Source organism: Bubalus kerabau, chromosome 13, assembly GCF_029407905.1.
Source record: "Bubalus kerabau isolate K-KA32 ecotype Philippines breed swamp buffalo chromosome 13, PCC_UOA_SB_1v2, whole genome shotgun sequence".
Classification (NCBI taxonomy): domain Eukaryota; kingdom Metazoa; phylum Chordata; class Mammalia; order Artiodactyla; family Bovidae; genus Bubalus; species Bubalus kerabau.
Window position 1 is genome coordinate 78,848,155 of NC_073636.1, and position 111,551 is coordinate 78,959,705.

Below are 111,551 nucleotides of genomic sequence, written 5' to 3' on the forward strand. Positions count from 1 at the left end.
CTGCCTCTTGTGCAAATTGGGTACCGATTGGGAAGTGAGGTGCAGAGAGGTACCCCGCTGTGGTTCCCGAGCCCAAGGAAGCTAGAGCATCTTTCGCAGAGGGCTGCAGGGATCTTTCCGAAGGCCTCCCCATCATGCCCTCGCCGGGGGTGACGATGGCTCAGTGGGTGGGGCACACTCTGGGTGCCCAGTCCCCTGTCTTACAGGAGGAGGAGTTCGCTTCGGGCCACAGCCACCTGCCTGGGGTCACATGGCCCGGAGGTGGCAGAGCTCTGTGACTACAGAGCGGGAGCCTGAGGCCCCAAGAGGGGAAGGACCTTGCCCAAGGTCACCCAGGCCCTGTTAGGGTCTAGATTCCCCACTGAGGCTGAGCCAGAGCTGCTGGAGGTGCTGGAATCCCAGGCTAAGCTTTCCCACGGCCCTGGGATGGGGGTGGGGGGACTGCCTGGCATTTCCTGTTTGGGCAGGACCTGAGTGGGGAGACTTCCCGTGGCCCTCCCTGCTCTCAGGAAATAATCCGGACCAGGGGCCCCTGTCTTCCCCAGGATGCAGTGAGAGGCAAAGGCTGGGAGGGGGCTCCTGCGTTCCAGGCTTTCTCTCCCTCACTGTGTGTGTGTCCCGTTCCTGTCTGCCCCCCACCCCACCCATCACTCCACCCCCGAGTCTCTGCATCCTTGGGAGTCCCCATCCTTATTATCCAATGAACAGATTCAGCAAAAGTCCCAGGCCCTCAGGAGTCCCAAGGTCATGACCCGAGAGGATCACTTCCCCCTTCTGAGCCTCAGTTTCCTCCTCTGTTAAATGGAGTCATTGTGGGGATGGAATCAGAAATGCTACCTCAGCACTTTGGGAACTCCGCTGCCCGGAGGGAGGGCGTCATCAAGGTCCTGACACTGACCTGGCACCCGGTTTCCCAGACGGAGAGCTGAGGTCGAGGAGGTCAGGAGACCCACGTGAGGACACAGCCAGCCGAGGCCGCTCCATTGCCCTTTCCTGGGAGGCAGTACGCAGGGCCGAGAAGGCCACAGTGTCAGATGCTCTGAGTCCAAGCCTTGGGCCTGCCATTGCCTGCCTCTGTGGCTTCGGGCAGGCCACCCAGCCCCCCTGAGGCTCAGTTTTCCCTTCAGCAAAATGGGAGGAACGAACCTGGTGGTGGGACTTAATGGGCTAATGAAGCGTGGGAGACACCGATGGTGGAGCCTGGCACCCAGCAGGCCTTCGATCCACAGTGTCTCCTTCTGGAGAGGGGGCTGTGCCAGGGCATCTTAGCCCTGTCTGGGGGGCAGGGAGGGTTCCTAGATGGGAAGAGTCAAGAATGCAGCTGGGCTTGCCAGGGCAGTGAGGACTCTGTGAGAGAAGGACCCGGGTCCGCTGCGTCTGGGCCCTGCTTGCTGCTGCCGCTGCTCTCTGTTCTCGACCTGGCGGGGCCTCTGCTGCTTTGCTCCCTACGCTCACGGTGCTGCTCTCCGGCCACAGGGGCCCCCTTCTGCTCCTCCCTCCTCCAGCTCACTGCAGCCTCAGTTTTTTGCACCTTCAGGTCTCTCCCTGGATCACCTTTTCCTGGTGTTTTTCCACCAGCAGACGTTTTATTTTTAGGTTCTATCATTAGAATCTAAAACCAGACCTTGAATATTTTAGGCATTTAAAAAATATTAGGTCCACGAATAAATGACTAGATTTTGATTTTTGATCTCATACAAGAGTCTTTGTGTTTTAATAGACCCGTTCGACCCGTTCACATTTACTGTTTACAGGGCTGTTTGTGCCATCCTGAATTTGCTTTCTGTTGACTGAATGATTGCATGAATGAGTGAATGAATGAAGCAGAGAAAATTCTAGGTTGCTGGGGTGGGCTGAAATTGGGGCTTCTCCAATTTACCCTGGGTCATCCAGGGTAGAATGGACGTGGAACTGACCCCGGGTGCCTCACTCTTGTAATCATTTATTCCGCTGCCCAGGGCCCCCAGACCAGGGCTTATCTTCCGTCTCTCCCAGGCTTCCCTCCTTTCTTCCCTCCACCTCCCCCCAGGACGTCCCAGGGTTTCGGTTCTGGCTTCTGGAGCCAGATCTGTGTGCCCATCTCAGGTCCCCCATTCACAGGGGGCATGGCCTTGGCTTACCTGCCTGAGTCTTCCTTTCCCCACCTGTAAAATAGGGGTCCCGGTATCAGCTTCCCACGGCGACGGTTGTTGGAAGGATTAAATGAAAGAACTTGGGTCAAAGGGCTCAGCACAGTGCCTGGCTTACTGTAAGCACTCAGCACGCCTGAGGTTTTATTATTTTGTTGCTGTACCTCAGTTTCCTTCCATTGTGAATGAGGCGGCCTGTCATTTCCTTCTAAGCACTCAGGGTCCTGCCTCCACGTCCAGAGCTGGAGGGCTGTTGTGTCTGCCCTCTTGTCTCTGTCTCCCCCAGCCCGAAGGTCATCTTCCAGGACTTGAGGGGGTCCCCAGAGGCCTGACCCACCCCCAGGAGACAATGCAAGTTATAAAGAGCGGTTCATTCCTTCCCTGTGGCCACACCAGCATCATCCCATCACACAGATGAGGAAACCGAGACTCACTGGCTCATTTAATCACCAGAAGTGCCCTGAGCACCCCCTGTGCTCACAGCCTAGTGGAAAATACAGGGAGACTACAACTCACGGTGACCTAGAGCCTCGGTGACCTAAATGGGAAGGAGATCCAGGGAAGAGGGGATACACGTCCATGTGTGGCTGGCTCACTTCGCTGTACAGCAGAGATGAACACATTGTTAAGCAACTATACCGCAAAAAGAAAAGAAAACTTTAGATCAAGTGCCTCGCCCAGCCCTCTAAAAGGCTCCCAGAGAGCGATCCGACACCCCTGTCTGTTGTCAGGGGGACTGTTCCCTTTCCGCAAAAGGAGAAAGCCAGGCCAGAGAGGGCCATCTCATGCAGAGCCACCAGCCTCCCAGGGTGGGGCAGGCTTCCTGCCTTTGCCGGGCTGCTGCCCCTGCTGGGAAGGGAATAGTCTTCCTCGCGGTCGCGGGATTCCGGCTCCGTGTTCAGGGCGTCACTTCCTCAGGGACCCTTCCGGGCTGGGAGGGCAGGTCCGCACCCCAGGGCTTCCTCTTGTTTAACGTGCGTGCGTGCCTCTCACTCCCACGGCTCTCCCTGCTGAGCGAGTAGTAGCGGTGCTTCCCCGGGGGACTCTCCCAGCCCCTGGGGGTCCAGCCACCTGCAGCAGGTGTGTGGCCGCTCCCCCAGCTGCCGTGTTTGCAGGATGACCGCGTGGATGGCCGGCATCCTCTCTAGAACATCAGCTCCGCGAGGACGGGCATCTTTGGCTGTTCCCTTCACCAGTGGGTCCCGGTCGCCCGGCACATACTAGGTGCTCAACAACTATCTGTGGAGAGAAGGCAGGAAGGAAGGAGAGAAGGGAGGGAAGGAGGGAGGGAGGGGTTGCAGTCCGTGTGTCCAGCTTTTCATCTGTTCATTCAGCAAGTACTTATGGAGCGCCAGCTGTAGGCTGTGTCCACAGCACAGGCTCCTGCCCTCAGGGTGAAGACTCTCTGGTCGCTGAGCAACTGTGATGTCAACTGGTACAGGGGAGGAAAGATGGAGCCAGACGGGCTGCCGGGAGGAGGGGTCAGCCGACAAGGCAGGGGCAGGCCCGGGGCTCCCCGCCCCGCCCTGCTCTCCCCCTGCTGCCAGATGCTGGGCTGTCGTAACTGCGGGCAGCCCGGGTTGCCAAACGCCACCACAGCTGCGTCACTGAGAGCCTGGGGGGGCCCAGAGGCTGGGGGCGGGGGCAGCCCCCTTACCCAGGCTGGTTTCAGCCCCAGGTCAGCTAGAGCTGGGTCAAAGGTCAGCCCCCATCCAGGCTTAGTCCCTCTCCGCAGCGGGGCTGCGTGGCTGCGTGCTGCTGTGGTTTGTTTTCAGCGCCAGGAGTTCAGGAATGAGGCGTGAGCATCCGTATCCCCACCTCCAAGAGAGAAACGAAACACACCGAGGCCCAGGGAGACCTCAGGGCCTCCCCCACGCCCTCCCTCCAAAGGGGCCTTCATCCTGAGCTGGGTCTTCAGGACCCTGTGTGTGACGCCACAGTGTTACCTTGCTGACCTCCGTGTGTCCCTGGGCAGGTCACTGAACCTCTCTGTAAGGTGGGGGTGATAAGAGTCCCTGCCCTGGAGGCCTGGTGGGAATAAATGAGCTGTCTATCTGTCAGGCTCCCATGAGGGCCTGGCACACAGTAGGTGCCAAGTAAGCGCCGGCTGTGGCCCTTACTGTCCTGAGCCTCCAGAAGAGGGGACAGAGCGCCTTCGCTGGTGTGAGGGTCACTCGAGGTGGGGCCAGCGGCCACGTCAGCGGCTGACTGTGGCGTGGTGGTGCTCAGGTGTTCTGGTTCATTCCGTTCCCCTTCCTGCTGTTCATTCCGTTCCCCTTCCCGCCTTTCCCACCAGCTCTGAGAACCCGGAGTCACCCTGCCCCAGCCCGAGGCCTGGAGACTGAAGGATGGGTCTGTGGAGCAAATGAAGAGGGCTCAGTTTCCTCATCTGTGCAGTGGGTCTTGCAGACCCAAAGAATGAGCAAGTGTCTGAGGACAGTGGGCGCTTTGGGAACCCGTCTGTATCTCCTCCCCTCCCAGCTGTGCTCCTCTCCCCCTCCCCTGGGGGGCGGCCCGGACCCCGCCCACCTCAGAACAGGCGTTCTGCCCACAGACCCGGGCTCCCCACCGACTCATCTGTTCATTCATACCTGCACCCCGTCAGTAATTTTTTTTTAAACTTTTTGGCCGCACTCCACAGGATGCGGGATCTTAACTCCCTGACCAGAAGCTCCCCTGCATTGGAAACACTGAGTCTCAACTACTAGACCACCAGGGAAATCCCTCAACAACTTTTTTGAGTACCTACTAAGCTCCAGTCTGCAGGGATATGGAAATGAAGAAAACAGGCAAAAATCTCTGTAGATACTCTGTTAGTAGAGACAGCCATCAGAGATAGTGTGAGTCAAGCTAAGATTCTCAGGGGCCCAGGTTGTTGGGGGTGCGTTGTCAGGGGAGGCCCTGCCTGCCTGTCTGGGCACTTGGGGAAGGCTGTGCTTTCAGACCAGAGGATGTAGCCAGGTGAAGAGTGAGGGGGGTGGGGAATGTCCCAGGGGCCAGGACTGGCCCCTGCAGGAGGTGGGGAAGTGGGCATGGCAATTTGGGGACCCACCTCTGGCTTGGCTTGGATGGGGGGAGGGAGAGAGAGGGCAGGGGGGAGCTGAAAAAGGCCTGACCTGACTTAGGTTTTACCGTCGCTCCGGCCACAGCGTGGAGCCGGGACTGGGGGAGCACGGTGGCTGGAGGCGGGCAGACGAGAGGAGCGCCTGGAGTCCTGTCTGCCTGTCAGAGAACAGGAGGGAGGTCACGTAACCCCAGAAATAGGCCCAGGATGTGGCAGCTGAGGATTCCTCCCTTCTTCTGGGGAACTGGATCAGGCATCAGCATCACCTCCAGCATCACCACCAAGACAACACTTGGGCAGTGGCCCTTGGCCGTTGCTCGACTCACTCCTGTGTCTGGCCAGGCACTTCCAAGATGGGACCTCCCCGCAGTTCCACGTGGCGTGACGTCCCACGAGGGTGTTCACAGCACATTTAGCACCAGCCCAAGATGGAGATCAGAGAAGGCAATGGCACCCCACTCCAGTACTCTTGCCTGGAAAATCCCATGGACGGAGGAGCCTGGTAGGCTGCAGTCCATGGGGTCGCTGAGGGTCGGACATGACTTCACTTTCACTTTTCACTTTCATGCATTGGAGAAGGAAATGGCAACCCACTCCAGTGTTCTTGCCTGGAGAATCCCAGGGACGGGGGAGCCTGGTGGGCTGCCATCTATGGGGTCGCACAGAGTCGGACATGACTGAAGCGACTTAGCAGCAGCAGCACCAAGATGGAGATAGCCCAGTGGTACATCACTGGTCACCTGTCAAAACCACCAGATCCATCCAGAAAGCAGAGGGAGGGGCCAGATGGTGAAGGATTTGGGAGCACAGACCTGGGAGGGAGCCTGCCTGCCCAGGTCTGAGTCCCACCTCTGCCAGGCACAGCTGTGTGGCACTGGGCAGGCGCCTTGACATGCCATGCCTCAGTTTTCCCATCTACAAAATGGGGATTAGAGCCTCCTGATAGGATCACTTCATCTTTCTGACGCATTCATTAATCCATGTAAAGCATCTGGAACCGTGCCCAGCACACAGTAAATCCTCTGGAAACCTTTGCTGCCATTATTATTATTGTGAACATTATGGTTATTATTCCTCGGCAAAGTGAAAATCACTCAGTCGTGTCCAACTCTTTGCGACACCATGGACTGTAGCCCTCCAGGCTCCTCTGTCCATGGAATTCTCCAGGCAATAATACTGGAGTGGGTTGCCATGCCCTCCTCCCGGGGATCTTCTTGACCCAGGGATTGAACCCGGGTCTCCCGCATTGCATACAGATTCTTTGCCGTCTAGTAGTAGAAATATGGATTAATCCAAGGGAGAAGAGGCAGGCCCAAATGTAAAGTGGGCTGCCAGTTGTAGAAAAAGGCAAGAACAACTAGATTGTGTGCGTGGACGCTCGCAGCCTCTCAGGAGATCCGAGATACTGTGAACACTGGATTTGTGCAGGGAGTGCGGGCTTGCGGGCAGCGGAGAGCCACCCTGCCTTTTCACTCCGTGCTTTTGCACCCTCTGTGCTGAGTTCCGTGTGTGTGTTTCCTCTGTGCGCTTGCATGTATATTCAAAACCAAACATGCCAGAAAGCAATTCCGCGCGAGGCTCCTTCCAGGAAGGCCCCGGCGCCCCCCACCACCCCCGCCCACCCCCGTGTCCTGGCCTGTGTGTGGCCCAGTGTCGCCTGGTTTTCAGAGCTCTAGGCCTTGGAGCAGGTCCGAACTGGAGTGCCCTGCAAGAAACGGGGCTCCTCAGAGACCCCCAGAGCGGCCTTGGCTCCGGGTGGTGCGGGGTGTGGGGGCTGGAGGGGGTGGTCCCAACCCGCTGATGAGAACTCCAAACGCTCCCAGCCCCGGGGCTGCTAATCGCTTCCAGATTGGCCAGGTCAGGGCCAGGGCCCCCGCCGCCCGGCTCCATAAACAGCCCGTCGCTCCAGATGGTGGCTGGCTCCAGCCTGGCGAGCAGGTTCACGGGGGACTGGGGGGCCGCAGCAGGTGGAGGACCCCCGCCCGCCTCGTCTCGGGGCAGGGAGGCCCCGCCCGCCGGCCCCACTGCCGCCTTCCCGGCTGCCTAGAGGCAGCACACCGGGCCAGGAGTGGGAGTTCAACCCATTCCTCAGAGGAGAGAAACCGAGGCCCTGAAGGGGCCAGGGACGGTCCCAGCTTGGTGGTGGACAGAGACGTGAGGATCTGGGGCTGGGGCTCCTGGGTCTGCTCGGCTCTGTGAGTCCAACGCACAGTGGGGCTGCAGTAAAGACCCAAGTGAGGAAATGGAAAGAGGAGAGGGAAGGAGGGAGGCATTCTGGCCCCCTGGGTTCAAATTCTGACTCTGACTTTTAGTCCCCAAGGGAACCAATTATTTCTGCCTTCCGAGCCCCGGTTTTTTCATCTGTGAAATGGGGACGGCCAGCGCGCTGACCTTGGCAATTGCTTGAACAGGGACCTGGCTCTTGGGGACCGTGGGGCAGTATGGGCTGTGTACGTTGCAGGCACTCTGTTCTGTCTCTCTCTCTCCCTGAGCCTCCTTCAAGTCCTGCTTCTCCCCCCACCACACCCCCGCCAGAGAGCACGGTGGCCTCCTCCAGGAAGCCTCCCTCTTCTTCGACTCAGACCTCTCCCTGTCTGCAATGCGGGAGACCCGGGTTCAAGGTCAGGTACTGTGCCCTCCCTGTGGCCCTCCCCAGCTCCATGGCATGCCTGGTGCCTGTGCCATTTGCCCCTCCGGCAGGTGAGGAAATCGAGGGTCAGGAGGCACCTGTGCTGCCGCCGCAGCCCTTGCCCCTGCAGGTGGAGAAACGGGGGCACAGCGAGAGGCTCACTGCCAGGAAACGGCAGAACCGGGTGTTCTGGAGGCTTCACCGGGCCCGAAGTCAGGAAGCCTGGCTGCTTCCTGCCACCCGTTGGCACAGGAGCTGAGGACCCAGGCCTGCTGGCCCCAGGTGGGTCCTGGGTCATGCTCCCCAAAGAAAGGGGTGTGTGTGGAGCCCTGGCCTGACGTTCTGCCCCACCGCCGCCTGGAGCCCAGGCTGGCCCCTATGTCCCTTGGGTGGCTGGGCAGGAGCCTTGCCCGCTGCCCAGGGACACAGCTCCTAGGGGGCCAAGCCCCCCAGTTTTCCCCATCTTAATCCTGGTATCCATCAGAGAACACCCCGAGTATAGCTTTGTTGAAAGAGGAGGCATAAGATCCATCACATATAAGCCAGGCCAGGCACAATTCTCCACAGTTAACTTAGGGTAACTTCTTTTTTCATTTAATTTTTTGCCTGTGCCACACAGCATGTGGGATCTTAGTTTCCCACCCAGGGGGAACTGCAATGGAAGCGTAGAATCCTAACCCCTGGGCCGCCGGGAATCGCCCAGGGTAGCTTCTTTAACAATCAGGGGGAGGCACTCTTATAACTTCCATTTTACAGAGGAGGCTCAGAGAGGTGGAGTGCCTTGCCCAAGTGCACACAGCTAGAGCCGGGCTTTGCACCCAGGCCTTTTAGGGCCAACACACACGCTCTCTACCACCGTTCCCCCTCCCAGGGCAGCAGTGAGCCCGAAGTGAGCTCGGTGGGCACCAGGCACATAGTAGGTGCTTTCCCATGGCCCTGCCCCCCTCTCCATCATCACCTGATGCCTGGATTCACATTTTGGCCTGGCCTGGAGGTCAGCGGCCTGTTCTGCCTCGTGCTGGCGGAATGTTCGCGGTGGCCGCGGCCCGGGTCCGAGAAGAAAGGCGGCCTTGTGGGCTAAAGGTGAGCTGCTGGGTGGGCGCGGGGCTGTTTACCCAGAGCTGGGCGTGTGGCTCGGGGTGGCGCCGCTGTCAGCCGCGCCGGCTGCCCCGGGCCTGTGCTGGCCTCCAGATGTGAGCTGGCTCCAGCCGGCCGGGGCCCCCCCCACCCCGTGCACAGAGGGGCTTTATCAAAAGCGGCTGTGAGGAGGCCCGGGAGGCCGCCTGGCTCCAGCCTGCTGGCTCCACGCCCCGGGCCTGCAGAAGCCCGGCGAGTGGGCTGGGGCTGCGGTGCCCAGGGCTGCCTCTGCCCTCCCGCCAGCTCCTCTGCTCTGCTCAGGGCCTCCGGGGGCCCAGACGGAGGGTTACAGCCCCCTTGTTCCAGGAAACTGAAGCTCCTGGAGCAGTGTGGAGGGGTGACAATGAAGAAGACTTCTTTTAATTTTCTGCATCCCTGGGGCGAGAGGTAACCGACAGAAAACAAAGCACAAAACTCAGTTCAAGTTAAGCGGTGCTAAGGGAGTAGCGAAGTGAGGACACTCGTGGGAAGGATAAATTGCAGGTTCAGGATGGCGGTTCCTGTGAGCCAGGAAGAACATCCTCTCACTGGGTCCCACTTCTCTCCATATTTTCTTTCTTGGGTTGGGTGGTAGGGATGCTATTCTTTATATTTTCTTTGTTCGCCTGAACTATTTTGTATTCATAAAAAATAATAACTGAAGGGAAAAAAGAAAAGAAAAAGCCAAGTCTTCTTCCTGCTTCTGACCCTCAGCCTGCCCCTGTTAAGAGTGTCTTCTGGTACTTTCCAGGGATTGTCTGAGAATCCACAAACAAATCCACATCTCTCTTCTTTCCTATTTAGCTTTTGTTTTACAGATAGTATCAAGGGCTTCCCAGGTGGCTCAGTGGTAAAGAATCTGCCTGCTGCTGCAGGAGATGCAAGAGATCTCTGGGTCAGGGAGATCCCCTGGAGGACGACATGGCAACCCATTCCAGCATTCTTGCCTGGAAAATTCCATAGACGGAGGAGCCTGGTGGGCTACAGTCCATGGGTTTGCAGAGAGTCAAACACGACTGAGCACACACTCACGACATACATCGCAGCACTGAGCTGTTTTCACGTAACGATGACATTCCGGGGACCTCCCTGTGGCCGTGTTCTTTCTTACGGTTGTATGGTGTTCCTCCCAGGGAAGGCACTTTGGCTGTTTCTCCAGGCTCCCCGTGATGAACTCGTAGGTTGTTGCCTGTTATCACTACCACAGACCACACTGAGGTAGACCCCAACGCCATACACGTCTTCGGGGACTTAGGCAAGTATTTTCTAGGTGATGAGCTCTTAGTAGAGGAGTCCTATTTTCTCTTCTGAGAGTCACGCTCATCTGCCCTCCCTGAAGACTGTTTCCTTGAGTCTGCCCACCAGCAATGATGCTGACTAGGAACCTGAGACCCGGAGCCAGTCAGCTCTTCTGTGGGGGGGAGCAGGGAATGGCTTCACAAGGAGTCTCTGGTGAAAAACCAAGCCAAAACCTCCCTTTCTGGGTTTTGTTTCTCTTCGACTACAAAAGAGAAACACATTCTTTTCAGAAACCTTAGAAAATAAATAAAATTTAGGGGGAAAAAAATTAGAAAAATAAAGCCTGCCTCCACTCAACCCCCACCCCCTTCCCCACGCAGCCAGCCACCGGGGGGCTGGATACAGACAGGGTTTGGGCCCCGGGTTGAGCTGGCTTCCTCTCCATCCCCATGCCTGACTTGCTGTGTGACCTCAGGCAAGTCACTCAGCCTCCCTGGGCCTTGCGTCTTCATCTGTAACTGGGGCTCCCAAGGGTGCCAGTCTCGAGAATCAAATGAGATCACGAGGGTAAACACAAAATGCTTCGTAAGCAGAGGTTGTGGCAAGTTTCCAGGACTTTTGGGGATCTTAGTTCTCTGACCAGGGATCTAACCCTTGTTCCCTGCAGTGGAAGGGAGAGTCCTGACCGCTGGACCACCAGGGAAGTCCCCATTCCTTTGGGCCCACAGCCCGATGACACCCAGGACCCATGTGTCCAGACCCAGCTCCATGCCCACCCACACAGATCCCACAGCTCCGTGCTCCCTGCTCCTGCTTCCAACTAGACCCAGAACCGACGGCTGCTCCCCGACACCCACACCCACCAGCAGACCCCACCTCACGGGTGTGCTCACTCCCTGCCTTGCTCCCTGACCATCTCCGCTCACAGGCCAACAGCGGCGACCTGCCCAGCACCCACGCCCGCCCCGAGGTACACGCGGTCACGTCTGGGGACAGTTTGGTTTTCACAGCTGGCAGTGGTGGCGGTCAGGGGTGCGGCCAAACTGCCTTCCCACTCCCGGGATGGCCCCGTGGCACAGAACAGTCCGACCCCAACCTTTAATAGCTGAGGATGAAGACCTTGTGTGAGCTCCAAGTCATGTCTGTTCTCCGTGCTCACCTTCCACGGCTCGCTCCCAGCTCAAACGGAGAACAGCCAAAGTCCTCACCATGGCGGGCGAGAGGCCCCGAGGGGCCCCGTGGCCACCCCGCCCTCCTGCCTTCCAGCCCTCCGCTGCAGCCACAACCAGCTCCTCCCTCTTCCTCGGACCCTAAGGTGACCTCACACCACAGGCCTTCCCTCTGCTTTTCCCAGACATTTAACAATCCTTCCTCCCCTCCCGACTCTCTGTCAAATGTCACCTCCTCCAGGAGGCCGCCCATCCTGATCTGCCTATTCAATATCTGCCACCCCTTGAACCTTCCTGCCTTCTTTTTCCCTGGCACTGGGTCCTGATACCTTACTGATTTGTTTGTGTCTGTTGCTCTGCCTAAAACACAGGCTCCACAAGGGACAGACGGGGCTGGCTTCTTTACCACTGAGCCTGTAACACAGCCCCCACCAGCGCAGAGTGGCTGTTCAATACAGGCTACTGGATTGACCAGTGGGCTCAGCCTCACATCAAGAAGGCTCAGGACTGAAGAATTGATGCTTTTGAACTGTGGTGTTGAAGAAGACTCTTGAGAGCCCCTTGGACTGCAAGGAGATCCAACCAGTCAATCTTAAAGGAAATCAACCCTGAATATTTATGGAAGGATGGATGCTAAAGCTGAAACTCTAATAGTTTGGCCACCTGATGTGAAAAGCTGATTCATTGGAGAAGACCCTGATGCTGGGAAAGATTGAAGGCAGGAGAAGAAGGGGACAGCAGAGGACGAGATGGTGGGATGGCATCACTGACTCAATGGACATGAGTTTGAGTAAGCTCCAGGAGATGGTGAAGGACAGGGAAGCCTGGCGTGTTGCAGTTCATGGAGTCACAGAGTCAGATACGACTTAGCGACTGAACAACAACAACTCAACCTCCCAAGTTTGTGGTGTCCGGGCGGCGGCTGTGGACAGAAGACCTGGAAGCTGACAGTTTGCCCGTGGAGTGGAGACCCAGAAGGAAATCCTTGAAGCCATGGGCTGGAATCTCCTATATCCCAGCATCCCTGGTTGCTGGTCCCCTCACCAGGGACAGCAGCGAAGATGGAGGGGACCCCAAAGGCAACTCCCCAACCACTGCCAGCATCTATGGGGCACCAACTGTATGCTCCACTCTAGACTAGGCAATGTAGAGATTGTACCGCAGTGAATTTGCAGCCACAGGCTGTCACTTAACCGTCTCACTGTCCCCAGGGTAGGCAGGGTGACACTGGTCATCCATGTGTTCAAACATTATGAAGCACCTACTGTTACCACTGACTGTGCTGACGGCACCTACCTGCCAAGAAAGAAAACTCCCAGAGAGTGGACGCGGAGGAAGTCAGCGCGTTTTTCTATCAAGGCTTTCAATGATCATTGCTTGTTTACAGAAAGCATTCTTTTTGTAAATAAATAGACTTGGAGAATTCCCAAGTTCAAAAAATACAACCCCATCATCTTTGGATGCCGAGAGGAAGTGTAGGGGGCCTCAGGAGCCCCAATGGGGCGCCTCTGGGATCAAGGAGGCTCCCAGGAGAGGGTGAGTCCCAGGCCCCAGGTCTTGTGGGCGGGGACTCAGAACGGGGAGGAGGGTCACTGCCCAGGCCTACCCCAAGGCTCCTCCTCTGGTTGTGGGTGTCCCGAGTCCAAGTTCGCTGGTGGAGTTTATTAGAGCATCTCTTCTGTAATTAGCTGCTTCTGTCTCTCCCCAGCCCAGCCCTGCCCTGTCTGGTCCGCTACTCTGTCCCCAGGGCCCAGGGCACACAGTAGGCACTTGCAGTGGGGTGAATGGTGTCCCTCCCCCACTTTGCATCCACCGGAAGCTCAGAATGTGGCCTTATTTGGAAATGGGATGTTTGCAGATGGCATTAGTCAGGGATCGTAAGATGAGATCACACTGGACTGGAGGGAGCCCTAAAGTCAACAGCTGGTGTCCTTATGAGTAAAGGACACAGACACACAGAGGCCACATGAAGAGGGAGGCCAAGACTGCAGGGCACTGTCAATGGGCCAGACCACACCGGGAGCCCCCAGGGGCTGGAGTGGACGGGAGGATTCTTTCCTGGAGCCTTCAGAGGGGACAAGACCCTGCTGACACCTTGATTTCAGAATTCTCCAGAACTGTAGGAGGATGAATTTCTCTCCTTTTGTTTTTTAAATACATGTTTGTTTCTGGCTGCGCTGGGTCTTCCTGCTGCACGCGGGCTTTCCCGAGTTGCAGGGAGCTGGGGCTACTCTTTGCTGCAGAGTGCAGGTCAGCAGTTGTGGCATGCGGGCTGAGTGGGTCCATGGCACATGGAATCTTCCTAGATTGGGGATTGAACCTGTGTCCTCTGCATTGGCAGGTGGATTCTTATTCACAGCACCACCGGGGAAGTCCGAGAATAAATTCTTGTTTCAAGCCCCCAGGTTTGCAGCAGTCTGTTATGGCAGCCACAGAAAATAACACACAGATTCCTCAATGCATACAGGTTCCTCGCATGGATGATCACATGGACAGAGGAAGGAGCCAGGAGCCGCTCAGCTTCAGCAGGTGGTCCGGTCCAGTCATATATGGCCCCATGACTCTGTGACTGGGTTTGCAGTCTGGGGTGCCTGCCTGGATTCTGGGGGTAGGGGGTGCTGGCCAGTGTGGGGGTGGCTGTGAGGAGCTGTTGAAGTTGGTTGGCTGAGCTGACAAAGAAATCAGGTTCTGCAGGCATCACCCCCTCCCAGCCCCCGAAACTCATGTCCACTCCCCACTTGGACGCCTGGGGCTGAAGTTCTGGGGACCTCACCCCCCAACGACACGGATGCCTTTCAGACACGCTGCAGCCAGCATGCCTCCCCACATCCTGGACACTCCTTGGTGGGTCTACCCAAGAGACTCGCGGCACCTTCCGTTAGAGCCCAGAGCCCAGGACACAGGGAGGGAAGTTCTCCACCTGTCTGCCCTTAGTCCCTCTCACTGTGGCCTCTAGAGGTCTGGAGATAGCGGGATGCAAGGGAAAAGCCTAGAACCTGACTCTCTGTTGAGTGATGGGATGGGTGAGTGCTTGTCTCGCCCTGAGCCTCAGTTTCCCCATCTGTAACCGGGGGAACGCTGTCGGCCTCTTGGAAACTACCATGGGCAGTGGATGAGATGAAGCCCGCCTGGGCGGCCAGGGCACCTGCCCCTAGGTGTCTGCTAAGAGGAGGGGGCCTGTGGTCCAACTCTCCCAGGGCGTGGCTGTCCCTCTGATCCTTTCAGAGCCCAGCCCCAGGGGCCGTGGGCCTGTCCAGTGAGCCCACAAGGCCACCCCACCCCTCAGGAGCTCCATATCTCCAAAAGGACCAAGGCTTGGATTTCATGCCCATAAAATGCCTGAAATCAAAGCAGAGCCCACAACATGGAAGGTTTTGAAGTCGGCTCAGGATGGGGGGCATGAAATCCCCAGGGATTTGGGCCTTCTCTTGGGATCTACCATAAAGCAGGGTCTAGGGCCTGGGCAGAGGGTGGTGGCTGGGCAGAAGGGGCACCTGGCATTTTACCAGCGATCTGAATTCCAACGACGGCTTAGTCGTCCCAAGTTTTGGAGAAGACAACTGGGAAAACTCAACTGAAAAGATCCTTTGCTTGATGTTTGAGGCAGTGAGGGACCCCATGGTGGAAGGGTGGGGACTTAGGTTCCGAAGTGACAGTTCTGATCCCTGCTCTGACAATTACTGTGCGACACTGGACAAGTTGCTTAACCTCTCTGTGCCTCATTTGCTTCATCTGCCAAATAAGGGCTGAAAACTGATCCCTCCCTCAACCGGTTGGGTGAGGGAGACCCGAGGGGCTTTAGTGAGCGCGGCCCCGCCCCTGGGGCATGTTATTATTGTTTTTCCTGGTGACACAAACATTCACGTCTCTGGACTTAGGGATCTGCTGAGCCAGCCCCTTCACAGATGTGATCTCACTGAAGCTTCCCTTGGAGGTGTGCTCCCCCGGCCACAGCTGCTGCTCAGAGAGGTAAGGACACTTGCCTGGGGGCACACAGCTGGCACGATGTGATATAAACCCCAGTCCTGGCTGCAGAGCCCATACTCTTAACCATTTCTCTCTGGGAAATTGGACAAACTAAAGGAAAGAAAGACCCTGCCACCCCCAGCGTCCACACAGCCTAGAGCAGAGTTTCTCTGAGCTGGGTACCATGGACGTTGTGGACTGGCTCACTGTCTGGGGTGGGGGAAGACTGTCCTGAGCACGGTAGGATGGTAGGATGGCCTCTACCCATCAGATGCCAGTCGCACCCCCTCCCCCGCCAGTTCTGACAATCCTAATGTCTCCATATGTTGCCAAGGGTTCAGGGACAGGGTTGCCCTGGTCTGAGAACTGGCTGGAGTGAGCGTGTTAAAATACTGGCATGTTTCCTTCTGGATTTTTTTCCCCTACATTCACACACACACACACACACCATTCTTGCCTGCTCCTCAGATTCCAGGACCTGTACTTGTCTCGAGAGCCCCGCTCCGGGGTCAGGACCGTAGCAGCTGCAACTGATTCGTGGCCCAGCCACAGAGCAGAGATACTCAGACCCTCATTGGAGCCCCGGCAGCCAGCTGTGTGTCTCGGGTCACCGACACCCCTCTCTGAGCCCTGGGGTGCGGCCCACGCCCTCCTCCTGCACGAGGGCTGTGCTGGCCTTGGGGAACTTGGGATGTCCCCGGCGTCCGGTCAGGGCTGCCGCTTTTGTAACTCATCTGAACAGAGCTGTGGTGGGTGCAGAGACCCCCACACATGGCTCTTGCAGATTCATTCCGGCCTGGCAGGCTGGGGTCTGCCTTCCTGGGTCTGGCTCACACCAGGCTCCCTGCTCTGCTGGGACTGGGGTCTCATGTCTATAATTTTGCAGGAAGCACAGACCTTGGGTAAAAATGTTCCAGGACATCAGCCTGCTGGTCTTGGGCTGGGAGTGAGGAGGGAGGGGTAAGAGCACCCCTTGGGGCTGGGTTCGTGGGGGGTTTGGGGGTGGGGGACTCAGGGCTCTGAGTCATGGCCTGTGGTCAGGCTAGGGGCACTGAGGCTCCGGGGCCAGCAATCCCCCCGAGTTACCCAGGGGGCCTTCGGGAAGGATGGGGGGAGTGGGGACACCAGGAACTGCAGGGGCTCGTGGACCCTCTCAGACAATCACTTAGACCTCAACTTCTCCCATAAAATGGGATCGATAAGGTGTCCCTGCCTCGTAGGGCTGGGGGCGGTATTTCCATAAATGTGCCCAGCATGCAGAAAACTGGAGTCAAACCTTGACTGTTACTCTTTTCTTTTCAATTAAAAAAAAATATTACTTATCTGTTTATTTTTGGCCGTGCTGCATGGGCTTTTCTGCAGTTGTGGCGAGTGGCGGGGCTGTGCAGCTCAGCAGCTGGGGTCCAGGGCTCTATGGCACACGGGCCAGGTTGCCCTCCGCCTGTGGGATCTTCTCGGATCAGGGATTGAACCTGTGTCTCTTGCATCGGCAGGTGGATTCTTTACCACTGAGTCGTGTCTACTATTCTTAATCCTGAGGTCATCTCTTTTTCCTGCCCGGGGGGCACAGAGGGAAAACTCTGGACCCTGACCCTGCCGGGTTCAGATCCAAGCTCATGTGGCTCACCCCAAGCTAGTGACTTAATCTCCCAGAGCCTCAGTGTCCCCATCTGTCAAATGGGGGCCCCAACCGCATGGGAGGATGGGTGGGAAGGACGTGAGTTCGGGGGTGTGTGCTCAGGCACTGTGTGTTATTCAGTCCATGCCGAGTCACTGGACCTGGCCAGCAGGTTGAGTAGCTGATCATCTCTGTGGTGGGGGGGTAGTGGTTGGGGGCAGGCAGTTAAGGCGGTGTGACGGGTTCGAGGCCACGCTGGTCAGAGCTGAATCTCCCTGAGTGGCTCAGAGCTGCATGACCTGGGGCCTCGGGTTTATCCTGTTACCATCAGAAGACCCCAGGGCTGCACAGCGGAGGGCTGAGTGAAACGTGGGGTCCAGTCCCGGGTCTGCTCTGAGCCTCACACGAGGCTGTGCCCCCCGAGAGGCAAAGGATGTCCTCGCCCAGGTGGGCTCCACGTTCAGGACGGGGACCTCTTCCCGCTTTGAAAGCCACAGACGGGCTGCAGAGACTTCCCCATCTCTGTCTGTCCTTGCTGACCCCCCACCCGCCCCAGGGAGCTCAGACGCAGGCCCTAAACTCCACTTCAGGGCTCCCCCACTCGCCCCGGCTGCCCCGACGTGGCTCTCGGCTCAACTCTTGGATGCACCGCGGTGTAATGCTCACACCCACCCCTGGACGCCCCCCACCAACTGGCTGCTCCTGAGCCTTCCCTGGGGGCAGGAAAAGGCCATTTCCTGGGCTTGGGCCAGGCCTGGGGGCCCCCTCGGCTCCTCCCCTCCCAAACCCCACATCCACCCCTGGAGCGAGCCCCGCGGGCCCCGTTGTCTGAACATTCCACATCTCAGTGAATCTAAAAGGTCAGGGAAAATAGTGAGAGGCAGAAGGTGGGAAAAAGCGCCCATTCCCCAATCAGTGGCACGCTGTCCGCACCTGCCGACTGCTCCCTTGCTCTCCTGGGAGCGCCTGGGGGGACCCCCTCCTCTCCTAGCCACCTCCCCACCGGGGGGCCTGCTTCCGGCTCCTCTCTGGTCTCCTGTTCCACCCTTGCTCCCGTGGCCTGCAGGGACTCCGTGAACACCTGGGTCCCGCCTGCTCCTCCTCCGCACAGCTCCTGCCTGCCTTGGGGCAGAGGGGACTCTTGCCTCGGCCCTGCGCACTCCATGCATTGTCTCCTGGGGCTCAAACCCCCCTTCTCCCTCACCCACTCTCTTCCAGCCACACTGGCCTCCTGGTGGTTTCTCCAATCAATAAGGCATGCTCCAGCCTCAGGGCCTTTGCACCGGCTGTTTCCTCCACCAGAAAGACTCTTCTCCCAGGTGCCTGCAAGACTTCGTACCTTTTTCAGGCCTGAATTCAAATGCCGCCTTCTTGGATTTCAGGCTTTCCCTGACTGACTCCTATCACCAGCGCCCCCTCTTCTTCTTTCTTGTCCTTCATGGAATTTATCAGCAGCCAATATTCTACGTGATTGAATGTTCACGTGTTTATTGTCCCGCCTTTACCACATGCAAAAGGTCAGTTTCACAAGGGCAGGTGTTTCTGCCTAGTTTATCCCCTGCTGTGGCCCCCCAGCCTAGGGCAGAGCCTGGCACACCATGCTGTGCTGTGCTCAGTCGCTCAGCCGTGTCCGACTCTTTGCGACCCCATGGACCCCGCCAGACTCCTCTGTCCACAGGATTTTACAGACAAGACTACTGGAGTGGGTTGCCATTTCCTTCTCCAGGGGATTATCCCAGCTCAGGGATCAAACTCAAACGTCTCTTACGGCTCCTGCATTGGCAGGTGGGTTTTGTTTTTTTTTTACCCACTAGAGCCACCTGGGAAGCCCACCTGACACTCAGCAAGTGTGAAAAGTGAAAGTCACTCAGTCGTGTCCGGCTCTTTGCGACCCCATGGACTATATAGTCCATGGAATTCTCCAGGCCAGAATACTGGAGTGAGTAGCCTTTCCCATCTCCAGGGGATCTTCCCAACCCAGGGATCGAACCCAGGTCTCCCGCGTTGCAGATGGATCCTTTACCAGCTGAGCCACCAGGGAAGCCCGACACCCAGTGGGGGCTCACGTCACACTTGCTGAATGAGTGAACTTGCAAGAGTGAATGCTGCCGCGTCCCTGGGTTAAGTGGGAAGCTCCAGGGAGCCCTATGGTTGGCGATCGCCCTATGAACTGTCGCGCACCATGTTCCCTGGAATCCACGGCTGGGTAGGCGTGTTCTCAGCTGGGGTTTGTGGGAAAGGGGTAGCTGAGGGTCCTAAGTGTTTGCAGTCAGATTCCCAGAGTTGGGCGCGTTTCAGGGGCAGGGCGAGAGGGGAGACACGGGGGCTCCTGGGTCTGACTTCAGGCCTCTGACCACAGGGTCAAGTTTGTGGAGTGAGAGGGTCAGGAAGCGGCAGTGACAACAGGGCGGCCAGAAGTGGCCGTCTTCTGGCCTGAATTATCTGGGAAGAAAAATAATTGCGTCCCCAAGAACCCACAGCCTGGGTGCTGGGAACCAGCGTTGGGGCTGAGGGCTGGTCTGGGCAGGTGGGCCCCGCCAGAGGCTCAGAAGATCGAATCATCAGCTCAGGGCGACCCGAGGGAACTAGGGTGCAGACTGGGCTGGTGCAGAGGCCTCCAGACTGTGAGTGGCTGGGGTGTGGCGTCAGGGTACGGCCTCTCAGGAGGGGAGACCACTGCTCTAGGCTGGGGTGCCCCTCAGGGAGGCCCCTCCAGCCCCTGGAGCTGCCTGAGCCTCACCTCCTACCAGGACTGTTCATACCCACCCCCAGGTCCTGGTGGGAGTAATGGGCCAACACAGGGGACCGCTATGCTACAAGCCACAGATAAAACCCGACAGCCCTCCTTGGGATGGTCCCAGGGCCACAGCCGGGGCAGATGATGGTGATTGATAGTAATAGTAATAATAATAGCTCATATTGTGTTTCAGCCACTTTCTTGCACTGTCCCGTTTAACCCTCACGTCACGCCATGAGGTGACCACGCTCACTCTTCCCACCACAGCAGTCCTCAAGGGCCTGGGAGGGCTGCCTTCATCCCACTGCTCGCTCCGACCACCAGCACCCTCGCATACTCGGTTCCAGCTGCACTGACTTCCTTGCTGTTCCTCGGTCCCACCAAGCTCACGCCTGCCTCAGGACCTTTGCACCTGCTATTCCCACTACCAATTCTTTCTCCAATGAGCACTCAGCTCAGATGTCATTCCTTAGAGGTCGTCTTTGACCACCCATGTGAAGCAGTTCCCACCCTTTCTCCTTTCTACCACATCAGCTCACTGTACTGTTTTGTTTTTTTTTTCTAAAAAAATTATCTATTTTTGGCTGTGCTGGGTCTTGGCTGCTGTGTGCGGGCTCTCTAATTGCAGCAAGCAGAGGCTCCTCTCTAGTTGTGGGGCACAGGCTCCTTGTCGCAGAGCAGAGGCTCTAGGGCGCAGGCTCAACGGCCGTGGCGCACAGGCTTAATTGCTCCATGGCCAGCGGGCTCTTCCCACACCAGGGATCCAACCCGTGTCCCCTGCATTGGCAGGTGGATTCTCAACCACTGGCGCACCAGGGGATTCCCTCACTCCTGTTCTTATTGCCCTGATTCCGTTGTGAAATTATCTTGTTGATTCATCATTTCTGTACTCTCTGTCTCCCATACCTGGAATGACGGCAGACTTTTCAGTCCATTTCTGCATTCCCAGTGCCTGGCACAAAGGAGACCTTCGAAGACCTTCAGACAGACAGACAGACAACAGGCAGACAGATGTCTATTCTCTGTGTGCTGCTCATGACTGCATGGGCCAACTGGCCATCCTTCAAGAAAGATGGTATTTCATCTAGGCTGGACCCCAGCCCACGGCAAAGGTGGGGTGGGGGCTTCTGTAGCCCCCAGATCACTGCCTTCCTCTGGGGACAGGCCTGATGTTCCCAGAACCTCCTGCCAAAATTCGACCCAGGGAAGTCAGATACCAGCTCATTTCCCTCTCCACCCCCTACTCCTGGACAAGCCACGTGGACTCTGGACAGTTTCTAGGCCACAGAAAAGGCGGCTCAAGCCAGACTGGGAGAAGACATCTGGGACTTTACAGGGCCTTTTCAGCCAGAGATGGGCCTGGACAATTCCCAGCCAGGCTGAATATGAGGCCAGAATGTGTGGGGAGAGACCTGGGAGGCACTGAAACCAGGGCAGAAGCAGCTGGATTCGGGCAAATCCTGGATCTATTCTTCCACTCACTCATCAAGCGTCGCCTCACCAGTGCCCAGCATGGGGCGTGGTGCAGCACATCCATGTGCCCACTGATCCACTGGTGCAGAGTGCCCATTATGTGCCAGACACTGAGAGCTGCTACCATGACCACGTGACATGCCTCTTCCCGCCCCAGGGCCCTTGCTCCCTGGTTCTCTTCACTCAGAACTGTCCACCCTGCCGAGTTCTGGGCACGCAATTTCTTCCACACAGTTGAAGATGTTACCTCTGCAGAAAGGCCCTCCCTGCCCAGGGTGGCTTTCCCATCTTGTTCTCTTACTGGGATATTTCAGGTATGTGCTTAATACTTTGAAATGACATTGTAAATTCACCCTGTCTGTTTTGTCTCCTCTATTCCAAAGGCAGCGATTTTAGTTCGCTTTGTTGTGACTCCGGTATAGAGATCTGCACACAGAAAGAGTTCAATAAATGTTTGTTGAATAAATGAATGAACAAACCAATGAGTGAGAGCCCTGGGATAGGGTTTGGCCCCTAACCCAGAGGGAGAAGGTGACCTGTAACCTGAGGCCTGAGGGAGGGGGAGAGGGTGGGCTGGTGAAGACTGGAGGAGAATGGTTTTGTCTCAAAATGCCTTTCTCCAAGGGAGGGTTAAAAGGTAGCTCAGAGGTGGTAAGGTGATTAAAATGTTAAAAGCCTTTAATCCATTGACACCATGAAAGTTGAGATATTTTACTAAATCTTGATGTCTGGCTTCTGTCTCAAAAAACGTAAAGATATGGCCATCCTGAGCTCTCATTCCAGAGGCAAGAAGGTCAGTTTCCCAGCTTGTAACATCAGCCCCTTGAAGCCTTTGAGTTTGTGACCCCTGAAGCCAGAGGCCGCCTTGGCTTCGCTGCAGGACCCCACCGCGAACACCCGGGCTGGGTGACCTTGGGGACGCCTTCTGAGTCCTAGGTTCGTCCTCGGTAAAAGTGGGCTGGCAGCGCAGGTGCGCTGGTCCTCCAGGTGTGGGGTTGAGGGTGGATGCGCGCCAAACGCACACGCCCAGATGCCTGCGAGGCTGCTGAGAAGTGGTCCTTCCTGCCCCGCCCTCCGGGCGTCCGTCTGCAGCGCGTGAGCGCCCTCTGCTGGCCCGAGCAGGGGTGCAGCCTGGGGAGCCCTGGGGCCTGCAGACCTGGAGAGTTTGTCTCTGGTGCAACAGGGTGATTTCACAGTGGCTTGAAGGGTTTGCCGTGTGCTGAGGACCGTGAAAATCTCACGGGCACTTAAAACGTTACATAATGCTTAGCACAGTATTGTGAAGAGGATATGTGCTGAGATCCGGGGAGAGAGAGATGACGTGCGAGCCTCTCCTCCGCTCACCCACCCGTGTCTTCACCAGCTTTACCTGGAGCCGCCAAACTCCTTACTGGGCTGGTCCCTCTGTTCGCCCTCCCAGTTAGCCCACAGTCCCTCCGTCACTCTGTGAGTTCTCGGCAGAGCCGCCGGGACCCTGCCCTCGTCACTGCCCTGGGCCTGCGGAGGAAGGCTCCGCTCCACTCTGGAGGAGGATTCCTGAGCTCACGGAAACCTTCTCAGTGTGTTCCAGGGACAGCTTTCGGCACTGGAGGCAGAGATGTGGATGAGCCAGCTGAGCACCGACCTGCATGGTGCCTGTTCCAGAGAGGGAAGGAGGAATCAGTAACCGAATAAATCAGTTCGTTAGGTATGAATACTTGCCAGGAACAAAACAGCATTGGCTAATGAAGACAGCCAGCCCACAGTGGCTGCTCTAGAGGGGCTGGAACTCTCTCGGGGTGGAGGGGCATACCTGTGCTGCTTGTGGTGGGAGCCCACCCCATGGACACGAGGAAGCAAGTCCTAGGCCTGCGCACCAGACGGGCGTGAGGTGGCCACGTTTCGCTTGGGGGTGATAGGCGGAGAGCCCAGGGAGGTGGCACTTGGGATAGGAGGGGGAGGGCATGAGAACTGGCTTGGGGAAGTTTCCAGTCGTCATGTATGGATGTGAGTGTTGGACTGTGAAGAAGGCTGAGCGCCGAAGAATTGATGCTTTTGAACTGTGGTGTTGGAGAAGACTCTTGAGAGTCCCTTGGACTGCAAGGAGATCCAACCAGTCCATTCTGAAGGAGATCAGCCCTGGGATTTCTTTGGAAGGAATGATGCTGAAGCTGAAACTCCAGTACTTTGGCCACCTCATGCGAAGAGTTGACTCATTGGAAAAGACTCTGATGCTGGGAGGGATTGGGGGCAGGAGGAGAAGGGGACGACAGAGGATGAGATGGCTGGATGGCATCACTGACTCGATGGACGTGAGTCTGAGTGAACTCCGGAGGCCTGGCGTGCCGCGATTCATGGGGTCGCAAAGAGTCGGACACGACTGAGCAACTGAACTGAACTGAACCTAGTACGCTGGCGGGCTGGCGCAGGGTCTGCGCTTCTCGAAGCCCCCGGGGTGCAGTGGGTCAGAGCACAGAACGCAGGCCAGCGTAACCCAGCCCCGCTCCGCGTGGTGTCAGGAGGCCACTGGGCCGGCCACCTACCTGTCTTCCACCCTACTCGCCCACCGGACCCTGAAGTGGACAGGCCTCGAGGAGGGACCGAAAACGTGTCCTGCCAACCACCCGGAAGGGTTTCTGATCTGAGCTGTTTGCATCCCAAGGGCCCGCGGTGGCTGGTGAGGGCGGCCACCCATTGCTGCCCTCGCCGAGTCACACAAGAGCCATCTGCTTATGCTTCAGATGACCGTCTCAGACGGCGAGGATGCCTGTGTGTGAGGCACTCCTACAAACCAGGAGGGAAAAGGAACAAAGATGAGGTAATTGAGAGGGATAAAGGGCTTCTCAACTCGAGAAAAGATACTCAGCATATCACATGAGAAAGTGCACAGGAAGCCGTGAAATAGCACGATTCAGCTCAAAGATGGGCGGGCAAGGACATATGAGGGCAGATAAAGGGAAGGGAATGGAAGGAACCATCTTGCGCTGTTGGCGGGAGGGCGACTTTGGTACTTCTTCGTTTGGAGGCAGTTTGAAAATGACAAGATTAAAATTGCCCATGTCCTTGGCGGGAGAAGTCTGCTTTTAGGCATTCCCTCGGCGCGGCTGCGCCCCGGTGCGCTGAGGCTGCTGGGCTGGGGCGGAACGTCAGGGATGACCTCAGGGTCTCCCGTGAGGCCCTGGTCCCTGGGCCATGGTGTCCTGGGCGCTCAGCAGCTGTCCAGGGGCCTTGAAAGGTCCTGTTGGTGAAAGACGTGTCTGGGGGAAGAGCGGAGTGGAGGCCACACGCCCAGTTATGCTAACTGGAAAAAAAATAAACAGAGAGAGGGAGATGGGGAGCCGCTGGACCTCAGAAGGATGTGCAGCGCTTGGGGCCTCGCCTTGAGGGGCGGGGTCAGGAGAGGGAGGGAACCTCACCTTCCGTTCTGTCCCCTGCTACTGTTTGAAGCACTGACTAGGTTCCTGTAGTTTCTCTTTGGTGAAAATAAAGTGGGGTCTCCAGCTCAGATTTCTCATCACTAGTGTAAGGGGGCAGGTTACTTTTTTAGCAAGAGAGCTGATGTGGTCTCTGTCCTTCACTGCTGGGGTGGCTGCCACCTCTGTGCTTATCACAACTGATAAGATACTCTTTGCGTGTTGTGCCAAGTCGCTTCAGTCGGGTCCAACTCTGTGACCCCGTGGACTGTAGCCTGCCAGGCTCCTCTGGCCATGGGATTCTCCGGGCAAGAATACTGGTGTGGGTTGCATGCTCTCCCTGAGGGGATCTTCCCGACCCAGGGATCAGACCCAAGTCTCTCACATCTCCTGCATTGGCAGGCAGGTTCTTTACCACTAGCGCCACCTGGCAAGTTCAGAGTACATTCATTGGCCGGGCATCGAACCTGTGTCTCCCTCGTGGGAGGCAAGAATTCTACCACTGAGCCACCGATGCCTTGTAGACAAGACTCTCTACTTCTCGTCAAACCTAAAATGTTCACTTTTTAACATCTTAACATTTCTGGAACTGGGACATTCCTTACAATCAGTGGCATCTTTGTAATTGGCAGCATTTTTTTCTTGATGGTGCATAAAATAATGGTGCATCTCACAGAGGACAGGATCTCAGACTCAGTGAAACATGGGGCTGTTTCTTGGGGACCCTGCGGCCACCCCGTTACTCGGCACCTTCCACCTGGGCCACAGCGGTCCTGCCCACGTTCTGAGGACCCACCACATGACCCTGGGTAGAGCTTCCAGGACTGCAGGACTCCCAGGGCTCAAAGGCCACCAAGATGACAATCTGGGGAGGATAAGGTACAGCTGGTGATGGAGCTTTAAGTCCTGAGGCCTCAACTGTGGCCAGCGAGCTGCGAAGGTGCTCCTGTTCTATACAGGAATAAAAAATGCGTGTGACACCCTAATGTTGGGAGATCTCACATAAAAATCTGTATCAGAAAGATTACACCTAAAATTAATATAATACTGTAAGTTAACTATACTTCAATTAAAAAACCAAAATCTGGCATTCACTGAGCCCACATTCCCAGGCCGTCAGGCACATGCCAGAACCCCAAAGACATGGCCAGCGTGTTCCAGTGCCAGGGCCAAGAACTGCGAGGCTGGCGCTGAGTGCTAAGCCCTCCCCTCTTTCAAGGCCGCCTGCAGCCACGGTGCTGGCAGCAGGTAACTCGTGGAGCCCCCAGGAGGAGGCCTTTGGGGGTATGTCCAGCTGTCATGCCCATAGCCCAGAGCCACGTGCGGCCCATACAGCCCACCCTGGCATCTTCCTTCTCTCAAATGGAAAGAAGAGATGCTCTCACAAGCTGCCCTTCCCTAGAACGTTCTCTGCTCGAATCCTTGACATCAAGACCCGAGTCCTTCGCAGAGTCCTGTGGAGCAGGTGCAGGCCAGGGAAGGGAAGAGGACTGAGTGTCCACTTGCCACCGGGGTGAGGGGGTGGGAAGGGCAAGAGGCCCAGCGGGACTGGCTGGCCGCCAGCCAGAGGAGCGGGCCCTCGGCAGGGCCGGGGCTGACCGGACACCACCCATGTTGCTGCTTCACAGCCGGACGCAGCAGGGTGCCGGTACCCCACCCCCACCCCCACCCCTACCCAGGGCCCCAGAGCTATCTCAGCAGAGAAGCAGCTCAAGGGCGCTGCCCTCCCCACAAGGTCCTGGGCAGAGGTCACGGGGCAGCGGAGACCCCTCGCTGGTTTGCTGTTGGTCAGTCGAGGGGGCTGCTTCCCTCCCCAGCACTGTCAGGGCCTGCAGCTCCACACTGTGAACAGTGACCGCGGAGGGACCTTCTCTCATGGGCAAGGACCTGGCAGGGACTGGGGATCGGGGCCGCCCCACTGAAGAAGTGCTCTCTGCACCTCGAAAGAGCGCTTCCTCTCTACCCTCCGTGTAGGCCGTAAGCTTGAGACCACCGTGAACACACCGGCCAACATGAGGGGCAGATCGCACGACTGTGGGACGTAACCACAGACCAGACTGGAGGCTGTGACAGGAGACTCCAGATGGGTCCCGAGGCTCTAGGCCCAGTTCCCCGTAGCCACCAAGGAGGTACCAGGTGCGGAGTCTCCGCTTTCCTGTCTGGAGGTCCCTGCACTTGTACACTTGGCCCTGAATCTGCTTCGGGGTGTCCCGGCAGCGTTCTGAAGTAGTTTTAGAAGCTCCCCTCCTCTTTCTCCCTTGTGAGCTGACTGAGAGTGAGGAGCCCACAGACGTCCCTGGCCTGACCCCCTTTCAGGGGAGCTTGAGGCAGCAGCTCACTCCAGAGGATGGGCTCATGAGGACCTTTAGCAGAAAGTCTGGCAGCCCTTTCTGGAAGGTGGCCCGCTGTGAGCCACCCGATTCCCTCCAGGCAGTCACTGTGACGTCTGCTCTGGCCCCAAGGGACGACCTGGCTCCTGGCACAGACACCCGGGTGGTGCCTGCTGGTGGTCGGGATCACAGCAGGGAGCGCAAATTCTGAGTCAAGATAGCCACGGACACGTCCTCACCCCTCACACAGTGGCTGGCAGACACACCGTCCATCCGAGCAAAATTGTTTCAAATGCTAGAAACACATGGGAGAGTTGTGTTTTTCTTTTCCACCCAACAGACAAGGAAATCCAGCTACTAAGTACTAACAGTTGCTACTAGCAGAGACTTAATACCTCGAGCTTCACAAAGCAACATTTTAAATCTAAGGGAAAACCCTACTCCTCTTCTGCTTATTTTTTAAGACGGGTTGGCAAACTATGGTTCATGGGCCAGATCCGGTCCACTGCCCAGTTCTGTTTGGCCCCTCAAAAGAGGAACGATCTATACAAAGGAACATCTGCAATTGATCTGATAACAGGGAATACTAACTTTGAATCCCAATTACATGTTATCCCCTAAAAGAGAGCATTCCATTCTTCTCAGTGTACCTGTTACCATTATAAAGAACTGTACTCAATTATGTTTTGAATTTCATCCAAAAATTGTGCAAATTTTGCTTTCTCGTTAAATAAACACACACATAATTTCTTTGATTTTGCCTCTTGGCCAATAAAGCTTAGACAGTTGGGAATTCTCTGGCTGTCGAGTGGTTAGGACTCTGCCCTCACTGCTGAGGGCCTGGGTGCAACCCAAGGTCTCACAAGCCAGAAGGGAAAAAAAAAAAAAAAAAGCCTAAATGTTTACTAACTTGGACCCACTGTAGAAAAAGTTCCCCAACCCCTGCTTTTGGAAGTCAAGTTGAATACCAAAGCATCTAAGACATTAAATTCTAATCCTGAATAAAGTATATGCTGAGGAAGAAGAGCACAGCTTCTTAAATATTAACGCACACTTCTTTTTATTATATTAAAATCAGGCAATGGTCTGACAATAAAAAGGCTGCTTATGGAATACTGTTATGTTAAACTTTACTTACAGGATGTTAAACCCTTAGAACTAAGGTTTTCCCCAGAAAAAGATTAATGGAAACATCAATTGCTTTTCAGACTTGATAGTTGCTGCTTCAAAAGGTGATTTTACACAGACACTAACAACAACAAAAAAAACAAAAAAATAAAACCCTTGGAACACAATGAATTGATTTTATTTCGGTATGCATCCACATCTCAGCATTTAGTGGTCCTGAACAGAAAAGTGGAAAAACGCAGCGATTTGCCAGGAATTTCGGGGATCTGCCGTGCACACCGAGGTCTTTCGTAATCCCTGCTGAGGACCGGGAGAAGCAGCAGCACCAAAACCAAAGTATGCACCGAATTCAAGGTTCTTTTTGTTCCAGTTGTCAGCTTCCAAACTAGACCCGAATGGACTGAAAGGATGACCCAATGAGAGCCCTGTTTAAAACTTCAATTTTAAAAAGCCAAAGCCTTTACAGGAAAATAAAACAATTCATTCAGAGGGGTTGTGTGTGCTTACAAGTGTCTTCTGTGGCCTTTCTCCAAGTTTAACCACCAAGGAGGTCATGAGCTGGCAGGTCTGAGTAACCCTGGTGACTGTTCTTTTCACCTTATCAAAACCTGAGCTAAAGAAACACATCAGCTGATGATGACAGCAGAGGGTGGCAAGGCTGAGAACCCAATATTCATTTCCCAGGCTGGTGGAGAGTAAATTGTGGTTCCAAGGCTAAATGAGGGGAGGTCAGAGACTCTTTCCAACCTTACCTGATGGCTTCTGGCCAAAGCAAGGAAGCGTCATGGAAAGTGTTGGGTGGTGGGGGTGCACAGGGACTTGAGGAGGAGGAAGGAAAAAGCAGCACCCCTCGATTAAGGTGGGGGGAGGAGATATGGGTAAAGCCCTGAATTCCTAACCAAAGGCCAATTTCAGAGGGAAGCAGAGGGGTTACAATCTATGCCTCGGCCAAGGGTGGCAGTGGAGGGTGGGGGGAGCAGGATTGATGGCTTGGAAGGGGGGCATCACTTAAGACTTAGAGAGAGAGACCAGGGATGCGGACAGAGCAGCCCACACGCCAGCAGTGTCCCCCAGGCTGTGACCTGAAACCTTCACGTGTACTCTACTAAGCCACCCCGAGCTGGAGGGCTGTTGCAAGGAGGGGGAGGGGAGGGGGGAGAAGGCAGAGACCCCAGGCCATGGAATCAGCAGCAAGGTGATTGTGTGATGTGTCTTTTCACAGTTGAGTTAGATGTGTCCCACCGGTTAGGATGGGAATCAATTTAAATATAACTTTCTTGATCCCAGAAGTTCAACTATGTGGACAGTGGTTACGCTTGACAGGGTGATTTGTTACAGCACAACTTGTATATTTCAAATGGACAAAAAAATTAGTATCATTTACAGTATCTTAAGATAAACTGCCTTTGAATGGGAGCTTTCTTTCCAGTACTTTGAGGTCTACAAGACGAATCTAGAAAATTTACTACTGTGGAAAATGAAGACTGTTTAAATCGAATGGGGGCAGGGGAGGGCCTGTGGTTTTTCTTTTTGATTAATTGCTGTAACACTGTCCTTCAGGCGGCTGAGGGAGTTTCATATTTTCTTTAGACATCATTAGGCGCCGAAGCTCTTGCAGGACAACTTTGATGCTATACGAATTCTGCCATTTTGCTAGCACTGATATGGCTCTTGGGTCCACCTACAGAAAGGCAAAGATAAAACAAATTACTGTCAGGCTCTCAAACAAAAGGAATGCTGTGTGCTGGAGCTAAGCTACAGCAGAAAAGTGAGTAAGAAGCATTTTTCAGGTGGAACACGCTGATCACCCAGCAGGATCTGACATGCGGAATGCCCACAGGATTCCCTCCCTCCCGGTAGTCTGCTTTTCCCTTGTCGGGTCCCAAACCCTCACGGTCTGGAAGGAGGAAATTACGGATAAGTAAAAGCCGCTTCTACAGACGAGGCACCGACACCTGGTGAGACTCAACTGGCTGTGAAACGATGGCCTCGCCTGCTGGGCCAGCTGCGGCCACTGCTCAGGGCCTGTCCTCCCCACTCTGTGCCCAGGTGGCGGCCACTGCTCAGGGCCTGTCCTCCCCACTCTGTGCCCAGGTGGCGGGCGATGCTCAGGGCCTGTCCTCCCCACTCTGTGCCCAGGTGGCGGCCACTGCTCAGGGCCTGTCCTCCCCACTCTGTGCCCAGGTGGCGGCCACTGCTCAGGGCCTGTCCTCCCCACTCTGTGCCCAGGTGGCGGCCACTGCTCAGGGCCTGTCCTCCCCACTCTGTGCCCAGGTGGCGGCCACTGCTCAGGGCCTGTCCTCCCTACTCTGTGCCCAGGTGGCGGGCGATGCTCAGGGCCTGTCCTCCCCTACTCTGTGCCCAGGTGGCGGGCGATGCTCAGGGCCTGTCCTCCCCTACTCTGTGCCCAGGTGGCGGCCACCGCTCAGGGCAGTAGGAAGAGCAAGGCAATGGCGGCCTGGCCCGGGGCTCTGCAGACCAGGGCCTGCCCGAGCCATGCCCCCTCAAGTCAGTGCAGCGCTCCCTGGAGAAACGCCTCCACATGGGGACTTCTCCTGGGTTCAGGACATCAGGTGGGCCTCAGAGGTAACACTGACCACAGCAACAGGCTCAGCTCTTCTCAGCTTCCATTCCAGTCTTCTGAATACCTCAAAACAGAGGGCTTAGGAGCTCCTGTGATGCTAGCACGCAAGCACCCTCTAAGGCTCCTGCTCTTCCCCGGCCAGGACAGCGGCCTCAGAGGCTCGAGAGCCTGCGGCGCGCGGCAGGGAGCCGTCTGCCGCCCCCGCTCCGCTTTTACAGCCTTTACTGTCGTGTCCCTATCAGTGCCTGCTTACGGCAAACAAGACTGGTCTCCATTCATGGCAGTGAAAACAGTGGCAAAAATAAGAAAGCAAGGCCATTACAAGGAAAAAGTATTATATGCCTGTGGCGCACAAATAAGGCCCGTGGAGAGAAGCGTGGCGCTGGGGCGGCCTTTCCCTCTCTGCCTCCGTTTCCTCACCTCTACCTCTTGGGGCCGTGGCAGGGAGGCTGAAGGAGCGCTCGTTTCAAAGTGACCGGCACAGCCTGAGTGATAACAGCCCAGAGCAAACGCTGCACAAGTTGTGCTTAAACACAACGGGGAAACAGGCCCTCACTCCAAACAGCACGTGCGCGTCCTGCAGCACGTCGCCATCCAAGAATCAAGGAACAAACGGAATCAGGCCCCGAGTGCCCCTGACGTTCGAGCACAAAGAATTTTGGGGAACCCCAGGGGACAAGGAGGGGCAGCAGAAACAACTTACCACTCCATTAGAACTATTAACTCCATTCATATTAATTTTTGTTACAAATCTTACAAAGGGGGGTGCTTCTGGGTATTTAGGTCCACATTCTATTTTAAGGCTGTATATTCGGTTTTCATAAATTGTCTGGAAAAAAAAAAAGAAGGTATAGCCATGTCAGGCAATTACAAAGAATTAAAAAAATGCACAACTTCTGAAACCCCATTTATTCCCCATTTATTCCTGATGCAGAGCTGGTGTGTCTCCTGCCACCATCGAGTCTGCTTGCGGTTTGGTAAGTGGGTCGTGATCAGTCCCTGCACTAGCGCCCATGAATCTTGGCTTTGGGGGAATATAAAGAAGCCAGGAAATTTAAGCTAGGGTCACTGAAGTCTTAAGCTGGTATCATTAGGCGCGATCAGATGGACTTGCTTTTACGTTCATTTGTCTACACTCTGGGAAACGAAGTGTAAGAGGCATCCTTCATTCTGGTAAGTCACACCGATGTCTACTCATGAAGGGACCATCAGCCGTGGCACTAAACACCGCCACGTAGAGTAAAGAACAGGCAACTCTAGAGGACTTTGAACTCAAGCACAAGGTTGGGTGGGCACCGACACAAGGGTCGCCTCCCACTCCTCACCACCGGGGTCGCGCTCTGGGAAACGATCTCAGCCACGGGCACTCCGTCCCTGCTGCCTTTAGGGCCACCCAAGATGCCCGGCATCGAGGAGGTGGCGGGGGGCTGAGGACGCCAGACTTGCCCAGGAGAAACGGTCCTTCTCTAAGCGCCGAGCCTCCGCTGAGAAACACCGACGAGTCCCACTCACGGCAGGGAACGGCTCCCTGCGCCCCCTTCTCCAGGCGGTTCCTTCTGCCTAGAGCGCTGACCCCCGCCCGAACCACCGCAGCCTTTGAGACCCAGTTCAAGCACCGTGTAAAACAGAAGGCTGCTCACGATTTTCTCATGTGAAGCTGCGTCATCATCATCTGCGTGTCTGAAGACCACACCAAAGCGCGGCTGACACCTCCCGGTCAGACCGGCCCCCTTGGGGGAGACCGGCCTCTTCCGGGGCCAGCGCCCACTGCACCCCGTGCTGCACAAGAAACGGCTCCTGTGTGAACACTGACATCTAGCGGCCTTTGCGGGGAGCACATTAAGAAAGGTGATTTAAAGGCTTGAAAACATTCCGTCTAAAATAGTGGCCCGTCCCTAGCTTAAAAACTGGAACATATATTTTAAGATTCAGAAGGCATAATATTCCCATAGAAGATTTTCACATCCACTTCACAGCGACCTCAACCTGTAACAAAAGCTCAACTCAGGATTTCCCCCCACCTGCCTTCTTCTCTGGTAAGCAGGAGCACCATCCTGCAGTTACAGCAAGCTGGCAGCCAGCCGTGACTCCCTCTCCCTCACTCCTTATTCCCGGCATCAGGCATCTGTAACTGTTCAAATGCTACAGTTACATGACAGGTGCGCTCAGCATACAAGGTGGGCATATGCTGTCAGAATAAAGGCTGGGGCCTCTAAACGGGAGACGGGGTACAGCCTGAGAGGATCTCCATGACGGAGGCCACCAACAGGCAGTAATGTACAGGAGGAGGAGTGGGAGGAGACATGTCAAACTACTGCTCACAGTGAATCTGGGCATGAAGATGGGGATTTGAAAATTAGGGAAAAGCTTGGGAAAAAAGACACCACACTAGGTATTTTAACAAAGAATTTAATACAGGAAATCGGTTAAACAGGTATCATTGGACTGAAAAAAGTTTTAAAAGAGGAGCCTGAACAAACACAGAGGTAATGACTGCAGGGAGCAGATACTACCTTTGTGTTAGTTTAGGGTTATTGCCTTTTTTGCCCCTGAAGGCTGGGGGACAAAGGAAGAAAGCTGTAGCTGATTCGATCTAGAGGCTTGGAGGAAGAGGGTTCCAGGATTGAACCCTCTGAGGAGGGGCTGCTGTGAGGCTGATGCTGGGGGTGCCCCCAAAGGCTGGAGGAACCCCCAAAAGCTGGAGGAACCCCCAAAACCTGGAGGCCGGGCCCCACTGCTGATGCCAGGATGAAGGGCAATCACCAGAGTGGCGCAGACAGAGCAGAGGCAAGCAGGAAGGAACAAGGCTTCCTCTCTGCCCTTCAGGCTCTCCGCTGTGTCCTCCCCTGGTGCCTGACAGGAAGCCAGCTGACAGAGGAAGCATGGAGTTCACAGATGCCAGCGCCAGGATCCAGAGCAGAGCAGGGAAGGTGTGTTTAGCGCTCACTACCCAGCACCTGCCCAGCCCACTCCGGACCGGGCAAGACAGACTTCTTCTGCACAAAAACTCTGTTCCCGTCAGTCAGGGTATCTAAATGAGCCACAGATCCTCTGACGGCAGCATTAATTATTCATTTCTTGAATTCAATCACAGTACCACCTGAATATTGTACAGCTGAAGATTTAAGTTGCTGAGTTGACCGCACAATTGCAATAAAAAATAAAAAGGCAAAAGGAGGCCCTCTTTCCTTCCCCTTTGCTTTCTGTTCCCATCAGGGTCACTCTGGCCCAAGGCCTCCGTCTTGGCAGTAAGAGCTGTCTTTGGGCTAAGCCTCTGGCCTTTTGGGGCTTGTCCAACCAGCTCTGTGGGCCCCACAGGGACCAACAGAGGGTGCCTGTCCTCCAAGTGATAGGTTTCAGTGGTCCTAGCATCCCCTGACTCAGCCTTCCAGACCCAGGCTGTGGTTATTTTTTAGTGTTATCTGTGTTCCCCTGCTGCTGCTGCTAAGTCACTTCAGTCGTGTCCAACTCTGTGTGACCCCACAGACGGCAGCCCACCAGGCTCCCCCGTCCCTGGGATTCTCTAGGCAAGAACACTGGAGTGGGTTGCCATTTCCTTCTCCAATGCATGAAAGTGAAAAGTGAAAGTGAAATCGCTCAGTCGTGTCCGACCCCTAGCAACCCCATGGATTGCAGCCTACCAGGCCCCTCTGTCCATGGGACTTTCCAGGCTAGAGCACTGGAGTGGGGGCCATTGCCTTCTCTGTGTGTTCCCCTAGTAGGCTTTGTTTCAGCCCAACACTTATTTGATCAATTTCTATATTAAATTATCTGTTGAAATATTTAGTATGGTTTCTCTTTTCCTGACTGACACAAAGAATTAAATGGTACAAAGTGAACTGCTTAATCTGTATTGTTTGAAAAACTCTATGAGAATACATTCACGTATCAGACATGTAGCCGAAAGCTTTTCAGGAGGAGACAGGTCAATATATACTGATATGGAAAGATGTCCACAGTCTGTTAAGGTAAAAAAAAAAAAAAAGCTGCAAAACATTAATCTCATTTTTATTAAAATGGTTATGTATTTAGGTTTGTGTACCCACAGTAAATGCCAGTAGAAACACACCACACACCACGTGATCAGTTTTTATTCTGTGGAGAGTATAATGAAACGGGGAATGGATCACTGCCCTTTTACTTCACACACTCCTGTAATTCTGTTTGTTCCTAAGTATGCACAGACTACTTTTAGATAAGTATGTGTATGAACACACAGCTAGGCTCTAACCCACCTATAAAAACATCATCACGGAGAACTCCAGAGGTGTAAAGGTTCTGCTCAACCAGGGCGACCCCGTCCTTGTCCCACTCCCGAAGTGGCGGGAAGCAGGTTGCACCTGAGGATGTTTATGGCTGTCCCGACCCCGGGGATGCTGCTAACACCCGCCAGTGGCAGGACAGCTCCAAAACGAAGAGCCACCCCGCCCAACGCATCAGCAGTGCCAAGGCCGAAAGACTCCGCTCTGTAACCCGGCTACCATTACACCACACGGGCAGAGCAGAAATCCTCTACATGCAATGCCGTGGACACACATGTTTGCCGAATTTTGCAAGGGGCACTTGGACAGGAAGCTTTGCTTTTAGGTTTGGAAGATTTGCTTTACAAAAAGAAAAAATATATATACATATCTATTTTCAAATAGCTAACACACTCATATGATTAAAGCACACTCAAAGAGTACAAAAAGGTATTGGGAATAAGTCTCCCTTCCCGCCCTGGCCCTAGTGAGTGATTCCTTTTAAGAACACAACCACCGACATGGGCTTCTTCTCTGTTTTCCAAAGTGTTCTCAGCACATGGAAGCACAAGCATGTCCACCTCCTCCGCCTCCCTCTCCCAGCCCGACCCCAAGTGACAGCATGTTCTGGGTACTGCTTTGTACCTTTTTCCCACTTAAGTATCATGGAGATCACTCCATTTCAGCACACATAAATCTGTCTCATTCCTCTGAAAAGCTAAACAGTACATACTATGGTCTACTGAAAGACACTCCGGCGGTTTCCAGTATTTTGCCAGTACTGAAAATAAGGCATGAGATAATTTTGTACATACAGGATTTGGGGCAATACATTCAAGAAAAGAGGAGTAAATTCCTACGAGAACTGCTGGATCATTTGGTACATGCTTTTTAAATACTGGTGGAGGATTCTGTTGAGTAACACAACAAAAATGTAACAGGGAGAGGAGTTCCTCAGTGTTCTATTCAGATGCTTTAATCATGAGGCTGACACTCCAGCTGCACAGCATATACCTTGTACATTAACCACAAAATAGACTGGTCACAGGAAGCACCTAGAAGCAGGTAGTTCCTTTTATGTCTTTGCTTTTAACCTTAAGGAACAGAAACTGTAAGAGTAAAAAGACACGATAATAAGAATTGGTAAAGATGGAGAGAAACGCACATCCTCATGCACTGCTGGCAGGAATATAAAACAGTGCAGCTACTTTGGAAAACAGTTTGGCAGTTGCTTAAAATGTAAACAAAGTTATCATGTGATCTAACAATCCCACTCCTACGTATATACGTAAGAGAAGTGAAAACATCTGTCCCCATAAAAGCCTATACACAAATATTCATAGCAGTATTATTCATAAGAAAAAGTGAAAAAAATTCAAATGTCCATCAATTAATGGATAAACAAAACATGGTATATCCATTAAAAAAGAATATTATTCAGCCATAAAAAGGAAAAAGCTACTGGTAAGTGCTATAACATGGATGAACCTTGAGAACACCATGATAAGTAAAAGCCAGTCACAAAAGGCCACATATTGATCCCAATTACATGAAATGTCAGAATTGGCAAACTCAGAGAGACAGAAAATCAGTGATTGTCAAGGGCGAGGAACGCGAGGGCAGAGGGCAGAATGGGAGTGCCTGCCGAAGGGCATGGAGTTTCTCTCTTGGGTAATGAACATGCCCTCAAGTTAATGATAGTTGCACAGTGCTGAATATACGATTAAAAAACCCATTGAACTGAACACTTTAAAAGTATATTCTATGGTAAGTGAATTCTCCATTGTGAATTATGTCTCAATTAAAAACAAAAAAAAGATGCAAAGGATATATGGGAAGTACCCTGCATACTGTAGCTACTCACTAACAGCTTCCTCTGGAAAGAGGTCAATTGAAATTCAGGGTAATCTAAAGTGTTTTAGGTGGATCAGGCTGTTTTACAGAACTGAGCGTTCCCTTTGTTTGTTCATGTGTTTGAGTGGCTCAGCGGCAGCGCTGAGTGTGCTCACTCAACGCGCCCGGCCGTGGTGTACTTCAGGGTACTCACTGCTGTACTCTGGTTCATCCTCACTACGCTCAAGTCTGAAAACCGGTCTGTTGATTAACGAATCTACTGAACAACTACCTCATTCTGAGTCATTTCCAGGTGTTCTGGAGAGTAAAGAGGAGGGAAGAATAGTTTTCATCTTCAAAAAACCTAAACCATTCTTAAGAAGAGATGAAACGCAGTGAAGGAAACCATCACTATACTAAGGGCTTTCAGAGACAGCAAGAAATGATCTGCGTGAAGACAAAAGCCTTCTGCATCAGGTTTTCCCTAGTACTTAATGAGATTCAGAAAATCCTGATTTTCAGCGATTAAAAAAAAAAAAGATCAAGAAATGAGTAAATACAGACTGCACATTTTTTAACCACCTCCACCCCCCGCAAACAAAACTACAGGGTCACAAAAATGACTCAGAAAAGTACATGGCAAAGCCAGTCATTCGCCCTGAGCACCTATGACAATCCAAGATGAACAACAGCTGGTCCTGACACTGAGCGAGCCCCACACGCTTCCTTTCTCAGCCAGGGCCAGAGCCCCCGTGTCTTTCTACCTCCCAGAACTAGTGCAGAGCCGTGCACGAGGTGAGCAGAATGACTGACCGACCATCTTCAAGCACAAGCAGACACAGGAGAGGGCCTGCTGCTGCTGCTGCTAAGTCGCTTCAGTCGTGTCCGACTCTGTGCGACCCTGTAGACGGCAGCCCACCAGGCTCCTGCGTCCATGGGATTCTCCAGGCAAGAGTACTGGAGTGGGTTGCCAATGCCTTCTCCAGGAAAGGGCCTGATATGCTCAAAATCTCCTACAGCTTGTCTGAAATGAGTGTCACATTACTGGAGTCTATCTCTTCACTTCCACATCAAATTATTACTTAACACTAGATAATTTTATAATAGGAACAGCTGAAAACTCAAAATATAAATAGGAAGGAGACAATATAGGCTAGTAGTTAGGAATACAAGCTCTGGAGTGAGACCTGGTTTGGGAATTCTCAGCTAAGTGACTCTGTGCAGACTTCTCCAAGTTGGCTTCTGTAAAATGGAACGCAACTACACAAGAGCATCCTAACAACAGGCTCTTGTGAGAATTAAATGATGTTTCTGGGGAGCTGACTTCATGCCATAAAAAAAGGTTAGCTGGCATTACGAAGACGGGGAACTCTTGTTAATTACACAGCTTAAGAGAGGTCACATTCCTCATCCCCATTGTCTCTGTCTTCTTTGCAAAGGTCTCTGGGCTCAACAGTGCCTGGAACAGACCAGAGCAGACCACGCAGGCAATGACCCTTTGCTGAGTGGCCCAACGAACCAGGACACAGATACGTGATAGGACTGGGAAGCGAAGAATAAAAACCACAACCCAGGAGGCTCTCCACAGTCTAGACCGTGCCTTCAGGAATGCTGGCTGTATCTGGAGCCTTGTTATTTGATAAGCCCAAGAGTTTGTTCTAAACTACATCTAACGGTACAATTACCTCAAGCCTCACTGCCTACATCGTCACGTAAATTCACACTAAGAGTCTGAACAGATTTTTGCTTACCATTTAGAGGGATTAAACAGCATCAGAGGAGGTGCAAATATATAAACTGAAACTGGTCAAAAAAGAATAGCCACATTTCAGAAAATACACCATTGGTGAGCTTTTCCCGTGATAAGGCTAACAGTTTTTAAAAGGAGGCACAGTGAATGTAAGACATTGACATTTATAGCCGTAGCTCGACGCTTACTCTTGGAGGCCCAATTATCATCCCTGTCCATCTTGTAAGTGTCATGTCTTCGTCATCTTCTAGACCCCAGCTAACTGTGCCATCTCCTACTCCTTTCTGGCCTTCTTCGAGTTCTTCCAACAGTCGGAAATTGCGAGGGACTTTTACTCCTAAAATAAATGGAAAGAGATTCAAGATACTAGCAACTCCAGGGGAACTTGTAAGCCTAGAGCTAGTCGCTCATTATCTCTACCTGACAATAAAGATGCTTACATGCAAAGCACTGCTGTAAGTGGCCGCGCCTCAAGCTTGCCGCTCGCGAAGCTACCTGTATCGACGAGCACACCAGAAGGAGGGGCGCTGGCGACTAAACCACGGCTGGGTGACGGAACCTAGAGTACCCCGCCCCCGTCCCTGGAGCGCTGACAGACGTCACAAAGGCTTTACCAGTAGAAATGCTAATTTGCGCCCCTGAGTCTGACATGAAAACCATAAATAAAGTGTTGATAAAAGTGCCTTGGAAGAACAGAGGCTATTTCTTTTGTTTTATTCTTGTTCTACATCTCTGAGTCTAAGCGTGTGCTCCTTTGCTGGAATGACTCTTAAAACTACCTTAGAAGGAACAGCTGTCCTACTCTGAGCATGTAACAAGTGTCCCCTTCATCAACTCAAGAGTCAAGTGAAGGCAGCACGGATGAAAATTTTCAAATATTTAAGTCACAGTTTCTCGTGAAAAAGCTAAAGGAGGGTAGCTGGTTCTCTGCTTTACCTGTTTCTAAAATTCCCCAAGCCTGGCAAGCAGCTCGGGGAAGCAGGCACACAAACACCTCTCCAGGTTCATGCCGCTGTGCCTGAGTTCAGGCTGAGGCGCGCACTGCTTCTGGGTGTCTTCCAGAACAGAGTCCAGGTACCGGGGCCAGCTGGGGATGCTGCTCTCCCAACCAGGCCTGCCCACCTGTCCCCCACCTCCCCTGGCACTCAGACTATTTCCTCCGGGAAAAACTCGGGATCCAGGCAAGTTACCAGCTTTCTTTACTGAGCCCCCAAGGCCAGACTCTCAGAGCCAAGCAGCACTTCGCAGCTGACTGTGAGGAAGGACCCACTTGGAGGGACTCACAGCTGTGGGGGGCGCTTCCAGTATATTTTAGTATTTTCCAATAGTAGCAGAACCCGCTACTATTAATTCGACTGGAATAAATATCTGAGGACATCAGATACTTTTCCAGGCACCATGAAATAAGCTGTGAACAACACAAAAATGCCTGCCCTCATGGAGCTTACATTCTAGATGGAAATACATGCAAATTATTAATATGACAGATGGCGGTGTTCTGGAGCAGAGAGTACTGATGGGGGAAGTTGCAATTTTAAATAGGGAGCATGATTTATTGGTGGCTGAAGGGCGAGTCTTCCAGGCAGGGGCAAAGGTCCTGAAGCACAACCTTGCCCCGAGTGTCAAAGAACAGCAAAGATACCAATTTAGCTAAAACCAAGTCAGTGAGATGGAAGATTAATAGGAAATCAGGGGCTCCAACTGTGAAAGAAAACACTGGAGTTGCGAGCAGAGGAGTGACGGGGTCCCTCTGGCTGCTGTATGAAGAGCGCAGTGAGGGGAGCCAGGGCAGAGGCGGGAGGCCGTGGCAGTGATTCCAGCAGGTCGCAGGCGGCAGCAGCGAAGGCGGTGAGGAGTCCCGCTATTTCAGAGGCCTGAGTGGCGACACGTGCTGTCAGGCTGCCTACGAAGTGTGGCAAAGAAGCGCCTATGGCCCCCAAGCTTTTTGAGGATGGTACATGAGTGGAGAGTTCACTCTACAGTCATGTATTTATTTTTGAGAATAACCTATTTAGGGCAGGTAATATTATACTAATTTTTCATTTATGACAATGATAAAATTTTCCTTTTAAAAATAAATATAAGCAAGAGAGTCAGCTGACTGAAACTTAACAGAAAAATCCTGAAAGCATTCCTGAATGGTCCATTTGGAAAACACTAGCATTTTTCACCCAAAGACTAGCCAACTGGATTATTCAGCTACACTGAATAAGTCTCCTCCAGCAAACACAAAACTGAAGGAGGTTTTTGATATTATAAGCAAGAAGGCAGACAATACAATGCCTTTTGTTTAGAAAAAGTTAAACCGTTAACAATCCTAACTCCTTCGGCTCAGGGAGAAACTCACTGCATCACCCCTGCTATCACTACTGGTTAATTATAACCCTGCACTAATCAAGATGAATGTGCCCACAGCACGGAGCTGTACTGATAGGAAGACGGATAAATATCTGAGGTACCGGTTCCCAGGTGGGGTGACGGGCTGAATTGTGTCCCCTCAAATTCATACACTCAGCCCTAACTCCTGGCATCTCAGAATGTGCCCATGTCTGCAAACAGCCTTCAAGAAGGTGATTAAGCTGAAATGAGGCCATGAGGGTGGGCCCTAGTTCAGTCTGCCTGGTGTCCTTATTAGAAGAGGAAACCCAGGTGCCCAACAGGCATGCACACCTGTACGGAGTAAAGACCACAAGAGGACCCAGTCAGAAAGCAACCACCTGCAAGTCAAAGAAATCAAACCCGCTGACACCTTGATCTTGGACTTCCAGCCTCCAGAATTCTGAGTTTCCATTGTTTTAGCAACCCAGTCTGTGGCACTCTGTTCTGGCAGCCCTCGCAAACTAGCACAGACGCTAAGTGACATCTTAAGAAATTTGGAAAGGAGACACGATGGTGACAGTGGTTATCTCTGGGCAAGAATTATGGGGGACTCCAACCCCCTTTCTATTCTATGATAAAAAACAAACCAAAACCACGATCGTGGTATTTGATCAAGAAAACACCTAGAACCATGTCAACCAAAGCACACTTGCGATCTGCTTTGCCTCCACGCCTCCCCCAGGTGAGTCACATGGTCATGCTCCCTCAGGTTCTCCAAGCCTTTCGTTACCTGGCACCTGGTTGAAGTAAGGACGGAGGATTTCCTGAGAGGGGGAATCTCACCTAATGGTATTCCCTAAGAGACTAACTCTCTAAGTGGTCTGTGTTTTTTAGTGTTACCAAACCCTGTTCAAATGATCCAGCAAAGTCCAGTAGCTGCCATGGCTAAGCCCTTCATCACTGAATGAAGTTATGCATATACATGTGACCTCTATTTCAACTTACTCTCTTTGGCAAGATAAAAAAATGGGTGTTTTTTTTTTGGGGGGGGGTGGGGGGAGCTGCGCCAGTTTGCAGGACCTTAGAGACTGAAGCCAAGGAAGGTCCCAGAAAGCACTAAGTCTTAACCCCTGGAGCGCGAGGAAATTCCAAAAAAATTGTGCTATTTTTTTGGTGTCAGATCTTTAAAGTCAGGTTGGATTAATTACTTCAGGTGTAACTGTTCCTCCTGTAAACTTTAGCAAAGAATATCCTTATGGCTGTAAATGTTCCCTCTTCATCTAACAACCAGGTCTAATTAGGAAATCCTTTTTGTAAAAAAACTTTTTTGGCTACACCACTTGGCATGTGGGATCCTAGCTTCCAACCAGGGACTGAACCCGAGCCCCCTGTGGGGGAAGCAGAGTCTTAACTGCTGGACCGCCAGGGAGGTCCCCCTGATTAGGAAATCTTCATCCAAATATCACAAGCTCGTTGCTATTACTTTCAAAGCAGGTAGTGAATTCGACATTCAATTACTTAAAGCGTGCAAAGCCTACATACACAACTGAACAACAACAAAAAAATGAGGCAGTTAAATTTATTTTAGGTTAGCATTTGGAACAGTAACTGAGCACCACAGAGGACAAAGTCAGCTTTTGTTACTTCCATACTGACATTATAGGATGATTCAGTTTGAGTCAATTATGAAACAGGCATTAAAACAGCTTAATAAATGACTTTGGATTGGCCAGTATCTACTAGGCAGTCTAGAAATAGTCCAAGCAGGAGCTGGAGTATAGATATAAATATCAGAATAACTGTAATATATACTGATTAATTACAGTAAGCATTTATTCTATCTGAATAGCAGTTCTCAGCTTTTTTGGTCTTAAGACCCTTTTATACTCTTAGAAATTACTGAAGATTTCAAAGAGCCTTTTATGTGGGTTATAGCTATTGTTATTTATCAAATTACAAAATTAAAGCTGAGAAATTGTAAAAATATTTAAGTCACTTAATAACCAACCACAACAAACCACTATGTGTTTAGATAAATAACAGACAACTATGTTTTCCAAAGAGCAAAAATAAATTGCTTAGAAGAGTGGTATGGCTTTGCAAATTTCTTTAAAATGTCTGGCTCAAAACAACAGGAAGTGTTAAGAACTGACGTGAACTGGAGAATATATGTCCTGTCTAAAGGGGACAGTCACTCCTTTGCTCTGGCCAAGTGTCTGTGATTCAGATTCTGCTTATGGGCCACCATTCTGCAACATCTGAGGTCACCTAATTGTTCTCAAAAATCCCTTTGAGCCTTAACACCCGAGGTTTAGCTCAGAGGATATTTTAAACCCTCTAAGGGTAAGAGTAAGTAAAGACTGATAAAGGCTGCAATCTGGCATAAGGCAGTTATGCACTCAGTTAACCTTTATTTAGCTAAATTTTGAAGAATTTAAGTCCACAAAGTGGACAGCTTTTTAAGACGGCTGTTACTTTTTATTTTTTAGTTAATTTTCCCTAAGCCATAAACTTATTTTCAGTCAAAAACTGATTAAAAGCCTGGGGAAGAACAGCCAGCAGAAATCAGGAACTGAAAAAACAAAGTATGCAGTGATTCATTTAGCTTTTTCTGATATTTAAAGAGAAGTGGCTGATGAGTACCTGGTTAGCTGATATACTGAACTCTAAGAGGCAGGAGGAAAAGGGGATGACAGAAGATGAAGTGGTTGGATGGCATCACTGACTCAATGGACATGAGTCTGAGTAAACTCTGGGAGTTGGTGATGGACAGGAAGGCCTTGCATGCTGCAGTCCATGGGGTCGCAAAGAGTCGGACACAACTGAGTGACTGAACTGAACTGATCTAGTAAAGAACCGTCTAGGGTTCCATGTTCCATGTGTCTAAAACTGAGCTCTGAGCTCACTCCACGTTCACAAGCAAAATCCACACATTTTAGGACCGCAATTTTGAAAGTTGGTGAGGCTTTTTAACTGTTTCTCAACATTCCCCTACCCATAAACTTGTCAGTAATATATACATACACACACTTTTCAGTACAATAATTACCAAACACTCATCCTACACTATGCTAGACCTTACAAGGGCTATGAAAGAAATAAAAAACAGGAGCCTCCCAATCAGAGTATGAAGTCTCACTATGGAAACAAGACACACACACACGAAGTCCAATAAAACAAAACTATTAAAACATACAAGAGAAATATAATCATAAGACAATGTTTTCTTAACCTTTGAGAAGGTCATAGACCCCTCGGAATATGATGAACCCTAAAGAGGTGGGGCTGTGTTTCTAAGAGGGACTGGACTTTGTCCTGAAGGTAATCAGTGGGGAGCTGCAAAGGGCTCTGAGCAGGGCAAGAGATAAGGCCAATCTCCCAGGTAATGTTCAGGATGTGCTGAAGGATTAGAGGCCAGGTTAGGGATGTGTTACTCTGAACATCTCAGGATACAAAGGCAGAAGCATCTGCTTGGAGCAGATACCATGGTGACAGAACAGGCTACTGAGCAACTTACAGGCTGAGGCGGGTGGGACATTAAAAGAGTTAAGGTAGCACAGATGAATCTGCATGGCTGTGGTGGTGGTTCCCATTTTTATCAGGAGATATTAAAACAACTGGCCTTTACATGGTGGCCTTCAGATGAGTGTTTGTTGACAATTAAAAAAAAATGAGCAAAGAATAAAAAGTCCATTTTGTAAAAGATAAACACAAAGTCAACCCATGCTTCCCTACATGTCTCCCCGACCCAGGGATCGAGCCCGTGTCTCCTGCGTCTCCTGCACTGAAGGCAGGTTCTTTTCCTCTGAGCCATTGGGGAAGCCCCTTATATGTGTGTACTCACATAAATTATCTTTCGATGCCATGGAAAGTGAAAAAAATCAAAGAGCTAGTCGCTCAGTCTTGTCCGACTCTTTGCGAACCCATGGACTGTGGCCGGCCAAGCTCCTCTGTCCGTGGAATTCTCCAGGCAAGCATACTGGAGTAGGTTGCCATTTCCTACTCCAGGGGATCTTCCCGACCCAGGGATCAAACCTGGGTCTCCTGCAATGGGGGCAGATTCTTTACCATCTGAGCCATCATGGAAGCCATGGAAGCAGAATCACAAATGTAAGGATATCTGGTTGATTACTCTATTTTGAAAAGGCTGGTCAGAGTAATGGCGAAGTTACCTCCCACAAACAAGAATCAGAACGTAACTTTAGAGAAAACTCTACCATCTCTCAGCAGAGAGCACGGCCCTCCGCTCCAGTCCACACTCGGCCACTTTCTAGAGATGTAGCTGAGGACCGTGCAAGTCACCTTAAGCCTCAGCACAACCGGGCTCCTGATACTCCTGCTTCTGCAGGAGGTGAGGAAGAATCAATGAGCTAAAACCTATGAAGCACTTGGTGTTATACCACGCACAGAGACTGAATCACCTTCATCAGCACACCATCATAGTATAAAAAACCGTCATGTGATCCCATATCCCCTTCTAGCTACTGGCTCATTTCTTTGCTCTTTTTTAGCAAAAAAACCTCAAGAGAGCTGTCTTGACTCCTTGTCTGCAATTTTTCACCTGACCTGCACCTACTCCACTCAGGGTTCTCTAGCGAGTCACTCACCCGAACTGCTCCCAGCAGTCATGGACGCTCAGGCCCCACCTCCCGATCTGGAGTGCCCCCCCCCCCCCCCCCCGCCGCCACCCCCCCCCATGCTGCCCCCGGCTGGTCCTGTGACTCCTCCCTAAGCCTCGGGCTCTCTCCGCAGCCTCACGCACTAAGAAGCCTCTCGCCCTGACCTGACCTCCCACCACTGGCTGCCAGGCCTCAGCACACAGCTCACTGGCCGCAGTTTTTTCTGTCTACTTGACTCCCCAAGTGATCTTACCCAAACCAAGGGCGCTAATGACTCTCCAAGAAGAAGAGGTGGCAAGAATACACAGAAGAATTACAAAAAAGATCTTCACGACCCAGATAATCATGATGGTGTGATCACTCACCTAGAGCCAAACATCCTGGACTGTGAGGTGGAGTGGGCCTTAGGAAGCATCACTACGAACAAAGCTGGTGGAGGTGATGGAATTCCAGTTGAGCTATTTCAAATCCTGAAAGATGACACTGTGAAAGTGCTGCACTCAATATGCCAGCAAATATGGAAAACTCAGCAGTGGCCACAGGACTGGAAAAGGTCAGTTTTCATTCCAATCCCAAAGAAAGGCAATGCCAAAGAATGCTCAAACTACCGCACAATTGCACTCATCTCACACACTAGTAAAGTAATGCTTAAAATTCTCCAAGCCAGGCTTCAGCAATACATGAACCGTGAACTTCCAGATGTTCAAGCTGGTTTAGAAAAGGCAGAGGAACCAGAGATCAAATTGCCAACATCCGCTGGATCATGGAAAAAGCAAGAGAGTTCCAGAAAAACATCTATTTCTGCTTTATTGACTATGCCAAAGCCTTTGACTGTGTGGATCACAATAAACTGTGGAAAATCCTAAAAGAGATGGGCATACCAGACCACCTGACCTGCCTCTTGAGAAACCTGTATGCAGGTCAGTAAGCAACAGTTAGAACTGGACATGGAACACCAGACTGGTTCCAAATAGGAAAAGGAGTACATCAAAGCTGTATATTGTCACCCTGCTTCTTTAACTTATATGCAGAGTACATCATGAGAAATGCTGGGCTGGAGGAAGCACAAGCTGGAATCAAGATTGCGAGGAGAAATATCAATAACCTCAGATATGCAGATGACACCACCCTTATGGCAGAAAGTGAAGAACTAAAGAGCCTCTTGATGAAAGTGAAAGAGGAGAGTGAAAAAGTTGGCTTAAAGCTCAACATTCAGAAAACTAAGATCATGGCATCAGGTCCCATCACTTCATGGCAGATAGATGCGGAAACAGTGGCTGACTTTATTTTTCTGGGCTCCAAAATCACTGCAGATGGTGACTGCAGCCATGAAATTAAGATTCCTTCCTTGGAAGGAAAGTTATGACCAACCTAGACAGCATATCAAAAGGCAGAGACATTACTTTGCCAACAAAGGTCCGTCTACTCAAGGCTATGGTTTTTCCAGTGGTTATGTATGGATGTGAGAGTTGGACTGTGAAGAAAGCTGAGCGCTGAAGAATTGATGCTTTTGAACTGTGGTGTTGAAGAAGACTCTTGAGAGTCCCTTGGACTGCAAGGAGATCCAACCAGTCCATTCTAAAGGAGATCAGTCCTGGGTATTCATTGGAAGGACTGATGTTGAAGCTGAAACTCCAATACTTTTGGCCACCTGATGCAAAGAGCTGACTCATTGGAAAAGACCCTGATGCTGGGAAAGATTGAGGGGAGGAGAAGGGGACGACAGAGGATGAGACGGTTGGATGGCATCATTGACTGAATGGACATGGGTTTGGGTGCTCTCCAAGAGTTGGTGGTGGACAGGGAGGCCTGGCGTGCTGCAGTTGATGGGGTCACAAAAAGTTGGGGACACGACTGAGCGACTGAACTGAATTTATATTTCTAATTAACTGCCTGCTAGCCATCTCCATTTAGATGCCTAACAGGCCTCTCCAACTTAATTCCAAAAAACTCCCTTGCGCTCCTCAAAAAACAAAAACTACCCACCCCTCGATTTCAGTGTATGGCACAGATTTCCCAGACTAGAAACCCTGGAGTTATGGTGAGAAATCTTTCCCTTATACCCCATATTTAACCCATTTCCAAATATATCCCCAACACGACCATCTTCACCGTCCGGTCCACAAGCACTGCAGCGCACGCCGCCTCAGCCCCGCCTGCTTTCTGTCTACTGGCCATTCTCCACAGCGAGCCCTTTAAGGGTGACTTAGATGCCATGGCTCCCCTCACCACCCTCCCCTGGCTGCCCCTTCCACCTACCCCAAACTCCTGAGCTCACCCACAGAGCCCCGCCGACTTCCCCAACATCATTTCCTGCCTCCCTTCACTCGCTGCTCACCCTCCTCCTCCAGCCACACTAGCCTCCCTAAGCTTTCTGAACAGGCCATCTGATGTTGCTTTTGTACTTGATGCTCACTCACCCCAGAATTCTCTGTCCCAGAGCTGGGCATGGTGGTGGGCTCCCTTCTTCTTCATCTGAAGTCTACCTTCCCATTCCCTTATCATGCTTTATTTTTCTTCACAGCACCATTACCACTTGACATTTAAACGTACAGTATTCGTTTCCACTTCATTAGCTGTTTATTGTCTGTCGCTCCCATCTGAACATAAATTCCCTGAGAGTAAAACTTCTATTTTGTTCCCTACTGAATTTCCAATACGTCAGAGTGCTCTGCCAAAGCATGTACTCAAATGCCTGCTGAATGAATCAATGGGTGGCTGGGTGTTAGCTACGGATGTTGTTTGAGAATGAATAATGCTCAGTGTCACAAAATTCTAACTCTGGTTTATTTCTGGAAACATGGCAGGGAAATATTCACAGCACTATTAAAAGGGAGTCTAATATTATAAAGATCGTCCAAGGGACTAATATGGATTTTAAATCACCCAGGAAAGTTATATGTTAAATTTTGAATGTGAGGATATGAAAAAGAAACACCAACCTTCAACGAGGAGCTGGGCAGTCTGTGGAGGGCCTCTTAGAGCCTCTCGTCCCCTACCCCGTGATCCTTCACACAATGACTGCACTGTACTTTTTCTTTTTCTTTAAATTTCATTTTCTTTCTTTTTTATTGTCTGACTCACTCTCACAGCTTCTCAAGCTAAGAGCTGTGACTCATTCCACTCCGCATCCCCAGGATCTGGTATGCTCCCTGGCATGCAATGGTGCTCAATTAATGCTTCCTGCCTCAAGAAAAGCCAGCACCTCTTCCTCTCCTATCATAGCCTCTAATATGGTCTGCGTGGCCAAAATACTGATACTATATAAGTGAGACACCAAAGGTTCTTTACTTTGAGGTAATTAAAATTCAATAAGTAGTTTTATTTTTTAATGAAGTGTGATCAAGACTTTTAGAGAACCCCTTTTTTTTTTCTTTTTTTTTTTTTTTTTAAAGAGGGAAAACTGTTTCTCCCCCCAGACCACACAAGTCAAGGATTCTTCACTACAAATTGAACTTTGCTTCATTAAATATATATGAAAGCATGTTACTGATATTACAAACCATTTAGAAACTGCTTACAAAGTTAATACACCAATATTTTCTACAAAGCAAGAGCATTTAGCTCTGAATGGCCTGACCACACCCTTCTTCTAGAACCTCAGGGGCTACTCCAGGGATAAAAATCCAAATACTTGTCAGAGATCCTACAGACCCTGTGAGTGTATCAGTCGCAGGGGGACTTCATCCCATCCCAACGGGAGAGAATAGTTTCAAAATCATGATATGTTACTTTAAACAAAAGACTTCAGTGAATATATTAAAAATTAAATCCATATATATCAAAAACCAGAAGTATTAACAGGTTAGAAAAACTCAGTAACACTCTAACATATTTTCTTCCTCTGGCACTCAATCCACTGAATTAACCTAAATTTTAAGATTCCTAAAATCTCTAAAATTTCCTAAAATTTCACTTAAAAGGCAGCTGAAGAAACAGCTTCAAGAGACAATACCTTTACAAGAGTATGTAAAAATGGACTCTTGTTAATCTTAATAAACTGTAACTATTCAAAGGTTAACTATGAAAATGTTAAGATAACTTTATCAAGGTGTTAAAAAAACACAGCAACCCAAGATTTATAAAAAGAAAGCATTTGTTACTGTTACTTCAGAATTCTTCTATCCAGAAGGATTTTTCCTGGATCTGTGTCAGTATTAAAAGTCAGCCAGTTATTCTCTTGGCTAAATATAAACTGAAAAGTCAGCAGCTGCAGGATATCACTAAGAAAAGATGACAACCAGGTTAAAGCATGAATAATTGATAGGGTTTTACATCATGTCCTAGTACAACATTTAATGCAGTAATGTGGAACACAGCAACATATTAAAATATTTGTGGCACAAAAAGAATTTTGAAGCCCTTTAAAACATCTTTTTGGGAAAATCACTGCTACAAAGTGGCAGGTATCTCAGCAGGTCAACCCTGGAAAACCGTGGCGTGGCTTGGGTCTTGATTTAAAATGGCAGCGCCTCACAGGTCTCTCTGGGAAGAAAGCTACTAGCTGAAACTGACTTGGGTGCCCATTCAGGGAAGACAGTGAACTGAGCCAAGAGTTTGGTGGTGCTACCATCTGGGGAAATAATGATGCCTGGAAGGTGAAGCACCTGGATTAAATGTTCCTGACATAAAAGTGAGGGGGCTGGTAACTTTTATTTCTGAGCAACCAGCAAGTCAAGTCTGGGTGCCTACTTAGGGCCTGTCCAGAGGAGGATATTTCTTCTCTCCTTCTCTACGGCAATGATTCTCCAAGTATGGTCCCCAGACCTGCGGCCTTCACATCACCTGCAAACCCACTAGAAGTGTGAATTCTCAGGCCAGACACCAGAACACTGAACTACAGCACAGAATTATCCAATCGAAAACTGAGGGTAGAGCCCAGCAACCTAACAAGCCCTCCAGGTGATTCTAACGTGTTCCAGTTTGAGAATCGGAGAAGGCGATGGCACCCCACTCCAGTACTCTTTCCTGGTAAACCCCATGGACAGAGGAGCTTTGGTAGGCTGCAGTCCATGGGGTCGCTAGGAGTCGGATACGACTGAGCAACTTCACTTTCACTTTTTACTTTCATGCACTGGAGAAGGAAATGGCAACCCACTCCAGTGTTCTTGCCTGGAGAATCCCAGGGATGGGGGAGCCTGGTGGGCTGCCGTCTCTGGGGTCGCACAGAGTCAGACACGACTGAAGCGACTTAGCAGCATCTAGGGGAAGAAACATCCCCCCTTTTATCATCCTTATGTCCAGACGATGCGACAACAGCTGGTGACAAAATGCAAGGCCCCACGTTTCTCTGCTGCGAGGGTGACGAAGGCCAAAGACTGTATTTTCTCTGAAAGGGGTGGAGACAAAGAATAAGGTGTGGTAAGTGTCTCAGGACATTAGGGAAGGAGAGGGCAGAGTTAATGCTATTCTAAAGTCCCTCTGTAAGTACCAACTAATCAGGGCAAGAGCTTTCCTTTTTGAAAGGTTGAACAGGCATTTTCGCTCTGTCCTCCCGGATTAGTTCACTGTGACACTCAGTGTCTGCTGAGTGCCTGCTATTTGCCAGGGACCATACGGGTGCTAGGGACATAGCAAAGAGCAAGGCAGAATCCTGTCCTACTGGAGAGGCCCAGAAAATATGCGTAGAAAAAACACTCCCAAACAGACAGAAACACCCTGAGAAACCTTCAGACAAGGTTAAGCACTTTAGAAGAGAACAGAACAGAGCTGTGATGAATGAGAAGACCAGGCTGAAAAGGGTGTGAAGGACGGCCTTTCTGGAGAGCTGAGACCTGAAGGCGGAGAAGCAGGCAGTCAGTCACGTGCAGGCCAAGCTGCCCAAAGTGGAAGGGCAGGAGCAGAGGTGCCGTATCACGAGAGGTCACGGCAGGCAAGCCCAAGACCACGGCGGGCCTTGAAGGCCGTGGAAGAGAGACGGATTTTATTCTAAGCACAGCACGAAGCGCTTTCTGCTGGGAGTGGCAGTTTCTGTTTTCTCGTCTGTGAGAAGTCATTCTACTTCCTCTATAGCGAATGGACTGGAAAAAGGCATAACTGTAAGCAGGAGGCCTTTGCTGTCTTCTAGGTGAAAGAAAGGTGGTTCTGGTAGGAACCACTGTCTCGGTGGCAATAATGCCAAGAGAGAGGAGGAGGATTTGGCATCTATTCTGGGATTACATCTATGGATTTGCACAGGGTCAAAGTGACAATGAAGAAAGAACCCTACTCGGTGTTATTATCATCCACCCATGAAGGGACCAATCTGCCAAGGCAGGAATGTCGACAGACCTGCCAACGGCTGAAGGAACTTGAGATGCCCAGCTGGAGAACAGGCAACGGGAGCTGGAAAAATGCTGCTGTGGCCAAAGCGCACGCCCTGGAGCAGAGCTGTCCCAGTTCTGCACCCCAGATCCCCCGCCCTGGCTCTGGGCCTCAGGCAAGTCATTTCTCCTCTCTGGGCCTCAGTTTCCTCATCTTCACAACAGATACCTGCTTCAAAGGGTTACTGTCAGAAACGAGATGATGTATTTAATATAGCGTCTAGCACATAGATAGCCCTAGAAGTGCCATTTAAAAAGAAGTCTGAAAGGCCTGCATGTGCCTGAAGACCAGGACTGACAGACTCTGTACACGACACCACGGAGCCCGGAGCCCAGCCAGTGCGAGTCACTGCATGCGCAGTGTAAGCGAGGGCAAGCGGTGGCCCTCGCTCTCATCAGACGGCACACAGCCCGGAACGGGGTAAGAGGCAGTCAGGGACGCTGCGAAGACCTCCCGCTACAGCTGGCACCAACTTCTTACTGAAGCCCATTCTCACCAAGACTAAACACGCCAAGACCAAGGAAGAGCACACGGCCAAATCCACGTCTTTCCATTTCCTTCTGAAGGTGCTGGAGTAAGCTGGGAAAGGAACCGGAGTCAAAACCCCCGGCTCTAGTCTTGAGTGTCACCACGCCTCGGCCAGCCACCAATGTCCCTCGGGAATGCCACAGGGCCAACACCTCCCCTGGAGAGCACACGGGTTGTGGAGAGTTGAATGAGATGATACAGCAGGTAAGTCAAAGCATGAGGAAACCTCTAAAACACTATATGCAATGTAAAAGTAATGGTTTTAACATCTCTCCGTCACCCAGTGCGCTGCTCTGTGCTTCCCTGGGGACTTTCAGAATTAGAGACTTCAGCGAGGGTGAGAGAAAGAGAATCTAGTTGGGGGAAGAGGGTGGTTTTAAAGTTCCCGCGAAGGGGAAAATCGTGGCCATCACACCCTGGCAGTCCCTACGAGGAACTACAGGTTGTTCTGGCCCAACACAGCGTTTCCTTCTATCACTGGGGCAGAATGGTATGTCTTCAGCTAAGCACCACATGACGTTCTCTTGAAAGCAGAGTCCCTGTCGTACAAAAGACACCTACCTACAACCGGCAAAAGAAGATGCTCACACAGGACACACGGGAAGGAGACCAGCTAAGAGACTACAGGTTCTCATCTGCCAGCTCCAGCTTTCTGGGGAACACTCTTGAACGGAACGGAAGACTGTAACCTCCACCGCCCATGTGGTGACATGTTCGTAAGAGGGCGGTATGAGCCACTCCAACACAGGCGGGTTTAAAATGTAACGGGCTTACTCTTCTGGCACTACATTTTTGGCTAACTGTCAGGGTAGCCTGAGGGATGCTGGGTCAGAGGAAAGACCTGGCTGCCAAGGGTTACTCTTTGAGGCCCTGCAATCTTGGTCAAGGCAGGAGGAAATAACCTGTCCTAACACGAGCATCCTGAGGATTCTGGTGGGTTTTTCACAGTTCCACCCTCTAAGACCTATGCAGAAATCACACACTGCAGAAGTAAAAGAGGTAGAAAGGTGTTGTCATCAACTGCTGAAAGCAGTGACCACAGAAAACTAAGTTCAGCCCTGACAGGAACTCAAAGGCGTCACAGCTGTTTCCTGGGACCCAGGGACCCAGATTCATCAAGAAGCTTGTTCTAAAGCTGCCTAAGGAAGGCCTCGGGGCCCCTCACCACACCTGAAAGACTTCTCAGGGTTAGAAAGCAGAGGGCCCTGTACACTTATTTTAGTTCAACCCAGCAGTCTGCCCCAAGTCGTAGCAATATGATCTTTCTGCTTCCCACTTTAGCACTCGACACTCTTCTCACTGCCTGGGAGTAGAGGTCAGATCTTGTCATTCCTCTCTTTTTAAGACCCTCATTCATGCGCTCACCAAATATTTACTGAATGCCTACTTCAGACCCAGTGCTTATTCAGTGGATTCGTTTCACACTGAATAAAATCCAGAGCCCTCTCTCTCTAACCCATCTCTTTAACAAGCCTCCCTCGCACAGTGAGGTCTTCGGTTCTTTCAATCTGCCAGGCGGATTCCTGCTACAAGGCCTTTCCACTCACTGTCCTCCAGCCCCAGCCTGTGACACACACCACCAGCTCCTTCCCTCATCTGCCTCAGTTCAAATACCTGCTCTTGGAGAAGCCTTCCCTGACCACTTCTCCGGACAGCACCATATCACACAATTTCCTTCACAGTGTTCACTGCTATCTGAAATCTTATTATGTATTCCTTTAATGGGCTTCTCCTTGACTAGACTAGAAGCTCTTCGAGGACAGGGGCTATGTCCACCTTGTTCACTCTCCATAAAGGGGCACAGTACATTCTTAACAAACATCTGTTGAGCACACAGACAAAGGAGCTCTGGAAGTCCTGTTCCAGGGCATCTCAAAACCTGCTCCCTGTTACCTAAACCATGCCAAGTGCTCTTGTACGCCACCAGACAGCAGCTGACCATGTTTTATCTGATGACCACAGCGTTTATGAAGCACTCTTCAACTGGCAGGATCTCAAGAAGTTAGAATTAAGTAGCTGTTGAACCTGATTATAGATAGTCAATCTCCAGTCACTGCCAAGGAGCTGAGCGGCAATATCACCGTAAGGACAGGGGCTACGGGCACAGCCGTGTGAACGGCCTCCCCAGTCCACAGCAACCTAGCCGGGCGATACTCCATTGAGAGAAGCCTCACGGCAAGTCTGGCCTGACTCAGCCCCTCTCTTCTGAGAATGTCTGTGGCAGTCTCCTGGTAAAAGAATTGACTCAGCACTGTTCCAGCTGAATCCAAATCCAGGAAAGGGAGGCGTGGTTTCCTCTATCCTTCCGGAAGACCCCATGGCTTTCAGTGTAAAAGACAGCTTGTGGTAGGTGACTTCGGTCAGACCCCCGACGTCCAACTCCTTCCATGCCCACTCTAGCAACCAGACAAAGATGGCCCCTCAGGATACTAGAGGAGTCACATGCGGGAAAGACAGACTCCCTCACCCTGCTCACTTCAGGCCACCAACCTCTCCTAACAGTGCTGCCATGGCCTTATACAGCTGGAGAACTTCAGTAACCAGCCCGGTGGTCCTGTTCGTTTCCTCCATCAGAGGTCGCCCATGGTCACCTCATTTGGGAGGAACTCTTTGGCCAGTTCCACTGCCAGACACCTCAGGGGACACCCTGCTCGCCAAAAGGGAGACGCTCTGTCACTCCCAAATCCTGCACTTCCAGAATCTGACTGTGTTGCCTCACTGGCCCCTCCGGGGGACCTTCCCCAAACAATCATCACCCTGTCTCCTCCAGAAGGCCACTTGAGTCCATCCCCTGATCCCTAACTGTGAATGTTCACTCTGAAACAGATTCATTCAGGACTTGATCCTCTGGAGCATCTTAGGGGAGTACAGAACAGGGAATGCAAAATAAATGCTGCTTCCATTTACCTACCAGAGTCTGGAAGAACTCCCCCGGCCCAGAGTGCAGCCCCCTCAATCCCTCTTGCATCTCGACTTTCTTCTCTAGCTCCCACCTCATTTATTCCTCTCCCCATGACCATCCAGCCACTGGGGAACTTCTGACCTGAACCCCCATATGTTACCAATACGTGAAAGAGTAGAAGAGACAGTCTCCATATGAGACACTCTTAAGGTATGCTTCCCCCACCCAAATAAAAGAGATGTTTCTTCTCTAAGAAGAACATCTCTGAAACCTGATTTCCAGTCTCACTCACTGCATGGGGCTTCCCTCAGTTGACCCTTCCACTAACACACACCTCCAGGGCTCCCAACTCATCTGTTCTTCACCCAGGATCTCAAGCTTCCACCGACCGCCCTACTCAGAGCTCGCCTCCTAAAACCTAACATCTATCTCCTCAAATAGGGGCCTGGTAATGATGGGGCCATTGCACTTTCAGCTGCTCCAACCAAATCCCTCTGGAATCTGAGAAATCCCTCTCCCCTTCTCACGTATCCTGTGGAGATGCCCTTAATCCCAGCTCCCCCACCGCAAAAGCTGCCATCCCAAGACGACTCCTTTCTAATCGGCGTAAAAATTTTCTCAGCTAACCCAATCCCCTAAACTTACACGGATCATGCCCTTAACCAACGGGGCATCCTATCAGTCACCCATCAGGATCCTGTTTCCTTCCCTCATTCTTCCTCAGGGGCTTCTCTGAAGTCAGGGCCAAACGGACATCCCCAAGGCTCCTCCCCCCGCTCAGACACCCAGCATCCAATAAAGGCCTTCCATCTCTTTGGGGGCGCCTCCTTGTCCTCTAGGGGACCCCTCGGTTTCGTCTAAAGAGCCGCCAGCCCCCGACTCCTCCGGAGTGGCCCTGGGCTCGCCCCTCGCCCGCTCCGGCCGTTCTGCAGCGCCTCAGGGCCGGGCCCTTCCTCTCCGCAGGGCCCTCACGCCGCCCGGGGGAGCCTCGGCCTCCCCGCGCCGCCCACAGGCCCCTCAGGCCCCCGCCCGTGCTTCCGGCCACCGCCTGCTCCTCCTCCCCGCTCAGGCTGCCCGCGTCGCCGCCGCGGGGCCCAGCGGACAGCGGCCCTGCAGAGGCCCTTGGCCCTGCAGCAGGGGCCTGTGCGGGTCTCCGGCCCCCGGCCCAAGCCCATGCCCCCTCGGCCGGCCGGGCCCGGCGCCCCCGCTCACCCGAGCCCGTGGTGGCTGCCATCTTGCGTCGCTGTCGCTCAAAGGCCGGCCCCTTCTTCACCCCCCACCGGCCCCGGGCTCTTCTGCGCAGGCGCGTGCGCAGGCGCGGACGCCTCACTGACGCCTGCTCCGCGGGCCTCTCGACGCGTTGCCTGGAAGGGTTTTTTCCCCCTGCCCTTGTAGAGCGAGGAAACATTTGCGTGCGTGAGGGCCCAGCAGCCTGCAAGGCCCTCCAGACTCTGGTGCGAGGCAGGTATTGAGGTACTTGGTGAGAAGGGCAAGGGTGATCATACTTGGAAGGGTGTGACTAAAAGAAAAGAAAGCTTTAAAAGAGCGCCTATTGTCATAATCTATAATACAATGTAATCTGAAGAAAAAAACAACCTACCAAAACCCCCAAACCTGAATCACTATGCTGTACACCTGAAACTAACACCATGTTGTAAGTTAACTATACTTCAATAAAAATAAGCAAATAGATGCAAATTTATAATATTGTTTAAAAGCACTTATCTTGCCCTGGGCATTTTCCTCTGTGAGGTTTGGGTTAAAATGAAAAATGAGGGCGAGAGGGGTTAAGACATTTATATAAACTCAGCCCTTAAGTAACTGAGTCAGAATTTGAACCCAGGCCATATGTCTTGCTTCCAAGATCAATGCTCCCAGGTCAGAAGGGGCCTGAAGCAGGATGGTTAAAGGATTCGGAGGCATATATATATATATATATATATATATATATATAAATAAAAAGGTGGCAGCGAAAACATTCACTCATTTATTCACTAATTCATTCAATCAAATATTTACTAAGCATCTACTATGTGCCAGACACTTTCATAGGTGCTGTGGAGGGATATACATCCCTGAAGAAGCAAGCTCCTGCTCTCATGGGCTTACATTTTAGTTGGAGGCAGGAAGCAAGTAAACAAATAGGGAAGAACCTCGCTATAATAGGATAGGAAATAAACCAGTGGAGGGGTGGTCAGGCCTCTTATGGAAGTCACATTTCAACAGAGACCTGAATGATGGGAAGCGGGTGGTGGGAGTGACATGTGCAAAGGCCCAGGAGACATATATTTGCAAATGTTAAATTCAAGAAGTTGACTCCTCTATCATAAGTGGTCTGAGAAACCCTTATGTGGATGGAAGACTGAGGCTGGAAGAGACGAAAGGTTTGCTTCAAGGTGGCACAGCTACACATTGGCAGAGAAAGGACCAGAACTTTCAGTACAAAGGAACGAGGAAGCTGGACACCTGCACGGAATTCACCTGGTCCTGACAGCAGCGCCTCCTGAGCACCTCTCTCCCCGTCCACATCTAGGCTCCCCTTGTCTCCCACATGGAGGGTCCCAGCAGCCTCCATTCTTGCCATGTTCCATTCTCCTTGTGACAGCCTGAGTCTGCTCAGTTGCTCAGTCGTGTCTGACGGTAGCCTGCCAGGTTCCTCTGTCCATGGAACTCTCCAGGCAAGAATGTTGGAGTGGACAGCCATTCCCTTCTCCAGGGGATCTTCCCCACCCAGGGGATGGGTTGCCATTTCTTTCTCCAGGAGATCTTCCTGACCCAGGGATGGAATCCAGATCTCCCGCATTGTGAGCAGATTCTTTACTGTCTGAGCCACCAGGGAAGCCCCTTCCCACCACTGGTCACATGCAGTCATCTTGACATTATACCCTGTGATTCAAATTTACCTTGAAGGGCACACAAAATATTTGCCCTGGACTTTCAGTCACTGTACAATGTCAAATAACAGATGGGAAGCATTTGGGTTCCTAAAGTGGACTCACCTCTGGAGTGAAATTTTCTGGGTTCGAGTTCGCCACTCACTTGGCTTGGCTGTGTGACTTGAGGCAAGAGACTTGAACCTCTCCTGGCATTAATTTCCCCTTCTGAAAAGGGTGATAAGGATACCAATCTCAGGGGGTTGCTATGGAGATAAAATGCGTTGATAAACGCTTGGGCACCCAGAGAGGTGGGGACATCTACCAAGCTGTCAAATTCAGCTTTTAATCCTCACAGCTCAATGACACGACAGCTCCTAGGAATATCCTCATTTTAGAGATGAGGAAACAGAAGCAGAGCTGACAGGTGGAGGAGTTAGGCTTAGAACAAAAGCCTCTTATTCATGATGCGCATATGTATTTACCAGCATAGATTCGTTGGTTCCCGTGGGGAATGTCTGTCAAGCGAAACTGACCATAAAGAGAATTTCTGCACAGTCCGCCTGGCCGGAGGACTAGATGAAGCACGACAGCCCGGGGCATGCTGGTTGTTGTAGTCCAGCGGCGCGGCAGAGCCTGTTGGGAGTTGTAGTCCTCCGCGTGCTAAAGCGCTCTCGGATTCACAGCTAGTCCCCAGAGCCGCATCGCTCTGGCGCCTGCGCCCCAGCCTCTCCCTGCGCTTGAGCTGGTAGCTTCTGCTGATGCCGATGTGAGTCCCATTTTATCAGATGCGTGGGAAGGTGAAAATGGCTAATACAACTGAAGAATTTAGAAAACAGCTTGACACAGTGGGAGGGCTATAGAAGTATTGGCTGCTGCTGTCATTATTTATTTCCTCAATGACCTTTGCAGAGTTGGCTGTTATCTCCACATTTGTCAGACTTGGAAACTGAGACTCGGTGGAGTAAGATGGCTTCCCCAGGTCAGGCAACAGGAGAGAAGTAAAATCAGGTTTGGAATCCAGTTCTTTTAACCCTGGGCGCTCGGTGTTCCCTCTGCGGTGAGGGAGCTGAAGCCTGGGAAGTTTTAAGCGAAATGGCGTGGGCAGGTTTGCATTTTAACAAAGTGCAGCCTGGCTACCTCAGGGAAATTGAACTGGGCTGCAGCAAGACTGGAGGTGAGAGGTTCAGAGAGGAGGTGTACTGTACATTTTTCACTGCCAGGCCCGTCACATCCTTCTGTCCTCCAGAAGCCTGGTTTTGTTTAGGAGGCCAAAGGTTTGGCTTCTAGGTGTGAATCCAAGCCAGTCACAGGCACTGCCATTTTCTCTTGCCAGTGGTTGGTCCAGGGGTGTGCCTATGACCTAGTTCTTTCTGACCAGTGAATTGGGGAGAAGGCATGTTTGGAAGTTTCCTCTCATGAAAATAGCTGGGGAGAAAGCCTTTTTTGTCCCCTTTTTTTCCCCTGTATAACATGATGTGATGGTTGGAGCTGTGGCAATCATTAAGATACCATGAGGCACAAGCCTGATGCTGAAAAGCCAACACACCAAAGATGCCAGCACAGAAAAATGGCAAGAGCTAGGTAGGACCTGGATGATGTAGTTGAGCAGTTGAACAAATCTCAGACCTGCCTACCTATAGGGTTCTTAAGACATGTGGTTTGATTTAGGTCATACCTGAGACAGGGATCAAGACCATCTCCATGGAAAAGAAATGCAAAAAGCAAAATGGCTGTCTGGGGAGGCCTTACAAATAGCTGTGAAAAGAAGTGAAGTGAAAAGCAAAGGAGAAAAGGGAAGATATAAGCATCTGAATGCAGAGTTCCAAAGAATAGCAAGAAGAGATAAGAAAGCCTTCCTCAGCAATCAGTGCAAAGAAATAGAGGAAAACAACAGAATGGGAAAGACTAGAGATCTCTTCAAGAAAATTAGAGATACCAAGGGAACATTTCATGCAAAGATGAGCACAATGAAGGACAGAAATGGTATGCACCTAACAGAAGCAGGAGATATTAGGAAGACATGGCAAGAATACACGGAAGGCCTATACAAAAAAGATCTTCATGACCCAGATAACCACGATGGTGTGACCACTCACCTAGAGCCAGACATCCTGGGATGTGAAGTCAAGTGGGCCTTAGAAAGCATCACTACGAACAAAGCTAGTGGAGGTCATGGAATTCCAGTTGAGCTATTTCAAACCCTAAAAGATGATGCTGTGAAAGTGCCGCACTCAATATGCCAGCAAATTTGGAAAACTCAACAGTGGCCACAGAACTGCAAAAGGTCAGTTCTCATTCCAATCCCAAAGAAAGACAATGCCAAAGAATGTTCAAATTACTGCACAATTGCATTAATCTCACACTACAGCGTGTAAATTCTCCAAGCCAGTCTTCAACAAGCATGAACTTCCAGATGTTCAAGCTGGATTTAGAAAAGGCAGAGGAACCAGAGATCAAATTGCCAACATCTGCTGGATCATCAAAAAAGCAAGAGAGTTCCAGAAAAACATCTACTTTTGCTTTATCAGTTTAGTCAGTTCAGTTCAGTTGCTCAGTCATGTCTGACTCTTTATTTATAAGGAGCCCTTGCAACTCATTAAGAAAAAGAGATCTCAAAGGAAACATGATAATCATAGGAAGAGTTTATGGAGCATTTAGTATGTTATAGGAACATAGTGTTTTGTATATATTAATTCATTTAACCTTCATAACAATCCTTCCCTGGTAGCTCAGCTGGTGAAGAATCCACCTGCAATGCAGGAGATCCCGGTTCAATCCCTGGGTTGGGAAGATCCCCTGGAGAAGGAAAAGGCTACCCACTTCAGTATTCTGGCCTGGAGAATTCTATGGACCATATAGTCCATGGAGTTGCAAAGAGTTGGACACGACTGAGTGACTTTCACTTCACTTTCACAATGACCCTATGACACAGGAACTCACCTTACAGATGAGAAAACTGAAACACAGAAAAGATTAAGTAACCTGTGCAAAGAATCACACTTGTAAGGGGCAGAGCTGGGATTTGAACTCTAGGCTCTTAACCACCACTGTCCTGCCTCCCCACCCCTACCCCCACCCCCGGCAAAAAAAAAAAAAAAAAAGAAATCAGAATAGAACACATGCAGAGTAAGAAAATGCAATAAAACAGCCAATTCCACTCAACATATTCTATTTCAGTGATTCTAAGAGGCAAAGTTTATATTCAAACATTTCTGAAATCAGGTGCATGGTACAATCAATGATATCTTAGATTCAATGAAATACAGTAAGAGAAATGCAAATTAAAACCACCTATCAGATTGGCAAAGAATAAAACACTCGATAACACCCTGTGTTGGCAAGGGTGTGAGGAAACTGGCGCTCTCAAAAGTTCTGAGAGTTTAAATGGGCATGGCCTTGGTCAAAGGCAATTTTGGCATGAGCGATCGGAAGGTAACTCGCAGACATCCCTAACCCAGCCATTCGATCCCCAGGAATTGACCCCTCAGGTCTACTGGCCCTCATGAGCAAAGACTTAAGTCCTTCAGTGCACACCACAGCAATTCGTATTACCCAAGACTGAAAATGACCTCAAAATTTAACGGGTGATGCGTTAAAAAAGAAAGGTCCTTCCTGAGGTTGGAATGTTATACAGCTGTAGAAAGAAATAAGGAAGGAAATAAGGAAGTGGTTGATATAATACTATCTCCAAAACATATTGCATGAAGCAGGCAGGGTGCAGAACTGTGTATGTAATATTCTACCCATTATGTGAAGTGAGTGGGGGCCAGCCACGCTTCTGTGACTGTGGAAAGGACTTGGAAGTGTCTCATCCAAACGGTGGCCTCTGGGGAGAACTGAGGGCTTGGGGGACCATGAGTGGGGAGCACTCTAGATCTGGAGTTGGTCCATTTTTCTCTATAAAGGGCCAGATGGTATTTTAGGTTTTGTGGGTCATTTGGTCTCTTGACTCTGCTGCTGTATCGAAAAACCAGCTATAGGCAATATGCAAATGATGGTTGTGACTGTGTGCCAAAGAAAACTTTATGACTGACACCGAATCTGAATGTCATGTTAGGAAAATATTCTTTATTGCCCCCGCTATTTAAAAAAAAAAAAGTGCTCATGGGGACAGCAGAAAAACAGGTGGGCCAGATTTAGCCTACTGGCCAGTCAGCCGACCCCTGTATTGTTCATTACTCTTAAAAAAAAATAATTATCTATATTTATTTATTTGGCTGTGCTGGGTCTTAGTGGAGAAGGAAATAGCAACCCACTCCAGTATCCTTGCCTGGGAAATTCCATGGAGAGAGGAGCCTGGCGGGCTACAGTCCATGGGGTTGCAGAGAGCCGGACATGACTAAAACTGAGCATGCATGCCGGGTCTTAGTTGAGGCACGTGGAATCTTCGTTGCAGCATATAGTATCTTTTAGTTGCTGGCATGGGGGATCTAGTTCCCTGGCCAGGGACTGAACCCAGGCCTCCTGAATTGGTAGTGTGGAGTCTTAACCATTGGACCACCAGGAAAGTCCCCTATTACTCTTTACCTGATGCATGCATTACGTTTTACAAAATTATGTTTAAAAGGGTAGCTCCAAATTGTTAGGTTTATCAAAAGAGGGTGAAGTTAATGTTGGGGACAGACTCGGTGCCCAGAACTCCTCTAAAGACAAATCAGCATAGGGGAATGCATAACATTTCCCAGTGGAGCTGGGAACCCATCTGTTGGCGCTGCCACCTGCCCCAGTCCACCAGCAGATAGCAGCACACACCCACCTAAAGGCAGGCGGTCCCTGCACCAGCTGGGAGGAGGAAATGGCACCCACTCCAGCATTCCTGTCAGCAAAATGCCATGGACAGAGGAGTCTGGTGGGCTACAGTCCACGGGGGTTACCAAGAGTCGGACACGACTGAGCAACTGAGCACCCACCAGCTGGGAAGTCGTGGGCAGACGTTGACCTAGACACCTGTTTTATTTTGCCCATGGTATGATTAAAGAATGGAGCCAGCGTTTTAAAGCATCTGGATTTTCTGGCTCTTCTTTAATCAACTGATGTGAGTGGTCGTTGCCTCTGGGGTCTCATGTCTCCGGGGCACCTCACTCCTCGGTGTCAGTGGCCATTTCTCATCCGGCTACGTTGCTGGTTTCTTGTGGGAGACACACTGGAAACCCTGCCTTCCCCACTCCCTACCTCCCCCGGGGCTGCAGGTGCGTGTGAAGCCTGCTGGAGCTCAGCGTCAGAGCAGGGCTCAGATTCCAGCCCCGCCATCGACCATCTGGGTGACGTTTGATATGTTATTTGACTCTGTGCCTCAGTTTCCTCATCTGCAAAAAAATGGGGCTAAGTGTACCGACCTCAGAGCTGCAGAGACCGCCCAAAGGGACTCTCGCTCGGGGCTCTCCGCCTCTGGCCTGTGCTAAGTGTGCAGTGGGTTTTAGTCAGCATTTCCTGCCCCCTGTTTCTCAGTGGGAACTTGTTGGAAAACTCCCATCTCACAAATGACCCCAACTTTCCCACACGTGACACAAAACATACTTCACTCTGGTTTAGAAAAATATGTTTCCAGTCCTCGGGATTCAGGAGCAGCGAGACCGTCTGAGTCTGAGGCCTGGCTGTGTGTTACTAGCTGTGTGGTCTCGGGCAAGCCACTTCACTCTCTGAACTCGGGTGTTGGTTCTTGCTGGCTTCTGGGAGGCTCTAGAAATATACTGCCTGCAGGGCCAGGGTATAGGAATTAGTTCAGTTCAGTTCAGTCGCTCAGTCGTGTCCGACTCTTTGCGACCCCATCAATCGCAGCACACCAGGCCTCCCTGTACCTCACCAACTCCTGGAGTTTACCCAAACTCATGTCCATTGAGTCAGTGATACCATTCAACCATTTCATCCTCTGTCGTCCCCTTCTCCTCCTGCCCTCAATCTTCCCCAGCATCAGGGTCTTTTCCAATGAGTCAGCTCTTTGCATCAGGTGGCCAAAGTACTGGAGTTTCAGCTTCAGCATCAGTCCTTCCAGTGAACACCCAGGACTGATCTCCTTTAGGATGGACTGGTTGGATCTCCCTGCTGTCCAAGGGACTCTCAAGAGACTTCTCCAACACCACAGTTCAAAAGCATCAATTCTTCGGCACTCAGCTTTCTTTCTAGTCCAACTCTCATATCCATACATGACTACTGGAAAACCATAGCCTTGACTAGATGGACCTTTGTTGATGAAGTAATGTCTCTGCTTTTTAATATGCTGTCTGCTGCTAAGTCACTTCAGTCGTGTCCGACTCTGTGCGACCCCAGAGACAGCAGCCCACCAGGGTCCCCCGTCCCTGGGATTCTCCAGGCAAGAACACTGGAGTGGGTTGCCATTTCCTTCTCCAATGCATGGAAGTGAAAAGTGAAAGTGAAGTTGCTCAGTCGTGTCCGACCCTCAGCGACCCCATGGACTGCAGCCTTCCAGGCTCTTCCGTCCATGGGATTTTCCAGGCTGTCTAGGTTGGTCATAACTTTCCTTCAAAGGAGTAAGCGTTTTTTAATTTCATGGCTGCAATCACCATCTGCAGTGATTAGTGCAGGGAATAGGAAAGCAAGCCCTGTAGCCCCAAGGCTGCTTATCTGGCCCTGGTTTCGGCTCTCTGCCCCACCCACTCAGACTTCTGGTTAATACCTTAATTTTTCTTTCGGCAACCATCCTTCCCTCCTCTCATCCTGTGGTTGGGAAATGTTGATCCCACTTCTGCAACTCCAGGTGGATATTTCAGCCCTGGCCCAACAGAACACTTCACCATCCCACTCAAACATGGTTGGCTCAGGGATAGGCACGTGACCCAATCCAGGCCAGTAAGAGCCTGCCCTGGGACTCTGGCTGCATCTGCGGGGAAGGAAAACATTTTCTACTGAGATATGGAGCTGGTCCAATGTCAACCTCAACTTGCTTGACAGAACATAGAGCTGGACAGAGACCAAGTTCTGATGAATCGTGTACCCCAGGGTCCCACCAAACCTTAAGTCAGAAACCTCTAAACTTTTCAGTTACATGAATTATTTTCACTACTGATTTTTGCCTGACAGTTATAGTTTCTGTCATTTACAGTTGATAAATTCTAATACCCCTTCCTTTTGTGGTCCCCTCAGATAGTCTCAAATCAAGTCTACACTGGTGGTTTTCTTAGAACTACATGAGAATCTAGTTATCTCAAAATAAAACTTTTTTCAAAAGTCTAGAGGTGGGCCGAGTTTAAGGAAAATAAAATTATGGGTCACAGTAAAAAAAACTTTTATCTGTGACTGCTCTAGAGTCTTTTATCATTCTCTGTCCCCAAAAGGTTTATGTTTTTCCTTGTTAACATTATAGAAACTATCCAGCCCAGACTAATTGTAAATGCCTGTGTGTTCACTGCTGAATCCTAGCGCCTGGCATATAGGAGGTACCTTGTATTTGTTCAATGAATAAATGAACAAGATACTTGTTTAACATGTCCAGTCTCCCCATTTGGCTGTCCATATAGTTGGTCCCTCTTTTTCAAACCTCATCTTCCACTCTCCCCTTGCTCACTCCAGTCCAGCCACATTCTTTTAAAAACCCCAGGCATGCCCCTACCTCAGGGCCTTTGTACTACTGTCCGGCCGGGAGGGCTTTTCCCACAGTTCTTTCCCCAGTTGGCTCCATCTCCTCCTCCAGGTCTCAGCTCAAATGTCACCTGCTCAGAGAGGCCCTCCTTGACCTGCCAAAGCAGCCTCACCCCGCTTTTCCAGTGTCATCCAAAGCGGTTCATTTTCTTTACAAATCACCACCTGAATGTCTGTGTGCGTTTATGTATGTTTATTGTCTCTCTCCCCAGGAAGTCAACTCCAGGGGAGGTCCTTGTTTGTTGGTTCATTTCCACGCCTGGTGCCAGTAAACCTTTGCAGAAGGGATTCCTCAGTAGGGTTCTGCCTCCATGTCTCTACCACCATGATCGACATGAAAATTCCTCACGGAACCATGGGTCCCCCTTCCAAAAGGGTCTGGAGCAGATGTCAACACTGATTCACTGTCTCGGGGGACAAAGCCTCCATCCTTAGCAGAGAGCCGTGGGGGAAGCTGGGAATAGGGGCGGGTAGGGCCTCATCCTCCAGCCTCCTTACTTCCCCTCCCCCAGGCAATCAGGAAACAGGAGGCAGCCCAGGTTAAGTAGACTCTTGCTGCTTTGTTATAAATATATTATGTACATCCAAAACATGACATTAAAATATTACTCCGTGTTACAGAAAAGATATTAAGGCTTTCTATTATTTACATTAAACAAGCAAGCACCGTTAAAAAAAATAATAACCGAAACAAAAAAGCCCCACTCTTCCTTCTCTGACATACCCTCAAGTCAGAGGGGACATCATGTCCCTTTCCAATGACCAAGACCCTTTGCAGGGGCTGTGCCCTTCGAAGACATCCTCCGATTAGAAACGTCAGCTCTGGCTGGAATCACACAGGCAGATGGGGGAAGGGTCAGGGAAAACAGAGTCCAGACTCGATCAGGAAATTCTGGCTCTGTCTGGCCGGCTGCCCCCAGACCCTTGCTGCACTGTGTCGCCCTTGGGTGGACAAGCTAGGTTGAAGGTGGTGACTGGGCGGGCTGTCCACCCAGGCCTTTGGAGTCAAGTCTGCAGGGCCATAGCGGGGTGACGGTCCAAGGACACTCAGCTGTGCCTGGGGGCTCCTAGAGCCCTGCGGGCAGACAGACAGGAACAGGTAAGATGACTCAGTGCCCCGATACCAGCCACGCAGAAGGGCTGCCCAATGGGGTAGGGGGGTGGTGGGCGTGTGGGGAGTTGGTGAGCTTGTCTTCAACCCAAGGGATGGCTGAAAGGGTGGGGTTCTTTTTTTTTTTTTTGCAGTCAGGCTTGGCAGACGGAGCAGCTCAGGTGGCTAGGGAGGGGCCGAGGGGAAAAAAAAAAATGAAGGAAATGAAAAAAATCAGTGGCTCAAGTATTCTGTCACAAGAGGGGGGTGGGTGGGCTAGACGTGCCCGGGCCCAGCCCAGGAGGTGTCCTCTCCACCTGGAGTGGCCAGCGCGAGGAGGCTGGAATTTGGCAGATGGCTTCAGTTTGGGGGAGCTGGGGAAGGTTGGCAACGAGGTGGTGCCTGGAGGAGTTATTTGATCTTCTGCGCCCATTTCATGTCATCTGCCCGAGGCTTCTCGCCTGTCAGGGCCTGGATAATGTCCTCCAGGCGTCGCCAGAAGCCCATCTTCTCCAGAGGGTAGTTGAGCCAGCCTGCAGCAGAGACAGGGCAGGGGGGTGTGAGGAGGGGTTGAATGGGAGAGCAACAGGAAGAGCAGAGAGACAGCTGGCCCTGCCTTGGGCAGCAGAGGAACCGGGAGTAGGTCTGCAGGGGACAGGGGAAAAGGGCTGACCAAGGAATATGGGGATGGGGGCTTCCCATCAATAGGCTGAGGGGCTCCTCAGACATACACCTTCATCCCTTCACTCACCTTCTTATTGAGCGCTTATTATGTGCCAGGCACAGAGGCAGTGTTTCCTATCATTTGGCTCTAATGCCACCTCTTCCAGGAAGCCTTCCCTGACTACCACTTAGCAGCTCTCCAGGCCTGTCGCATCACCCATCCTTATTCCTTTGCAGCCTTCATGATAACCTGTAACCATCCTCATTAATTTGTCACTTCCCTGTTTAGTGTTGGTTTTGACCTCCAGCTCCCAACCAGAACCCCATGTTCTTTCACTGTTGATCCTGTTGGATCCTGGGGCCTAGGATGATGCCTGGCATGGTAGGTGCTAAGTGAATAGTCTTATTTCCATTAAATAAGTCTCATAATCTTATTTAATCTGTATTACAGTCTCCCACCTGAACCTTGAACTAGGTATTATTAAGAGTCCCATTTTCCACATGAGAAGACTGTCTTGGAGGACAGTCTCCCAGTTAGTACCTGGCCAAACCAAGACTGATCCGAGCCCTGGCTGAACAATTAAGTGATCTCCAAAACAGCCTAAAATTTACCCCTCCACCTGCTCCTAAAAAGCATGACGTTAGGATGTACAAAAAAATATTTTCTGTGGCTCTCAGTTCTGCTTTCAGAAAGGCAAAAACAAAAAACCCTACAAAATACCTGACCAAACTAAACCAAAGCAAAACCCAACCCCTGCTCCCAAACCTGGAGGTGTAGCTTCCTGAGACTGCTCTGTGCCAGGCAGTTTGCATCTGCCGTCTGACCATTCACACCGCAGCCCTGAGGGGTGGTGTGTGAGGGAGTGGCTGCAGCCCCATCTTGTGAATGAGAAAGCTGATAACCAGGGAGGCTTGTGAGCCTCTGAAAGTTGCATACGGAGGAGCTGAAGGTTATCCGAGTTGGCCTGACTTAACAGCACGCATGATATATTTAACCTTAAAAAGATACCCACGGGCCCCGGAAAACCTGCTTGCCTCACCTCCTGGCACTGGCTCACTGACTCCCCATGTGGGCCTCCTGACTGCCCCCGGGCACATGTACAGGCCTCAGGGCCTTTGTACTTGCTAGTCCCTCTGCTTGGATCGATCTGTCATTTATCTGCAGGGCCCCTCTCACAGTTTTCAGATTTCTGATCTCCCCCCGACTCTCTGCTCTTCACCCTGCTTTGTCTGTCCCCGTGGCATCTCTCACACCTGGAGTTTGCCAGCTCTTCTATCCTGGCCCTTACTCCACACCAGCCTCCTCGCTGCTCCTGAAACAAACCAGGCATGTGTGTTCCTGCCTCCTTCACCTATTGCTCCTGTTGCCTGGAGAGCTCTTCCTCCAGGTCTCAGGACTCTCCCCCTCAGTTCAAATGCCACCTTCTCTGGGAGGCCTTCCCTGACCACCTCATTTAAAGGGGCAAAGCTCCCTACTTCCCTCTGCTACCCACTTCTGTGTTATTTTCTTCTTGGCAGTTAGGACTGTCAGATGAAGCACTTACTGCCTGGAATGTCCCCTCTTAGAATGCTATAAAGGTAGGGATTTTTGTGTTTTGTTCAGTGCCACGGCACATAGTAGCACTCAATACATATTTGCTAGATGATGGATGGGTGGTTGGAATCACAACTCTATGAAGAGGGTGTGTGTGTGTCTGTCTTATTTATGGCCATGTCCTTGGCACCTAGAAGGGTGCATGGCACGTAGTAGGTGCCCAAGAAATGCGTGTTCTGAGAGAAAGCTCCTCCAGGACTGTGCTGCCCCCGTGACCTCTGCCCCCAAGCCTAAGGATGGAGCAGCAGTGGGAGTGGGGCAGCGCACCCCTCTACCCTGTGGACGCACCCGTGGTGATGTCGGCCCCAACCCTAAGGATGGAGAAGCAGTCGGGGTGGGGGCAGCGTGCCCCTCTACCCTGTGGACGCACCCGTGGTGATGTCGGCCCCAACCCTAAGGATGGAGAAGCAGTCGGCGTAGGGGCAGCGCGCCCCTCTACCCTGTGGACGCACCCGTGGTGATGCAGAAGTAGGTCTCGTGGGGGGAGACGTGGTGGATGCGATGGTGTTTGCGGGGCAGGATGACGTGCCAGTCCTGCAGGAAGACGACCCAGCGCGGCAGCCCGAAGTACGTGTGTGACCACTTGTGGATCTGGTTGGTGAAGGTGCCGAAGATGATCAGGCAGAAGACGAAGCACTCCCAGGGGTACAGCTGCTCCAGAACTTCTGCGGGGTGGGGAGAGGGTGGGTGCCCACGGGCCCCAAACAGCTGTCACATAGGCAGGGGCCCACTGCCAGCCTGGCTTCTCACCCCTTGCCCCTGGGCAGCAAACTTCCTGGGACGGCAGGCACCCTGGCCTCCTTCTAACCTCCCACATGGCCTCTGGCAGGCTCAGACTCCCCTGTGGCCTTAGTCTTCCCTTCTGCTCAGTGGGCAGAATGGGAATAAGCAGAAATAATGGTTGAGAATGTGGGCTTTGGAGTGAGGCAGGGCTGGGTGCAGGTCCCTGCTCTGACATTTCTTGACTGTGTGAACAGAGGTCAGTGACTCCACCTCTTTACATCTCAACTTCCTCAACAATGAAGTGGGAATAAATCTCGGTCCGGATCCCCTAGAAGCAGAGCCTCGCTAAGACAAGGACTCATGTGCACCTGATCTAACTGACTGGGGAGGGGAATCTTTTGAAAAACACCCAAGGGAGTGAGGAAAGCAAGACAGGGCAGGGGAAGAGTTAAGCAAAGATGGGATGGGGGGAATCTTGTCTCAGCCTGATCCGGGGAGGCGGAGGGTGGATTCTGAAATGCTGATGACTCCACAGAGTTGGTCCCACTCAGAGGCAGGGGCTGGTCTTTTGCAGGCTTTTTGGGTCACTGACTTCAGGCTTATCCCAAGGGGAGGGGCAGGACCTGTGCTGGCAGTTCTCAGAAGGGAGCTCACAGCGGCTCAGAGCAGCGGGGACAGGATGTGGTCGGACACCACACACACTCAGCCCATCTCCCCACAGGGGGCTGCTCTGAAGACCAGCGAAGTGTCAAGTTGCTAGAACAAGAGCTGGCTCAGAGGAAGGGCTCTTCCCCCATATTCCCCCGCACTGAGGTCACTGAGGCTCAAAGAGGTGATGGGACTTGCCTTGGGGCAGGTTCCCTTCCCCAAACAGGCAGGGCAGAGATCTGAACTCAGGACTCAGTTTGGATCAGGCTATATATACTCTTTCCACTAAGCCCAGGCAGCAAGATCAGAAGCCCCCAGGGCCAGGCAGGTGAATTCAAATGAACAAGGGCAGGGGGAGGTTGGGACCACAGGGAGCAGCGGGGACTGTGGCAACCTGGAGAGCGTGCCTCTTGTGCAAGGGGGACCCCACAGCTCAGCCCGGCCCAGTGCAGCCAAGTGGGAGCCAGGACCCAGGTGGCCAGGTCGGACTGTTCCAGAGAAGTTGGAAACATAGATCTTTATGTCAAATATCCCAATTTTACATGAGGGCAACTAACTAAACTTTTATAACACTGAGGGGCGAAACACCCACACCAGCTACGGGAGGCTCGTGGGAGCGGGGTGTGTGCTTGTCCCCAAGGGCTCCCTGGAGGTTCCCCCGCCACCAGCTAGCATGCTTACCTGGGCTCTGGGTGCGGAACTTGTAGGCCATGTTTAACAGTGGCAACAGCGTCAGCAGGCAGTTGTCCCCGTTGGTCTCGATGAAGTCGTGCCGAGTGATGGCTGTTGGGTCGATGTGATGCTCCCGGAATGGCCGGATGAAAGCCTAGGTGAGGTGGGGGGATGGGAGAGGGGGCCCAGCCGACCAGTCAGCCCCTCCCTGACCTCCTGCACACACACTCGGCACGGGAGCGCCTCCTTGTCTCTGGCATGCCGCCCCAGCATGGCACTGCTGGGGTCCCCCAGCCTTCAGGCTCCGGGTCTAGCAGCTTTAGCAGAAGATGGGTGGAAATGACCTGGTGGGACCTTCGGCTGCCTGCTCCTCTGTGGGCCTTAGTCTCCGGACCTGGGCTATGGGGCGGGGCGGGGGTTTGGGGGTTGGCGACAACCTCCACCCTCCTCTCCTACCCTGAAGCAACTGAGGAGACCCCTCACACTGACAGGCAGGACCCTTTTATTTTTTCCAGTATCCAACCCCTCCTTCTGCTAAGAGCCTCCGCTTCTTCTCTTAGTACCAGTTGCTCCAATCAGACTGCCTCCTCGGACCCTGGCCCGGCCAATCAGAGCATCCCATTTCTCTGGCCACAGTGACTGGCTGTGTGACAGCCACGTGACCCAAGCGAGGCCAATGGTGATGAGTCGTGGGACTTTGGTCCTAACTATGGGAAAAGGGGCGGTCTCCAGGGAGCACTGAGCCGGGAGGATGGACCGTGAGGCAGCGGATGGCCATCGCGGCCACCTTACCAGGGGAAAGCCCGCATGAGAGTGGAGCCAGCAGCGGGGAAAGCAGAGACAGGCGTGGAGAGGGACGGGGTCCAAAGAATACAGTCTGTTCGTCCTACTGGACCCAACCACACCCTAGTTTGGCTTCTAAAATTTTTAGGACACAAATCAGTACGTTTCTGTGGTTACTGTAAGTCACTTCAGTCGTGCCCGACTCTGTGCAACCCCATAGACGGCAGCCCACCAGGCTCCCCCATTCCTGGGATTCTCCAGGCAAGAACACTGGAGTGGGTTGCTATTTCCTTCTTCAATGCATGAAAGTGAAAAGTGAAAGTGAAGTCGCTCAGTCATGTCCGACTCCTAGCGACCCCATGGAATGCAGCCTACCAGGGGTTTCCGTCCATGGGATTTTCCAGGCAAGAGTACTGGAGTGGGGTGCCATTGCCTTCTCCCTTCTGTGGTTAAGTGTGTACCAGATTTTCTATCGCAATTGAAACGTCTGACACCAGATAAAGTTCAATGGAAACGAACAGTGAGGTGCAGCAGGGCAGGCAGAGGAGAACAAGATGTGGTGTGGCTCCCAAGTTCAAGGGGGTCCAGTGAGGTGGACATGTATCAGAGCTCTCTGTCCCAGGCCTGATGCTTTTGCTTCCAGGAAATCACAGGGGATTCCTGTTCTGGTCTTGAAGGCGGGGGAGCGGGGGCCAGGCTGGAACCACAGTTTTCAGATTACAGATAGGAAAACAGGCTCAAAGAGGCAAGAGGACTCAGCCCAGGTCAGACAGCCCCACCTCCTCCTGGAGGAGACAGGCTGGGCTTCGAGGGCTCGGTCAACATACGCACCTTCCCCACAATGGGCAGCTCCACGGAACCCCAGGTGTCGGCTCCCCAGTGCACCAGGCCGGACAGGAAGTCAGCAAGGAGAGCCCCTGCCACTGTGGACAAGAGGAGGGTGAGCCGGAGGTGCGGGGAGTCGAGGGCACGTCCCTACCCACTCCCCACCCCAATTCAGGAAGTCACTCGCTCGCTCATTCAGGTTAGGGTGTTCCCTTTTCTCCTTGGGACACTTTGCTGCCTGTGAATGGAGCTGCAGTCTGTCCCTTTACTTGGTCATCCCCAGGGAGACGCAGGGCCTCACTTGCTAGGTGAGTCTGGAAGAGTAAACTGGGCTCAGGTCGCCCAGCCTTTCCCTGTTAGGAGCCGGCTGGCACTTTCTCTCTGACCCACAGTCGCCCCGCTCTACTCCAGTGCTACTGGTGATAGACGGCAAGGTCATTCTGGGGTTTGGTGTCAGGAAGGACCCGAGGTCCAGACAGAAGCCACACCCCCGCAACCCAGCTTTTACCAACAGTCAATGTGATCACTGGGCCCCCAGCAGCCTTTTCAGAACAAAGACCGCTCAGAGAGCCCCCAAACCACATGCTCACTTGAGGGTTCAGTATAATCCAGAGGGTAAGTGCTGTTACGCCTGGACTCACACGCCAGCTGTCACTTACCAGCTGTGTGACACTGGGCATGTTCCCTAACCGCTCTGTGCCCCAGTTTCCTCTAGATGGATGAGAATGAGGATGATTTAAAAAGAACATGGCAGCTACCGTCTACCGAATACTTTCTCAGTGCCAGACACACTCGATCTTCACGAATTCTCACCATCTATTAGAAGCTGGTACCATCTTTATTTTTACTTTATAGAGGTGGAAACTGAGGCTTGGAGAACAGAACAAACTAGACTGAGGTCGCATACATGGCAAGTGGCAGAGCTAGGCTTTTAAGCTACCTTGGGGCCCAAATATCTTGGGAGGATGCACCACGACACTGTCCACACGGGGAAACCAAGGCCGAGTGGCCAGCCTGCTGCCCAAGGCGATGCCCCAGTACCACCCATCCTGCTCCCCACCGCCTGCATCTCAGCCCTGCTGGCATAGTCCCCTTCCTGACACCCCCTTACAAGCCTCTGGGTCTCTGCACTTGCTCTTCACCCTGCTGGAACATTCTTTCCCAAAATGTAACACAGCTCACTCCCTCACTTCCTTCAGATCTTTGCCTCAAAGGTCCCCCAAGGACACCTCATCTAAAACCGTAAGCGCCTCCATCTCCCAGCATTTCCTGCCTCTTTTCTTCTCCAAGCACCTATCACCTTGGACTTCATTTCTGTTTACTGTCTTCCCCTATAAAAATGTCAGCTCCACAAAGTCAGGAATTTTTGTCTTTCGTTTATGGCTGCATCCCACTTCTTGGCACAAAATATGGGTCGGTACACACGTGTTGAATGAATCGATGGGAAGCGCTAAGTACAGTCTGTAGTGCAGAGGGAGCCCTCAATACTATCATTATCTTTGCTGTTGTTCATTTAGTCCATAAAGGTGACATTCTGCCAGGGACCTACTGTGTGCCCTGCACTCGAGCCAGAGATGCATCGGACTTTGGCTGAGCTCATGTCATCGGGACAGAGAGATAAGGGGCAGGGGGATTTGCCAGGTGGTACGGCGTAGAGGAATATGCCTGCCACTGCAGGGGACACGGGTTTGGTCCCTGGTCTGGGAAGATCCCACATATCGCAGGGCAACGAAGCCTGGGCACCACAAACAGAGAGTAACCCCCGCTTACTGCAACTAGAGAAAGCCCACGCAGCCAGAAATAAAAAAAAAAGACGACAGGGTGAGGAAGGGTGACACTGCCTGGGGGCCGCGCTGGGGAGGGGGAGGCCGTGCCAGGGCTCTAAGGCCGGCGCACAGGGCTGGGCAGTCGTGCTGCTCAGGGGCGGTGCAGGGAGGGCGGGCCGGGCTGGGGAAGGGGCTGGCGAAGGCTGGGAAGCCCAGGGCTTCTGCACTTGCTGCTCCTCTATCTGGCGCGCCACCCCCTCCCTGAGACCCCTGAAGGGCTGGCTCCTCCTCCATCTTCTAGCTCAGGGTAAACATCATGAAGCCCCCGGCTAAAGCCATCCTCCCAGGCAGGTGCTCTTGGTCACGTCTCCTTGCTTGCTTTCTTTCACAGCACTGGTCACCATCTGAGGGGACAGCCCCATTTATTTTCCCCACTTCTCGGATGCGGAAGGGGGCTCAGGGAGGTTGAACCACCTCCCTGAGTGGCAGACCTGGTTTGAGAAGAGGTTAGTCTACCAGTCTCCAAAACCAGCACCCTTCCATGCCCTTAATCTGTGCCTCAGTAGGTCCGGGGCATTAACAGAGCTCCTACTGCATACCACAGGATGCCGTGCACACACGGCCTTGTGTCTTCCACGAGGGAACAGCGGCACTGGGGCCAAGCGCAGGGGGAGCCAGATCAAGAGCTGGAACCACTGCTGTGTGACCCTGGGCAAGCTCTGCCTGCTCTGGGCCTCAGCATCTTCCCTTTGCCAGTGAAGGGTCGGTGGAGGTGCCTCTTGAGCCCCCTTGCCATCAGCCTGAGCTAACGCTGCCTCAGGAGAATGCAGCCCTCCAGCAGGCTCCCTCATGGTGCCCAGTTTCCCTCCTCACCCTTTTTCCATGCAACCACCAACCTGCTTCCCATAATTATACACTGGTTTGCCAACTCTGGGACTTGACACAGATGATCCTTATGGGATATGCTTCTTCGGGTCCAGCTTCCTTCACTGGCATGATGCTTCTAGAGGCATCCATGTGGTTGTCTCAGGAGTTCATCCTTTTCAGTGCCAAACAGTGCTGCCCCACCTGGATGTACCACGGTATGTTCATCCATTTTGCTGGTGGACAACAAGGCTGTTTCCAGGTTGGGGCTGGAATGACTCGGCTCCTGTGAACTGCCATTCACAAGCCTGTGTGAGGACATATGCCCTCATCTTCTTTGGGTAAAGATGTGAGCCATCTATCTACCTATCCATCTGCCCACCCACTTGCTTATTTAGTTTTACTTGATATTTATTGAGCACTTATAGTTACCAGGCCCTGTTCCAGCACCTTAAATGTTTTATCTCTCTTAATCCCTAAACTGTACCAAGGCCAGTCCTAAGCCAGTTACAGATCTCATCTCCTTAATCGTCCTAAGCACTTAATCCTTACAGATGATGTGTGCGTGCTAAGTCGCTCAGTCATCTCCGACTCTTTGCGACCCCACGGACTGTAGCCCGCCAGGCTCCTCTGTCCATGGGATTCTCCAGGCAAGGATACCGGAGTGGGTTGCCATACCCTTCTCCAGGAAATCTTCCCAGCTCAGGGATCGAACCTGCATCTGTCTCTTGTATTGGCAGGTGGGTTCTTTACCACTAGCGCCACCTGAGAAACTCCTTACAGATGACAATGATAATAAAAATGATATTAGAAAAATGTTTTGTAATTACAGTTAACACTAGGGTGCTTCCTGTGTGCTGGGTCTTTTGTCAAAGGTGTTAAAAAAGTGTATTATTGGGAATATAAATCCCCACAGATTAAACACGTGCTGTGCAGCAACTTCTCTCCAAGGGGAACAACAATACGAAAAGGAGGTGGTGAGAGTAACTTTAAAGAAACCCAACAAACACCACTTGAGCCCGGTGGTCAAGGTCAACGTCACGGGGATCAGTCATGCTGATAGTATATATCCTTGCTATAGATGGTGATGAAAATGGCCCTTGACCTCTGGGCTCTTCCTCTACAAGACACACAGCCCACTAACAAAAACACTAGACAAATCCCAGCAGATGAGCATCCCACGAGACACCAGCACTCCTCCAAACTGTCCAGGTCACTGAAAACAAGGAAGATCCAAGAAACTCACAGCTCAGGAATCTCGACGGACATGACAACTAAATGTGATGTGGGATGGTGGACGGGATCCTGGGATAGAGAAAGGGCAGCAACTAAAAATTAAGGACATCCGTACATGTTGCTGTATTTAAAATGGATAACCAACAAGGACCTACTGCACAGCGCAAGGAACTTTGTTCAATAAGCGGTATCCTGGATGGGAGGGGCGTCTGGGGGAGAAGGATGATCTGTGCGGCTGAGGCACTCTGCTGCACACCTGAAACCATCACAATGCTGGCAACTGGCTGTCCTCCAGCATAAAACAAGAAGCTAAGACACAACCAGCCAGCCAAACAAGAAAACCCAAGAGACCACACGGCTTAGGGTTCCATTTACATGAGATCTCCAAAATACGAAAATCTACTGATACAGAACGGAGATCAGTTAGGACTTAATGCTTAAGAGGTACAGGGTTTCTTTGCAGGGTGATGAAAGTGTTCTAAAATTGAGCGTGGTGATGATTAGGTAACTTGATAAATTTACTAAAAACTACTCAATTGTGCACTTTGTACGGGTGAATGCAATATTGGGTGAACGATATGATGACAAAACTGTTACCTAAAAAAAATTTTAAAAACTGAAAAAAACTTAAGGACCTCTGAATAAACTATGGACTTTACTTCATAATAATGCATATTGGTACATTCATTGTAACACACATATGATACCAATATGAGGTGTTACTAATAAGGGGAACTGGGGCCAGGGCTTATATGTGAACTTGCTGTACTGTCTATCTGCTCATTTCCTGTATATCTAAAGCTGTCCTAAAAAAGAGAGTCCATTTAAAAAAAGTGTATCATCTCACTTCATGTCCACTGTGATAGGCCCCACCACATCCCACTTGCCAGAGGAAGAAATGAGACCTGGAGGGTAAGGAGGGGTCAGAGCTGCTGGTCAGTGGCCAGAGACCAGAGAGAGGGCTGTTCATGATGATACTGAGCCTTCATGTCCAGGTCTGAGACAGGAACGGTATTTACGTTGCTTAAGTACCATCAGCTAATAACAGGCAAATGCAGGTCCTAAGGGTTTCCCAGGTGACGCAGTGGTAAAGAATCCTCCTGCCAGTGCAGGAGACACAAGAGATGCAGGTTCCATCCCTGGGGTGGGTAGATCCCCTGCAGAAGGAAACGGCAACCCACTCCAGCATTCTTGCCTGGGAGATCCCACGGACAGAGGAGCCTGGCGGACTGCGGTCCACGGGGCTGAAAAAGTCAGACACAAAGGAGCGACTGAGCACGCAGTGCAGGCCTTGGGACACAGTAAGCGGCCCCCAACACAGCCACCGTTAGTAGTTAAATGCCGCTCCCCTCTCGCAGCATCTGCGGTGTCATCTGTCCAGCGACCAGCCCCTGGCCCTTTCTGGCTGCCCAGCAGGGAGGAGGGACGTGGCCTTTACGGAGATGCCAGGAATTATTTTTGGAGAGAAGAGAGTCCTCCCCCCCAGCCCCCGCCTCCGGGAGGAAATGGCTCTGTGATCTATGGGCCGTGGCCGTTTCCAGAGTGCAAGTCCAGGCCTCCAGGCCTGCTGCCCGAGTCCTCTTTAATGGGAGCAGGGCTGGCAGAGGCGGGCACACAGAAGCTTCTTTGTCCCAGGGCTGGTGTCAGCGCCTGCTGGCTGGCTCACCCTGGGGGTGGCCTAAGCCTGGTCACCACCCTGCCTGCAGGACATGGGGCCAGGCTAGGAGACCATGATGACTCACCCCAGCTACCCTGACTCACCCTGAGACCCTGAGACAGCCCCCTGGGGCCTCCATTTCCCCACAGGCCATGTGCTGGGACTTCTCTGCTTCGCCCACCCTGAGGCCTGGTGTGGAGATGGGGCTGAGACAGAAACAGACACTGCTGAGGGCTGGTCCCTACGGTGTAGTGTGTGTGTGTGTGTGTGTGTGGTCGCTCAGTTGTGTCCGACCCTCGGTGACCCCATGGACTGTAGCCCACTAGGCTCCTCCGTCCATGTTATTTTCCAGGCAAAAATACTGGAGTGCGTTGCCATTTTCTCCTCCAGGGATTGAACCTGCGTCTCCTGCAATGCAGGCAAATTCTTCCCCTGCTGAGCCATCAGGGAAGCCCTGGTCCCTCCGGTCCTGGGGCCAAATCTTGTCTTTACCACCTTTCAGCTCAAATCCAGCGGAGACTCCTCCTCCAGGCCAGACTCCTGACCCGAGAGGCCACCCACGACCCGAGGCCCTGTGACTGCCGGATCACTGCTGACCTCTGCGCTCACTGTGTCTTGCGTCCGGAACCCCCACCCTCCTTTGCCAGGAATTTCTAGTCCCTCCTTTGGGCACCCCCCCCCCCCATTTTCCCTGCACTTTCCCCAAGTGCAGCAAACCGCTCAGGGCTCCCACGGTCATTCCTGGGTCACTCATCCGCTGCGGCCAACGCTGTCCTTGTGTGGGCCGCTGAAGACCTCCAGGGGGACAACTCCGACGGTCCCTTGTGGCCCCGTCTTGCTGCTCTGCTTGGTGGGTGCTCCTCGCTGACCGCCAAGTCTTCTGAAACACCTTCTTGTCCAGGTCTGCGCGACCCTGCCCGGCTCCCCATGTTCCCTCTTGGCTGGCTCTTCTTCCTCTTCCCGCCCTGGAAGTCTCAGGCCTCTTCTCTGTTCGCACAGAGAACCCCCGAGGGTCCCTCCACCAGCACGTGGGCTTCAAACAGCGTCTCTCCTCCCGGGACACCAGGATTTCTGGATTTCCGGTTCAGGTTTCCTGCTGGAGGCCTTCTGGTGGCCCGGTGGGCAGCACCCCAGGCAGCTCCTTTCTCGAGGCTCCTCCACTTCCCTCCGGGATGTTGGCGGTCACTTCCCTCAGGGCGCCGACCCCTCTCCCTCTCACCGCCACAGCCAACCTGTCAGCACCTTCTGACAGCTCAACTTTCACAGCGCACCCGGCTCTTACCACTTCTCACCACCTCCGCTGCCCTTCTGGGGTCTGGGCCACCTCCTTCGCCTCCCCTCCAGCCCTCCCTGCTGCATCAGATGTTGGCTCCAAGGGCAAAAGGTCAGTTTTCATTCCAATCCCAAAGAAAGGCAATGCCAAAGAATGTTCAAAACAACCACACAATTGCGCTCATCTCACACGCTAGTAAAGTAATGCTCAACATTCTCCAAGCCAGGCTTCAGCAATATGTGAACCGTGAACTTCCTGATGTTCAAGCTGGTTTTAGAAAAGGCAGAGGAATCAGAGATCAAATTGCCAACATCCACTGGATCACTGAAAAAGCAAGAGTTCCAGAAAAACATCTATTTCTGCTTTATTGACTATGCCAAAGCCTTTGACTGTGTAGATCACAACAAACTGTGGAAAATTCTGAAAGAGATGGGAATACCAGACCACCTGACCTGCCTCCTGAGAAATCTGTATGCAGGTCAGGAAGCAACAGTTAGAACTGGACCTGTAACAATGGACTGGTTCCATATAGGAAAAGGAGTACGTCAAGGCTGTATATTGTTACCCTGCTTATTTAACTTATATGCAGAGTACATCATGAGAAATGCTGGGCTGGATGAAACACAAGCTGGAATCAAGATTGCCGGGAGAAATATCAATAACCTCAGATATGCAGATAACACCACCCTTATGGCAGAAAGTGAAGAATTAAAGAGCCTCTTGATGAAAGTGAGAAAGTGAAAGAGGAGAGTGAAAAAGTTGGCTTAAAGCTCAACATTCAGAAAATGAAGATCATGGCATCCGGTCCCATCACTTCATGGCAAATAGACGGGGAAACAGTGGAAACAGTGTCAGACTTTATATTTTTGGGCTCCAAAATCACTGCAGATGGTGATTGCAGCCATGAAATTAAAAGACACTTACTCCTTGGAAGAAAAGTTATGACCAACCTAGAAAACATATTAAAAAAGCAGAGACATTATTTTGCCAACAAAGGTTCGTCTAGTCAAGGCTATGGTTTTTCCAGTGGTCATGTATAGATGTGAGAGTTGCACTATAAAGAAAGCTGAGTGCCAAAGAATTGATGCTTTTGAACTGTGGTGTTGGAGAAGACTATAGATTCCTTTGGACTGCAAGGAGATCCAACCAGTCCATCCTAAAGGAGATCAGTCCTGAATATTCATTGGAAGGACTGATGCTGAAGCTGAAACTCCAGTACTTTGGCCACCTGATTTGAGGAACGGACTCCTTGGAAAAGACCCTGATGCTGGGAAAGATTGAGGGCAGGAGAAGGGGATGACAGAAGATGGGATGGTTGGATGGCATCACCGACTCACTGGACGTGAGTTTGAGTAAGCTCCGGAGTTGGTGATGGGCAGGGAGGCCTGGCGTGCTGCAGTCCATGGGGTCACGAAGAGTCGGACACAACTGAACAACTGAACTGAACTGAACTGGCTCCAAGGGGACAATCGTCAGTGACTTCTCATGGCTTGTAGAATAAAACTCCAGACCACGGCCTTTAAAGCCCTGCATGGCTGGGTCCCCACGAGTCTCTGATCTCCCCCTAATTACTTTTCCTTTGGTCAATTTTCTCCAGCTACACTGGCCTTTCTCTTCTCCAAGTGCTTACTCAAGCTTACCCCAAGCTTGAGTCTGGGGCTTACCCCAAGCTTGAGTCTGGGGCTTACCCCAGACTCAAGGGTTTTGCACCTGCTGCTCCCTCGGCCTGGAATACCCCGGAGAGAACCACTTGACCAGCTCCCTCACCGCCTTCAGGTCTCTGTGCAAATGTCACTTTTCCCAAGAGACCTTCCCTGACCTCTTACCTCATCCTCCCTGCCAGTTTCCGCCAATCTTGACTTGCCACCCAGGATGGCATCATCTATCTGTATTTATTAACTGGGCACCTTTTCAAGGCTTCTGGCTCCTTGGCTTTCTGGGGCTTGCCAGGGGCACCAGAGACCCTGGGAGGTAGCAGCAGGCTAGCGGTGGCTTCTGTAGGCTGGCACAGTACCCTTCCTTCCGCCGTGTCAACACAGAAATCAGGGTGGCTACTTAAATCGATCAGGAACTGTGCAAACACTGCTATCAGAGGATTGTCGCCTGTTATCAGTCCAGAGGCAAAGGTGCTTGTTGGAAGAGCTTGGCTGATAAGCAGGTGAGAAATCTCCTGACCCCAGGGCTGGAAGATCTGGCCCCAGTCGGGGGAGGGAGGTGGTGACCTACCCGGGGTGCCCAACCTCTTGGCTCACTCAACCCACAAAGGGGCTCTGGTGCTACGGGTCCTTTGCCCAGAGGAGGCCCACTGCTGAGAACACGCTCCCCCTCCTAGTGGAGGCCTACAGTCCCTAGTCAGGGAGTCGGTGGTTTAGGAGATGGGCAGGTCTGGATACACCATCCCAGACCCTGCTGCTGCCCAACAGGCCAACCACCCGGGTCCCAGAGCTAAACTCTCTCGCTCAGTTGCCGCCTACAGTTCAAAGAGCCCAGGGTGGGGCTTGGCACGTGGCGGTGTCTGTTGTGCAGTTGTTCAGTCGTGTCCGACTCTAGCAACCTCATGGACAGCAGCCCGCCAGGCTCCTCTGTCCATGGAATTTCCCAGGCAAGAACACAGGAGTGGGTTACCATTTCCTCCTGCAAGGGATCTTCTGGACGCAGGAATCATGTCCGCGCCTCGTAGGTCTCCTGCACTGGCAGGCAGGTTCTTTACCACTAGTGCCACCTGCGAAGCCCTTGGCATGCAGTAGCCTTGGGAAATATCCACAGCTAAACTGACCATTGAGGCAAGGTCTGAGCCCCGGGGAGGGGAATGTTGGGAGGTGCCCCCTCCCTACCTCTCCCCAGCCGCTGCCCTCTCAGCAGGGATGCATCTGGCCCTCACAGTGGCCCCAGCCAGTAGGCACTACGAACGGCCTCACTTTCCAGATGTGGCAGAGAGGCTCAGGGGTGTAATGACACTTGCCCAAGGCCACAGAGCCCGGGAGCGGCAGAGCTGATGTGAGTCCAGGATGTAGCAGTCTGCTTGTGATCGCCCCCAGATGGGGTGTTGGGGCTCACACTGTCGACACCCCCGCCCTTGAATGTGCTCCTCTGAGGCAGAGAGGCCAGGGGTGCAGGTCCTCGTTGCCCCTGGACAGAGGGGGGCATGTCCGGCTCTGTGGGCAGGGCCTGGCTCCTCAGCACTAATGGGTTACCCTCTTTCCCTTCCAGCTGGTCCGGCCCCCCAGCACATGCCCACTCCTACCGCAGACCCCGACGGCTCAATTAGCAGGCCCAAGTGCTACTGGCCTGAGGCCAGGATGCTGTTAATGAGACTGCAGAAGCTGAACACCTGGGGCCGGCCGGCTGGACCAAGGACACAGCGGCCACTGAGCCTGGGGACGGGGCGACAAGCACTGGAGTTAGAGGGGAGAGCGGAGGGGCAGAGTGCGGACAGGAAGGAATGACGTCACTCCAGGACCTGGGCGTGGAGACAATGAATTAGAAACTGTGTCGTGCTTTCCGTTTTGAGGGGTGACTCCAGCTGGTCCCCGCTCTGAGGCTCGGTCTCCTGCTCTGTATAACGATGCCAAAGACGGCAGTGCCCGTTGCCCAGGCCGTGGACGCATGAGGATGGACTGGCAGAAACCACTTGGCAGGCACCGATGCGTGCAGCTCGTCCATTCATTCACTCACTGCTTCGGTGAGTATTTACAGAGCACCTACTGTGTGAGGCATCGCGTCCAGGGACACAGCAGCAAAGACGCACAAGTCCTGACTCTCAGGGAGTGGGTGTGTGACTGGGGGAGGCAGGGGACAAAGAAACAGCACATAGGACAGAGTGGGGTGTGGGGTGCACGGCAGGGCTGCTGTTGCTGCGGGAGGAGCTCCCTGAGGGGCACGAGGCAGTGAACCACGCAGGGCTCTGTGGGAAGAGTTCAAGCTCAGGAAGAGCATGTGCAAAGGCCCTGAGCTAGCAGCCTGTCTGACGGTGCCCAGGGAGGCACAGTGGGGTGGCTGGTGTGGCAGAAGTGGGGTGAGCTGACAGGAGGAGGGCAGTGACAGAAGGAGGGATGGGGGCTGTGTCAGGGAGCTGGTGTTTTGTTCTAAGTAGACTGGGGACAACAGACCAGTGGTGTGACCTCATGGGGGATCCGATGGGATCCTCCCGGCTGCCTGTGGACAGTGGACAGTGGAGGGCTGAGGTGGAGGTGGGGAGACCACGGAGGAGGCCTCTGCCACAGTCCAGCCTGGAGGGTGATGCTGGACCAGGGAGGGGATGGTGGACGCTGGATACAACTCGAAAGCAGAAGCAGGAGACTCGCTGATGGTGTGGATGTGGAGTCACAGAGGGGAGGAGCTCAGGATGACACCCAGGTCTCTGGGCCAAGCTGGACACAGCTGCCACGTGTGCGCAATGGGCGACAGGGTCCCCACAGCTCGAACCCCATTCCTGTGCACGCATGTACACACACGAGTGTGTGAGTCGCCATCAGCATGGGGCAGACACTAGGTAGGTCCCTGGCCCCTGGGGAAACCGAGGCAGGCAGCGGGGCTGCGGCACTCACCCATGCCCAGCATCACGAGGGGCGTGTGCTCCCAGCGGGCCAACAGCAGGAGGTGGGCCATGTTGTGGGCGATGAGGCTGAAGCACAGGACCACGCAGCACCACTCCTGGAAGCGCTTGCCTACAGGGAGAAGGGGAGAGAGTGAGTGCAGGGCGGCGGGCCAAGGCCGCGGGATCAAGGATCAGAGCCAGGCGGGGCCGGTCTAGGGAGGGCTGTGTTCCATGAGTCCACAGTGCAGACTGCAGGCTGAATGCAGGGACAGCCTGCCCATTTCACAGAGCGTCATTGAGGCCCAGAGAATGGGACAAGTCTGTCCAACGTCATATCCTCCGGGCTGGCTGTGTTAAACCAAACCCTTCTGCGCACAGGCCTGCTGCCCACGAGGCTGGCCTTACATGGGCCGAGTCTTTGGCAGGCAGGACCAGAACGTTGGTCTCGTGTGCCCCTTCGGGCTCTCTCTGGAGACCCCTGAAGGAATTTTAATGAGCTTCTTTTTTAAATTCTCATTATCCTATCACCTGCCCCCTTCTGGTAGGCAATCATTTGGAAGCGCTACAAACAGCTTTTAATTATGCATGTTCAGACCCTGTCCCACATCCATCAAGCGGGGCTCCAGGCAATGAGTCAGGAACTCAGGAGAAAATGGTTATCACTTCCATGGCTCCAGCCACAGGGCCGATGAGGCGGTCTCAAACTCTTAACATCTCCAGGGGCTGGACAGGTGGTTTGAAGCAGTGAGGTGGGCTGGGTGGGGACAGTGGGATACCACAGCACACGCGCCCCTCCTAAAGCGGGAGGCACTAACTGGCTGACTACTCCCAGGACAGGGAGTGTGGGCTCAGGGAGGTCAGAGGCTCGAATTCTCAAGAGGAGCCAGAAATCAGGATGCAGGTATGAAACCCTCTCTATAATTTAGGCACGTATTTTTAATATCCTGTGGGCTGGGATAGGCTGATTCACTCAACTGCAGCTTTGTTGACCGTATCGAGACACTGAGAATAACCTCAGTGTCCACTGCCTGGGGAATCAGACAAGGTAACTTGGTGTACAGTGTCTCTGTTGCCAGGCAAAAAGCCTGGGTGACTGTTCCTATGTGGCTGACGGAGGGACTGGAAATTCAGGACAAACTGGTAAGTGCAAACAGCAAAGTGGTGAACATCCATTTACCAAAAAAAAGAGAAAAAACAAACACACAAACAACTGTAGAGTTAAGAGTGTCTTTTCACCTCCTTTTGAATTTAAAATTTATGAATGCTATATTTTAGCAAAATTCTCACAATTATAAATTAAAATTTAAAAACGCAAAAGGAAATAAAAGCACCGCCTGGGTGACACAGCATATGACATGGCCCCCAGGAACACTGTTTTCTCAGGCAGCTGGTCTCAAGGACAAATCTCCTCTTGCAGATCTCTCCATGGAACCTCCACCTCCAGGAAGCCATCCACAATTCCTCCTTTAACGCCTGGGCTCCCCGACCATGGGGCCCATCATGGGAAACTCTGCCTGCAAAACCTCCATCCTCCTCTCCCTAAATGTCAACTCAGGAGGCCTACGACCGTGCCTGCCTTGTACAGCAGGGCCCTGTGCTTTGGTGCTTAATAAATGCTTGTGGAATAACAAATTCCTAACCACGATCCTAGAGGAAAACTGCCAGGCTTTGCTTCTGGGCACCTTTCACTGAAGCGCTGTACAGGGACCAGGCTCAGAGAGAGAATGGGCCTTGTCCAGGCTGCACAGAGCAGACTGTGCTCCAAGCCAGAGCCAGAACTTCCACCCTGTGAGAAGACCAAGGTTCCAAGTGGGCCAAGGACATGCCCAGGGTCGCATCCCTCGTACAGACGAGGACCTTGGAGCCCAACAGGGCCAGGATCCTCCAGGCCTCACAAGGTGGCAGGTGCAGAAGCCCCTCGCTGCCCACTCCACAGTCAGGGGCTTCTTCCTTGGCACCCCGGGGCCCTGCCACCCCAGCACCCCCACCTGGGGTCACCATGACGGGACACTGAAGGGCCTTCCCTTTCGTGGCTCTGGTCTGCGGCCAGGACGGGGGGAGCTCAGAAGCAGGAAGCTGGGAGGGCCGGTGGTCAGGGACGGGAGATTCCTCAGTATGATCTGCAGCCCCCCAGCCTGCAGCGCCAGCAATGAGATTAAGTGACAGGAACAATAACCAGGCCAATTGCGGGCTGGGTATACCGTGCAGCCCACACCAGAAACTCTGCAGACCCACTCCCCCTGTCTTGTCTAATTTATCCATCTATGGCTGCACTTCAGTCCTTCCCAGCATCAGGGTCTTTTCTAAGCATGAGATGGTTGGATGGCTTTGCATCACTGATTCAACGGACATGAGTCTGAGTAAGCTCCTGGGAGGTGGTGAAGGACAGGGAAGCCTGGTGTGCTGCAGTCCATGGGGTCGCAAAGAGTCGGCAACAACTGAGCGACTGAACAACAAACGGCTGCACTGGGTCTTCTTGGCGACACACAGGCTTTCTCTGGTTGTGGGGCGTGGGCTTAGCTGCCCGGTGGCATGTGGGATCTTCCCGGAGCAGGGATCGAACCCACGTCGCCTGCATTGGCAGGCAGATTCTTTACCACTGTAATACCAGGGAAGTCCCCTCCTCTGCCATATTTTGCTCTTAGTTTTTTTTTAAAAAAGGAGCTACACTTAAAAAAAAAAAAAATACCCTAAATTCCTATTTTCCTGCTTCCTTTAAGAACACAGGCTCTGGCCACCCCAGGTCTGAGCCCCCCTCAGATGGGGGCAGAGCTCCTGGCTTCCCCAGCCCTCTCTCCTCCCTGAGGCCTCATCCTGGGGGGCTTCCCCTGGTGGCAGCATGGCCAGGCCCCTGCAGTCGTCTGGGTTTTCAAAGGTGAGGCCCAGTCTTTCATTCAAGTCTCAGTGCCTCGAGGGAGGAACTGTGTGATCCCACTTCCTGGATGAGGAAACTGAGGCTCAGCAGGAAAAAACCAAGAGCTGTTTGGATCCTGTGCCTATAAGGGGGAGACCTTAGCCTGGACGTTTGGGGCTGTCGTGATTCCAAAGATAGCCCAACTCTCTCCCATTGCCATGGACAATGTCCCGAAATCTGAATATTTTCCCATCTAAACTGTCCTCTAAGCTCTGGAGTCTTCTGCAGAACAAGTGCCTCAGCTATGACCCAGAAAAAACACACCTATTATAATAAGCATTCACAGAGCACCTCTTCCATACCAGCTACACTGCCAGGGAGGATCCCAGCCAGCCCGGCCTGCAGTACACCAAAAGCTGGGGGCTATCTGCCCCGGCCTTCAGAAGAGCAAACTAGGCCTGGAGAGATGAAGTGTCCAAAGTCCCTCGAGAGTCACCAAAGCCAACATGGACAATTAGCCAGGCCAGGACCGCACGGTCAAGGGGTCTAAATGGTGTCACGTCACAGATGGGCAGACTGAGGCTGGGGAGGGGAAGGCCTTTCCTCTGCATAGAGGGCTCGGGCCACCTCCAGCACAGCACTGGGCCTTGCTTCCCCAAGCCAGCCCCTGGCCTGAGCACGATCGGAGCAGAGGGACAGAGGTGCTGCCCGCTGGCCTGGGGAGGGGCCGGGCTGGCGTCTGGTGGCTGTGCAGGGCTGGCAGGGGCGGGGCGGGGGCATCTCTGCTTTCCTGGGGACAGGTCACAGCCAGAGGCCTGGCACCAGGCCTGCCTCTTCTGGTTTCAGTCAGACAAGCCCTGGAACCTACCCTTAAGGTGGGTCCAGGGCCACTAGGAGACCCTCGGCCTCAGGGAGGTGGGGGGACAGGAGGTAGCGGGGAGGCAGGGACCAGAGAGATGCAGAGGAAGAGAGACAGATGGGAGAGAACAGCATCAGAGACAAAGAGAGGTGAGAGACAGGGAGAAGAGGAGGAAAGAGAGAGATGGGGGCTCTCTACATACATGGAGATGGAGAGAATGAATGTAGCCAGAGAGAGGGAGAGATAAAGACACGGAAATGAGGGAGACAGAAACCCGGGCCAGGAGTGTGACGGACCAGCCTGGCCAGGAAAGGGCCTCGGGAGGCCCTCTGGGGACAAAGCCCAGCTCAGCTCCAGGACGGCAGGCCAGGACCCCCACCTGGCACTCCTGACACCCTTCACCTCGCCCCCCACCCACGCTGAGTGCCTGTGTCCCACAGGCCGGGGGGTGAACAGGGGCTCCGGGGACCCGCCAAGATCTACCCCTGGAGCCAGCGTAGCCACATAGCCAGAGGTCAGCTGGTACCTGCCAGGATGCGGGACACCCACCTCGCCTCTGGGCGTGCCCGTGAGGGCCTGCCCAGCCTGCCCACCCTTCACAAAGGCTGCACCTGGGAGAGGGTCTGCAAAACCCAAACTTGGACCCTCTATGGCTCCCAGGCCCCAGGCACGTCCTCGGGGCAGACTCTCAGGGTCCAGGGGATCAGGCTGAGGCTCTTCACCTCAAGCTGCCCCGCTCAGACCCCTCATGGCTCTCAGCCGGCACGAGGCCCACCATGTCTGCTGCCAGCCCTGTGGGTATGCTGGCCTGCCGCCCTGGAACATGGGCCCCCTCCCGTACCCCCACCCCGGGCGGGCCCACCTCCCACAGCAAACATTCGGAACACGGAACCCAGAACGCCCCTGAACAGTGTTCAGGTTCTGGCCCTGCTAACTCTCTGTGTGACCGTGATCATCACTCTTTGCTAAGCCTCAGGGAAGGTCTTAAAGATGGACAGGGTGCAGCCACTCCAGGCCAGCCAAACATATGGTGTCCCTGGCGAGGCTGACCTTCCCCTCTGGTGGGCAGAAGCAAGCCGAGTCCCAGGCAGGACAAGCACTGGGAAGAACATGTGTTGGGGGTGGGCTATGAGGAGGCTCTAGGGGTCTCTGTTTCCTCCCCTGTAAAATGGAGTTGATACCAGGATACCCCTGAGACACCTGTATATATATAATAAGTTATAAATTAGGCAAAGTCAAGCATATATATATATATATATATATAGGAAGGCTTGATAGTCATGTCCGACTCTTTGCAACCCCATGGACTGTAGCCTACCAGGCTCCTCCCTCCATGGGATTCTCCAGGCAAGAGTACTGGAGTGGGTTGCCATTTCCTTCTACCAGGGGATCTTCACATTCCAGGCAGATGCTTTAACCTCTGAGCCACCAGGGAAAGTCAACTCTCCTAGAGAGACAACTGTAGGGAGGCTGAAATGAGAGCGTAGGAGGGAAACGCCCAGCACAGTCAGGGACCAATGAACGTCAACTATGTTAACTGCCTCATTATTGCTGCCAGCTGTCACCGTACCAACCTACCTCTGGCCCCGTGAATCTCAGGAATTCAGTCCTGGAACCCAGAACCCTTCCTGACTCTGCCCTGGCTCCCTCTGCTCCAGCCCACGGGCCGCCTCCGTCTCCCACAAACACTTCAGGCTTGCTCCTAACCTCAGGGCCTCTGCACTTGCTGTGTTCTTGGTCTAGACCAATCCTTCCTCAAATATCTTCAGGCGTCCCTCCCTTCTGGTCTCGGGTCAAATGTCACCTGTTCAGGGAGGCCTTAACTGCCCCCCCTAAAATGTGACTGTCCCCAACTTCTCCCTTTTTGGCTATTTCTTCTGCAGTACTTGCCACCACTGGGCAAGTAAGCTATTTCCCTTATTTACTGGGTTTACGAAAGCCCAGCTCTGTTTTCCCTGTTTTGTTCACCACTGTTCCCTCAAGGGTTAGAACAGGGACTGGGACAAGGGTCCCAGTGCTCAATATGTATTCAGCCTGGTCCCTTACTTTATAGGCCAGGCCCAGAGAGATGGAGGTGCTTGTCCAACATCAAGGGACAGAGGCAGGCAGAGGGAGGCCTATGGAATTTAGAGAAGCCAGTCTCTTTCTGCTTCACTCCCCCTCTCCAGGCACTCCCCCTTGCCCCACCCAAACTCCAAGTCGGGAGGAGAAAAGGCCTCTTATTGCAGGTCTGGGGCACCAGGAGACTGTCTGCACCCTTAAATCCCTGGGGGGCTGTCCTTCAGACGGTGAGGGGCACTTGGGGAAACCAGAACTGGACAAAGGTGCGATCATGGTGGAATGAGAAGTGGGGGTCCACAGGGGAGGCTCAGAACACCCTTATGATTTTAAGGTCTGTAGGGTTTACTCGAGTGGGTGGAGCTGGACACCAAAGGAGGGGGCCTTTGAATCTTACCCTGGATTTCCAGGTGGTGAGCCTGAGGACCACAGAGATGAGGCAGTGTACCCTAAGACTCACAGGAGAGGTTGGGCTAAGGCATTAATCACAGGGATTCCCTATTGTATGCCAGGCACTGCACAAGATGGATGATCTCATTTCCCCTTCCCAGTGACACTAAGGAACAGATAAGCTTTATCATGTACCCATTTTAGAGGTGAGGAAACTGAAGCTCAGAGAGGGCCAGCACCTTGGCCCAGGTCACATAGTTAAGAAGCAGAATCAGGATGCTAAGTCCAGGCTGCCCAAGGCAGCACCAGAGGTTTTAGGTCCACAAGCTGGGTGCTGGGGGAAAGGTTGAAGACACTATGGCATCATGGGCCAGGTGCCCAAGTTAGGTATTAAAAAAAAAAAACCAGACTCAGAACATGAAACTGCAAATCCAGAAAGGTCTCTGGTGATCTGGGGCTCAGGTCATACAGACAGCTATGGCAGAGATGGTATGCAAACCCTGGCCAGTCAGGGCAGAAAGCCAAAGGTGGTGGCGGACTAATTCTCATCCCAGGCAAGGGATATCTATGCTTGGTGTCCCCCTCCCCCTGCCCGGGGCAAAAGGAAAGATGTCAGAATGTTTGACAAATAAATAAAGCTGGATGAACTGGTGACACCCAAGCATAGGGACCTCCCAGTCACCTGACTCTGGAGTTCTCAAAGGCAATTCCTTAACCCCTGGGGACATTTGGCTCTGCTGGGGCCTGGCAATGAGATTCCTGAGGCTCAAGTGGAAGTCAGAGAAGGGGGTGGAGGTTGTTGCTTGCTAGAGCAGAAATGGTAGGCCCAGCAAGCAGGAAGACACCGGGACCTTGTCCTGGGGGCAGAAGCAGAGCAAGGGTCTCTAAGTTTGCGGTCTGGTCTGTGGATACCCCCAAGTCCTTATGGAGGAGGTTAATATAAAGATCTACACGGGGGGGAGGAAATGGCTGGGACTGGGGCTTAAATTTTGAAAGAAAGCTTAAACTGGAAGGTGTGCAGGGAGGGCCCTCACCACCCAGAATTTCAAAATACAGGGTGAGAGTTAATTCGGGGGGTGCGGGGGGAGGGATGAGGGTCTGTAAACTGAAGCTATAAATCTAGGATGGGGCTTTGGAGGAAGGGCGTCTGGGGCACTCGGTACCTGGGGCCCCCTGAGTTGAGGTTCCCAGAGCAGACCTGATATGCTCAGATTTGTGGGGTGAAGTCCAGGCAGGGGTGCAGATAGGGCCCTAGGTGTGAATCTGTATCTGGGGAACCTGGGATAGGGTGTAATTCTTAGGAAGGGGGCCAGTGCATGTCGCTGAGTTGGGGGGACGGCCTTCGGCTTGGAGTCCTGGAGTGGTGGGTCCCCAAGACTAGGGGCTCTTTACAGCCGCGGGGACCCCGGGCTAGGATTGGGATCCGACAGCGTGATGGGAGCTGTCCGTAGCCCGAGGAGTTGATATGGCAGCTCCTTGATCCGGGGGCTGTCTTTGCATCCAGAAAGCCCCATGGCTGGGGTTCTGGTTTGCGCTTGGAAGGGGCGCTGGGGTGGGGTCCCCAGACTTACGGGAGCTACTTGCAAGTTAGGAGCCGCGGCTAGAGCTCTGCATCGGGGCCTGAGGCTGGGGTTCCGATCCAGGGGACCCGGGATCGCGGCCCCGCAGCCCAGGCTGGCTGGTGACTGCGGGTCGGGAGGAGGGGGCCGGAGGTCCTACCTGGGGAGTAGAGCGCGGCCAGCTCGCGGGCCCCGGCGTGCTGCGCGCCCCAGCGCCGGCAGGACGCCGCCTCATCGTCTTCAAGCTCCGGCTGCTGGCCTGGTCCGTCTTCGGCGCCCGCCATGGGCCCTCGCCCGGCCAGCCCGGTGCGCTCCGCTGGCGGCGACGGCGGTGGCTGCGGCGGCAGGGCCGCGGAACCGCGGCGAGATCACGCCGCCCAATGACGGCCAGGCCCGGGGTGCGGTCGCGGCGCCGGCGGGGGTCTCGCCCGGCCGGGCGTCACAGCCAATGGGGGCGCGCGCCTGAGGCCGCGCCAGCCAATCAGCGGCCGCTGAGCCGCAGCCAACCGCGGCGCGCGAGGGGCGGGCCCGCAGCGTACGGAAGAACCGGGAGGCGGCGCGTCTCGGCCGCCCGAGCTTCACTGCGCGTCGCCGCCGCCCTGCGGGTCCGGGCGCGCTGACGGCCCCGGGCGGGCTGTGTTTACCCCCGCGGTGCCCCCCGGTGCCGAGGGCCGAGGTCTGAGCGGGCGTCTCCTGGGCACTCCCAGGCCGGCGTCTGTGACGGGCAGGGGACGCGCGGGGAGGGGAGGCCCCGTTTGGAGGGTCCCTGGCCTGGGCCGGTTTCAGGGTCTCCGAAGACCCCGAGCGTCGCCCCCCACCGTGGGCTCAGCTCGCGCGGTGCCCCCGGGGACAAGCCTGACCGGGGGGTGGGGGCAGTGTCCCCCGGAGGGAGGAGACAGGAAAGTGATAAGAGTCGCTGTCAGATTTGGTGAGCGCTGACTATCTGTTGGGCGCCGGGCCAAAAGCTCGACCGCAGGGTGTTTTTAACTCACAGTCAGGAGCTGGGTGGCCTCCTCAGAGGCCCCTGTCACCGCAGCGCCCGGAGGTGCCCCCTTCTCCGGTCACTGTGACATCACCCCGCCTTCCCAGTGCTTGTCGGAACGGACGGTGCCAGGCTCCCCCCTCCCTAGAAAGCAAGCTCCCCAGGGCTAAGACTTGCTGAGTTCACAGCTGTTCTCCCACGTCCCGATCAGCCTAAGTGAAGTGAAGTCCCTCAGTCGTGTCCGACTCTTTGAGACTCCATGGACTATGCAGTCCATGGAATTCTCCAGGCCAGGATACTGGAGTGGGTAGCTTTCCCCTTCTCCAAGGGGATCTTCCCAAAGGGCTCGAGTAAATGCTTATGGAGTGAATTAACTCTCAAATGAATTTATTACCTGAGCTGGAACTCGACCGGTCTAGCCGACTACAAAGTACGCAGTAATTGCTCACATAAATTCCACACCGCGTCACCCGCCAAATAGGAGCTAAGAGTGTTCAAGAGGTGGTGGAAGGACCCGAGAGGTACCCAGGGGGAACAGGGAGGGGAGGTAAGACCTCATTCTGTAAGGTCTTTTGGAGGCTCCATCCTTGTTCTCTGAAGGTTTAAGCCCTGGATTGTCCCAGTGCTAGGAAAAGTCAGTCACCCCAGGAGTGTTTCCTGGGCGTTCCCACCCTGGGCGGCCACGATCCCCCGCCAGACCCACGCCCCTTTTCTGTTTCTTTGTGTATACCACCTCCCAGGAAAGAAAAGCGCGCTTCCTTGGCAGGGAGAGATTGCAGTCTGCAATTCACATCCTGCTGAATTCTGGCAAAATTTACTGGCTTTGCCTTCTTGTAGCTTACACAGTTCGAATTTTCAATCCAGGAGATTAAGGTGCCTTGTGTTGAGATCGGCTGGATCTCAGATTTCAGGGACACACCCTTCCAAGCTCTGCCTGTGTCCCAGACCTCCAAGCAGAATGAGGTGGCTGGTTCCTTCTGGTGTCGGGAGCTCCCCTAGTGGCCAGCACAAGATGGATGATGGACAGACAGGTTATTCATTTGCTCAGGGAACACATTTGTTAAGCACAACCTGACCCAGGTTGCTGTAGGGAAAGAGCAGGGAACGTGACTGTCATATTTTCTCTCATTCTGTGATTGTTTTTTCACTTTCTTGATGGTGTCTGATACACAAAATATTTTTACTCTTGAAGTCTTACCTACTTTTTTCTTTGTGCTTTAGGGGTCATTATTTCCTCATTTTTAAAATAACTTCGTCATTTTCCACTGTGTGGCTAGATCATAATTCATTTAACTAGTTGTTTATTGATGCACACTCGGGTCATTTCCTATCTTTGAATGTTATGGACATTTTGCTCAATGTCATTTTGGCACGTGAAGGTAGGTCTATTGTACTCACTCCTGGAGTGGGATTGCTTTGACAAATGTTAACTGCTTAGCCATTTTGGTAGATATAGATAAACCCATTGGTAGGTAGGTAAGCAGATATTGCCATTGGAATCATATAACTATAGTCCCACTAGCTGTGTTCAAGCATGCCTGTTTCCCACAGTCTTGCCAAGAGAGGGTGGCTAATTAAGTAAGTTAAGATTAAAATTTCAGTCCTTCAGTTATACTTAGCACATTTCAAGTGCTCAATAGTTACACGTGGCTGGAGGCTAATGAATTAGTGCAGAATAGAACATTTCCACCATTGCAGAAAGTTCTATTGGGCAAATTTTAGTAAAGAATTGCACAGTGACCTTGACCTTACATTTTAGTAGGATCCTTGGGCTGTTTGTGGGAGGTAGGCTCAGAGACTGAGGAAAATCAAGAGACCAGAGAGGAGGTGACTGCAATAGTCCCAAGTAGGAGAGGTTGGAAGGTCAGACTAGAGTGACTGTGGAGCTGGGTTCTGGATGCATTTTGAAGGTGGAGTGGCCAGGACTTGCTGGTTGATGTCATGGGGGGTGAGGGAGAGAGGTCAAGGATGGCTCTCAGGTTTCTAGCCTGAGCCACTGGAAGGATGGAGGTGCCATTGACTGAGCTGGGGAAGAACGAGGTGGGAGCAGGTTTGGGGAGGGGGAGCCCAGGAGTTATGGTTCTGGGCATGCTGCATGTGGGATGCAGGTTGGACATCCCAAGTAGCCATGTCCAGCGGCATCAAGTAGTTATTTCTGACCTAGAGAATGACACATGATTTTGGTCATCAAGTTAAAGCAAAGCCAGAAATGAGAGAAGACACAGAATTACACGCCTAAGATGGGGACGAAGGCCAGGGGCAGCGACGGGCAGTGGAAGAAGCCTGGTCTTGGAACTTGGAATCTCACGGCTGTGTTTCTGAGCCTCTGTGGGTCCATTTTCCTTCCTCGAAATGGAAAGAAGAGCACTTGATAGCTTTGTTGTAAGGTTCACAGTGAGCGCCATGAGAGGTGGGGTTCTTGGCAGAAATGTTTGTTGCATGTGATCAGGAGGGTGCTGGGGTGAGATCCACATGCTCCCCTGGCTGTCAAGGCCGTGCTGACTCTCCATGGTCATCCCCCTGCTGGGCAATTTACAGACACCAATAAAAGCAAATAGAACCCTTTCTGGGAGATTCCTGGGGCGGAGAAGGCAATGGCATCCCACTCCAGTACTCTTGCCTGGAAAACCCCATGGACGGAAACCCCTGGTAGGCTACAGTCCATGGGGTCGCAAAGAGTCAGACACAACTGAGCAACTTCACTTTCACTTTTCACTTTCATGCATTGGAGAAGGCAATGGCAACCCACTCCAGTGTTCTTGCCTGGAGAATCCCAGGGACTGGGGAGCCTGGTGGGCTGCCATCTATGGGGTCGCACAGAGTCCGACACGACTGAAGTGACTTAGCAGCAGCAGCAGCAACCTCTGTGGGGCCCAGTTCCTAGGCAATAATCATGCCTCGCTTCCCTGGGAACAAGTGGGAATAACAGATGAAAACTATGTTTAAAAACTAGAGTAAAGCATCGATGATTTAAAAAAAAAAAAACCCTTTTAAAATAATAATTTCTAAAAAATAATTTAAAATTTACAGAAAAGTTGCAAAAACAGTACAATAAATTTCTGTATATCACCTTCATTCATATCCCTCAATTGTCAACATTTTACTGCATTTATCATTTTTTCTCTCTCTGTAATTTTTCTGAACCATTTGAGAGTCAGTTACATAAAAAAGATACAGTGTTCTTTTACTGCTAATTACTTCATTGTGCATCTCCTAAGAACAAGGACATTCTCTTACAGGACCGCTGTATCATTTCCAAAATCAGGACATTTAATGTTGATACTGTCTTACAGCACCATTCTTATTGTTCATATTCAAATTCCACTAATTATCCCAATAAGATCTGAAATCCTTACTCTTTTTTTTAATTTACTTTTAATGGGAGGATAATTGCTTTACAATGTTGTGTTGGTTTCTGGTGTACAACAGCGTGAACCAGTCATGAGTATACATATATCTCCTGCCTTTTGAAACTCCCTCCCTCCCCTGCCATCCCACCCCTGTAGGTTGTCACAGAGCCCAGAGTTGAGCTCCCTGTACAGCAGCTTCCTACTAGTTATCTATCTGAAATCCTTTTTCTTACACTAGTGATTACCAAGGTCATGGACCTCCTCCAAAGAGATAAAACGTGCACCTGTCCAAAGAGTAGAAAATCAACAGCAGCCATGACTCTGCTGAAAGAATCTGTGCTCATACACCCTGCTTGCAGGCTCTGTACATTGAGAGCTGCTGCTGCTGCTAAGTCGCCTCAGTCGTGGCCGACTCTGTGCGACCCCATAGACGGCAGCCCACCAGGCTCCCCCATCCCTGGGATTCTCCAGGCAAGAACACTGGAGTGGGTGGCCATTTCTTACTCCAATGCATGAAAGTGAAAAGTGAAAGTGAAGTCGCTCAGTTGTGTCCGACTCTTAGTGACCCCATGGACTGCAGCCTACCAGGCTCCTCCGTCCATGGGCTTTTCCAGGCAGGAGTACTGGAGTGGGTGCCACTGCCTTCTCCGCGTGAGAGCAGTGCTTCTCAGCTGGGATGCTCTTGCCCCGCGGGCACATTTGTGATGCCCTGAAGCGCTTGTAGCTGTCACACCTGGGGGTGGTGATCCGCGTCTGGCATCTCGTGAGGAGAGGCTCGGAATGCTGCCAAACCCTACCAGGCACAGAACAGAGAATTCTCTGGCCCAAAATGTCAGTAGTGCTAAGGTTGAGAAACTGTGACTTGTGGGTAAACTGTGGAGAGACACCTCCTTCAGTTGTGATTGGAGCACCCTCAGATCTACAGTTCACCCCAGCAATTCCCTCTCCCCAGCTACCCTGGAAAACGCTGCTCCTATAGGCATAGGAAGGGTCAGCCAAGTCTGTTCGCCATGGCTTCAAACTGGAACCAGCCCCCATGGCCCATTAGGAGGAGACTGATAAACTGTAGTCACATGGTGCTCGCAGCTCTTCCTTTGGCCCTGTTTGCGTGCGCGCTAAGTCACTTCAGTCGTGTCCTACTCTGTGCGACCCCTCCAGGGGGTTTTCCCAACCCAGGGATCTAACCTGTGTCTCTTATATCTCCTGCACTGGCAGAGAGTTTCTTTACCACTAGCACCACCTGAAAAGCCCTTGGTTCTGTTTGCTTCTCTGTAAAATGGGGTTGGGGAGATGGACTTGGAAAATGAAAGTTGCTCAGTCATGTTTAACTCTTTGTGATCTCATGGACTGTAGCCCACCAGGCCCCTCTGTCCATGAAATTCTCCAGGCAAGAGTACTGCAGTGGGTAGCCGTTCCCTTCTCCAGGGGATCTTCCCAACCCAGGGGTGGAACCCAGGTCTCCTGCATTGCAGGCAGATTCTTTACCAGCTGAGCTACCAGGGAAGCTTCCTGGGCGTGGAAGGATGCCAGGAATCCTGGGCCCAGCTGCTGCTTTGTGACTATGGGCATCACTCTCTGACTCATGCATGATTGACATATTGGGATTATGCGTGGACATGTCTCCAAGCTTTTATTGACAGGAAGCTGCCCTGGAATGTCTCCCCACTGGAATGGAGGGCAGGGCCTCTGCTGAGTCACCTCTGGCTGTGGGAGGCTGGCTCTGGGTGTGGCTCATTTTAAAAGCAGCTGCCATTTCTTTTCTTTCTTTCAAAACATTCATCCTTTTATTTGCTGGTTTAGACCCTTCGTACAGTACAAGTGGTTACTGGGCACTTGAAATGTGGTAGTCCAAATTGAGATAATGCTGCAAGCAGAAAATACATGTGGCAGCAGCTGCTGTTTTCTTAGTGCCGAGTACAGACCAGGTTCAACGCTAAGCCTACACTGTGACTCTCACAAAACTTCCGCGTGGGATTAACACACTCACTTTCCTGTCTCCATTTTTTAAATGGGGAAACAGGCTCAGAGAGGTCATGCCACACAGCAGGGAAAGGCAAAATTGGGATTCAGACAAGAGGAGTAAGATTCCAAAGTTTGTGTTATTTCCAGTCTGCTGCACCTTCTCCTGGAGAAGGCGATGGCACCCCACTCCAGTACTCTTGCCTGGAAAATCCCATGGATGGAGGAGTCTGGAAGGCTGCAGTCCATGGGGTCGCGAAGAGTCGGACGTGACTGAGCGACTTCACTTTCACTTTTCACTTTCATGCACTGGAGAAGGAAATGGCAACCCACTCCAGTGTTCTTGCCTGGAGAATCCCAGGGACGGGGGAGCCTGGTGGGCTGCCGTCTATGGGGTTGCACAGAGTCAGACACGACTTAAGCAACTTAGCAGCAGCAGCACCTTCTCCACACATGGTAGGCGCTCAGAAAATGTACGAGTGGCAGAGAAAGGACAATATATTCATTGGAAGTAGAGCCCTGAGTTTTAGAATGAAACATGATGGCTGCCTAGCTATGTTAGCTAATGACTGCTGTTCATGGACTCCCTTGCAGCAGTATAGGACATATGACTAGTTTCAGCCAATAGGATGAGAATGGAAGTGGCACAAAATGCCCTGGTTTGTGCCCTTAAAGAGGTTGACTTTCATTGCTTTTTCTCTACTACCGACTAGCAGCAATGCAGATGTGATGGCGGTGCTAGGGCAGCCATCGTGGACCATGAGGTGGAAACTGCGGGAAAGAGTCTGGGCCTCTAAAACCACAAAGCCATCATCCAGCTCTGAACAGCTTTTGTTCAGATTGATGTGCAAGAGGAAAATAAACTATTTTCTTGTCTAGGAGACATTTGTTATTTGAGCCATTCTTACAGCTTCGAGCCTGTATCTCACCAATGCATTTGTTAAATGAACAGATGGATGATTGAATGACAGGAGGAGTCAGATCTAGGCCCACAGACATATAAGAGTGCACAAAGATGGCATTCGAGCCTAGGTGGAAGCCAGTGGAGCCCTGGATAACCCACGTGCCTTCTCTGGGCCCCACATTCCTGGGTTGTAAACCAGACTCTTAAGTTCCCAGCTTTGCATGGAATCTATGCAGTTTGAAAGTGTTCATGCTGCTGCTAAGTTGCTTCAGTCGTGTCCAACTCTGTGTGACCCCATAGACAGCAGCCCACCAGGCTCCCCCATCCCTGGGATTCTCCAGGCAAGAATACTGGAGTGGGTTGCCATTTCCTTCTCCAATGCATGAAAGTGAAAAGTGAAAGTGAAGTCGCTCAGTCGTGTCTGACTCTTAGAGATCCCATGGACTGCAGCCTACCAGGGGTTTCCGTCCATGGGATTTCCCAGGCAAGAGTACTGGAGTGGGTTGCCATTGCCTTCTCCGTAAAAGTGTTCATCAGTTCAGTTCAGTTCAGTTCAGTTGCTCAGTCGTGTCCGACTCTTTGCGACCCCCTGAATCGCAGCACGCCAGGCCTCTGTGGAATTCCATTTTTCAGGAATCTATTCCCAGAGAAATTCTCACCTGACAGCCCATAAACACAGGTGTAAGGATGTGGCTTCAGACTGATTATGGAGCAAAAGTTTGTCCTTAAGGGTGATTAAATAAACTCTGACAGGTTCCTGCTGGGGAGTTCTGGACAGCTGATTGTGGCCATGATGACTTCTCTTGTGACACCTGCTGGCACAAAATGATACTGCAGCTCAGCTCAGTGCAGATTTGGGAAATTTCCAGAAGAGGTTCAGCCCTGACGGTCATTTGGGAAGCCACAGAGCAAGGAGCAATTTAGAAGGAAGGCCAAGACAAGGAGGTTGGCCTGGCTGGGGAGGTTGAGAATACAGACCTGGTTCAAATTCCAGCTTCACTACCTACTACCTGAGTGAGCTTGGTATCTTCTCTGAGCTTAGTTTCCTCTTCAATAAAGTGAGAATCCTACGGCCCTCATCTTTACTGATCACTCATTATTTACTGAACCAACATTAAGCGACTATGATGAATCTCACTTAGGCAATAAAGATAGCCCAGGACCTGGATCCTGCCCTCATGCAGGCTTGTTGGGGGAAGACTGTAAAAAAAAGCCCCACAAAACCCATACATACAGGATCCTTTCAGGTACAGATGACACTATAAGGGAAAATAAGGCAGGAGATGGATCTGTGGGTGGTGGCACCATTACAAATGAGGGGCTCCGGGGGGCGCGTGTCTGAAGAAGACTGAGCGGAGGCTAGCAGGAAGGGCATCTTGTGTACATGGAATTAATACAAAATGCCAGTGGAAGAGCCTGGTCCATCATACATGCTCAGTACATGGTGGATCACTGTCTTATGACACAAAGGAGTTAAAGGGGAGACTCGAATGCATTTCCCAGGGTCTGAGGCCATCACAAAGAGTGAGAGAAGAGTCTGGGGGGCCTGACAGGTGGAGAGCTGACCCAGCTCTGGGTGGCCCTGGGCAGATCGCTGTCTGGGCCTCCACCGCCTCATCTGGAAAATGGGCCTGAAAATGTCCACCTTGTGAGATTGGGGTTGTCATGGGCTGAATTGCAAACCAACCGCTCCCCTCCCCAACGAGGCCCCGAGTCATATGTTGAAGTCTTGGCCCCCAGCATCTCAGAATGGGACTCTATTTGGAGATGAGGTCTTTAAAGAGATTATGAAGTTAAAACAAGGTCAACAGGGTGAGTCCTAATCCAATAGGACCTTGTAAGAAGAGGGGATTACGAAGCACGGATGCACAGAGGGAAGAAGATGGCCATCTGTGAGCCGAGAGAGGGCCTCAGGAGGAAACGGCCCCGAGGACGCCTTGCACTCGACTTCCAGCCTCCAAAACTGTGGGAAAAGACGTTCCTGTGGTTTAAAAGGCCCGGTCTGTGGTGCTTTGTTCTGGCAGCCCTGGCAAGCGAACACAGGGTGATATATGAATACAGACAGGCACCCCGAGGCCCTTAACAGAAGCTGATTCCCTTGGCCCAGAGCCACGCGGAGCCTCTCAGCTGTGCCCGAGTCCTGACTGGTGAATCCCGGCATCTTGGTAGAAAACAGAGCCCTCCGTGGGATTGCTGCGGTTGCTCCGCAGCCTGGTCCACACGGTGCCTGGGATGGGTCCTGCCTCCAGGACTTAGCTCGTTGGATTTCTGCCCTCCTATCTGGTTCATTAGTCAGTCGATCCACAGACTTAGCAGGTAGCACTGTGGCCATTCTGTGAAATGTGGCCTGGCTGTATTAGCCAGGGTCCAGTCTGGAAAACGGAGACCACTCTAAGGGGTTTCAAACAGAACATGGGATATCAAAACAAGGAGTTGCTTATACAGATGATGGAAGACCTGAGATGCTAAACAGGCGGGAGGAGGCGTCCCGGCTGGGCTACAGCTGGAGGGCAGGGAGACACAGGGCCGATGCGGTGTCTCTAGGTCCAAGAAGCCAGGGCTGGAGCCGTGGTGGGACTGCTGGGAGGAACTGGGACTGGGAAGGGAGGTCCTTCTGGGGAGGGACCGGCCCTCTTTGCCCTCAGATCCCTGTGCTGCCCTTCCCTGGTTCTGCTCTGAGTTGCAGAGGGGCTAACTTCTGCAGGCTGCACTTCCCGCGGACTTCTCATTGGCCGACAGGAGGTCCTGGGGGGAGATTGGCGGTTTGAGGAAGGGAGAAGCCAGGGTATTTTTCACTGTCTCCTCACACCTTGGGCTGCGTCTCCAAGCTGAGTCTCCCCCACAGCTCCAGCTGCTATAGGACAGTCCTCTGTGTGTCCAGCTTTGCTGAGTGACCGCAGGCCCTGGACCACTGTCAGACCTCCTCCTTTGGTCCCTCCAGCTTAGAGATGGCAATGACCTTCCACTGCTGTGAATTCTTTTCTTGTTGTCTTTTTGGTGAACTGTTTATTTTTAAATGGCAACCTAATTCTAAGATAGGGATCTTCTCCAAAATACACTCTAAAATACCTTAATCTTCTCACAATATGCATGAAAATACTGTGGGTCTAGAACATTTACCCCGTCAAAATCTATAGAAAAATCAAAAGCAATCTTCTTAACCAATGTAAGACGAAGAAAAAAAAAAACACACCCAAGTTTGAAGAAAACCTCCCTCAAAAACTGCAGTAGGTTAGGCATTTATCTTTTCACCGAAAAGTTGGAAAAGAATGATCTAAATCACTCTTCTAAATAGGTCTTCCCTTCAGTGGCCTGGCTGAGAAAGTTACTCAGTTGTCAGTAGAGTGAAGGCTTCATCCAATACCCTGGGGTTCCGCCAAGTTCACTCTTCTGAGGCTTCAGCGAAAGGTTGGATTCTGATCAGGCGCCTGCAGAGGTCTGCCAAGAAGGCAGGTGCTCAAGCCAGGGCAAACCACACCCTGGTCAGCAACTCCAATCAGTGGACCGTTGATGATTCCACTCTTGGTGCTTCCAAGTCTAGGTACACTGAAGAGCTTCTTATGTGAACTGTCGTTTAATGTTTCAATAAGGTACTCACAGGCAAGTCCTGTCTTGGGGCATCCTTGCAGGAGACTGTATTATCCCTGTAGGGAGGGGGCCAGGGGTGGTGGGGAGGAGGGGGAGCTGTGAGTTCTAAACCACTTCCTTCTTGGCTTCTGGGCTCCTGCATCATCTTTGTAACCAGTTCCCTTTTGGAAAGGCTATGCTTAAATGCTCAGTGGTTTCCCATCCTGATATGAAAGCAGGCTGGCAAGTGGCCCACCCAGCAGCCTTTCCAGTGCCCTTCCCCTTCTTACAGATAAGAACCTGGCAGACCGCAGCGGGCGAGGCAGCTGGGCTCCGGGGACCACAGGGTGGCCCTAGAGTCGAGTGAGCTTCTCTCTGCCCTAGTTCTGCCGTTTGTCAGCTCTGTAAACTCCATCAGGCCACATGGCCTCCCTGAGGCCTCTGTCTCCTCACCTGTCACGTGAGGATCAGGATCAAACCCACTGACACAGGGTGTTTTGAGGATTTGACGAGGTGTGATGTGGAAAGAGCTTAGCCACAAGCTTAAAAACGAGGAGTAAAGAGGAGACGTCCCCATCAGCAGTTAAAAGACGGGGAACCATCATATCAGGCCGTGGGGCTACTGGTGCAAGGACCACAGGCCAACAGGGGCAGGGGAGCTCGTGGGGATGCGAGAGCACATCTCGTGGGGATACGAGAAATAAAGACACAAGGTCAGTACCCCGCAGCCCCGTGAGGAGAGGAGAAATTGTTCAGAAGGTGGTGTTGGGCAAGTGGCCCCCAATAAAGCTGGATCTTTTTTTAAAACAAAACAATATTTATTTGGCTGTAAAGGGTCTCAGTTGCGGCAGGATCTGCGACCTTCGTTGCGGCAGGCAAACTCTTAGTTGCAGCATGCGGGATCCAGGTCTCTGACCAGGGATTGAACCCAGGCCCCCTGCACGGGGAACACGGAGTCTTAGCCACTGGACCGCCAGGCAAGTCCCTAAAACAAGATCTTTTATTCATACCAAAAACAAAGATGGTTCTAGATGGATTAAAGACAATATGAAGTGCAAAATTAGAAAAATTAGGAGTTATATATACACAATGGAATAGTATTCTGCCATAAAGAGAAATTACATTTTGACACGTGCTACAATATGGATGGACCTTGAAAACAGGACACTAAGGGGAGTAAGCCTGTCATAAAAAAGGAAAATATTGTACGATTTCTCTGATGCCTAGAGTAGTCAATTTCATAGAGATAGAAAGCAAATTAGCAGTTTCCAGAGGCTGTTGGGGGGAGGATGGGAGGAGGGGTAGAGTTCAGTGGGTAGAGGGTTTCTGTTTGGGATGAAAAAGCTCTGGATGTGGACAATGATAGTGGTCACACAACATGATGAATGTACCCTTAAAATGCCTAAAGTGGTTAGTTCTATATTATCTATATTTTACCAGAATAAAAAAGTATGATGTATAAAAGGCAAAAAAAAAAATCCAATAAAATTTATTTTGATTATGTCCAAATGAAGGAATTCCGACCAAAGGACCCTATGGACAAGGTTAATAGAAAGATGTTGAGTGTGAACACATCACAGTGTCTAAAACTGCAGTGCTTGGAATGTCCACTTCTGGAAACAGCGGCAGAGAAGACGGCAGCCCCAGTGGAAAAAGAGCAATGGACGTGAAGATCAATTTGCAGAAGAGGAAAACCGCAAGCCTGGGAGGAAAGCCCAGGCTCACAGGCAAGAGGAGATGCGAAGAGGAGCTACCACTTTACACCAGTCAGAATTCAAGTTGGACGGCTCCTGGATTTTCGCCACTGAAAGGATCGTGGCTGGGGTAAGAAAAGTAGAAATCGTTGTCTCAGAAAATAAGGTCATGCTCCAAGAATAATGGGGCTGTGATAAAAAGACACAGGAGCCAGCTGAAGGGGCTGACAGAAGCCAAGCCAGGGCCCGTTTGAGCACCAAGTCAAATAACAGGAATGATGGAAGACAATAAAAATGGAATAAAATAAAATCCAGGAGTCCATATTGACGTAAGCGAATAAACAAATAAACGAGGGTGAGGTGATTTTAAGATATGGCTGCCAATCCGGCTTCCCTGCTGGCTCAGTGGGAAAGAATCTGCCTACAACGCAGGGGATGCAGGCAGGAGACCTGGGTGCGATCTCTGGTTTGGGAAGAGCTCTTTCTCCCCAGGAGAAAGAAAATGGCAACTCTTTCTTGTATTCTTGCCTGGAAAATCCCAATCCATGGGGTTGCAAAGAGTTGGACGCAACTGGGTGACTGAACAACAGCAGCAACAATAACCAGGTCTTTGACGCTCTTCAACAGGTGGGACCAAAGTCACCTCCTCCTGGTAGGGGCTGGACTCGATTCTAATAAGTAGAATATGGCAGAAGGGAAACTATCGGGAAACTGGGCAATATTAGGTTGGCCAAAAAGTGCCTTTGGAGTTTAAGTAAAAATAAAAGACACATTTTTCATTTTCACCACTTTTCATATTGAACAATGTATCCACCACTGTGGGATTCCTTGGTAGCTCAGATGCTAAAGCATCTGCCCGCAATTCAGGAGACCCAGGTTCTATTCCTGGGTCGGGAAGATCCCCTGGAGAAAGCAATAGTAATCCACTCCGGTACTCTTGCCTGGAAAATTCCATGGACGGAGGAGCCTGGTGGGCTACAGTCCATGGTCTCAAAGAGTTGGACACGACTGAGCGACTTCACTTTCTTTCTTCACCATTGTGTTTCACTATCTTCTGCTACTTTTCCAGGCAACTTCATAATTCCATTGTCCCAAAACTTTTTATCTTTTTGAGCAAAGAACTGTTCTGGGTGCCTTTTACAGTCTTCCACGGAATTGAATTTTTTTTTTCCCATTAAGAGAATTTTGTAAAGACTGAAATAAATGGTAACCTGAAGGTGCAATGTCTGGTGAATATGGTGGATGAATGAGAGCTTCCCAGCCAGGCTGTGACAGTTTCTGCTTGGGGGAGGACAACTTCCACGTCACGAGGACACTCAAGCAGCCCTAGCAATCGGCCCGTGTGCTGGGAGCCGAGGCCACCAAGGGCCACGTAAGAGAGGCATTTGGAAGCAGATCCCTCAGCACTGTGCCACATAGGGCTGTTCAAGGCTTGAGTATAACTGGCCCAAATTGGAATGTGCTGTGTTAAATACACACTGAATTTCAAAGAATCCTGAAAAAAAAAAGATGTCAAATATCTCATTAAAAACTTTTTATATTGGCAATATGTTGAAATGATAAGATTTTAGATATAGTGGGCTTGGTAAAATATATCACTAAAGTCATTCATTAACCATGGGGTTTCCATATGGCTCTCATTCTGCTCTTCCTGCTGGACATCGATGCTCCAGCCCCAGCCGAACTTTCCAATAATTCTAGTCCCAGCCAACATTTTTTTTTTTTCTTTTTTTAAAAGGTTTCTTTATTCATTTATCTTTGGCGGCGCTTGTTGTCGCTGCTGCTCGCCTCTGGCCAGTTATGGCAAGCGGGGGCTACTCTTTGCTGTGGACAGAGTGCGGGCTCTAGGTGCTCGGGCTTCAGTAGCCGTGGTGCACGGGCTTACTCGCTCCGGGGCGTGTGGGATCTTCCCGGACCAGGGACCAAACCTGTGTCTCCTGCGTTGGCAGGCGGACTCATAACCACTGGACCACCAGGGAGGCCCCCAGGCAACGTCTTCAATCTTCTGAGAGATTCTAAGGAGAACCTTCGGGTCAAACAATGCTGAATTCCTGACTCCAAAAACCAGTGAGAAAATGATTATTATTTTAAGCTGCTAAGTGTTGGGGTCATTATACACATAGCAATAGACTGACTGAGGCAAGCATCATAATGGATGCTAAAGGTAGTGAAATTGTGGGAAAATGAGTGAAGACTGCAGGAATAATAGGATATTGAAATAGTTTTAAAATATCTCCCCATGAGACACTTATTCATTACAAAGAGGAAATACAGTTCTCTGGCAGTGGTGAAACCTGGCCGACATCACTTGGCCAAGTGATCAATATTAGCATCACTAGTAAGGGCGCACGTAGCTCCCAGGTCCTCCTGGAGGGAAACACCGAAAGGGACCCACACCACTCGGGCGGCTCCTGACGAAGGTGCACAGCTTGAGCTCAACCGCCAGGAGACTTTGGACCGAACCACAGGAGGGACGTTCTGTGAAATTACAGACCTCTTCAAAAGCGTCAGGGTCATCAATTTTTAGGAAAGACAGACCAAGAAACTGTTTCCCAGACACCAAAAAGATAGGGTAATGAAATGCAGAGTAAGTTGCAAACACCAGGACACCCCACCCCTAAATACTTCAGCATTGACACCAGAAGCTAGAGTTCAACAAATAAATGTTAGTCGCTCAGTCGTGTGTGACTCCTTGCGATCCCATGGACTGTAGCCCATCAGGCTCCTCTGTCCATGAAATTCTCCAAGCAAGAATACGGGAGTGGGGTTGCCATTTCCTTCTCCAGGGCTCCTGTAGGGGAAATTAGAATTAGAGGCAACAAATCGAAGGGAGCTGCCCTGGACATGTTCATTATCAGAGTGTTCCTCTCCTTTGTAAAGCACTTCTGACCGTCAGATTGTTTCATTGTGAGCCATTCAGGGGCCATTGCTCTTCTGATCTTAACATATCTAATATGCACCCCAAAGATCTTTCCTTTGGGATATATGAAATATTTCTTGTCTGTAAAACTGACATTCAGTGAAAGGTACAGATGTTAGGTGTACTTTGGGTTATTTCTGAAACAAGGTTTTGCAGATGTAACCAAGTTAAGAAGGGCTCATACTGGATGAGGGTGGGCCCTAAACCCACTGACTGGCATCTTTATAAGAGAAAGGAGGAGATGTGGATACAGACATGCCCAAGGGGAAGAAGGCCCCGTCAAGAGGAAGACAGGGAAGGCGTGATGTGGCTCCGAGGCAAGTAGCGCTAGAGACTGCACCGACGAGGCTGTGGTTTCAGACTGCCAGCTGCCAGAACTGTTGGAGAATAAATGCATGTTGTGTTATGTGCCCTGGTTTGTGATGCTTTGTGATGACAGCCTGGAAAAACTGATACGGAACATTTACCATCACCCCCAAAAGCACCCTCCTGCTTTCCTACAAAATCCTGCCCACCCCTCAGAAGAGGAAATCACACTCTGATACTTTCCAGCATAGATTAATGTTGCTTGTTCGACAGCTTCATGTAAGTGGAATCAGGCAGAATGTATTCCTTCGTGTTGATGCTTTTCACGTGGCACAAGATTTTAGAGATAGCCAGGTGGTTTGTTGTTCAGTTGCTCAGTTGTGTCTGACTCTTTGCAACCCCATGGACCACAGCACGCCAGGCCATCACCAACTCCTGGAGTTTGCTCAGACTCATATCCATTGAGTCGGTGAGGCCATCCAACCATCTCATCCTCTGTCGTCCCCTTCTCCTCCTGCCTTCGATCTTTCCCAGCATCAGGGTCTTTTCTGATGAGTCTGCTCTTCACATCCAGTGACCAAAGTATTGGAGCTTCAGCTTCAGCATCAGTCCCTCCAATGAACATTCAGGATTGATTTCCTTTAGGATGGACCGGTTTGATCAGGTGGTTGCACCTAGGTTGGTACACCTATGATTAAAGTTCAGTTTGCTTGAGGGGGAAGCAAAATTTGAAGTCGAGGAGGAGGGGGGTAGGCAATAAGGATGGGAAGTTTCTTTTCAAAGCTGGGCTTGGAGCCTCCTGTCCTGGAATGTCTGACTTTTCAAATTTGCCACCTACACCTGCCTTCCTGTCTGGGCTCCGCGGGGCAAGTTGGAGGCTAGGCTCTGTCGCCACCTGGTGGTCATTCTAGATAAGTGCAACCAGCGATGCCAGCCCTGCGCCCCGCTGGGTGGGGAGATTGGGGGTCAAATCAGTGTGTCTTTTCCAGGGTTATGCCTCTGAGTCACTGAGCATCTATTCAGCACTGGCATGAGTCCTGTGTGAGTGTGTATATACAGAGATGACCTACATTGGGCTAACTTTGAGGGGTCCAAGGAGAGGGATTGATGCTGAAGCTGAAGCTCCAGTACTTTGGCCACCTGATATGAAGAATTGACTCATTGGAAAAAACCTTGAAGCTGGGAAAGATTGAAGGCAGGAGGAGAAGGGGACGACAGAGGATGAGATGGTTGGATGGTGTCACCGACTCAACGGACATGAGTTTGGGTGGGCTCCGGGAGTTGGTGATGGACAGGGAGGCCTGGTGTGCTGCAGTCCATGAGGTCACAACGGAGAGGCAGAACTGAACTGAAGGAGAGGGAGGTTACACAAAACTAACTCCAGTACGGTCAGAATAAGATCCTGGAGTCATAAGGTGTAGGGAGCACAGAGGAAGCAGAGAGAACTTGGGCATTCAGGGGAAGTTTCTCAGGGCATTTCTCAGCTGGAGGCAGAGAGAAGTGTGTTAGAAGCAGAGGGAACCACAGGCGTGGTGGTGGGACCATGCCCGGCATGGCTTTCTAGACTCAAATAGCAACAAGGCAGCACAGACCCAGGGCTTTCCTGGTGGCTCAGTGGGAAAGAATCCGCCTGCAATACAAGAGACACGGGTTCAGTCCCTGGGTGGGGAAGATCCCCTGGAAAAGGAAATGGCAACCCACTCCAGTATTCTTTCCTGGGAAATCCCATGGACAGAGGAGCCTGGTGGGTCATAGTCCGTGGGGTCACAAAGAGTCGGACACGACTGAGCGACTAAACAACAAAAACCATGCCTATCCATGGTGCCCATTTTCAAGTTAGAAGAGGATGTGGTTTCCCCCCCTCCTCCCACCTCAGGACCCCAGCCTGCCATAGCGGATGTCCTCTGGGGCTCCCCACAAACTAGCTTCCTGGAAGGCATGCCCTTGTGCAGCCCCCTGTCCTTGCGCCTGGCCCGTCCAGCAGGACAGTGTGGGGCTTCCGCCTGAGAAGACCCAGCAGCTCTCACCTCTGCACTTGGGAGCACAGCCACTGTGGCAGGGAGCCCACGGGGAGGAGCCACCTGGGGGGCCACGGGAGAGCATTCCAGCAGAGAGCTGGACCCACGCAGGGGCCAGCGAGAAAGCCCTGTGACGATCATGGACACGTCCACAGGCCAGTGGAAGAGGCCACGTGTGGAGGGGGTACTACATAATGGAGAGTGGGGACCAAGGGCTCGCCACAGACAGGCTCCTGCAGCCAGCCACCGTTCAGGCCAAGCCAGCGGCGGTCCTACACGTGGGGATGAGCCCTGCAGCGGAGACAAGCTGCCCCCACCCGCGTCTTGTCCAAAGTCCTGACCCACAGGGTTGTCAGCGAACCAGATGCGGGTGGTGGCAAGCTGCTAAGTTGTGGGGTGAGTTATTTCACAGCATCCCGAGCACCCCAAGTTTCTTCCGGCCCTCCCAGCTGGAGACTGTACCCTCACACAGACACGCGAGAGTGCATTTCTGTGTCTGTCCGCCTTCAGGTGGGGGTTCGTACACCACACATCCTGGCCCGGCCCTTCTCTTTCTCTCTCTTTTTTAAAGTCATTCATTTGTTTATTGACGTTCTTTTTTAAAAAATCGATTCCTTACCACCGCGCTGCCTTTCTCTAGCTCTGATGCTCGGACTTCTCATTGCGGTGGCTTCTCTTGTCGCGGAGCGTGGGTTCCAGGCCGCAACAGCTTCAGGTATTGAGGTGCCCAGTTTAGTTGCCCCCACCGCCCTCCACTGGCATGTGGAATCTCCCTGGACCAGGGAACGAACCCATTTCTCCCCCACCGGCAGGCAGATTTTTAGCCACTGAACCACCAGGGAAGTCCCTGGCCTTTTTCTCTTAACCGCAGACCTTAGGAACGGTCCTAGACGCGTGTGGTTCATACAGTAGTCACTAGCCATGGGAGTGAAATTGGATGAAATAAAAACACTGAGTTCCCAGTCACACCAGCCACCTCTCGGGGCTCAGCAGCCTCCTGCAGCCGGCAGCTCGCTCCCAAGTGGCAGAGCAGAGATGTGGGCTGTTCCCCCGGCCCAGGGAGTCCTGTGGGGCAGTGCTGGTCTGGATTCGCCCCATAGCACTGCCCCGTTATTTTTAGCAGCTGCAGAGTCTTTCCTGGAAATACTGACACCAGAGCGCAAGACTTGCGATTGCAGCGTCCGTTCGTCTTTGTGCAGGTCTGAGTGTCTTTGTAGAATAAATGCCCAACATTTCTGGGCCCGATGGAGTCTTCCATTTTGATAGCTGTGGCCAAAGTACTAGATGTTGAGCCACTTTGTAAAGCCACTAAAAGCGTGTAAACCTGTTTGTTTTCCCAAAGCTGCTTCATCAATGCATGTGGAATTCAGAATTTTTTTTTAGCTAATGGTGAAGGTTTTCACAACAAGCAACACTATACCAGGAAACTGCTCTGCCAGGCCCTTCTTTCACTCAACAATCCCACTGGGTGTCTCTCCATGCTGACATAAAAAGCTACCTTGTCCTTTAAAAAAAAGTGTGGTATTATAAAATTCACATAGCATAAAGTTTGCCATCATTAAAAAAAAAACAGAAGTAGAGTTGATTTGCAATATTGTGTTAATTTCATGTGGACAGCAAAGTGATTCAGGTATATATACATATATAGTCTCAGGTTTTCTGTTACCGGGCATTAAAACATACCGATTATAGTTCCCTGGGGTGTATAGTGGATCCTTGTTGCCCATCTATTTAACGCACAGTAGTTTGTATCTGTTAATGCCATACTCCTGGTTTATCCCTTGTCCCTGTCCCCTTTGGTAACCATGAGTTTGTTTTCTATGTCTGTGAGTGTATCTTTGTTTTGTGTATAGGTTTATTTGTATTGTTTTCCAGATTCCACATATAAGTGACATTGTGCAGTATTTGTCTCTGTCTGACTTACTTCCCTAAGTATAATGTTCTCTAGGTCCAGCCACATTGCCACAAATAGCATTACTTCGTTCTTTTTTTGCTGGCAGAGTCATTACATACACACACATAAATATATATCTCCGACCTCTTCTCTATCCATTCGTCTGTCGATAGTTGTGAATAGCGATGCTATGACCAGTGGGGTGCCTGAATCTTTTTGAATTAGGTTTTCGTCTTTTCTGGATACATGTCCAGGAGTGGGACTGCTGGACCATATGGTAGCTCTACGAAGTTGACCATCTTATAATCCCATAGTTCTGATAATGTGTCATGTCTATGTAAGATGCTAGTATTAGAGGAGGCTGT

At 51.9% G+C, this 111,551-nt stretch overlaps 2 protein-coding genes across 5 annotated transcripts; both read right to left on the reverse strand.

Annotated features, from left to right (window-relative positions):
- Positions 1 to 28,146: 28,146 nt before the first annotated feature.
- Positions 28,147 to 56,438, reverse strand: UBE2V1 (ubiquitin conjugating enzyme E2 V1). Of its 3 annotated transcripts, none has more exons than XM_055545293.1 (4): positions 56,282 to 56,436; positions 38,587 to 38,735; positions 31,278 to 31,403; positions 28,147 to 29,671 (listed from the first exon to the last, which is right to left on the reverse strand). In XM_055545293.1, the coding sequence occupies exons 1-4, from the start codon at positions 56,301 to 56,303 to the stop codon at positions 29,525 to 29,527; spliced, it is 444 nt and encodes a 147-aa protein (XP_055401268.1). In that variant the 5' UTR covers positions 56,304 to 56,436; the 3' UTR covers positions 28,147 to 29,524. The 3 variants fall into 3 exon arrangements, with proteins under 3 accessions (XP_055401268.1, XP_055401270.1, XP_055401269.1); XM_055545295.1 differs by lacking the exon at positions 56,282 to 56,436 and adding an exon at positions 45,702 to 45,791; XM_055545294.1 differs by lacking the exon at positions 31,278 to 31,403 and having other exon boundaries at positions 56,282 to 56,438.
- A 9,643-nt stretch (positions 56,439 to 66,081) lies between these two features.
- On the reverse strand, positions 66,082 to 91,993 carry PEDS1 (plasmanylethanolamine desaturase 1). Of its 2 annotated transcripts, none has more exons than XM_055545291.1 (6): positions 91,753 to 91,993; positions 83,883 to 84,002; positions 72,546 to 72,637; positions 70,941 to 71,085; positions 69,341 to 69,553; positions 66,082 to 67,164 (listed from the first exon to the last, which is right to left on the reverse strand). In XM_055545291.1, exons 1-6 carry the CDS (start codon positions 91,874 to 91,876, stop codon positions 67,043 to 67,045), a joined length of 816 nt encoding a protein of 271 aa, XP_055401266.1. In that variant the 5' UTR covers positions 91,877 to 91,993; the 3' UTR covers positions 66,082 to 67,042. The 2 variants fall into 2 exon arrangements, with proteins under 2 accessions (XP_055401266.1, XP_055401267.1); XM_055545292.1 differs by lacking the exon at positions 91,753 to 91,993 and adding an exon at positions 88,904 to 89,054.
- Positions 91,994 to 111,551: the final 19,558 nt, after the last annotated feature.

Excerpts from the sequence above, each read along its gene's own strand:
- PEDS1 (XM_055545291.1), bottom strand. The coding sequence starts at position 91,876 with ATGGCGGGCGCCGAAGACGGACCAGGCCAGCAGCCGGAGCTTGAAGAC. Across the intron at positions 71,086-72,545 it reads AGCTGCCCATTGTGGGGAAG|GCTTTCATCCGGCCATTCCG; the intron begins GTGCGTATGTTG and ends CACCTCACCTAG. Across the intron at positions 67,165-69,340 it reads CTACTTCTGCATCACCACGG|GCTGGCTCAACTACCCTCTG; the intron begins GTGCGTCCACAG and ends TCTCTGCTGCAG.
- UBE2V1 (XM_055545293.1), bottom strand. The coding sequence starts at position 56,303 with ATGGCAGCCACCACGGGCTCGG. Across the intron at positions 38,736-56,281 it reads GGCAGCCACCACGGGCTCGG|GAGTAAAAGTCCCTCGCAAT; the intron begins GTGAGCGGGGGC and ends CATTTATTTTAG. Across the intron at positions 31,404-38,586 it reads TGATAATTGGGCCTCCAAGA|ACAATTTATGAAAACCGAAT; the intron begins GTAAGCGTCGAG and ends TTTTTTTTCCAG.